General features: G+C 40.7%; 1 protein-coding gene and 1 long non-coding RNA gene across 3 annotated transcripts; one reads left to right on the top strand and one right to left on the bottom strand.

Annotated features, from left to right (window-relative positions):
* Window positions 1-66545: 66545 nt before the first annotated feature.
* On the bottom strand, window positions 66546-68963 carry LOC105498772 (growth arrest specific 1). The gene has a single exon (XM_011771106.3). The coding sequence runs from the start codon at window positions 68961-68963 to the stop codon at window positions 67920-67922; it is 1044 nt and encodes a 347-aa protein (XP_011769408.2). The 3' UTR covers window positions 66546-67919.
* A 1081-nt stretch (window positions 68964-70044) lies between these two features.
* On the top strand, window positions 70045-130557 carry LOC139358091 (uncharacterized). Of its 2 annotated transcripts, XR_011612366.1 has the most exons (4): window positions 70045-71204; window positions 104522-105563; window positions 120020-120109; window positions 128647-130557. It is a non-coding gene; the product is annotated as an uncharacterized lncRNA (long non-coding RNA). The 2 variants fall into 2 exon arrangements; XR_011612367.1 differs by lacking the exon at window positions 104522-105563 and having other exon boundaries at window positions 128647-128860.
* The last annotated feature ends 13622 nt before the right edge of the window (window positions 130558-144179 follow it).

Genomic DNA, 144179 nt, shown 5'->3' with positions numbered 1-144179 from the left:
CTGAGTTCTCGTTCCATATCTTGGAGGTAATTTTTGTAGCCAGTGGTAAGAAGCTCCTCACAATAGGTCCCAGGTGAAAGAGGAACCCTACCTGTCTAGTTAGTGCTGCCCTCTCCCCGACCAAGTCCTCCACCCCATCCACCTGCCAATATTTTGAGGTAAGCACATCAGACAAAGGGAGATTAGGAGCATTCAGAAAATTAGACACTAGATGCAATTCATGACGGGAGAACATGATATTCAGATTTTGTTGGGCCTTAATCTTCTAAAAGTACTAGCAATGTGCTAGGTACTACACAGAACACAGCATACACACTATGTATACAAAACTAAATGAAAGTGCATAGGCACAGAAATAAATAGCACAACACAGGGCATCTACTGATTATACACAATATGCCTGATTATGTAGAATAATACATACAAGAGGAAACTTAAAGATCATCAAAGACACTAACTTCTTCCCCTTCCCCATCATGCGCGCATATAACATGCCAAACTTCGTTTTCTAGACTATGGGCTTCTGATTACTTGTCTTTAGGACAGGGAAATTGTCACGTCTCTGGATGTCCTTTTTATTTCCAAAGAGCTCAAGTTATTTGAAAGTTATTTTCAAGGAAGTTTAAAACTATGTCTGGGATTTGTTTTAATCAGGCATGAAAGACATGCAGACACAGAAATGACTATTGTGAAGTCAATATTCACAAACTGCTAGGAACAGGAGGTATGACACGCCACACAGGCCATGTGGGGAAGCACCAGGATCGTCAGAAGGCAGAGGGAGCCAGGGGAAGACATGGGCAAAATTCTTTACTGTAGTTTCCATGAGGAGGAACCCATGAGGTAGAACAAGCAGGTTTAGGATTGGCTCGTTTGAGTAATTTCATGGGCTCTGGGACTTAACCACTGTTTCTAACTGTCTGACACCTGGCCCTGGGGTGATTGAGACAGGTGGATAATGGCCATGAGTGGGAAAGTCAAATAAAGAAGGTGATTGGTGGCTATCCACAGGATGAGTCTATCCATAGGAAAAATCCCTACAGGGGAATTGTTGGCTGTAGATGTATTCGTCCATTCTCATCCTGCTGTAAAGACATACCTGAGACTGGGTAAATTATAAGAAAAGAGAAGTAATAGGCTCACAGTTCCGCAGGCTATACAGGAAGCATTGCAGCATCTGCTTCCGGGGAGGCCTCAGGGAGCTTTTCCTCATGGCAGAAGGTAAAGCCAGAGCAGGCATCTTCATATGGATGGCACAGGAGGAAGGGCAGGTGGAGGTGCCACACAGTTTTATACAACCAGATCTCGTGAGGAGTCTATCATGAGAACAGCACCAAAGGGATGGTGCTAACCCGTTCATGAGAACTTCAACCCTGTGATCCAATGACCTTCCACCAGGCCCCCCCTTCAACAATGGGATTACAACTGAACATGAGATTTGGGTGGAGACACAGATCCAAACCATATCACCAGGGAAATACGCATTTGTCATGCGGCAGATGCTGAGAAATTTCCCTCCATTGAGGCTACTCATTGCTTTGTTCTTAATTATAAAAATTATTAAAACTTGTAGTATTCTTTACTTAGAAAGTTAATGTTGTTAACTGATCATTCTCTTATCTGTATGTCTATAACTTACTAAAATAGAATGCAATGAAAGTCAATTTTCCTTCCATTGCCCTATTCCTTTTTAACCTGTACCCAGAGTGATTGGGGAGTGTGGGCTCTGGATTGGTTGGTGTGCAGATGAAAGGGGCACTCCCAGGCAAGTTGTTTGCTATCTCTAAGAATTAGCTGCCCTGGGAGCAGTAGTTTCTCTTGAGTTAGCAAGCCTCAAATGTCAAAACATCAAACACAGAAACTAGAAAACGTGGTTATTACAAGGGATGAGCTGCAGCTGCCTCTCTGCGTTTTCTATCCAAAGTCCTACCTCCGCGCTATGGAGTTTTAACCTGGGATTTCCTGCAGAAGGCTCTCAGTTCCTTGCAGTTGACTGGTCATTCTCCTCTGACTCTGCTTCCCCACCTGAGTCAGGACAGAACCTCCTCTCTCACTTGTCTCACTTGAGAGACATCAATTTATCTTTTTCTTCTCCCATGTCCTGTACATTACCCAGCACATGGTTGGGAACATTCTAGTTATCTGCAAATGCCTTTTGAGCACTTACAAGTCTATCCACAGGATATGTTCCTACAGGACAATTGTTGGCTCCAGGGAAATATACCTTTGTCATGCTGCAGATACTGAGAAATTTCCCTCCATTCAGGCTCCTCATTGCTTTGCTCTTATTTATTATAATTTTCTAGTATTCTGTACCTAGTCAGTTAATGTTGATAACCAATCATTCTTCTATAAAGTATTAAAGTATAAAGTACTTCTGGAAAGTATTAACATAAGAAGTAATTAAAGTCAATTTTCCTTCCACTGTCCTCATTCCTTTTTTACCTATACCAAGAGGGAGTCATAATAATGTTCAGTTGATAACACTGTTATAAAATAATTTTCACCTCTTTATCATCTGGAAAAGCAACCCTAAGCCATTAAAATAATACATGAATTAATCTGGGTAGAATGCACCGGTAGTCCCAGCTATTTGGGAAGCTGAGGCAAGAGGATCACTTCAGCCCAGGAATTTGAGACTTGCCTGGGCATAAGACCGTATTAAAAAAAAAAAAAAAGGGTGAATTAATGAAAAACATAAGAATGTTGTAAGTGTTTTGATTAAATAAAAAATGATAGGATAACTACAGGCAAAAAATTCTTATAGAAAAGTTGATAGAATGTTTTTAGTAACAGAAGGAAGGAAGGAAAAGTGGAAAAGTCCAAATGGAGTATTTCCAAATAAAGTTTATGAACAATAGCAAGCATTCACAGTGCTCATATTTTATACTTTGTTTTAGAAATCTCAAAGCACTTCAGGAAAAACAAATAGAAGGAGAAACTGGTGATAATAGCACAGATTTTCCTTGAGGCAGAACTATTTAATTTTTGGGAAGAAATTTGCTGTGCAAGAATAGAAAAAACATAAGTGCTTAATCATCTAGACTACCCATTTGTCCAACCAGCCTCAAAGACAGTCCATCTCTGACCTTTCATAGTCTCAGGGAATTTCCAGCAAGAAGAAAGTTCAGAACCTATATTTGATGGCTACTCTGCAGGAGGACTGATAAATGGGTGAAAATTTTTATTTTCTGAAGTTCAGCATCCCAATGCTTATGTGGACTGCTCTTTACTTTCTCATTTTCATCGTATATCTAAAAATTCATGGCCAGGCGTGGTGGCTCATGCCTGTAATCTCAACACTTTGGGAGGCCGAGGTGGGCAGATCACGTGAGGCTGAGGTCAACCAACATGATGAAACCCTGTCTCTACTAAAAATACAAAAATTAACTGGACGTGGCGGCACACACCTGTAGTCCCAGCCACTTGGAAGGCTGAGGCAGGAGAATCACTTAAAACTGGGAGGTGGAGATTGCCATAAGCCAAGGTCGTGCCACTGTACTCCAGTCTGGGCAATAGAGCAAGACACCATCTCAAAAAAAAAAAAAAATTCATCTTTCTACCGCAGAGGAACAAGAGAAAACCTCAGCTTACTTTTCACGTTTTACTTAGCACTTGGGTGTGTGTGACCTAAAGGCTCAAACATCTTTTGGTAGCCAGTGTTTTATGATTAAACAATGCAGTGTGTATATAACATCTGTACCCCAAGGAACCACCTGAATATAGAAACTTCTCCAGTATCTTCTAGTCTGTGTATCTCATGGGAAAAGGGCACTGAGGAGGCAAGTGGAGTGTGTTTCTCCTCCCTAATACCTGTAAAGTCTATTCTCATGGCCCACCCAAAACTCACAGCTCAACATCATCTTTGACTTGTCCTTGTCTTTGAGATGATTTATTAACCCATTTGTCTCAAATTTCCATACTCCCCAGGTCTTATCAACCTTATCTTCTTACCATTGCAACAAATGCAGTCCCGCCTTCAAAGCATCCCTCCTTGACTCTCTGAGTCACTTCTGCATTTACCAGCTTCTCCCCAGCACAGATGCTTCCAAAGGCTGATACTCCTGCTACGTTCATCTTTCAAACTCATTCTCTTTGTGTTGTTCACATCCTTCTTCCCCACACTGTTTTAAGGCTTTCAAAATTTTTTCACTACCTAACAATGGACTCCTCTGGCTACACTGCCTGGCTACTTTCTCAGTGCCAGGCCTGCCTTAGTTCACCCTTGCAATGACTCCCCTTGACAGAAGTGAAAAATAAAGTGGTTCAACTTCACAGAGGTAGTAAGTGGAAGTCCCAGCCTTTGGTCTCTCATCTATCTGGTGTTAGAGACCATGTTCTTAATGAGTATACTCTGCCTCCTTTAGAGGCATTCTAATACTCAGAATTCCTCATTCTGAGATTTAAGGAGCTGAAAAATCAAGGCTCATATTTTGTCTCACCACTTGAGCTCTCTGCTTCATCCCAGAGTAAATGATTTGTCTGTCTAGTGAGCCATTTACATGCCTTTGTTTCTATCTGGTCAGAATATTTGCTCCTTAAAGGCAAGTGACTATGTTATACTTCCTTCTATCTCCCACAATGTAATTACTCCCAGCTCAAAAAATACTTGGTTGTTTTGGAGAAACTTCTTCCATCTTCAAGGGATTCAGCATATTTGGTCTCGGGTTGTCAAACTGCTTTCTCAGCTGCATTTCTGGGCTCCTCCCCCTTTGGAATGTTAGAGATGGTTTCTTCTGCTGAGAAGTGTCAGAAAACAGACGTGATGAAGCTGCACACTAGGCAGGATCCTAAAAGTATGTAGATTTATGCCATGGCTTGAAACATTTATTCACCTGCCTTAAAAGAAGATGAAAGATGTTTCTATAAAAAAAATCAGTGCATAGAATGTCAGTATGAATGCAGAATTGTGGACAAATAACACAACTCCCCATGAGACTTTGAATTCTTCAGGTAGACACCCTCTGGTCCTGGTTGTATATTTTGTAGATGAAGTAAAATAAACTTTACTATTGTCATCCTCGCTGAATTCTTCCACGCTGTAACCCAAACAGTGGTATGTTTGGGTTAACTGGGTTGATGATGGCGATGAAAACAGACGCATGGGTGATAGGTGCACTAAAATCTCAGAAATCACCACTAAAGAATTTATCCATAAAACCAAAACCACCTGTACGCTAAAACTATTGAAACTAAAAAAAAAAATAAACAGAAGCAGATGCCTCATGGGAGCCAGAGCATATGTTCAAGACATATAGCAAGTGCAGTAGGAATGTCCTTGGAAAGACACCTGCTGCTCCTCTCTGGACACTCAATGATGGGGCCGATTCAGTATCTGCAGCTTCTCAACCAGCAACTAACTGCACTCCCAGGCAATGATTTCAACCTTGGCTGTGCTGTGGAATTGCCTGGCGATGTTAAGAGACAGATGCCCAGATCCCACTCCTGGAAACTGGATTTTTACGAACTTCTCGGACAATTCTAATGCTCAGCCACAGGCTGAGAACGGTTGGTTTTCTGAACCCTTGCAGCAAGATATGGCCTGTGAAGCAGCATCTGGAGGCACCTGAAGCTCATTAGAAATGCAGAGTCTCAGGTCCCACCCCAGAGCTGTCAGATCAAAATCAACATTTCAACAAGACTCCCACAGGACTTGTATGCACATTAAAGTTTGAAGAAGCATAAATCTAGGCTCTTCTCTTCCTATGTAGCTTCTGACCACCTGAATCTTTGGCTTCTAGTAACTCAATGGCTTTTCATCTGTCTGTATGATACTCTGCTTCTTTTCCTGCTCTAAGTTGTTGACTTTGTCAGCAAGTTTTGGAGGCATGCTGACGTCTCACCCCTGTTCCTAGCAAACTCCAGTTCCTAACTGATCCAGTTAAACAGAAACACCTATCCCAGTTAGGCAGAGGTGCCCCAGGCCTGCTGGCCAGCCTGAAGATCAGCTGCATGGGAGGAGTCCTTACATGTCTGATCCACTGTGGCCAGATCTGGAGACACCCCATCCCAGAGGCCAGCTTTCCTTAGGTGAGGCCATGGGCCCAGCAGACATCCAATGAGGCCTCTCCTCTCTGATTCGTTTCCTTCCAGAGCTATCATTCTTGGAGATTACTATCATGTCTCACTCTGGGATAGTTAAACCTTGCAATGTGTTATCCACAGCTAAGAGATGCTTATGCAGGCGTAAGAGAATTCTGGTGTTGATGAATTGGGCCTCTGAGGATAAAAGGCCACTGGAAATGATTCATTATTTAACTTCACTCCAGGCCTAAGGGTGAAGTTAAAGCAGCCTGACAAATTCCATTCTGATGAAGAAAATGAAGTGTGGATAGAAGCTGCTGGTTAGCTATAAAAAGAGACTTTTTTTCCAAAGTGTACCAAAGTCTCTTTTGTTTTCTTTTCTTTTTGTTTTCTTTCTCCCTCTTTCTTTCTTTCTTTCTTTCTTCCTTCCTTCCTTCCTTCCTTCCTTCCTTCCTTTCTTCCTTCCTTCCTTTCTTCCTCTCTTTCCTCTCTTTCTTCTCTCTCTCTCTCTCTCTCTTTCTTTCTGTCTTTCCTTTCATTCTTTCTTTCCTAATAGAGTTTCACTCTGTAGCCCAGGCTGGAGTGCAATGGTGCAGTCTTGGCTCACTGCAACCTCCACCTCCTGGGTTCAAGCGATTCTCCTGCCTCAGCCCGTCGAGTAGCTGGGTTTACAGGCGCCCACCACCACGCTCGGCTAATTTTTGTATTTTTAATAGACGGGATTTCACCGTGTTGGCCAGGCTGGTCTTGAACTCCCAAAATCTTTTTTTATTTAAATCCAAGATATATGAATGGTATTGACTAACCACGGTTTCATCTTTAGAAACAAATGCCACCTGGAGAAAGCAGGGAGACATTAAGAGTCTGCAAAGACAGCCATGAGAGGGCTTCCTGCGCCTTCCCCTCCCGTTCCCCACATCTCCAGTCCCGGATCATCGGTCTGCTTCCAACAGTTGCCGCCTCCACAGCAAAGTGCTGGAGACTTCCTGAAGAGACTCCGACTTTTCCCCTGCGTTTGCATTTAATCAATGACTCTAAGGAAAGCTGTGATCTAAGAAAAAGAGGGAAAGACTGCAAAAGGCGTTTCAGGGAGGGCTGTACCTTGTTTTGCTTTTTTGTGGGTGAAGGAAAGAATAGCTTTCCCTTAATCACCTTAAAGCATTTTCCTCCCAGGGTTGTCTTCACAGTCAGCATTTTTTTCAAACCCTGGAGAGCAGCTAAACCAAGCAAAGGACGACTCTGGATTAGGTTTCTGGAGTTTTCCCTGAAACGACTTACTGTGAGTGAATTGAAGAATCTTTGCCTTCATACATAGGCCAGAGGTTTGCTTGCCGTGGGGAGATTTGTAATCACTTCACCAGCACCTTTAAATCTACCTGCAGGTGTGCCCAGCTTAAGAAGAAATAATATTGAAATGCAAATTATAAATTAAATTAGGGAAGAACTGTACTGTAAAATTTATAGCTAAATAGTAAGAGCCTTTAAGCTAATTGATTAAAAATGAATAACGACTGGGATGAGAAATCTGTGGAACAGAAAAAAATTAATCCATTGTAAATAAATTCAAAATGAAGAGAAAGCCCCTCTGCAATCTTTTCTGCACATTACTATGTGTAAATGTGATTCTTTTGACAAACAATTAGAATAAGAAGATGACATTGGTGCAAATTGAGGCAAAATGAATTTCTCTGTACACACTGTGCTATGGTCTGAATGTCTGTGTCCCCCAAAATTCATATGCTGAAGCCCTAATCTTCAAGGTAATGGTATGAGGAAGTGGGGTTTTGGGAGGTGATTAGGTCCTGGGGGCAGAGCCCTTAGGAATGGATTCATGCCCTTCAAAAGAGATCTGAGGGAGCTCCCTCACTCCTTCCAGCAGAGAGGCAAAAAGACAGGTCCAGGAGGAGGGAAGTGGGGCCTCGCCAGACACCACATCTGCTGGCACCTTGATCTTAAACTTCTCAGGCTCCAGAACTGTGAGAAATAAATTTCCGTTGCTTATAAGCCACCCCATTTCTGGCGTTTTGTTGTAGAAGCCTGAGAGAACTGACACACTGTGAAGTCTATAAAATTTTGAACAACGCTAGTTCCACACGCCTCTCCCATACTGGACATCTCAGTCATTTGGGAATATGGCAGATTCTATTTTCCAGGAACCGTCAAAGAATACATCCCATCTTACATGCTCTACTTAACTGTGTGGTTTTGACAGTCCTCGTATACATAATCCTCCCATCAAGAGATGAGGCCCCTGCCCCTGAGGAGGCAGAATTGACACCATGTTACTTCCCGAGATTGGTTCTCCCTGGGTCTTGTGGGACAGGGACACCTGGTATTGGAGACCAGCCACAGGCTGTAAGAGGAAGCCCAAGCATCCTTTGGAGAGGGCTGTGTAGGGCGGATCTGAGATCCTCAGCCCATGGCCCTAGCAGAGCTCCCAGCCAACGGCCAGAACCGACTTTCCAGCCACATGCTAAGCCAGGTTGAAAGCACGTTATCCAGCCTCAAATCAAGCTACTTTAGCTGACCTGGGGTGGAGCAGAGAGGAGACTAACCTCAACTGCAGATTAATGAGCAAAAGAAATGATTTTTGTTGCATTAAGTCACTAAGTCCTGGGGTAATTGTCACAAGGTGAGAGATAATTAATACAAGGCCCTCCCCACACACCCTGCAGGGTTTTGCAAACATCCCAGGGATCTCAAGCAGAGCTCAATGCTAGGTGGAAAGAGCTTTGGTATTCGGACTTCTGATTAAAACTAAGGTCCCATTGGCCAAGCCAATGAGAGATCCTGAAATCCAGCATCCCTGGTTTCTCTTTGGTTAGGAAATGAACTGGGGGCCTTGTCTACCCTCAGGGACCACCCATAGCCAGACTTCCACTGCCTACCCCACCCTCTCCATAGGACCTGTAGACCAAGGAGCCCCATACTTTTCCCCTTTGGGGGACCTCACCGCCCCATCTTCTTGGTTGAGCTGCTCCATCCTCCCCTTTAGCACAGCCCTCACCTCCCTCAGGTGAGAGAGCTCAGGACTCCTGGAAACAAAAGAAACCACCCCCGGGGCCAGGCAGGACCTTCTTGGAACAGAAAGGCAATGATGCTGAAATAGGAAAACACACATACTAATAGCTCAATTTACCTGTCACATTTCTATTTTGTTTGGGAGGTCACCAAGGGAACAGAATGACTACAAGAAAGACAGAATAATAGTATTGGTAATTAGAGGGGAAAAAAAAGTATTATGGGCCAGGTGATTTTTAAAATACCCTTCAGAGATTAAATGTTTCTCAAAACTTATGTAAACACACATACAGTACGCCTATTATTGGGCATAATAGGGAAACAAACCTTAGGAGAGTAAAAATAGCCTAAGTAACAACTGGCCCATTTGACTTACAAAAAGGAAAGATCCTAACCAGGGATCAGGAAGTCGGAATTCTCATCTGAGCTTGCTGTTTCATCCTGGGCAGATAACAGTCTGTTCTACGGCTTAGGTTTTCTCATCAGTGAGATACAAGATTGAACGTGATCATCTTAAAGCTCTCTGCAGCCCCACAATCCTACAACTCCTGTATAAGTCGTCTTAGTACAAGCTGATTCAATTACCAACCAATCAGTGCTATGAGAAAATCAGTTAAATGTTTGATGCAAGTATCAGAATTTTCTGCCACTCTGTGGCACATTGCCAAAAGTTAAATTGGATTCACATAACTTTATATTCCTCGAAGGTAGCCAGGAGTGAACAAAGAGATATGAGAAATAAGTGATGGACATACGGAAGTTTTCTATGAATATTCCTTGAGTGATAATTAAACTAGCCCATGGCATGGCATGTTTATTCTAATTATTATTGTGTAGATACAGTCCATGGGCAAATGCTCATTTACATGCTTCAGGCTTGTCTGCACACACAGGTGTAACAACAGTCACTGTAGTCTCACGATGAGGCAGATAGTTCATAAATGATTTTGTGATCATTGTATATATATAGCCTATGTATAGATTATGTAGAAAACCCCAATTGCTTATATAATGTTCATTATAAAGGCAAAAAATATTTTTAACTTTTTTCACTTTTTATTTTTTTGTCTGGGAATACCTGTGTGTCACACAAGTAAGCAGGCAGAACGGCAGGAGGACAGCCAGGGAAGAGTATAAATCTCAAGAACTCTGGGCTGCAGGGGATGATTTAGCTAGAAAATAACTATGGAGCACAGGTTTGCTCTGCTATTTTGCTGGGCAGAAAACAGCAATCAAATTTAAGGTAGCATTGAGAGAGGAATATTTTCTGTTACCACACAAAAAAAGCCATCTGACAATGGTTTCTCAGTATTTCTGGATAAAAAGTTGTGTTTAAATGAGAATCGTGGTGGAGGAGCCTAATACTTTACAATAAAAATTAATTTTGAAGGGACTGAATTTGCTAGGCATCCACTGAATACGTACAAATGCTTTTGAAAAATTTCATAGAAAGTAAAAATAGTCTGGGCGTAGTGGCTCACGCCTGTAATCCCAGCACTTTGGGAGGTCAAGGTGGGTGGATCATGAGGTCAGGAGATCAAGACCATCCCGGCTAACACCATGAAACCCTGTCTCTACTAAAAAAAAAATACAAAAAAAAAAAAAAATTAGCCAGGCATGGTGGCAGGTGCCTGTAGTCCCAGATACTCAGGAGGCTGAGGCAGGAGAATGGCGTGAACCCGGGAGGCAGAGCTTGCAGTGAGCCAAGATCGCACCCAACCTGGGAGACAGACAGAGCGAGACTCCGTCTAAAAAAAAAAAAATTTCCAGTAGCATTGTTTATAATAGTCAAACATTGGAAACAATGAAAATGTTCATCAGAAAAGGATGCACTAATTAAATTATGGTTCATCCACACACTGGAATACTATGTATCCATTAAAAAGAAAATAAAGCATTCTAAATATACTGTCAAACTGAAAAAAGCATGGTGTAGAACCATGTGATTAACATGTACCACAATTTTTTAATGTTAACTGCTTGCCAGATGCTGCAAGGATATATAGTGACTGCTAATAGCAACTGCCTCTGAGAGGAAGGAAGGAGTAGGTACTGTAAAGAGGAGTGAGTGAGCCTCTCCCCACTTTTTGTTACTGTTTTATAACTTTTGGATGTAAATACCATATGCAAAACAAACAAGCTAAAAAGAAAGCACACTAAATAAAGATGACATCAGTGCCGTTTTACATATGAGAGTCATTGTGATGGTAATGTACAGTTAAGTTTCATAGGCTACAAAACCTTTATACCTAGTCTACTTTCTACTTTTCCTACCTTCATTATTCCCGTTCCCCAGCTTTGTTTTGTTTAATTACAAACAATGGGATCAACTTCAAACTTGTAAACAACAAATAAAAAATATCCGTCCAAAACACAAGACCTATAAAGACAAATAAGAAAACGTCTTATAATTAAGGAAAAGCTGCGCAGAAGTCAATCTGAACACACTGGATTTTAGGAAAAGATTTTGTAGTGAGAAAAGAATTACAGGTTTGTCTTCATTAATACAGGTTCCCCCACCTCCCTACAATTTATATTGCATGATAACATGGAGACGGGGTTTGGGATGGGCATGGGAGCAGCTGACTAAAGTCACGCCCATAGAAGAGAAAATCTCATGAACGATGGAAAAGGAACTGCAATGTGAAGATGATTTCTCTAAAGCTAATGACCTTATATAAAGATGCTGGGGACATGCTTGCCCCAGGAGATATCGATATATTTATTTTAAATAAAGAGGCAGAGTATTTTACGACCTTGGAATGAAAAGTTAGGCAAGAACTAGCCACAGTTATGAGAACTTTATTATATCTATCAACTGTGCCATTTGTCTTACTTGCTTTTTTTGGTTTTGAGACAGAGTCTCACTCTGTCACCCAGGCTGGAGTGCAGTAGCATGATCTTGGCTCACTGCAACCTCCGCCCCCTCCAAGTTCAAGCGATTCTCCTGCCTCAGCCTCCCGAGTAGCTGGGATTACAGGCGCCTGCCACTGTGCCCGGCTAATTTTTGTATTTTTAGTAGAGACGGGGTTTCGTCATGTTGGCCAGGCTGGTCTCAAACTGTTGACCTCAGGTGATCTGCCCACCTCAGCCCCCCAAAGTGCTGGGATTACAGGTGTGAGCCACTGAGCCCAGCCAGTTGCTTAATATTTTTGAATATGTAAATACAGAGGTGTTTTAGGTAGTGTTGAAGCCAGGTGAATTAAGGTGGGCTAACGAGTAGCAAGCTTTCAGTAAAGATGTTGTTTTTAATAATGATAATGAAGAAGAAGATGATAACAATAGTGATGGTGATGATGATGGTAATGGTGATAATGGTAATGATTATTACTCTCATTTGTGGTTTAACATGCGCCAGGCATTGTACAAAGTATTTTACTTACATTATTTTGTTCAAATCTCACAACAATCCTACAAAACAGGAATCGTTTCATTTTCTAGACTAGAAACAAAGACTCAAAGAGGTCAAAAAAAAATTAAGAAAGTCTCAGCGTTCTCCCTCTGGTATAAAACTAGAGATTAAGTTAGTGCCGATGGAAATCAGGCAACATATCCGAACTCAAACAGACGTCATACATGGTACCCTTTCCCTTTTAACTAAAAATATTTTCACCAGCCCTGAGAACCCTCTTTGAAGATGCAAATGTGGATACACTAGATGATTCCTTGTCAGCAGTTTTGGTAGTCAGAAAACAGAAATGTGTGTTTTCTTCATTTTGTTTATCATCAGGAGGTCTAGCTAAAAACCAATGCCACATGGCTCTCTAAAGTAGTGGTTTCACTGGGCTGGGATTTTAGCTAACAATGGGAACTACTCATAACCCACAAACTATCTCATCCTTACTGCAAGACACAAAACATCTGGATATGCCTGCGTTACACATGTGGACATCTCCAGGTCAGTATACTTTGGCCTGTAGACTGAGAACCATTTTTCTATTGTCAAGACAGGAGGAACATCTTTGCCACTGATAGATCAATGTGGTGATGCCACACGGTTCCACTCTTTGGCCCTTTTATGACCTAACTCATAGGTTCCCGGGTAGGTCTCCTAGTAAGTTTAGGCAGGATTAAGAGCAGATAGCAACACCAAGAATTACTTTGTGAACGTCATCATTGCCCCAAGGCATCAATTGATTAGTAACTAGATAAGGCAAACTTACTTTTTTCACCATCAGAGAGTAATGAGACAGTAAGTTAGAGGCAGTGGGGTTTGCGTCATAAATAGATTTGAGCTGATATTTTCATGGCAGACCCCAGAACACATTGAGACATTTTGCAACAGAACCCACTGTCATCAATTCTCCTTCTGCAATGGACTTTCTGGACATCATGACCTAATTAGATGTGCTTCACTAAAGAAGGCTGGAGTTGTCTTGGTTTTCTATTGTTGCAAAACAAGTCACCACAAACTCAGTGGCTTAAAATGGCACTCATTACTCTCTGAATGACATCACCACATTGATCCATCATGGGCAAAAATGTTCTTCCTATCTCGACAACAGAAAAGTGGTTCTCGGTCCGAGATATACTGATTTGGAGATGTTCATATGTGTGACGTGGGCATATCCAGATGTTTTGTGTCTTGTGGCAAGGATGAGATAGTTTGCGGGTTATGTGTAGTTCCCATTGTTAACTCACAGTTCTGAAGTCAAAAATACAGGCATGTTGTGACTGGGTTTTCTGTTCAGGGTCTCATAAGGCTAAAGCCAACGTGAGAACCAGGCTGTGTTCTCACCTGGAGTGGGGTGTCTTCTTCCAAGGTTACATCCATTGAGTTGCACTTGTAGGACTGAGTTACCAGTTTCATTGCTGTCTGTCAGCCAGGAGCCACTCTCACGTCTATTCAGTGGCTTTAAAGTGTTGAATTAATCATTCCTAAAGTCCACTCACAATTCTTGCTGCATGGTCCTTTCTGTCTTCAAAGTCAGCATTAGAGACTCTCTTACGTCAACCCCTGTCACCCTTCAAATCTGTTTCCCCAGCCCCTTTCAAGGGATCATCACCTGATTGGGTCAGGCAGACCAAGGATAGTTTTCCTTTCCGAACACAAACGGAACCCTATAGCATAACCTAATCATGGGAGTGACTATTTCATCAGAGTCAAACTCCCAGAGATTATACAGGGTATGTACACCAGGGGCCTGGAATCTTGCGGGGTATCTTATCATTCTGAATTGTTATGTTTGACTGAGATACATTTGTTCTGTTTAGACCTGCAGGGGTGAGATGAAATCCCTGTGGGTGAAGAACATTCCTAAGGATGAGGTCATCCACCCAGATAAGGGCTGGATTCCTTAGACAGGAAACAAGAATTAGGAGAGTGAGATTGAAAGTATGGAAGAGACAATGTCGCTCCTTTCCTTGGTCTTTACCTTGAGAAACTTGAGTGTGTAAGAGTTCACTCCAGTAGTGTAGGTGAGAGATGACCACTGCCATTGGGCACAACCTGCACAACCTGGTGCTGGGCAGGAAGGGACTCCTGGGATGGACCACAGGCTCAAAATGAGCAATCTCCATTTATAAGCCAGAAATTGAAAAGATAGTACCTATTTTTATTTCTCTTTTGCTCCGCTCTTGCCTCAAGAAGCCTTTTTGTTGATTTGTTTTTTGTACATTCCCGTTGTTCAGCCAATGATAACGGGCACACATGGATCAGAGTGCTAAAGGAAGAACAACTACTCCTCCAAGCTAATATGCTAGCAGCAGAAATTTCCAGCAAAAAACACTCAGGGGAATGTGGATCCTACAGAACCAAGACTGGAGCTGTGTAGCCCAGCATCTTTTACTACCCATGCTCTCTTTCCCTATATTTGATAGAGGATGTCTGGGTTTCATTTATTAAAGAAAGTAGGGCAAGCACAGTGGCTCATGCCTATAATCCCAGCACTTTGGGAGGCCTAGGTGAGCAGATCACAAGGTCAGGAGTTCGAGACCAGCCTGGCCAATATGGTGAAACCCCGTCTCTACTAAAAATAAAAAAGTTAGCTGGTGTAGTGGTGGGAGCCTGTAGTCCCAGGTACTCAGAGAATTGCTTGAACCCAGGAGGCAGAGGTTGCAGTGAGCCGAGATTGCATCACTGCACTCCAGCCTGGGCAACGAGCGAGACTCCATCTCAAAAAAAAAAAAAAGTAGAATTTCCTAATACAGTCCTATTTATTAATATGCATTCATGGAAAAGGCAAGGCCATTGGTGGACTGTGCTGAGAAGCTATAATGCACCACATTTCCTTCTCTACCCCTGCTCCCGACTTCCATATGCTACCGTTATAGGTAGTTCCAAATCACCAGATTTGACGTCTATTCAGTGGTTTTAAAGTGTTGAATTAATCATGCCTTGTTATTTTCTGTATCTCCAATGCTGTTGTATCTTGGTGCCTTGCTAAACCTAGAGACTGCTCCTCCCCAGGCTAGCAGATTCCTAGAGACAGTAAACAACCCACCTGCCAACACACCTTTCATATGCAAACCAACCAATCCAGAGCCCAGACAACGTGTCCACCCCCACCTCCTCTAACTGGCTCTCACACTCCAAGCTGCTTTCCCCCTGCCTTAATCACTCCTGGGCCAGGTACCTGAGGTCTAGAGAAAGTCCCTACACCTCAGGGCCTGCTGAAATTACTCAAAGTAGCCAATCCTAATCCTGTTTACCCTGTCTTGCCCATTCCTTACTGTGGAAACCATCCTTCCTCATGCTTCTCTTTGCTTCCTCTGCCTCCTGACAGACCCCAGTGCTCCCCTATGTGGTCCTGTGTGGCCTGGCATGCCCAGCTCCTTTTGGGAACTCTGAGTGACACACTGTCTTTTCAGTGGCAGTAATCATCTGATCTGTTGCCCTCATCATTTTAAAACACCAGCTTCCAGATGCGCTGCAGGTTTCCTGGCCCAGATAATGCAGTGACATCCTTCTGGTGATATCATTGCAATTTCACCTATAAAAGGCATTCTTCGTGAGAAGATAATTGCAGTGGTGTATGTGAACAGTGTGAATTCCAGACGCTTTCTCTGTGGGCCACTTCCTTGACCCAAAGAGTAGGGCAACAAAAGTTGGCAATTTGGTGCATATGGCTGTGTAATTTGAATTCATCTCGAAGCAAGCAGGGACATTTTCTAACATCAAACCTTCCTCTAGTAAATGATACCCAGTAGGTTCTGGAATTTGCCTTTGAACAGAGTTGAGGGTACTAATGTCAGAGGCGTGGGAACCAGAGCAACTCCATCTTGAATAGAAGCTAGGTAAAATGAGGCCGAGACCTACTGGGCTGCATTCCCAGATGGTTAAGGCATTCTAAGTCACAGGATGAGACAGGAGGTCAGCACAAGATACAGGTCATAAAGACTTTGCTCATAAAACAGGTTGCAGTAAAGAAGCTGGCCAAAACCCACCAAAACCAAGATGGCTGTAAGAGTGACATCTGGTTGTCCTCACTGCTATGCTCCCACCAGCGCCATGACAGTTTACAAATGCCATGGCAACATCAGGAAGTTATCCTATATGGTCTAAAAAGAGGAGGCAGGAATAATCCACCCTTTGTTTAGCATATCATCAAGGAATAACCATAAAAATGGGTAACTAGCAGCCCTCAGGGCTGCTCTGTCTATGAAGTAACCATTCTTTCATTTCTATACTTTCTTAACAAACTTGCTTTCACTTTATTCTACAGACTTGCCCTAAATTCTTTCTTGTGTGAGATACAAGAATCCTCTCCTGGGGTCTGGATCTGGACCCCTTTCCTGTAACACTAACACCAAGAAGGGACCCAGGTGCCTTCCTGAATCACGTTATTCTCCTATTTAAGTTTTCCGTTGGCTTTCTGTCAACCTCAGCAACTGATTTAACTTTTGTAACTTTCCAAAAACACTTTTCATTATAATGAATAATCTAGTGAAGGCCCTGTTATGGTTTGAACGTGTCTCTTCCAAAATTTGGGTGCTGCCAACGTGATCATATTAAGAAGTGGGGCCTGTAAGAGGTGATTAGACTATGAGGGCTCCTCCCTCGTGAATGAGATTGGGTGCCCTTATAGAGAGGCCTGATAAAGGAAATTATTTGTCCCAGTTTTGGTCTTTTGACTTCTGCCTTGTGAGGATTCAGCATTCCTCCCCTCTGGAGGACTCAGCATTCAAGAAGCCATCTCAGAAGCAAGGAAGAGCCCTCAGATGCTGGTGTCTTGAACTTGGATTTCTCAGCCTCCAGAACTGTGAGGAATAAATTTCTGTTCTTTATAAATTACCTAATCTGCCGTGTTCTGTTATAGCAACACAAATGGATTAAGACAGTTCCTTAAGAACGTTTTTGATTATTTGTTCAATTTTTTAATGAATGAGGAAAAAACTCTCTCAAGTAAAATGTTTTATTTTATATAGGTATATTTTCATAGATTGTAAAATTAACTTCTAAAACAAAAAGTTAATATTCATGGTATATAAAGACAAGTTTCAACTTTTCCCCAGTTAATGTGACTCATGCCCTCAGGTGACTGTAAATTAATTTTGTAAAAAAAAGGCATTATTTGTTGATGAGTATATTAGCATCAACCATGGTTTGGGTAAAAATGTATATTAAATTGCAGACTGATATTGAACTGTTTGTCATAGCTTTGCAATTGAAACACATGTCCTTTTATGAACTGATATCTGGAATTCTGGAACTTTACACTTAAAAATTATTTTGTTTATTTTTTAAAAAATAATTTTATTGCATTGTTTCTAAGAGATTAAAATAAAAGGTTTCAGACCCTTGACTATAACCATTTTCCAAATGAAGCATTGTGAGCGTAAGTGGTCCTTATTATTATTAAATGTAATGTAAAATTGGATATAAACACAAATGTCTTCTCTCTCCATCTTGTGTTTTGAAGATGGTGTGCTACAGAAGGATTTGTATTAGAGCCATGTTTTCTGATCTGGTGATGATGGTCTGGAGGTAATTTTTCAGAATTATTTTCACTTTTAGGCTCCTCATTTAATACATTCTGTTTTGACTCCTTTGTTCCTTATGATTCTTCCTCAAAGCAACAATGCATGTGTTAAGCTTCTGTATGGCCAAAACCCAAAACACTTAATAATTTTAAGCCAAGTAGTAATTTTAAGCCTGTTCATTGGCCTCCACTAATTGCCATACACACTGGCTGCCTTTTTTAAGGCAATAAAAGAAATATATCATTGATTGATTATCTTAATAGAACTTTAAACAGATCCCATAGCACATTTGATAACTGGATCTCCAGGAACACCTTCTTGAACCCTTGGAGGGGTCTATGACCCACCTGTTGGAAAATACTGATGAGTGTGCTAAAGTCCTAGCTACTTAACAATGCCTTTTTGACCTTGTGTCTGGCCCTTGCCTATCTCTCCAGCTGCATCCACATATGCTCCTCAAATAAACTGCTAGAGTCCCCAGCACATACCTTGATGTGTTATCCTCCTTAGCCCTTGCTCATGGGCCTTCCCTGCTCTCCAAACCCAAATGAGCATGTGCCCTTCTGTGTCTGCCTCTCTTGCTAGACTGAGAGCTCCTACTCACCAGAGACTGTGTCTTGTTTATTTTGTAACTACAGTGGTGAGCCCAGCCAGCACCTGGCAGAAAGTAGGCACTTGTTAAATGTTAGTTGAGTAAATTAAGGAATGAATGGATGGATGAAAAAATGAATGAGTTAAAAGCAAAAAAAGAAAAAACACAAAAACCCACCTTTAATGGTGAAGTGGGATGCCTGCCTAGTGCATCCACGCTGCTTTTTTGGAAGTGGCTAAAGAGATGGGTTTAAATGGTCATGTTTAAGCCAGATGACCCTGTCCGGGCCATCACGGCTGGCTGATTAGACCAAAGTGACATGTGGCCACATGGAACCAGGCATCAGATCTCTACATCATGAATTGAATGAAGAGACCCGGAAGCTGTATCAGGATGTTAATGGTACTGGAGTCATGAGATCCAATAGAACTGGGGGCCACAGCCATTGCCATGGCAACCCCCCGCACCAGGCAAGCCAAGGTTGTGGAGAATAGAAACCGAGAGATGCTGGGGGAGTCCTGCTGCAGAGAGGCCAAAGGAGGAGGCTCGATCTGTGAAACTGACTCCACATCTCAAAGCCTAACATCTCCATGAAGCATTAGGAAATGCCAGGAGTTCTGAACAGAAGGAAATCAACTTTAAATGCTTTTGATTAGCATCTTCTTATAACTGACAAGCCCCGCTGAGGTGCAGCCAACACCTCAGGAGAGAACAGGATAGATGACCATCACTGGCCTTATGTTTCCGAATAAATGCCTTAAAGTACATTTCTAGTTCACACAAAATCCCACTTCATCCAAATTTTGTTCTGACCAGTTTGGAACTGTAACCAATTCATCTCTCCCATTTGTCCCCAAGTAAACCGAACATTTTGTGCTGTCAAATACCTGGGTTCAATAATGAATTCAGGTTAAAGGTGAATGTATTATTTTCCTCCTCATAAGAGTAAGCTTCTCAGAAAACATCCAGGAACAACCATGCCTGCTTGTTTCCTGGTGAGCCTCCCTTGAATGGTACACATTCCTGCCAGTGTTAATCCACTCCCTCACAGGTAGCTATGGGCCTCACCTTCCCTTCTGAGGATGTTAAAGAGCAGCGTTTTGTTGTTTTTTTTTTTCCTGTAGTGATATTATCATTGAACTCTCAGGTAAGAGCTCCTGCAACACCAGCTCTGTGCTTGTCTGTGAGTGTTCGGGGGGACTGGCGATGTTATGAAATGGCCTTGTGCCATTATACTGGACAAACGTCTTTCCTCCTGGCTGTGATGGCATGCCCTGAGCTCACTGCCAGGTGGCAGATGAGAGGGACGCATCTATGCTGCCTTCTGACAGGCATCGAAGCATAGGCTCTCCCGAGATCTGTCATCCTTTTGCAAAATTTCCCCTCTACTCTCCTAAAGTGGATCCCAGGGTGTTGTGAGATCTTTGCAATCTGAGGGTGGTGGGGAGTGTGCACAGATGAACAGTCAGTCATCATCATAGGCAGTGCATTGTGTATCCACGCTGGCTAGCCATCTCTGCTTCTGTGTGACACACTTTGAAACTTGGAAGTGTTCTGATCTGAGTGTGGGATGTGATGAAGCTGACGCTGAAAGGTTGTGGTTTTTATTTCAACGTAGCATCAAATGTTCTTTCAGAGCTGCGATTAGAACAAACATTAACTACTTCATTCATGAAGAAAAGTTTTTTAAATCCATGCTTTTGATTCAATAATGCCATTTCTAGAAATCTGTCCTAAGGAAATACCAGTAATATGAAAAATCCAAGCAATTTTATGAATGAAAATGTTTAGCACGGTAATATCAAAAGGATAAAAAAATAGAAAGGTGTGGAAAATTATAATATATTAATGTGTGATACAATATGCAGCCCAAAGAGAAAAACAAACACATGTAAATATTAGGCACATGCAGAAGCATGTAGAAAGCAACATCTGGAAGCAGAGCAAAATATTCTATGTATTCTATCATTATAATCAAGATACATCTACATAGGTAGATTTAATCCATAAAGATTGTATGAAACCTCAATTTAAAAAATATTTATTGAGAAAAATCTCAATAAAAATTGAGAGTCACAAAAAATTTATATTGTCGCTTCTAGGGCAGGCATGGTGGCTCACTCCTGTAATCCCAGGACTTTGGAAGACCGAGGCAGGTGGATCACCTGAGGTCAGGAGTTCGAGACCACCCTGGCCAAAATGGCAAAGCTCCACCTCTACTAAAAATACAAAAATTAGCCAAGCATGGTGGCCCATACCTGTAATCCCAGCTACTCGGGAGGTGGAGGCAGGAGAATCGCTTTAACACAAGAAGCGGAGGTTGCAGTGAGCCGAGATGACAGCACTATACTCCAGCCTGGGCAGCATAGCAAGACTCCATCTCAAAATAAAAAAATACATATATAAAATAAATAGATAAATAACTTGTTGCTGTAAGATGGATTGCAAGGTGAAATGAATTATTAACTGTTTCATGCTTGATGTTGTGAAGTTGTGTGATGATAATTAAAATGGAAAGCTCTTAGGAAAAAAAGTGCCAAATCTGTCCTTAGGGGGACATTGTGCCTCCACCAGCAAGAACATCCATCTTAAAAATATGCAGGCCTGAGCCAGGTGCAGAAGGTCACGGATTGCATTATTCCATTTACATGAAATACTCAAAATAGATAAACCCAAAGAGACAGAATACAGAGTGGTGGTTGTCAGTGGCTTGAGGGAGGGGAAAGGGGGAACTGCTTAATGAGTATAGGGTTTTATTCTCGAGAGAAAGAAATGTATGGGAACCAGACAGACGTGATGGTTGCACCCCATTTTGAATGTCCTAAATGACTGTATTGTCCACTTCAGAATGATTAATTTTATGCTATGTGAAATTCATATCCATACATGTTTTAAAGAAGTTTTTTGAAATGATGCATGCTTGGGTTCCAGCCTAGAGGAGCTGTTTGTTATTGAAGTTTTCCAGTGAGATTAATTTTATGCTATGTGAAATTCATATCCATACATGTTTTAAAGAAGCTTTTTAAAATGATGCATGCTTGGGCTCCAGTCTAGAGGAACTGCATGTCACTGAAGTTTTCCAGTGAGATGCTCAGTCAAAAACAAGTCATAGAGAACTGCTTAACTCTGCCTACCCAGTTTGCAATGTTAGCAAACAAACTGTATAAAATCAACAACGTCATGACAGTACTGTAGCTTGTATTTGTGAAACTTCAACCATGGGCTTGGCGCAGTGGCTCATGCCCGTAATCCCAGAACTTTGGGAGGCCAAGGTGGGTGGGTCACTTGAGGTGAGGAGTTTGAGGCCAGCCTGACCAATATGGCAAAACCCTGTCTCTACTGAAAATGCAAAAGTAGCCGGCTGCGGTGGCGGGTGCCTGTATCCCCAGCTACTCGGGAGACTAAGGAAAGAGAATTGCATGAACCTAGGAGGTAAAGGTTGCAGTGAGTTGAGATCATGCCATTGCACTCTAGCCTGGGTGACACAGCGAGATTCTATCTCAAACAAAAAAGAAAGAAAGAAAGAAAGAAAGAAAGAAAGAAAGAAAGAAAGAAAGAAAGAAAGAAAGAAAGAAAGAAAGAAAGAAAGAAAGAGAGAGAGAGAGAGAGAGAGAGAGAGAGAAAGAAAGAAAGAAAGAAAGAAAGAGAAAGAAAGAAAGAAAGAAAGAAAGAAAGAAAGAAAGAAAGAAAGAAAGAAAGAAAGAAAAAGAAAGAAAGGAAGGAAGGAAGGAAGGAAGGAAGGAAGGAAGGAAGGAAGGAAGGAAGGAAGGAAGGAAGGAAGGAAGGAAAACGAAATTCAAACCATCAAACATTGACTGGTGGTGGATACAAGAGCACCTCCAATGATATCCTCTTGGGAGCCACATCACCTCACCGAAGAGCTCAGAAGGGTTAGTGTATCCCAGAGATGGTGCAGGGATATGTCTGAGCCTCTCACAAGGCGGGTGGGAGCATGGCCAGCTTCTTCTGCTGTTCTTTGCAAGCGCCTCCATACAAGCGTCTTTAGATGTCTGTTGACTGGTGCTAAACTTTAAAATATGGACCAACACCACTGGTTAAGAAGAAATGGTTCTAATCACTACACAGAGACCAGATACAATATTTTATCAAAATTATAAAGAGTAGATTTACTCCATTTGTTGTCTTTGAAATTTCCTTTAACTGGATCCCATTTTTACCATCAGAAAAGGTTTCACTGAGTGGCAGATCTTTTAGGAGCTGGGGAGCCTTCAACACTTAAAGACAACCAGTCTTACCTAGCCGTTGGTGAAATCATAGAACTACAAAAAGGCTCCAAAATGTGTTAAAACGCAGAAGACTCTGGCCATGCAAAGCAGGTACAAAGGAAAACCCCAAATGAAATGAAGGGAGAAACACGCAGGAGTTCCCTGCTGTAGATTCATTGGTCCTCTGCAGAGCTGGGTGACTTACCAAGAGAAAGCTCTGCAGTTTGCAAAGGTGTTTGAAAGATAAATGCAATCTTTTGCTGGGTTGTATTAAGTTAGAGAACACTCCTGGTCTTGGGATTCTTTTCTAGGACATTATAGCTGGTAATTTTAGGTTTGTCAGTTCTAGGAAACGTTGCTTTTGGGGGAAATATGTCTCCGCCGAAATTTAAGCAATCAATATCTGCACATTAGGATGAGGTTTGCACCTTTTTGTTCTCAGAAATATGGAAAATGAGGGAGGATCACATGGGTCTGGTAATACCCCACTTTTCCTTTCAGCGGTTTAATCACACGGGAGGTCTCGCATTTCATCAGGGTGTGAAATGCCTTATATTTCTCCTGGTTTCTTTTTTCTTCTTGCACAATGAATGCAAGTGCAGGAACGTGAATGCGGCCCTTCGCCACCACACACAGGCTCTCTCCCACCCCCTGCCAGCTATCCCTGCTCTGACCTCTCCGGGCCTCCCTAAGGGGACGATGCCCCTTCCTCCGCAAGTGGCAGCCCTGCAGCCCGGGCCCTCTTCCCTGTTCCCCTGGCCTCTGCGGGGGCGCTCGGGCTGGGACAGGGACGAAATGGAAAAACCGCCCTCTCCAGCACCCTCACCTCCACTGCCACCCTCACCTCCACCGCCACCCTCACCTCCGCCGCCACCCTCACCTCCGCCGCCACCCTCACCTCCGCCGCCACCCTCACCTCCGCCGCCGCCGAGCCCGGGGTCAAAGCTGCCCCATCTCACAGGGGCCTTCCCAGCGCGCGGCACCAAGACCCCCATTTCTATGCACCCTGGAAAGGGTGATTAATTTAAAGTGAGTGGAGTCTGTTTCTTTAAGACAAGCTCATAAATCGTGAAAGATCACCACTTCTTTTCAAAAGCCTCTCCACGGTCTGAGTCTCCCTTCTGGGTCAGTAAAGTCATTGAAGCTTTAACGGCATGCCATGGCAGATTACACGACACAGCTGTCCCGGCACCGTGAAAATTAAGTTATGCCCCGTGTCAGCAAGGGGGTTTTCCCCTTTCTTTTCTCTCCCCTCCCCCACCCCTCCTCTTTTTTTCTCTATTCCTTCCCACCCCTACTCCTCTCCCTCCGCGCTCATTCTCTCCCCCTTCAACCTCGTCCCACCCCCTCCCCTCTCCTCCCTCCTCCCAGCCTCTCCGGCGATCTCCCCTCGGCCCTTTCACCTTCCTGCCGGGAAGTGCACATCCCAGGACAGGCAGAAGTTGGCCCACAGGCTGCTGTGCTTTGAGCCTGGGCTATTGAGACAGTAAGTGGAGATGATTGCCTTTCAGGGAAGAGCTGGCAAAACGGTGTCTTTTGTTCTCCACCCACCCCCACCCACACACGAACACACGTCTTTTGCCTTCTTCTCTTCTGTTTACTCCCTTCTCCTCCTGCTTCCCTCCTGGTGTCCTAGCCCTGAGTGGAACCCCTCCCGACCTGATGCCAGCAGCGCCCTGAGTGCTTCCACCTGCTGCCGCTCACTCCCTGCTGTTGGGCCAGCCCAGTCTGCTTGGAGGTGACTCTTCCCTCAGGTCAGCAGCAGCGGTCCAGCCTTAATTTCCTTCCAAAGTTAATCACTAGTGTAGCTGTGGCTGCTGCTCTTTTCTCTTTATGGGAGGGGAAGGTGAAGAGAGCTCCCAGCAAAATAAGAGAGCATCTGCTCTGCAGCCCTGAGCTCCGCTCCCATGCTGATGGTGACTCATACACACATGGCCTCCTAAGAACCCTCAGGGCCCTACACACACACACACACACACACACACACACACACAGAGAGAGAGAGAGAGAGAGAGAGAGAGAGAGAGAGAAAGACAGAATATAAAGCCTTTAACATCATTCACTTATAGCCCTCTCTGCTGAACAAATTGAAAAAGCAATCTAAATAAAGAAACACACATTTGTCTATTTGCATAGTCTGCATCACCCCAAGAGATGGGAAACATGCCTACAACGTGGAAAATTTAAACCCTTGTAGTGTTTCTCCAGCAGGGTGAAGGGGAGGAATGCACTGTTGGCTTTGAAGAGTCTGGCTGGCATTTACTATGGGTTAAGGGACCGCCTTGTTTTGGGGTCCCCACTCCGCCCACACACTGCCCCGCTCCCTGGCTTCTCTTCTCACCACCCAGGGCCTACCTGAGCCAACTCGTTCTTGCAAAAGATCCAGGAATTAAATAAAACCACCTGGTAAACTAGAGAGCCGTTGTTGACATGAAGGATATAATCGCTGTACCATGGAAAACATAAAGGTTTGAGAGACTGACTCAGCTGGGATGGAAACTTTTAAAGCAATCACATTTTATAATATTTTTAAAGGTCAGGTGCTTTGGAGGAAACATCTAAGAGTAGGGCAAAATTTTCATTTTCTTGGTCTAAGACCCAAAAGTAGGCCAGGTATGGTGGCTCACACCTGCAATCCCAACAGTTTGGGAGGCTGAGGCAGGAGGATCGCTTGAAACCAGGCTGAGCAACATGGCAAGACCCTGTCTCTACAAACAATTTAAAAATTAGTATAACTTTCATGAAGGTGATGGGGAAAGGCAATCCCTTAATTTGGGGGCTTCAATGGGTACCCATGTGAGTTGAGGAATTCCTTGAAGCTTAGCCCCATGAATGGAGAAATGATGTGTGCGAATGGGGTCCCACGGGGCTCCGGGCTGCAGGCAGACTCCTCTGTATCCAGCAGTCTTACTCCAGCAGTAATTCTCCACCTCGTAAACCTAAACTTCCTTCTCCTTCCCTAATGAGCTAGCTTCTGACTTCCTGATGCAGCTCCTAAACTGGGTCTGAAGACTTCCAAAGAAGACAGTTGAGAGTGGTGTGAGCAACTCAGGAGCACAGAGAGAAGTGCTCGGGGTATCAACCATGGTGGTGCTCTCCTTTGAAATCGTTCTTACAGAATTTTGTGGATTCCTGCTTATCTCATGGTAAAATCTCTAATATGATGTGAACTTTGGAAAAATCTTGCAGCCAACATGTTTTAATATGGGCTCCCCGAAAAAAAGACCCTAAGTGAAGGACACAGGTCCAGGCAGCTTATGTGGGGGTATAATCCCAGGAAGCAGGGGTAAAAGAGTGGGGAAATGAGAGAAGAAAGGAAGAAGGGCCCATAAAAGGGTGAATTATCAAGCTTACCACTGAGAGCAAGGGAATCAGTTCTACCTAGACTACCTAGACTCTCAGACAAGTGTCCCAAATGCTTCCTAGAATTACCTGCTTGAAGACATGGGCATTTATCCACAGACTCCATTTTTTCCCATTGGCTAAAAGTTGTCCCACGAGTCTTAATTTTCCTGCTCTTCTCAGCCAGGCATGCACCAAGTAAGTCACCATGAGATTGGAGGAGCTCAGAGCAAAAGCGAAGATTGCAGTATACGCTGGAAAGGAGCATTAGGTATCGCACAGCTACTTGGAATTGTGCCTTGATGCTCATGGATCTCAAGAGAGGAGTCCTCTCTATATTTTATAGATGAAGCTCAGTGACAGGGGGCACTTTACCCATGGTTCCTGCTTAGTGTGTCATGAAAGTGGAGTTTTTGCCCAGGAAAGATTTCCACTATAGCTAGATTGCATAACCTGATTCTCTAGCTCTTCACTTCTATTTCTACCCTATTTCTAGTCTCCTCTTGAGGACTAAAGAAAACAAATATGCCCTGCACAATGATTCTAAAAGGGTTCCCTACTAGAAACAGAGCCTGGGACATAGTTCAAGGGCATGCAATGTTTTTTGGAGATGAAGGGAACACCAGCAAGGGTGGGGAGGTGACACAGGGAAGGGAAGGCACTAAAGGAGGGGGCATTATTAAGCCAGCTAACACTGAGGGCAACCGATTTTCAATCTCCCCAGAAAGCTCTGAAAGTGATGTAATACACATCCTTTGTCCTTCAGAAAGATTCCCACTAAGGCGCACAGGAACTGTAGTACTTCTGTTCCACACTCCTGAGTTATTGACTTCAATAGTAGCTGGGTGTGGTTGGCCGTGGATCATCAGTGTTGCTGGTAACGTAGGTTCCAGCAGCTCCCCAACAGAGACTCAAGTGCCACCACCGGCAGCCAGAATTGAGTGCTTCTATGGGAAAGGGGCCTGGGCAGAGTGGTGCCTGAGTTGGCAGCAATCCCCTATGCATCTTGACTTTCCAGAGACTTTTGGAGCATTGGAACTCATCCTGATCAAATTACTCAGGGCTCCTCCCATAATGAGAACCTAAGATGTCAAGGCTCAATGTTGTGTTTGTAGATACCCCTCTTTGCTCACCTTTTTTGCCTAATCCTTCTCTTTCCTCTATGTTGTTGCTCATTTGTTACCCCGCAAATATCAAGGTTCTATATTTCCGACTTATAATATTTTCCACATACTACCTGGTACAAACTCTAACCTCCTATTAATCCTAAAACTTTTAAAAAATCTAGCATCAGTTTGTTTCAGCTTGAGATGATATTGGAGGACCTCCAGCTGTAAATGCCACAAATAACTACTTCACCACTTGCAGGGTTCCTTCTCACAGGTAGTGCCTTGATCACATCTTGGAAATCACAAAGCAGGCTCTGAAGAGACACGTGTGCTTGTCACATAGATTCTGAATGGATCTGATGCCATCCGCCCACAACCACACCCAGCCTCCTTGTGCCTGTGGGTTTTATTCCTAGGGGTGGATTCTCCAGCTTTATTTGTGTAGCACACAACTTCACGAATTACCTTATGTTATAATTTGAACTGAGAAGGTAAAATACAGTCTCTGTTTTCTGGCAAGTGCCAGTAGAAGAAAAGGGAAGTAACTTTGCAGAGCAAGTCATAGCTGTTAGAAATTTAATAATTCTTTGAAGTGCCATTTATAAGAAAACAAAATTGAAGACAGATTCTATCAGAAAAACAAGTTTTTGTTTTGATGACACTTTAAAACAGAATAATTTTAGATGATGATTTTTTAAATTCAAAATATCAGTATCTATGGTTGAAGGAACTTGTCATTTTCATTCATCCGTCCTGCACAGGAATGTTTAGAGCTTATTACAAAAATACCTCTTGGTTATAATCTCAGCCATTTTCTTATTTTTGTTACCCCTTACTAAAGACTTAGCTTCAAGTTTATTTTCAATAAGTTTTATTTTTATTTTTACTTGCTGAGCCTGTAGAGAAAGACCACATTTTGTCACTAAAGTACACCAACAGTTACAACAAAACTGGCCTATAAAGAACATTCTTATCCTGATTTTGTTCAAATGCAAGTGCTGATACAATTTGATTAAAGTAGCTGTAAAATATGCCGGGTATGTGGGAGGTAGAAGTATGGAAAGGGTTTGAGAAATCCTAATCCTGCAGCTCTCAGGACTGCAAGAGTTAGACCCCAGCTGGTGTAAATGGATTAAAAATCTTTTCTCATTTCAAAGGTTTGATCTCAACAAGGGCTTGATTTGATGAAATCAAAGTGGCAGCTTGGATTTGAAAACTATTTAGAGTGGAACTTCCTAAAGTTTACATGTGAGGGAAGAATTGGCAGAGGCATCAATGCGGGGTGACCATGTATTTATATGGTGTGTTTCACTGGAGGTCTATTTGTAAGGGGATGAAGAATGTTAAAAAAAAAAAAAAAAAAAAAAAAAAATTGAAAGTAAGGATAAGTATCAGGTTACTTTTGTAACAGAAGGATGTTTTTATAATTCTTGGCTTGAAAGGTGAAACAGTGGATATGCTTTTAAGGAACAGGATCTCCTTCAGTAAAAGTCATTTTACATGTTATCTCCCTCCACCTCCTCCTTATATCACTCCCAATATATACTCCCAGACCCTTGCACTCCAAGTTAATTTCTCCTTAATTGTCTGCTATGATTTGTGACAAACACTCCAAATAGACACAGGAGAGCAAAACAAAAACAAAAGCAAAAACATGATGCATTAATAGATGGTAAACAAAACCTAGAAAGTGAAGACTGGCATACATATGTGTCTTTAAGACTTAAATTCTTAAGGGTTTTCAACTATTTTCTCTAGAAATGGGATTCATCTTCTTTCAACAGAGTTGGGGCTACTAATAGTCTTACTGATAATTTACACCTCTGTTGTCTCTGGGACAATCTGAAAGTAGTTTAGCACTGTCTCCTATTTCCCACCACTCCATACAATGTCAACAGAAACTCTGGCAAATTATATGTTTTCATATAGGCATAGTTCAGGCAGCATCTGGAACAGAAAAGGTGTTGGGGAAAATTGGGTTCAACATTCTGCATAAATTCTGGGATGATGCGAGAGGCTAGTAACATAGCAGTCATGGATATGACACCTGATGAAAGAGAAAGCCATGGTTGAAATCAGCCATGCTTCTCAGAGTTAGCAAATCAAGTGAAGAAATCACTGAGCAAAATTCTTTTTTACACATAAGAAATCCACAAGATGTAAATTAAATACCTCTAGACTTTTTAAAAACGCTGCCTAAGGCTTTATAATCACACTCAGTTCTATATTTATCTTGAACATAAAGAGGTTATGGAAAATACTAAGTCTTCCACAAAAGACGCAATTTAAGCTCCACAACATGCTTTCATCTTAACTGCACTTTCAAGCCACTCAACTTCTCACCCTTCTTTCCATATATGCTTTCTCCTACAGTTATTTTATCACCAGGATATGGAAATTGAACTATTTAAGTAGAAAATAAATTTAGCATTCCCTGTATAAAGTAAAGGAACATAAAGGTACTGCTTTAGTGTTCTATTGTTGCTGTAACAAATTATCATAAACTTAGTGGCTTAAAACAACACAAACATATTATCTTACAGATCTACAGGTCAGAAATTCAGAAGAAATTTCATAGGGCTAAAATCAAACTTCCTTCTGGTACGTCTAGCAAAGAATCCATTTTCTTGCCTTTTTTAAATCTTACATAGACTGCAGGCATTCCTTGGCTCATGATCTCCTTCCATCATCAATGTCAGCAATTGAATCACCCCAACTTGCTTCACATCCTCTTCTCTGACTCTCACTCTCCTGCCTCCCTTTTTCTTTTTCTTTTCTTTTTATTTTTTGAGACAGAGTCTTACTCTGTCGCCCATACTGGAGTGCAGTGGAGCGATCTTGGCTCACTGCAACATCTGCCTACCAGGTTCAAGCAATTTTCCTGCCTCAGTCTCCCAATTAGTTAAGACTACAGGCATGCACCACCATGCTAGGCTAATTTTTGTATTTTTAATAGAAATAGGGTTTCACCATGTTGGCCAGGCTGGTCTCAAACTCTTGACCTCAAGTGATCCACCCGCCTCAGCCTCTCAAAGTGCTGGGATTATGGGTATGAGCCACCAGCCCCTTTTTCACTTATAAGAACTCTTGTGATGGAGTTCAAGACCAGCCTAGTCAATATGATGAAACCCCCTCTCTACTAAGAATACAAAAATTAGCTGGGCGTGGTGGTGGGCTGCTGTATTCCCAGCTACTCAGGAGGCTGACACAGGAGAATCGCTTGAACCTGGGAGGCAGAGGTTGCAGTGAGCCGAGATTGCACCACTGCACTCCGGCCTGGGTGACAGAGTGAGACTCTGTCTCAAGAAAACAAAACAAAACAAAAACTCTTGTGATTAGGCCCACCTGGGTAATCCAAGATATTCTTCCCATCTCTAGATCTTTTACTTAATCCCATTTGCAATGTGATTGTCATGTGATTGTCAACTTGCAGTGTCACAAGTTCTGGGAACTTAAAATGTAGATATCTTTTAAAATTTTCTTCTTGGATGGGGGTGGGGAATTATTCTGTCTATCATAGGTGAAAAAACACTACTGTATCAGGCAGGGTTTAGTATGCTAAGCTTAATCTTTACCCTGTTACCTGAATTAAATCAATCTTATTACTTAACTTCTTTTCAACTGAAGAAAAGTAGGAATGTCCAAACTTTCAAGACTGCTTAATGAATACCTAGGTAGCTTCAAAATAATGCTATGGCTTTCAAGCTTTTTTTTAAATAAATATCTGTGATTGCAAATAAGAGAACTAAAGGAGACACCCTCTGCAGTTACTTCCAATCTCAGTATTTGATGATAGCATGAACAATCTAGCTTTATCTAGCTTTATCAGGCAACTGTATTCATAGACATAATCAGAAGAAGGAAAATTCCAGTGCCAGGGAACTTTTTGGTTATTACAGATGTTTGGCTGTGGCTCTTCCAATCCTATTTCAGATGCGAAAAATCAACTTTCAAAAGTTCAGTGGATGGCCATACTATCTGAATCATAGAATGAGAACCTTTGTAAATCCATTTCTCCTTAAAAGCAACAAAAACACTGGCAAAATGGTCAAAATCAACATTTTCATACTTCTGGAAATTAACCAAAGCCTGCAATAATCTAAAGTGTTTATTTAATAAATAAGTAACTGCTGGAGTTTGTTGAAAACAAAAAGGTTTGTGACATTTTAAACTTGCCTACTCACTTTCCTCTCTCCACAGCTCCATGGTAGTCTTGAAAACCAGCAGCCTCCAACTGTGATAGTAGCCACCAGAGGGAGGAAGCCAGCTTTGGAGTCCAATCCCAAGAGCATTGCCATTATTTGACCTGTCTTACAGCTCCTTGGAAAAGCACCATTTGCGAGGCTGTGCCTTCATTTGACCTAACCCGGAGCTCATCCACAGGGAAAGCCCTAACCTCAGGGCATTTGCTGAAAACAATCAGAGGCAACTGCTAACATTATAGCTGCCTGAGACTGCTCTACCACTTAGGGAAAATGAGACCCTTACCAAAACCTGAAAGGAGAGCCTGAGGAATGAGATGTTTGTAGGGGGCTTTGAAAAACTCTGACATATTCCTGGGGATTTACAAAACTGCATACATGTGTAGAGCTATGTGTATGACTAGGAAAGACCTGACAGGTCATCTCTGGCTGACCTTGAGGCCCTGCACAAGCAGGAAGTGAAGGCTAAGGCAGAGTTGTAAAATGTTAGAGCATGGAGCATGTATTCCCAGGCAAACTCATGTCCCTTTGACAAAAGATGAAAGACTTATTGCTTCAGGACCTGTAAGCAAATTCACTGACTACTACACTAACTGAGGTGAGATTTCAGTTACTGCACACTACAAGGACTACAGATTTTATAGGATTAGTCCAGGAAAAGCACTAAATGAGCAATCAGCAGCAGCAACAACAAAGCAATCAAAACAAATTGTGGGTTGGGATGAGGGTAATTTGACTTCCAAAGTTGCCACACTATATTATATAAAATGTTCAGTTTTCAACAAGAAGTTACGATACATGCAAAGAAACAAGAAAGCATATTTCATACACAGGGGAAAAAATCAGCCAATTGAATGTTTATCAGAAAGGATCCAGACATTTGTCTTACAAAACAAAGACTTCAAATTAGCTATTATAAATATGTTCAAAGGAAGCCATGACTAAAGAGGAAAAGGAATATATAGAAACAATGCTTCACAAAATAGAGAATACCAATAAAGAAATAAAAACTATTTAAAAAGAAAAAACGAATGAAAAATCCTGTTTTGAAAAATAACAGAAATGGAAAATGCACAAAAGGGACTCAACAGAAAATATAAACTGAAAGAATAAAGATTAGAGAACTTGAAGACAGGTTAATCGAGATGATCTGGTCTAATGAATAGAGAGAAAAAAAATGAAGAGAGTCTCAGAAATTCCTAACACACTATCCAACATATCAACATGTGCATAATGGGAGTCCCAGTGAGAGAGAGGACTGGGGGCAGATAGAATATCCAAAGAAATAATGACCAAAAACTTTAAAAATTTGATTTAAAAAAGTTTAATTTAAAATAAGCTCAAAAGCTCCAAATTGGATAAACACAAACAAATTTATACCTAAGCACATCATAATCAAATTACCAAAAGTCAAAAACAGTGATCTTGAAGGCAACTCCTCTTATGAGGCTGATATTAACCTGATATCAAAAGCAGACAAAGATGCCACAAGAAAACTAAAGGCCAATATTCCTTATGAATATAAGAGTCAAAATCTTCAAAAAAATGCTAGCAAACTGAATCCAACAATATATAAAAATGATTATGCATCATGGCCAAGAAGGATTTATTAAGGAACACAAGGTTTGTTTGACATCTGAAAATCAATTATGTTGATAAAATAAAAAACAAAAACTATGTCTGCCTACATGCAGAAAAAGCATTTGAGTAAATTCAGCAGTCTTTGATAATATGGAGAAAAATACACTCAACAAACTTGAAATAGAAGGAAACTTTCTCAACCCGAGGGAGGCCACCTGTGAAAAACTCAGAGCTGGTATCATAGTTGACATTTATAGTCTGAGTGTTTTTCCCTCTAAGATCAGGAGCACGAAAAACATGTCGTTCTTGCCACTTCAAATCAACATTGTATTACAGGTTCTAGCCAAGGCAGTTAAGCAACAGAAAGAAATGAAAGTCATCCAGATTGGAAGAAGTAAAACTATCTCTATTGACTGATATTATAATCTTGAATATAAAGAATCCTAAAGAATCCACAAAAAGAGGAAGTGACCCTTCCTATCCACAGGTTTCACATCTGTAGGTTCAACCAACTATGGGTGGAAACCTGTGGATAAGGAGGGCTGGCTGTACACATTTTCCACCTGAGTTGGGTTGAATCCATGGATGCAGAGCCTGCAGATGTGAAGGGCAAATTTTACTATGTCATTTCATATAAGAGACTTGAGCATCCATGGATTTTAGAAGTAATGAACAAGTTCACTGATGTTGCAAGATGCAAGATTAATACAAAAAATCAATCATATTTCTCTTCACTAGCAATGAACATCTCAAAAATAGGAAGAAAAAGTTAAAAACAATTCCATTTAGAATAGCATCCAAAACTACTTAGCAATAGATTTAATGAAATAACTCATACATCTAAACCTACAAGTTTTGTTGAAGGAAATTAAAGGAGATCTAAATGAATGAAAAGATATCTTACACTTTGGATCAGAATATTTAACATTGTTAAGATGCTAATACTGCCCAAATTGTTCTACCTATTCAATGCAATCTCTATCAAAATATCAACTGACTAGTCCGCAGAAATTGACAAGCTGATTTTAAAATTCTTATGAAAATGCAAGGGATCCAGAATAGTCAACATAATCTTGAAAATGAAGAAAGTTGGGAAACTCACATTTCCCAATATGAGAAATTACTACAAATCTTACTTACAGTAATCAAGACATAACAATAAACATCTAGATTAATGGAGTGGAAATGAGAGTTCAGAAATAAACTCTTACATTTATGGTTAATTGATTTTCTATGAGAGTTCCAAGGGAATTCAAAGGTGAAAATAATATTTTCAACAAATGGTACTGAGACAATTGGAAATCCTAGCGAAAAGATTGAAGTTGGTTCCCTACTTTACAATGTACACAAAAATGAAATGAAAATGGATCAAATACCATAGACCTAAATGTAATCGTGAAAACTGTAAAACTCTTGGAAGAAAACTCTAAAGTAAATCTTCATTAACTTGGGTTAGGGAGTGGTTTCTTAGATAGGACATCATAAGCACAAACAACAAAACAAAAAATAGGTAAACTAGACTTAATTAAAATTAGGAACTATTGTGCTATAAGTGAGAGCATCAAAAAATTGAAAAGATAACCCACAGAATGAGAGAAAACATTTGCAAATCTGGGTATGATGGTTGGGATCCAGAATGTGTAAAGAACTTAAACTAAAAAATAAAGACAAGTAATACAATTTAAACAGGTCAAAGGATTTGAATAGACATTTCCCCAAAGAAGATACAAAAACTGTCAATACACACAAGAAAAGATGTACATTATTATTAGTTACAGGCAAATTAAATCAGAACCACATGAGATACTACTTTATAGCCACCAGGACAGTTGAAATAAAAAAAGACAGATCATGCCAAGTAGAGGAAGTGCATGTAGAGGAAGTGCAACCATCCCAGATCTTTGTTCGGAATTTTAAGGGTACAGTTGCTTTGGAAAACAATTCGGCGGTTCCTAAAAAAAAGTTAGGGATAGAGTTACTAATTTAAACCAGCATTTCCACTTTACTTCTCACTCAAGAGATGAAAATATATGTTTACACAAAAACTCATACACATATGTTCATAGCAACTTTATTCATAATAACCAAAAAGTAGAAACAATACAAGTGCCCATCAATTGATGAATGGGTAGACAAAATGGGATGCGTGTGTACAATGGGAGAGTATTTGGCAATAAAAAAACATAAAGGACTGATATACACTATGACATGGATGAACCTTGAAGTCATTATGCTAAGTGAAAGAAGCCAGCTACAAAAGACCAAATATGGTATAATTCCATTCATATAAGAGGCCCATGACAGGCAAATCCATACAGATGAAAAGTATAGTGATTCCTTAGGGCTGGAAGGAGAGAAAATGTTGGGGTAAATGGGAGTGACTGCTAATGTGAACTGGGCTTCTTTCTGGGGTGATGAAAATGTTCTAAAATGAGACAGTGGAAATGACTGCCCATGTCTGTAAATATACTATAAACTCACTGAATTCCACACTTTCAATGAGTGAATTCATAGTACAAGGGTTATGTCTCAATAACCCTGATTATACATGCATATTTCACATATACATAAAATAATATGTTTATTGGAAAAAATATCTATTAGGAGAAATACCGGCCAAAAGGAGATTTCTCAGCTTGAGTCTTAGCTCAACCACCAATCTAAATTGAACCTTAGTTAAATCTCTTTCTTTCTCTTAGCCTCAGTTTTCTCATCTGCAAAATGGGCCAATGGTAATACCCATTCTTTGGGCCTCACAGAGTTGCTATGAGGATCAAACTAGGTAATTAGAGTGAAATCATTGTTCAGAGATTGATAGGGCAGGAAACCAGGAGTTACATTTAAGTGTAGCTTAGTCTGTCGAGTGTCAAGGTTAAGAACACAGACTCTAGGGCCAGGCAGCCTGTGTTCAAATTCATCTATAGCACTGACTAGCTGTGTGACCTAGAACAAGTGACTTCATCTTTCTCTCTGTAGTTTCTTCTGTAAAAGGGCATCATAAAATCGCTGCCTTCATGGAGCATTATGAGAATAAAATAATTAAACACATAAAGAAGATTTTTTAAAAAAAGTTTAGTGTACTAAGAGATTGAAGTAAACTCTGAGAATGCACTGCCCAAACTCTGAATGCTACAAAAAAAGAAACAGAGAATGGAAAGAAGGAGGGAGAGTGATGGGGAGAGGATGGAAGGAGGGAAGAGAGAAAGAAGAAAGAAAAAGAGAAAGAAGGAGGGAATGAAGAGGAAAGGAAAGAAAAGAAAAATGCATTTTCCAGCTAGAATGCAGAAATAATACAAAGAAAAAAATGTATTTTCCAGCTAGAATGCAGAAATGATACATTGTCAAGAGACTGAGAAAGTTACTGCCTCAAATTGCCATCACTGGAGATTATGAAGCAGATTACACAGGGCCATTTAAGATGGTGATTAATAAATGCTATTTATTAATCAACTGTAGACATTTTGAGTAAAGACAAAAGGAGGATTGTATTTTTTAAATATCCGGAATTATTCCATTTGACCACATTGCTATAAATTATGGTGAGGAGTATAAGAACTAGTCAAACAGAGGGTTTTTTTTTCTATTTTAAAAAAATCCCTCTATTTGACTAGCTATAGAAAATGTCTGAAATGTCTCACGTAATTTTGCACATAAGATTTTTGACAAAATCTTGAGAGACAATTCACGCTTTAAAAACTACTTCTTGAGCATGGAGGTGAGCTCCTGAGAGGTGAGGCCGTTGTAGCTTGAGGGGCCCTAAGACAACGTCCAGAACGATGGCTCTTGACTCCGACTAGGAGAATAAACTAACAGAAGCCAGTTTAGTGTTTCTCCGTGTTGTTTGGAATTCGAACATAATGAAATGAATAAACCTTTTTTTATGGTCTTCGGGGAAATTTACATTTTCATATTGAACAGTTCCATTGAGAATCCCATGTGGTTCCTCACATTTCAGGTCTGAGCCTCAGTGTTTAGCCCGTGGGACTTCAGCAAAATGGCCTGTGCTGTGGAGGAACCCACAGTCTCAGCCTGTGCTTTGGAGGAGCTGAAAATCCACTAGGAGAGGCAGGAAGCTGAACGACATAAATGTCAACCAAAGGATTACAGACAAAGCCACAGAGGATCAGATAAGGAGAAAACAAGAAGCGAGAACTAAGAAGAGATCCCAGGAGACGGCAGTTCAGTTGGTCCTTATGGAACAGGCACTGCGAAGAGGTGTTCCTGACTCCCAGGCTTGGATGTGGACTCTGGGAAGTCAAAGGCAAGGCCCATGCACTGGAGGTAATTCTGCTTGCCTGGAATGCAGAGAACACAAGAGAAAGTGACGAGAGAGAACACTGAAAGATAGCATGGTATTTAATCATCCCCAAAACTCGAACTGCAATCTATGAAATTTAGAATTAGTTCTTTCAGCTTATAGGAGGATACTTCTAAAAGTTTTAAACAGAGAAATATTATAATTGGAGCTATGCTTTAGAAAAAGTAATCTAGTGGCTCCCTTTAAAGAACCTTCACTAGGAAAATTTACTCTCTTTGTTGCTTCTGAGAAACTCTTAAGTTTACTCTTTATAGGGAATAGAATCATCTAATTGTTTTCCTTTTCCATTTGTCTCCCAGGATGCTCAGTGCAAATCTGCCATTTTGTGTTTACCTGGCTAAATATTATGGCCTTTATAATCTGCAATCAATTTCTGCTAGCTCCTGATCTTCCACTCTGATGTTTATTTTTCCGTGATTCTGACTTTTATACTTTATATTTTATCTTTTATTGAATATATTTATCAACATTACCATAAACCCTCAGTCTAAAATGAGGTAGAGTTATAAATAAGCAGCCACATGATACGTGTATCTGAATATAGTTTGTGACAAAGATTGGGTGAGCATGAGTCTGAGTCCAAGACACTAGTGAGGCACTATCAGCTCCAATTCCAAGCTGGAATCAAAGCAACATGAACGAATGGGGGAATGAGTCTCAGACAATGAAAAGGTCAGCATCCATGAGATTCATACACTTTACTATTATTCATATGTATTTATTCATATATTTATGTAAAAAATAGAGACAAGGTCTCACTGTTGCCCAGGCTGGTCTTGAACTCCTGGGCTCAAGAGATTTTCCCGCCTCAGCCTCCCAAAACGTTGGGATTACAGAGATGAGCCACTGCACCCAGCTGAGATTCATACACTTTAGATGTATGATGTGGAGCAGACCAGGGAGTCAAACGTGATTGATGCCATGGATTAAACATGAGGTTATCAGGTTTCCTCGAGAGTGGTGGCGGCCTTAATACAAATAAAAAACAAATGAAAAAGAAAAGTTTTGCATGTTAAGGCAATGAGGAAGGTTCTAGAAATGACCCATAGTTGGACACATCCAGGATAGAAATGGAGAAGAGCCATTAAAAGAGGCTGAGCTGAAGAAAAAGCTTGGAAATCATCTTAAGGAATTGGGAATTGAAAAAGAGAGTGCAAGTAGGTGAAATTCCCAGAAAAGAGAACATATAGAGTGAAAAGAAAATGGCCAAAAATTGGCTCTTGCCCAACGCTTGCACTACAGGGTGGGAAGAATGAAAGGAATTAGAATAGATTCGTAAGAGAAGCAGAAAAACGTGGTGCCAGGTAAGCCTAGGTGGAGAAAGTGTGTCCGAAATTGGTGGGTTCTTAGTCTCACTGACTTCAAGAATGAAGCCTCGGACCCTCCCAGTGAGTGTTATGATTTTTAAAGATGGTGTGTCTGGAGTTTGTCCCTTCAGATGTTCAGGTGTTTCCGGAGTTTCTTCCTTCTGGTGGGTTTGCGGTCTTGCTCACTTCAGGAGTGAAGCTGCAGACCTTCGCGATGAGTGCTACAGCTCTTAAAGGTGGAGCATCTGGAGTTGTTCGTTCCTTCCAGTGGGTTATCGGTCTCGCTGGCCTCAGGGGCCAAGCTGCAGACCTTCATAGTGAGTATTACAGCTCATAAAGATGGTGCAGATCTAAAGAGTGAGCAGCAGCAATATTTATTGCAAAGAGCAAAAAAACAAAGCTTCCACAGCATGGAAGGTGACCCTGCTGGGTGGCAAGCTTTTATTCCTTTATTTGGCCCCACCTACATCCTGCTGATTGGTCCATTTTACAGAGTGCTGATTGGTCCATTTTACAGAGTGCTGATTGGTGCATTTACAAACCTTTAACTAGACACAGAGTGCTGATTGGTGTGTTTATAATGCATTAGCTAGACAGAAAAGTTCTCCAAGTCCCCTACCCGATTAGCTAGACACAGAGCGCTGATTGGTGCATTTACAATCCTTTAGCTAGACACAAAGGTTCTCCAACTCCCCACCAGACCCAGAAGCCCAACCAGCTTCACCTCTCAAAAGTAATTAAGAAGGACCTGTGATCATCAATAGGCAAAGCTATTGGATTAATTATTAGAAAAATCACTGATAACCTTCAAGAAAACTATTTCAATGGACTGGTGGGGCCAAAGCCAATTTCAAGGAGTTAAGAAGTGGTTGGATGCTGGGAAAGTAAAAGGCATGAGTATAGACCAGTAGTTCTCAAACACCACCTGCAAGCCTGGGGTCTTTGAGAAATCCAGCCTCTTGGGCCCCACCTCTGGAGACTCTGATTCAGTGGGTCTGGAAGCAGTAGTTCTGGTGAAGAGGACAGAACACATGAAGCGTCTTGCCTACGCTTGTCTGTGGCTCATGGTGAGCTTGTTGTTTGGATGGTTGGTTGACTGTGTGGTTTGAGAGGAGGGAACTCTCTAACTCCTAAGTGTGGGATAAATTGATTTGGGAAAGAGACTACAAGAGAAAAATCTCAAATTGCTGTGCAAGGGTGAAAAACAAGGAACAGTGGGGAAGGGAAAACTGACTTAGGCAATGAAGCAGAGGAGGAACAAACAAGGAAGGAACAAATGTTAATACGACTGAGGATCTGGAGCCATGGCAGGTACTTGAGAGTAATGTAGAGTGTTGGGAGAAAGAGAGAGAGAGAAATACTAAAATCTAGACAAAAGGGTTTGGAGTTGGTACTTCAGAGCCATGATTCTCAAAATGTGGTCCTGAGGCCTCTGCTCCAAGCCTATTGAAGTGGAGACCCTGGGGCTGGGGCCCCGCAATCTGCACTTTAGTAAGATTCTCCCATTTGGATGTAAGTTTGAGAAACAGTGCTTCAGAGAAAAAAAAAAAAAAGACCAGGCCATATCTTTTCTTATTAAATGTACAAACAACATAGTGAAAATGATGTTTGGAAAAGATTTTGCAATCAGATATGGGGGGTTGCAAAAAGATAAAAATGGATGAAGTTGAAATAACCTAGATTTGAAAGGCTGGAGTAGGGTGACAACTAAAGAAATGGATGGAAGAGGCATATGTGGCATCAGCACAGGGCTTTGGTAACAGGGCATGTGGAAGGAGAGGGAAGAGGGTCTAAGCATTCCTCATTTGCCTGCCTAGAGCAGCCTGTGGTGTTAGCGTCAGTCATGATGATCAACTAAGGAAGTTGGGAAGGGTGTGTGCTATGGAAAAAGAAAGTTCAGAGGTTTCTGTTTAGTTTCAAAGCCCAGGTGATACAATTAAGAAGGTGTGTTCTGTAGGTCACTGGACATAAAGAGGGACACAGAGAGAGCAGACCTGGGGCTGACCCTGGAAGGTGGTAGCTGACACAGCTTGAGAGATAAGATACATATATAGGTAACCTTGAGTGACAAATGTACTGCATCCTCACTACATGTGAGCCACAGTAAAAAGACCAGCATCTCAGTTGTGGCTGGAGCACGTTGTGTATATGCGTGGGGGACAGTAGGGGGGACGAGCAATAAAAGGCAAATGTTCTTTAGTCATCTAGTTTAAAATGCATATGTGATCTTGCTTTTATTAGAATGAAATACTATCCATAATAGATCACCTTATAATTTCAATTGATGATTTACTTTTTTGTTTGTTTTTAATAAACTTTAGTTTTTGGGAATAGTTTTACATTTACAGAAAAATTGAGAAAATAGTAGAAAGAGTTCCCAGATTCCCAGATACGCCCTCACTCAGTGTTCACTATTATTTTGAGACAAGGTGTCTGTTACCCAGGTTGGAGTGTGATCACAGCTCACTGTAGCCTGGACCTCCTAGGCCCAGGAGATTCTCCCACCACAGCCTCCTGAGTAGCTGAGTAGCTGGGACTACAGGTGCACCACTGTGTCCGGTTAACTTTTTTTCTTTGGTAGAGATGGGGGGTCTCATTTTGTTGCCCAGGCTGGTCTCGAACTCCTAGTCTCAGGGAATTCTCCTGCTTTGCCCTCCCAAAGTGTTGGGATTACAGGTGTGAGCTACTGCACCAGGCCCATATTATATTTGTATGTTACATTTGTTATAATCAATGAATCAATATGGATACCCTGTTAACTAAAATCCATAGCTTTTTTAGACTTGTTGAGTTTTGTTGTTGTTGTTGTTGCTGTTGTTGTTTTGAGACAGAATCTTGCTCTGTCTCCCAGGCTGGAGTACAGTGGCGCAATCTCGGCTCACTGCAACCTCTATCTCCCAGGTTCAAGCGATTCTCCTGCCTCAGTCTTCCGAGTAGCTGGGACTACAGGCGCTGGCCACCATGCCCGGATAATTTTTTGTATTTTCAGTAGAGATGAAGTGTCACTGTGTTAGCCAGGATGGTCTCGATCTCCTGACCTCGTGATCCCCCCGCCTCAGCTCCCAAAGTGCTGGGATTACAGGTGTGAGCCACCACACCTGGTTTTTACCTGTTTCTAATTTTTATTTTTCCTCTTGCAAGATCTCATCCAGGCTATATTTACTCGTCATGTCTCTGTGGGCTCCTCTTGGCTGACAGCTTCTCAGGCTTTCCTTGTTTTTGATGACTTCCCTTGGTTTTGAGTTGTTCTGGTCAAGTATTTTGAAGTTTTAAAAAGATTATAACAACTAACACTTCCTCAGCATTTTATATGTAGTGTCTCTTAACATTCACAGCACAGATACTTTCTGACTGGATAGTATTACCATGATAATGATTTCATAGGTGAGGAGACCAAGGCTCTTTTATTTCTCATGACACATTTAACAATAGAATGCAGGAGAGTTAGGGTAAGAGGTTGAGGACAGAGGTATACATTTTTTAAAAATTCATAGATAATTTTTTTTTTTTTTTTTGGAGTCTCGCTCTATCGCCAGGCTGGAGTGCAATGGTGCCATCTCGGCCCACTGCAACCTCTGCCTCCTGGGTTAAAGTGGTTCTCCTTCCTCAGCCTCTCGAGTAGCTGGGACTACAGGTGTGTGCCACCACGCCCAGCTTATTATTATTATTATTATTATTTGTATTTTAGTAGAGATGACGTTTCACCATGTTGACCAGGATAGTCTCGATCTCCTGACCTCGTGATCCACCCACCTCAGCCTCCCAAAGTGCTGGGATTACAGGTGTGAGGCACCGCGCCCAGCTGATAAATTTCTTTATTTCCCTGCACCACTTCCCCAGTGGCTTCCAACTACCCCACCCCCACCCCCCCACTACCGTACCCAGGAGGGCAGTTTAATTTTTTCTGAAATGGATTTTTCCCTGGAAAGCTGTTAGAGGGTGCGCTTGCTTATCTTGTTCTTTTAGAAGGCTGCTGCTCCCCTCTCCAAGCAGGTCATTGGAAACATGGGTGGTAACAGTATGTCACTTTGTGGAGACCTGGGAAAATAGGCCAGGTGGCAGCTCCTCAGTGACCCCAGAAAGCAGCTGTCTGAGGATGAAACTTCAACTTGCCTCGACTCCCTCCTATCCAACCTCTTAGGAGCAGTTACAGTTCAGCCAAATGTCTAACCATTTTTTAATCACCGAGCAGATAATAATTCAAAGGCCCAGGCCAAAGCAACCTCTCTGAAAAGATCTTATGAAATAATTTCTCTTCACAAATCCATAAAAATTGCCCGGGACTCCTTATCAATAGGGAGGCTTAAAGCGGGAGCAGAAGTCATGGGATGATGATGTGCTCATTTTAATGAAATTCGTCTCCTGCTGAGACGTTCCCTGCAGATTTTCCATATTTCAGCCTGGGAAAGGTTTGATGCTTTCCTGCCGGTGCCAAGAGTTAATTGAAAACATTTCAGGATAAATTTGGCTCGGGGGCCAACGCTTCCAGCCCATCATTATTCTTAGCAATAATAGAAGAGTAATACAATTATTAATAGGCATGTTGTATCCTCTTATGGTGCCCATGGGTTTAGGAACCGTGTCTTTGACGTTCTTTCTAAAACACCACACAAAACCCTGAAATGCGAGACTAGGAACTTAGAAGAAAAACAAGCTTTTGCTGCTAAATTATATAGTTTGTCTCTTCCTGTTTGGAGTGGATGAATGGTAGTAGATGATTGCTGCTTTTCCTAAAAAGTTCTATTTTCAAGTCTAGCATTGGGTTTTGAGAAAGACGCACTTATGGATATTAAAAGAAAATGTATGTAAACATTGGCAAGACAGTGTACACAACCAAAATCATGTTCAGTTTTAATGTAGTACTCACTGGGGGAATTATTTCGGCATCATCTATCAAAATTGAGTTAGCCTTAAATTTTAAATACAGCCTATTTTTCCCTCTACATACTATTTGACTGTCTCCTGAACTTTATCAGATAACATAGCAAACTAATATTTAGTCACTGTTATGAACAGGAATTCTAATTCTGATTTTCTTTGCTTTTTAATGTGATTTGGAATGCTTACTCTTTTACTAGCACCTTTCCATGTAGTTTGAACACCTATGATTAAATCTTCTCCTGAAACTTAATCTCTCTGGAGTCCTTGTAGAAACGTTAGGATAACGGAGCAAATCAGAAACACATCTCTGTCCTAAGTGTTGCCTCTTAAAGGCAGGAGTTAACACCATCCAACCTTCAGATATGTGTTTCTTCTAGCCAGGAGCACAGGCAACATGTGTGTGAAGGAATGAGTAAGTCACACAGAGCAGTAGCACCGTTTACTTTTTTAGAGCAGTACTTTAAATCTCGAATCTGACATTTAAGTTAATCATTGTGTCATCTTTTTGTTCTCTAAAAATACATCAGAGTTTTATACATATATATGTACATTTTAGGTGTATGTTTTAATCTCACTGCATACCCATTTTCTACACAGGGAAAACTGAAATGCAACAGTGTAAGGGAGTAAGTGGCAAGAGCATTCAGCATTCTCATCTGCCCTTGGTTTCTCATTTGCTTTCCCTTCTAGGGTGGAGGCTCAGCGAAGGCAGGGACTTGTTCAATCGCTGCTTTTTACTCCAGTGCCTGAAAGGGTGCTGAACATTTACTGAATAAATGAAGAAAAAAAAAAAAACACAAAAAACTGCTGACTCTTCCTGACTCTTGCCTTTACTTGGGGAAACAAACCCAATTAGAAGTAATTTTCTACTTCATTAAACTATAATTGTGTGGTTTTTGTGGAGTTCTCTAATAAGATCATTTTAACTAAGATGCATAATGAGTACTTTGGGGATATTCTCTTAGATGTTAGCTAGAAAGATTACTGCTTCTGTAGTGGGATTTCAGTACTCTCCATAGAACAACGCTGCTATGGTTTGAATGTATCCCTAAAGTTTATGTGTCGGAAACTTAATCCCCAATGCAAGTGTTGAGAGGTGGGACCTCAAGAGGTGAGTAGGTCATGGGGGTTCTGCTCTCATGGACAAATTAATGCCATTATTGAGGGAGTGAGCTACTTATCACAGGAGTGGGATCCTGATTAAAGAATGTTTGGTCTCCTTCTCTTTCTCTTTCTCTCCCTCATGCTTTTTTGCCCTTCTGCCTTCCACAATGAGATGATGAAACGCAAAGGCCCTCATTCTGATGTGGCCTCTTGATCTTGGACTTCCCAGAACTGTAAGAGATAAATTTCTTTGTTTACATAAATTATCCAGTCTGTGGTATCCTTTTATAGCAGCAAAATCAAACTAAGACATACACCAAAAGATGCCTCTACTTCATCAAATAGACTTTGCATGAAATCTCATAATTCCTTCAGCTCTTGTCAGTGTCCCTCAAAGTGTGATCAGTAGACTCTCCTAAGGTGCCTGACAAAAACAGATTCTCATGGCTTGGCCCTCAGAGATTCTGACTCAGTAGGAAGAAGAGTGGAGCCTAGAAATCTGCATTTGGAACAAGCTCTCCAGAAAACTTTTATGTACACTAAAGTGTGAGAAATATTGGATTAAAGTTTTGACCCCTGTTGTAATGAATGTGGCCTTAAAAGAAGCTGTTGCTGGCCAGGCACAGTGGCTCATGCCTGTAATCCCAACACTTTGGGAGGCTGAGGCAGGTGGATCAGCTGAGATCGGGAGTTTGAGACCAGCCTGACCAACATGGAGAAATGCCGTCTTTAATAAAAATACAAAATTAGCCGGGCGTGGTGGCGCATGCCTGTAATCCCAGCTACTAGGGAGGCTGAGGCAGGAGAATCGCTTGAACCCACGAGGCGGAGTTTGCAGTGAGCTGAGATCACACCATTGCACTCCAGCCTGGGCAAGAAGAGTGAAAGTCTGTCTCAAAAAGAAAAGAAAAGAAAAGAAAGAAGGAAGGAGCCATATATAATATGATATGATTATACGATAAGATACTTGCTTTAGGGGGAATGAGCTTTCTTTAAAGCAAAGCCTAACAAAAGAGTCCACCAACAGAAGAATTCTCAACAAAGGAAGTTAAAAATGTAAGCACAATGCTGTCACCCCTCCAAATCCAAGTTCTTTTCAAATCCCCTGTATTAATTGGCTGGGGCAGCTGTAATGAAGCACTACAAACCGAGTGCTTCAACAACAGAAACTGACTCAGTCCTGGAGGTTAGAAGTCCAGGTTCACGGTGTAGACAGAGTTGGTTCCTTCTGAGGGCTGAGAGGAGGCATCTGTTTCATGTCTCTCCACCAGCTTCTGAAGGTTTGCTGGCCATCTTTGGCACTCCTCGGCTTGGCATCACCCTAATCTCTGCCTTCATAGTCACATGTGTTCTTCCTATGTGCATGTGTTTGTGCGCAAAGTTCCCCCTTTTCGAAGTAAGGTCACCAGTCATATTGGTCCACTCCAGCATGATTTTATTTTAACATAAGTCAGTTACATCCGCAATGACTCTGTTTCTAAATAAGTTCATATTTGGAGGTACTAGAGTTAGGAGTTCAATCTGCGAATTTGGGGAGGAACATAATTCATCCATAACATCTTGTATCCTGAACAACAGGCACTAGGGATGCTTGAGTTTGGTGCGGCTCATGTTAGGCCAAAGGCACCAAGTCCCCCACTGCCTGTTGGTTGCATAGACATGTCCCAGCAATGGCAGCCACATCAAGCGTACCATGGACTGTTGCCTACAGTCACAGCCTGAGCTGCTGGATGACAGGCATTGTGGGGAAGAGGAGACAATGGAAGAAAAAGAGAGGCTGAAGTAGAGGAACTGGAGAAATTGCTGCTGCCAATGACATCCCCAAATTTCTATATCCAGGAGTTTAGGGGCACCATCAATATGGTCGACAGGAGAGACTGGGAAACTTTTCTTTTTTCTTTTTCTTATTTTAAAAATATTTTTAGTATTTTTGGATACAGGGTCTTGCTCTGTCACCCAGACTGCAGTGCAATGGTGTGATCAGAGCTCACTGTAGCCTTTAACTCCTAGGCTCAGGCAATCCTCCTGCCTCAACCTCCTGAGTCACTCGGACTACAGGCACTCAGCACCAAGCCCAGCTACGATTTTTATTTTTATTTTTTGTAGACCCAGAGGTCTCACCGTGTTACCCACTGTGATCTAGAACTCCTAGCCTCAAGCAATTCTCCTGCTCCAGCCTTCCAAAGTGCTGATATTACAGGTGTGAGCCACCGCACCTGGCTGTTTTCTTGTTTCTAAGAGTTGACCTAGCAAGCATGCCATCATTCTCATGTAGCTCATATCAATATTTATTTGGATGGTTGTGGGGGAATTGATACAACTGTGGGGGTGGCTGAAGCATGCCTCTCCCCTCACCACACCTTGACTCTGCTATTTGTGGCTGACCAGTGGTGATGATGACGACAATGATAATTATGACATTGTCTCTACAGCATGCAGCATAGTTCCTGGCACATATGAGACACTTAATGAATATTGGTTGAATGAATAGCTTGAAAGGACTAAAGCCTCACTTAAGACCAAGCATGTTGGCTTCCTAGGAGAAACATTACAAACAAATTAAAGTCAGATGGCATGTCTGGAATGCATTTACTTGGCAAAAAGAATCTATTCTAGAAGATCTGGCTTGGCTTTGGGATGTTTTGTATAACATTAAGTTAGAAATGAATATTTAAAATGAGACTCACGGCCGGGCGCGGTGGCTCAAGCCTATAATCCCAGCACTTTGGGAGGCCGAGACGGGCGGATCACTAGGTCAGGAGATCGAGACCATCCTGGCTAACACGGTGAAACCCCGTCTCTACTAAAAAATACAAAAAACTAGCCGGGCGAGGTGGCGGGCGCCTGTAGTCCCAGCTACTCAGGAGGCTGAGACAGGAGAATGGCGGGAACCCGGGAGGCGGAGCTTGCAGTGAGCTGAGATCCGGCCACTGCACTCCAGCCTGGGCGACAGAGGGAGACTCCGTCTCAAAAATAAATAAATAAATAAATAAAATAAAATAAAATAAAATAAAATAAAATAAAATGAGACTCAGTAAATAAGGCTAAATATAGGACTAACACATACAGACCCTTGAAACTTTATCACTAATGAAAGCTGCCTTTATCACCCCTTCCCAGTGGAAAGTATTTGTGTCAGCAGCTGAAGAAGAGATGTTCTCAGGACCCAATACCTTTGAGATGACTCTAACCCTAGACTAGCGTCACATAATTGTGGATCCACTAATCATAATAGCACCTCACATTTGATTGGGCCTTTCTGGTGCAGAGGAGGAACTTCAGAGTATGCACTCACAAGGTGCACATTTTACCTGAAGATCGTCATCTCAATTTCACATTGATAGTAACCACTACTGTTCACTGACCATCTGCCCATGTTCCTGCACATTAAGATATAAGTAAGAGCAGTTTGAACTTTCATTCTTGGAATTCTGTGGAGTCTCGTGCTTTCCCCAAGCATCTGGTGAATTCTCAGGGTATCATTTTGTTTTGTTTTTTTTTTCTAGTCCCCTCTGAATCTAATTTTCTGCTTTTCTTTTTTTTTTCTTTTGGAGACAGGGTCTCTTTCTGTCACACAGGCTGGAGTGCAGTGGTGCAATTACAGCTCACGGTAGCCTCAACCTCCCAGGCTCAAGCCATCCTCCCACCTCAGCTTCCCAAGTAACTAGGACTACAGGTGCACACCACCACATCCAGCTAATTACTGATTTATTTATTTATTTTTGTAGAGACAGGGCCTCGCTGTGTTGTGCAGGTTGGTATTGAACTCCTGGACTCAAGCAATCCTCCCATCTTTGCCTCTCAAAGTGCTGGAATGATAAGCATGAGCCACCAGGCCCAGCCATTCTGCTTTTCTTGTACTCTTATTTTCCCTCTGCATTGTGGATCTCTTTATGTCCACTCCAGCACTAGCCCACAGTGAGACAAAGCTTTTTCTTTGTCTAGGGAACCACATTCTTCAGTCACTTACAAAAATCAGGAACATTCAGTAAGGGGTAGTGATGTGTGGTATATTTTTATTAGAGTTCATAGATAATAGCAAAGGACACACATATAAATTTTAAGCAGCAGATAATTTAAAGAGAACAGTAGATAGTACTCATTCTCTGCAAGTCACCGTAGGCTTATGTGTCTGGTCATGTTGCTATGTCCTGTATTACTCTCCTCTCTCATGCCCTTCTCTTCTCTCTTCTGATTTCGCCACCACAAATTATTGTTTACTTACAAAAAGCACTTGAATTATCTCATTGTGTTCTCCATTCAACCTTTCTATTCTGGAGCCTCCCTTCCATGCTGCTATCCAATGACTTATCGAGGTTCTTCCTAAACAGTCTATTTTTTTCCCTAAAAGGGACTTTGGTTCCACCTGGTAAAATAAGTTTTCTTCCTTTCCTTTTATCTCAAATTCTCATAACAATTATTTAAGGTAGATATGTTTAAATACTTCTCTTTTTGCTATTCTTCATGAAGAAAGCAGTAACATGTATTGTTAATTCCAAGTAAAGACGGATTGCAAAAAATACGAATAGCAAAACAGGACAAACAATTTATAGGAAATGGTGAGGATGGTAAAAGAAGAAGGCTTAGGAAAAGTTGTTGTTTTCTTTAGGAGGAAGATACGAAACTTTCCAGCCCTTAGACATTGAGAGAAAGTAACAGTTAAATATATGGGCTAAGTTTTAAGATAACACTAGACAAAATAGAAGTCTAATTTATGACTTCAAATAATTGGGGAAAAGGGGAAGGTGAGACAAAACAGCCACAGACATCCTCAACATAATGAAAGCCATATATTACAGATCCACAGGTATTATCATGCTGAAGGGGGGGAAATTGAAAGCCTTTCCTCCAAGATCTGGAATATGACAGGATGCCCACTTTGACCATTGCTATTCAACATAGTACTGGAAGTCCCAGCTAGAGCAATCAGATAAGAGAAAGAAATAAAGGACATCCAAATTAGAAATGAAGGCGTCAAATTATCTTTGCAGATGGTATGGTCTTATTATATATTCAGAAAAACCTGAAGACTCCACCATAAAACTGTTAGAGCTGATAAACAAATTTGATAAAATTGCAGGATACAAAATCAACTTACAAAACTCAGTAGCATTTCTATATGCCAACAGTGAAAAATCTGAAAAAGAAACTTCAAAACTAATCTCGATAGCACAAATAAAATTAAATGCCTAGGAATTAACCATGGAAGTGAAAGATCTCTATAAAGAAAACTATAAAACACTGATGAAAAAAATCGAAAAGGGCACAAAAAAGTGGAAGGATATTCCTTGTTCATGGATTGGAAGAATCAATATTTAAATGTCCATACTACTCAAAGCAATCTACAGATTCAATGAAATCCCTTTCAAAATACCAATGACATTCTTCACAGAAAAAAAAAAAAAATCCTAAAATTTATATGGAGCCACAAAAGACCCAGAATAGCCAAAACTATCCTAAGCAGAAAGAACAAAACCGGAGGAATCACATTACCTGATTTCAAATTATGCTATAGAGTTATAATAACCAAAATTGCATGGCACTGGTATAAAAACAGACACATAGACCAATGGAACAGAATAAAGAACCCAGAAACAAATCCACACACCTACGGTGAACTCATTTTTGACAAAGGTGCCAAGAACATACATTGGGGAAAAGACAGTCTCTTCAATAAATTGTGCTGGGAAAACTGGATATCCGTATTCAGAAGAATGAAATGAGGTTGGGTACAGTGGCTCACGCCTGTAATTCTAGCACGTTGAGAGGCTGATGCTGGTGGATCATTTGAGGTCAGGAGTTTGAGACCAGTCTGGCAAACATGGTGAAACTCTGTCTCTACAAAAGATACAAAAATTATCAGGGCATAATAGTAGGCACCTGTAATCCCAGCTACTCGGGAGGCTGAGGCTTGAGAATCACTTGAACCCAGGAGGCAGAGGTTGCAGTGAGCTGAGATCACACCACTTGCACTGTAGCCTCAGTGACAGAGCGAGACTCTGACTCCAAAAAAAAAAATTAATTAATTATAAAAAGAAAACTAGACCCCTATTTCTTACCATAAACAAAAATCAAATAAATGGATTTAAGACTTAAATCTGAGATCTCAAACTATGAAACTATTGCAAGAAATAATTGGGGAAACTCTCCAGGACATTGGTCTGGGCAAAAATTTCTTAAGTAATATCCCACAAGCACAAGCAACCAAAGCGAACATGAACAACTGTAATCATATCAAGTTAAAAAAGCTTCTGGCCTGGCGCAGTGGCTCACACCTGTAATTCCAGAACTTTGGGAGGCCAAGACAGGCAGATCACCTGCGGTCACGAGTTTGAGACAGGCTGGTCAACATGGTGAAACCCTGTCTCTACTAAAAATACAAAAATTAGCCAGGCATGGTGGCACACGCCATAATCCCAGTTACTCAGGAGGCTGAGGTGGGAGCATCACTTGAGCCCGGGAGACAGAGGTTGCAGTGAGCCGTGATTGCACCACTGCACTCCAGCCTGGGCAAGAGAAAGAGAGATTCCATCTCAAAAAATAAAAAATAAATAAATAATACAAAAAAATCTTCTGCACAGCAAAGGAAACAATCAACAAAGTGAAGAGACAACACACAGACTAGGAGAAAATATTCGCAAACTACTCATCTGACAAGGGATTAATAACCAGAAGATATAAGAAGCTCAAACAACTCTACAGGAAAAAATCTAATAATCAAAAAATGGGCAAAAGATTTAAATAGACCTTTCTCAAAAGAAGATATACAAATGACAAGCAGTCATGTGAAAAGATACTCAACATGATTGATCGTCAAAGAAATGCAAATCAAAACTGTAATGAGATATCATCCCACTCCAGTTAAACTGGCTTATATGCAAAAGACAGGCAATAACAAATGCTGGCGAGGATGTAGAGAAAATGGAACCTTCATATACTGTTGGTGGGTATGTAAATTAGTACAATCACTATGGAAAACAGTTCAGAGGTTCCTCAAAAAACTAAAAATAGAGCTACCATTTGATCTAGAAATCCTACTGATTGATATATACCTAAAATAAAGGAAATGAGTATATTCAAGAGATATCTGCACTCTCACATTTGTTGCAGCACTTTTCACAATAGGTAAGATTTGGAAGCAACGTAAGTGTCCATCAACAGATGAATGGGTAGAGAGAATGTGGTGCATATACACAATGGAGTACTATTCAGCCATAAAAAAAGAATGATATCTGGTAATTTACAATAATATGGATGGAACTGGAGGTCATTATGCTAAGTGAAATAATCCAGGCACAGAAAGGCAAATATTATATGTTCTCACTTATTTGTGGTGTCTAAAAATCAAAATAATTGAACTCTTGAAGATATAGAGTAGAAGGATGGTTATCAGAAACAGGGAAAAGTAGTGGGAGGGGACCGGGGAGAAGGGAATGGTTAATATGTATAAAAAAGTTAGAAAAAATGAATAAAATCTAGTATTTGATAGCACAACAGGATGACTATAGCCAGTAATAATTTCACTGTACATTTAAAAATAACTAAAAGAGTATAACTGGATTGTTTGTAACACAAGGGATAAATTTTCCATGATGTGATTATTATGTGTTGCATGCCTACAGCGAGACACTGTCTCAAAAAAAAAAAAATCTCATGTGCCCTATAAATATATACACCTACTATGTACCCACAAAAATTAGAGTTAAAAATGAATAAAATAGCAACAAGCATACATAGTCAATCCAACAAAGGCTATCAACAGGAGATTTTTGAAAAAAAAAACCATGAAAGCATGGCAAATTTAAAACATAAAGTAAAATGGTGAGAATGTATCAAAACAAACCAGTAACCAGTAAATATAAATAGTTTTTGAATTGCTATGAAGAGATAAAAAGCTCCATTAGATTTTAAAAAATGGTACCAATCAATCAAAGAAAATTCATACTAACCAACTATGTGCTCATTAGAGGACCTAAATTGCAAGAAGATAAATGGATTGAAGAGTGATTATGGTTTGGCTCTGTGTCCCCACCCAAATCTCATCTTGTATCTCCCATAATTCCCACATGTTGTGGGAGGAACCCAGCAGGTGGTGATTGAATCATGGGGACAGGTCTTTCCCATGTTGTTCTCATGATAGTGAATGGGTCTCACGAGATCTGATGGTTTTAAAAATGGGAGTTTCCCTGCACAAGCTCTCTCTTCTCTTGTCTGCTGCCATGTGAGACATGCCTTTCACCTTCTGCCATGATTGTGAGGCTTCCCCACCCCAAGGAACTGTAAGTCCATTAAACCTTTCTTTTTTAAATTGCTCAGTCTTGGGTATGTCTTTATCAGCAGCGTGTAAATGAACTAATAGAAAGAGGAAGATATTTAAAAAGCTACCACTCCCTAAAGTGGTATTAGAGGGCTTCTGAGTATGATGACACAACTTATAAAGTAGAATGTACTTTTTAATTTTAATTTAAATATATAGAAAAGGTCAAAAGATTACATGTAAATGTACTTAGATTATCTATAGGTGTTATTATGGATGTTTTTTAGTGTCTTATTTTTCATTAACTGCATCTTTAAAATTTTTAATGTGTGCATATTACCCTCTACAAAGAAAAAGCAAAGTGAAGTTTCTTCAAAAAACAGTTAACAAAATAAAAGCAGGTGCAATATATATATATATATATATATATATATATATATATTTTTTTTTTTTTTTTTTTTTTTTTTTTTTTTTGAGAAGGAGCCTTGCTCTGTCACCCAGGCTGGAGTGCAGTGGTGTGCTCTCGGTGCACTGCAACCTCCACCTCCAGGGTTCAAGCAACTCTCCTGCCTCAACTTCCCTAGTAGCTGGGATTACAGGCACACACCACCAAGTTCGGCTAATTTTTGTATTTTTAGTAGAGGCAGGGTTTCATCATGTTGGCCAGGCTGGTCTTGAACTCAGGTGATCTGCCCATTGGCCTCCCAAAGTTCTGGGATTACTGGTGTGAGCCACCGCACCTAGCCCCGATGTGACATTCTTACACAAAATAAAATTAAAGGCAAACATTATTAAAAGGGCAAAGTTAAGGTTCATATTGTTACAAAATATATTCTTTTGTAAAGATAAAAGTCATGTACCTAAATGCATTTAACATTATACCTTCAAAACATATACATAAAATCTGACAGAAATAAGAGGAAAAAACTGATGGATCCATAGTGTGACAGGAAATGTTAACATATGTTCTAAAGAAAATAACAGAAAAAGAAATACAGAGAATTAAGATAAGTATTTAATACACTATTGTAAAGAAGAACTCAGACAAAATCAGAGATTACACATTTCTTTTTAATATACCTAATATAAATTTAACATTTTATCATATTAACAGCCATACATTAAATAGCATGAAGTTACACACAGCAGAAATAATTAGGCTGGGCTCATTAATCAAAAATGCTGTAAAATGAGAAAATAATACATACAAAATTATAGATAATTCTGAGGCTAAAGAGACAATCAAAATAGGAAGTATGTACTCTTTGCAAATAAATTATAATAAGGAAATAGCACACCAAAACCTGTAACCCAAATGTTGCACAAAGGAAAACTAGCATTTAGAAATGAACTTGTTAGAGCATATGAAAAAATGAAAATAAATAAGCTAAACATTTAGCTGAGGAACCCAGGAAAAGAACAGAAACATAAAGTAGAAAAAAGGCAGTCAAGAACGGTACAGCAGAAATTATCAAGATAAGAAACAAGCAATCATTAAATGTGTTTGATAGATGAAACTAAAAACTTGCTATTTGAAAGGACCAATAGGCCGGACACGGTGGCTCATGCCTGTAATCCCAGCACTTTGGGAGGCCAAAGCGGGCAGATCATTTGCAGTCGGGAGTTTGAGACCAGCCTGGCCAATATGGTGAAACCCCATCTCTACTAAAGTCACAAAACAATTAGCTGGGCACCTGTAGTACAGGAGAATCGCTTGAACCCAGGAGGCAGAGTTTGCAGCGAGCCGAGATTGTGCCACTGCACTCCAGCCTGGGCCTCACAGCGAGACTCCGTCTCAAAAAAAAGAAAAGTAAAGACAAATAATATAAGCGAAACTTCCAAAGAAAGCAAGCACATAGAAGTTTAAAAAAGAAGGAAGACATAAACACAGAATCAGAAAATTTTTAAAACTGAAAGAGAATATCTTCCACAATGTAATAATAATATATTGGAAACCTAAAGTGATTTTATTTTATGAAAATATAGATCACCAACAATAGCTCAAGAATAGGGCGAGGTGCAGTGGCTCACACCTGGAATCCTAGCATTTTGGGAGGCTGAGGTGGGAGGATAGCTTGAACCTAGTAATTTGAGACCAGCCTGGCCAACACAGGGAGACTTCATCTCAACTAAAAATAAAAAAAATTGGCCAGGCATGGCAGCACGTGCCTGTGGTTCTAGCTGCTCAGGAGACGAGGCAGGAGGATCACTTGAGCCTGGGAGATGGAAGCTGCAGTAAGCCATGATTGAGTCACTGCATTCCAGCCTGCGGGGCACAGCAAGACCATGCTTCAAAAAGAAAAAAAAAAAAAAAGAAACAAAAAGAATAGAATTTCACAATAGACCAATAAACAAACAAAAAAAAACTGAAAAGAAAATTCCTTAACTTGATAAAGCATAAACTAGAAATCTATACCCAGCATCGTAATAAAAAACATTAAAAGTGCAACCATCCCTGAAGTCAGCATGCAAGAATAGCCAATATCATACCCTCCTATTTAAGTGGAAACCCTAGCTACAACAATAAGACATGAAAAGTAATTATGTGACATAAATATTATAAATATTAAAAAGTAAAAATATATCAGCTGTTTTTAAAGTGTAGTATATAGATTTCTGGAGGATTCCTAAGCTTCTTTCAGGGAGACCATGAGGTTAAATAATCCCAAAGTTCAATTTTCCTTTTGCACCATTGACATTTGTTTGCACTGATGGAGCAAAAGCAATGGTGGGTAAAACTCACTGTGAATTAGCACAAAGGCAATTGCACCACACTGTACCAGTATTCTTCCCTGCTATGTATTTGCACACACAAAAAATTGACAGTTTATCAGGTTATCAAGAATAACCTTAATAAAGTAGTAACAATTTTATCTGATCTCAACCCTTGAGTATACATTATTAATATTTTGATGATTAAATGGGAAGTATGCATACAATGTTTTTCTCAAGAAAAAAGCTCGTGGTTGAGTTACAAATAGAATTAGCCACTTTTTTTTCATGGAACACCATTTTTACTTGAAGAGACTGCAAAAAATAACTGTAAGGGAAATTAAGTTTTTCAGATTTGGATATTTGACAAATGTTTATCAAAAACAAACATAATTTAAGGAAAATAACAGAATTTGTTGTCAATAGTAAAAATGTGAAATTCATGGAAAAATTAGAACTTCAGAAAAACTTTTATCCTATACTGTGAGATTGACATCTTTCAACAGAGAATTATATGATGGAATCAGTGGGGATATTAACAAATGTGATTTATTTACTATTATGAGATTAAATGTGTCAACACTTGGAAAATCTTCATAATTCAGTGACAAATATCTTTCAAAAGATTGAGACATGATGTTACAAAATCATGCATGAATGAACGATCCATTAAAAGTGCAAGATAGAACAATATAATTTAATGTAACAGATTATGAAATGTTTATTGATATGGTTTCAGAGTCTACCTTACAATTAAACTTTTAAGGTTTACCATTTTCTAGATAGAAAACATTATTATATTTAAGTCTAGGAAATCAAAGAGAGTCTACTGCCAATAGTTAGAGCTCGTAAGTGTTCAGCCAAGTATTTAGACACAACATCAATGTATAAAAACCAGTAGTTAGGCCGGGCACGGTGGCTCAAGCCTGTAATCCCAGCACTTTGGGAGGCCGAGACGGGCGGATCACGAGGTCAGGAGATCGAGACCATCCTGGCTAATCCAGTGAAACCCCGTCTCTACTAAAAAATACAAAAAACTAGCCGGGCGAGGCGGCGGGCGCCTGTAGTCCCAGCTACTCGGGAGGCTGAGGCAGGAGAATGGCGTGAACCCGGGAGGCGGAGCTTGCAGTGAGCTGAGATCCGGCCACTGCACTCCAGCCTGGGCGACAGAGCGAAACTCCGTCTCAAAAAAAAAAAAAAAAAAAAAAAAAAAAAAAAAAAAAAACCAGTAGTTTCCTACGTACTCAATTTTTTTGTTTGTTTGTTTTTTGTTTTTTGTTTTCTGAGATGGAGTTTTGCTCTTGTTGACCAGGCTGGAGTGCAATGGTGCGATCTCAGCTCACTGCACCCTCCGCCTCCCAGGTTCAAGTGATTCTCCTGCCTCAGCCTCCCAAGTAGCTGAGATTACAGGTGCCCACCACCACGCCCGGCTAATGTTTTTTGTATTTTCAGTAGACTCAAAGTGCTGGGATTACAGATGTGAGCCTCTGTGCCTGGCCTGTACTCAATGTAATAATAAAATAGTGTAATAATAGTAATAATCTAGCAGAAACTACAAAATACCTAGGAATAAATCTAAGAAGAAATAAACAAGACCTGAATTTTAAAAAGATATAAAACCTTCAGCAAGACCTGTTTATAGATCACTATAGTATTTAACTGGAAAAATGGAAAGATTCACTATTATCAAGTTGCCAATTGTCTCCATATTGATCTGTAAATTACATCCAATTCCAATCAAAATCTCAATAACAGTTTTTAAAAATAAACTTCACAAGCTGATTCTAAAACTCTCCTGGAAGGCAAACAATGAAGCATTATGTGAAATGTTTTGATGTAAAAGCAGATCCTACTAGAAACCAAATCAATGCAAGTCTTTGGTGAACAAAATAGTAGATCGGTATTTCAGGTCCTTTCTGGCTTTTTGGCTCTGAAATTCTATAAATTCTGAAAACCAAAACAATAAACTACTTTCTTACTACTCTTTCTTCCTATCATGCCAACAGAAGATGTGGGAACAGAACCCAGGGAAAATGATTCATTGTTGTAGAAGATCGTTTACAGAACGGATGTCATAATTCTTAACATCCCCAAACGCTCACCTCTATGCAAAGCTGCTGCTTGTCTTCTCACCGAGAGGTCGAGTCTATTTCTCCACCCCTTGAAGCTGGGCTTGGTCATGTGAGTTTTTTTTTTTTTTTTTTTTTTTTTTTTTGAGACGGAGTCTCGCTCTGTCGCCCAGGCTGGAGTGCAGTGGCGCGATCTCGGCTCACTGCAAGCTCCGCCTCCCGGGTTCCCGCCATTCTCCTGCCTCAGCCTCCCGAGTAGCTGGGACTACAGGCGCCCACAACCGCGCCCGGCTAATTTTTTGTATTTTTAGTAGAGACGGGGTTTCACCGTGGTCTCGATCTCCTGACCTTGTGATCCGCCCGCCTCGGCCTCCCAAAGTGCTGGGATTACAGGCGTGAGCCACCGCGGCCGGCCAGTCATCTGAGTTTTATATAGATGCTTGCAAATGTGTTGCGAGCGGAAGCTTAAAAAGTTCTTGCAGGCCGGGCGCGGTGGCTCACGCCTGTAATCCCAGCACTTTGGGAGGCCGAGGCGAGCGGATCACAAGGTCAGGAGTTCAGGACCAGCCTGGCCAATATGGTGAAAGTCCGTCTCTACTGAAAACACAAAAATCAGCCAAGCGTGATGGCGTGCGCCTATAGTCCCAACTACTTGGGAGACTGAGGAAGAAGAATCGCTTGAACCCGGGAGGCGGAAGTTGCAGTAACCTGAGTTCCGGCCACTGCACTCCAGCCTGACGACAGGAGGAGACTCTGTCTCAAAAAAAAAAAAAAAAAAAGTTCTTGCAAACTGGGGCTTCCCCTCTCTTGCTGTTTTTGGACTCTAGGTGCCACGATAAGAAACTTGGGTTACCTTGCTAGATGTGAGACATGTGGTCCAGCTGTCACTGTCAACCCTGCCAATTGCCAGACATGTGAATGAGGCCACCAGGAACCAACCCTCCCTATCCTGACCTGGCAGCTAACTAAAGCCAAATTAGCCAAGAAAAGGTCAAGATTATTACTTTGCTGAGCCCAGCCCAAATTACTGATCCAAACAAAGGAGATCCAAAATTGGGATCAAAGGAATGACTAAAAACTTTAAGCTATGAAGTTTTGGGGTGGTCTATTATGCGGCAGAGGCCAAATAATAAAATCATGAATTTCCTGGCAGTAAGCTAAATATTGGCAGGTTTTTTTTTTTTTTTTCCTTTTGTTTTGTCTTAAAATACTATTGGTTTCAATAGGCTGGATTTTGTGAAATAGAGAAAAATCAGGAGACAGTGAGCAAGGACCCCATTTGACAATTTACATGACATATGAGTCAATTTGTTTCTAGAACTTACTAATAATTATTTTTAAAATAATATGCAATGTGAAATGTTATGATTAATTTAGTTACTATAACTAACGTGTCCTTCTAGAATATAACAGTATGTTTTCATTTTATTACATGTCAAGAATCAGGACAGAATTTAGCCCTGAAAGTGCTATAACAATTTTTGGCTTAGCCCTTCTATCAGAACTTCCCTAGAATAAGACAGCTGTACTTTCATACATTTTTAAATATACGGAAATATTATAGGACTTAAGTCTTCCACTCATAAAATGCATTTTTAAAAAGCCAGAAGGTTAACGTCTATATGAGAGCTAATATTTTCCCACAAATATCTGTAAGGCGTGAATATATTTTGAGAAAGAGAAGATAAACAAAATGTTTAATGAACAGGTGTAGAGAAAAAAAAAGAAAGGTACAATCATTCTTTAGTAGAGGAAGAATGGTCTTGTTACAGAAGACAAGAGAGGGGGGTTCCAAAAAGTAGGTTTCTAGTGTTGACTTATACTCATGGATAGCAGGAAAGTTTACTATTTGGTTCACTGTTATATCCCTAGAGCCCAGCATGGTGCTTAGCCCATGGTAAGTGGTGCTCAATAAATATTGATTGAATGAACGAGTAAACAGTTTATCAAGTCTTCTCACTCTAACAGTTTTGTGTTATGATTTATTTTCATACATCATATATTTTTCATGTAGAACAGTTTTAGAGTTTGTATTGTTTTATGAATGAACTTCTTCTTCATGAATCTGAAGTCTACTAAGCAAATAAGGGAAAACGAGGGCCCATTCCTCTGAAGTGTAGGTAATGGTTGTCAGGGGCAGGTTAGCACCCACAGGGACTGAATCCACACTCTGCTGTTTCTTCTTCATGGTTCTGAGTAACATTTTAAAAACATTTTCATTGTGAAAGCAGGATAACATATATTCATTGATGAGATTTAGAGAACATTTAAATCTGTAAGGAAGAAAATAATAACGACTCACAATTACATCGCTGACTGCTAACATTAAGGCACATTTCCTCTCATAGACAGATGATTAGAAAAAGTCATTGGAGCCAGATGTAGTGGCTCATGACTGTGATCCCAACAATTTGGGAGGCCAAGGCCAGAGGGTTGTTTGATCCTAGGAGTTCAAAACAAGCCTGGGCAACATAGTGAGACTCCATCTCTACAAAAAATGTAAACAATGTAGTTGGGCGTGGTGGTGCACCTCTGTAGTTTCAGCTACTCAGGAGGCTGAGGTGAGAGGATTGCTTGCTTGAGCCTGGGAGGCTGAGGCTGCAGCGAGTCAGGATTACACCACTGCACTCCAGGTTGGGTGACAGAGTGAGACCTTGTCTCAAAAAAAAAAAAAAAAAAAAAAAAAAGAGAAAGAAAAGAAAAGTTATTTGAATTTTGCCCAGTATTTCAAATGTTCTTGGGTTCTTCAGGCTTTTTACATTTTGAGAATCAGCAAGGTATTAAAGTTATGATCACAACCTCTTGATGTAAACAGACCTAGATTTTATATTTACCAACTTTCTCATTGAACGACTATGGTCAAGTCATTTAAGCATCTGTTCCCTCATTTTTAAAGTGGTTGTAATAATAAAAATAATAAATATTATTCATAAAGATGTAGTAATGATGAAATAATGTGATACATATTGTGTGCTCAGCATTGTCATGGTAAATAATAATCATTTAATGTGAACAATGATTGACTATTACTATTATTTGAATGTAATGGTGTAACTTGGTCATTTTAAGTTTCCTGGAATTAGTTGTGATTACCATTATGATTACTATTATTGTTAAAATGAATAATATTTTGATCACTTACATTTTCTTAGAAATTCAGTGAATTCATCTTGCTTTCTAAGTTTTGCTTACAGTATTGGCCCCTTAAGCGTTTTGACATTTAGGTGTACGTGTCCAGACATGTTATTATTATTCCTTGTTCCTGCTTTCCTCAGACACCTCTGACTTTCTTTCATCCCTGCTGGGAGTACTCGCTGGGCACCCCTTCCTCTGCCCACTGCACATCTTTCTCCCTCAGTTTTCACAATGACCACGATGCAAGGCTGACTGCTGCCTGAACTTCAGGCCTGTAGCTGGTTTTCTGAAGTGCACCACCAACGGGGTCTCCTGTAGGTCCTCACACATCACTTGCTCTCCCACCTTTCTTCCTCTAGGATCAAGGGTGACATCATTCACTGGTTACCTGAGCCAGAAACCCAGCAGTCATCTTGGCCTCTTCCCTCCCTGAACGCCCCATGTTTGACCAATTGTGATGTCTTGAACCTGACTTCTTCCTCCCCTTCACTGACACTCCTCAAGTTCCATCCCTGGCCTTTGTTCACCGGACCATGCAGTAGCCTCCGAACTGTTCTCTCATCTCTGGTCTTTTTCCCTTACAACCGACATATACTCTGTGCAAAAAGTGAACCTTCGAGCTTTCAGCTGGGAACACCCAAGGATTCCTAATCTTGCACATTGTGTAGGGTAAAGTCTATGCCTAGCATGTCCTTCAAGGCTTCCATGACTCGGCATGAACCCTTCTTTCAGGCCGCTGCTACTTTCTACTTTGGTGGGAACAGGTGGTCTCACGCACAGCACTGTGCTGATACATCCCTCCATGCCTTTGGTGATGCTGTTCTCCCTGTTAAATCGTTTAGCCTAATGCTGCCTCCTTACATATTTTAAGTTCAGTCTAAATGTTTCCTTGTACATTGTGAACCATAACAAGTGGAGATGTGAACAGACCGTAGCTTACTCTTCTGCCAATCACCAAGTTTTGTCCAATCCGATATAGCCAACTGTTTGAGCCGTGTTTAAATAAGACAAACACTGAGCTGTAACCAATCCAGCTGTTTCTGTCCCTCACTTCTGTTTTCTGTATGTCACTTTCCTTTTTCTGTCCATAAATCTTCTTCCAGCACGTGGCTATGCTGGAGTGCCCACCACTGTGGCTCAGGAGGCTGACCGATTTGCAAAGTGTTCTTTGCTTAATTAAACTCTTACATTTAATTCAACGGAAGTTTTCTCTTTTATTACCTCTAATACAATGGCCTTCCCCACCTTTCTCTTGGCTACCTTCCATGCCTGGCTTTAGATTTACCTTCAATGTCACCTTCTCCAAGAAGCTTTCCTTAAACCCAGCGTTGTGCTGTGATCCTCTTCTATGCTTGCCATGTCATATAAAAAGTTTCTACGTGTGTCTGTCTCCTCATCCTGAGTGTCAGCTTGTCCATGGACATGACTGTATCATATTCACATAGATACCCCCACACATGGCACTCCCTCAGGAAATGCCTCTGGAACTCTTTTTATACCCTCCAGCACCTGTTCAGGATTATGGACACAGGTTTTAGTCATTGCAAAACTCACTTCAATGTTTGTTACAGAAGGATGCTCCACATCAGTGAAACTAACTGGCAGGTAAGAAGTGACATGGATTAAAACACAAAATTAAAGGCTGGCATTTTTCTAAAAGAACTGTCTATGACAAAGACCTCAAATCTCACTGAAATTGTTCCTCATTTTGATGCTTAGTAACATCTAATCAGGAATAAAATATACAATCAGATTTAGCTGTGGTATTTACCCCATTCTGGTATCCAAGAACTCGTAGATATCCTATAGCACTTATAAAATTTAAATAAAAGATAAACTTGTAAGGACACATATTGATAACCAGAGAACACAAGGCTGTCTATAATAGCATTTTATTTTTTATTACAGATTGAAGGTGTCCTTGACAACATTGTGTAGATGCTATCTGTTTGCTTAAGGAGAACATGCTATAGATAACTACAGTATATACCAACACTATTGAGAGTAGCTGTCTTTGCTTTGATCAACTTTATAAAATTGAACTCTTAGGACAACAAAATCAGTAAAGCATTGTTTTGGTGAATGCCGTATCAAAAACATAGACATTTGATTTTATTATGGAACCCATGCTCCTGAAATAAGTGGAGAAAATACTTTCTGCATCTCAGCAGCCCTCTGGCTCCCCTTGCATGCATATTACACAGGGTTTGAAGGTAGTCCTCCAAAATATTAGCTGAAAGCTTCCTCGGAAAGCAAATCTTTCCCACATCCTTCCCTGCAGTTCCTCTTTAAGAGGTGTCAGCATGGCTGAAAGAATGAAGTGGCTGCACATTGTTTGGCAGTGCTATTATGTGCTTAACATTTCCATAACAAAAGTGCCACTCGACTTCTCCCCGATTAATGCAGCTCGAGGGCTCTTGTCGTCCTTTAATAAAACATTGTTGAAATCATTTATTTAGAGCCCCTGGTTACTAGTGGGAGAATGACCATCTTTGTGCCAAAATATAGTGTATACAGTCCACTATTTTGTAGTAGATCATTCTGTTATTTAAGAAATTGATTAAATTGATGCTTAGAAGGAAGGTATGCTAATAGCACGTGACTTATGTCATTCAGATAGTCAAGAGTGAACCTTTTCCACTGTCTTCCAGAGGCAATCTCTCAAATAGACTACAGTAAAGTCCAACTTTACTTCACTCACAAGGCAGCGAGACCCATGGAGACTCAACCCTCCTTAACTATACTGGCCACAAGGCATTTGCAACCTGATGCCCTCCCACAACCTTGCTTTGAGTAGCTGGGAGAAACAGGGTCAACTGGCAAGATTTCTGATGTCCCTTGGTGTAAGAGGTCAAAACACAAATAACGCAGGCTTTTCTTTTTTATGGGTTGAAAGGAGATACACGAGGTTATTTTGTTAGAGAGCCTCCACAATGAACTCAACAAGCTAACAATGCAAAGCCAAAGTAGAAGACTTTAAAAGTAGAAAAATTTTTAATACAGTGTTCGAGGTTTCTCATGGTGTTTTGGGGATCTGCTTTTATTTGATGCTCTGTAACATTGCTGGGATGGGCTGAGGGTGTGAATACAGACGGTGGCAAGGAAGAGAGAAAGCTCATTCCCCTGAGGGTTCTCCTGACTCTTCAAGGCAAAGAGACGGAAAGATTCTGTCTTCGCCCACAGGGACACCATCTGGAGAATGGCGGTACACCCTAGATGTGTTAGAACCTGATGGTCCCTTAAATTTGTGGCGATCAGGGCTAGGAACTATGTCCATCCTTCTAGACATTTGTAGGGTTGCTGTCCAAGTACAGAGAAGTCCTGCTACTTAGTAGAAGAACTTATTTCCCTACAGACATGTTTCCACTTTACATACGTGTATTGCTCCCGTACATCGCTATATATTGTTTAAAATAAACAGAGACCTTATGTTATGTCCATTGTGATTATATACAAAAGCGTTGCTGTGTGCTCGGGTGAGCAGTGAAGCCTGAACCTCCTTCTATTTACTGTATGGTCACTGTCAGTTCAATGAACTGCCTCCTTGTTCTCGACCATTGTCCCACACTCCCTTAAACATTTGTCACTGAAGTGCCTCCAAAGACAAATAAACTGTCACTGAGAATTCAAACCTGCTAACTGGGGAAATGGGAAAGGCTGTGAGGACTCATGATTTTACGCGAAATCTAGAAAGAGTTCCTCTCACCCTGGCGGAGTTCTGTTAGAAGGCTGATGCTTTTTGAGAATCCTCAGGAAAAGCCAGAGATACCTTTTCTTTCATTAATGGGACTTCCAGCCATTCTCCACGGGACATTCGAGATTGCCAAATGTCCAAAATTCCAAAAGCCTCCCCAGAGAGCGTGAGATATTACAGATGTCAACATCTGTAAAAATCCTTTCTGCTTAGAAGCAGATGGCAATATGCAATCTCATAACCACTAGCCGAAGGGTTCTAACATCTCAACAACCTCCGCTAGGTCTGCAGGGGTACCAGAGGACTCCTTGGCTCCAGTGTATAATTGTTTAAATGAAAATGGACCACCAATCAATGTTCACTTTCTTCAAGGAAGAAAGCATAAAGCCTCGTGTCCTCTCTCCCCAAGACCGAGTTGTGTTGATTTATTCCAGGCAGATGCTTTTGACAGGACCCTGTAAAATCAAGTTGTGAGTTTATTGTAGCAGTTAATTATCAGGCCTTTTCTAGTGCTAATGCCTTTTACTTCTTACTGGGGAAAACTGGGCCTTTTACTGGGACAAAGACTTAACTTTTAGTCAAGAATGTGTTAAAATAACATGAGATGGAGATGATTTAAATATATTTAAGGACAACCGCGGGAGCACTGCTAGCTTGTCGTTTTGTAAAGAAAGCTGATTTCATTTACAAGTCTCTGGGAATACTCTTTGTTCACTTCCCAAAGAAACAACGCTCTCAGCTTTGTTTTAACAATATGTTTACTCAACCATTCAGGTGACTGGAGATTCCAACCACACACCACTCTCCTGGGCTTACGTCTGACACTACAGCTATCTTAGACTTTCTAATACTATACATATAGAAATTGTGGTTTTAGGTGCACCAAGAAGTGTCTTGAAAACCTCCATAAAAGCTGAGAAAAGAGCGAGTGAGAGGCACAAGAAACCTTGAAAGTAGGGGGGTGGGAGTGGGTAGGAGGAAGTCAGAATGGGGGCATAGCTTTGTTAATTACTTTAGGCAGCAGAGAACTCTGGTTATGTTTTTTCAGCACATGTTAATATCAAATAAAGAGACACCAGATCTTGCTAATCTGTCCACCCCTCAGACAAAGTTTATTTGTGGTGACTTTTAAACTCCTGACTTGCCTTCCAATCACCGCGTTTAAAATGAAAAGCTTTAAATAAACACCAGGAATAGAAGATAAATAAACTTTTTTTCCCCCTAGCAAGTGCCTAGCTTGGCGAGGTTCAGGCTCAAATCCCCAGAGGACAGAGCGCTCTCTTTTGTGTTAATGTTTAAAAGATTTTCCAATGCCGGAGTTTATTCCTACTGCAAACATTTCTATTTACAAGGTCAAGTGTATCAGCACTCGACACAGCTTAAGAGTGTAATTATTTATCTAAGGGCGTTTGAGTGTAGATCAGTAGCTCTGGCAGGAACCCAGCCTTCAGCCACTGCTAAACAACTCCTCACAACAATATTACAAGTTCTGGTGATTGTTCCTTTCCCCTGTGTGTTTACTTTTGCTGGTCTGAATGTTTTGCAACAAAATTTTGTACTTTTTCACCAAAAGTGTGAAAATGACTTTGAAGTATTGAGTCTTGCAAGCTTCCTAAAACCTATTGGTAACAGATGTTATTGGCATGTTTGATTGAGAATGGCTAGTAGCCAGAGAGGATACTCTTGGGGGTAAGGGGTGATGGGAAGGGGGATACAGAGAGGGGAGGTCTCAGGGAAAAAGGGGGAGGCGGGGCAACATGATGTCTGAGTTATCCTCAAATTATGTACAAGAGACACTATTTTGTGAATCCTCTCCACAAACGCAAACACCAATAGAGAGGCGAGTCAATTAGATATTTTTGGCTGCCTCATTTACAGATGTCTAATTGTTCATTAAATTAAAGGCAGAAATAATACCCTGCATTTCTTGTCTTGTACTGTATTTGCATTTCAGTTGATGGTTGATAGATTCTCAGTGCCCCCTCAGCCCCCCTCCTCACCCATTATTGGGTTAACCACAATGTAACTCTGGAAAGTAACTACACCATATTCATTGTTTAAAACTCTTTACTGATGTACACGTTTTAATAAAACAACCAAAAAATACACAAATCCATAGTTATTTAAAAACTTAGGATTTTTAAAAAACAATGTCTATAAAAATACAACGTTTAAGGCAGTTTGGAAATGCATTTGTACATTTCTACAACGTCCATAAATTCTCTTGAAAATAAGAATGTTAACTTCAATTCTATAAAATACACTGTACATTTTAAGACTGTTCTAAATATAGCACACTTCACAATGGACCGTGGGTTTTGATTCCTGGTGACAAATGGATTCTATACATTTCAGGGGGGGAAGATGTAATATGGATGTGAGTTTAAAACTTTTAATTTCTTTTTAAAAATAAATTATTTCTGAAGCATACAATTTATAAAAATTCTATATACAAAGTACAGCAACTGGTAACAAACCCCAGTTTTAATACATTTTATATACGATGTACCAGGGTTTAGCAACCCTGATAGGAGCAGAGGCAATATACATTCTCCGCATATTTAAACATACAATTTCTTGATGTAAAGAACAAAAATGGCAAAAAAACAAACATCATAAAGAGGCTTTCATAGATGGCAGTGCAGAGCTTTTTTAAATAAAAAGTTGCATTGTTCAACACCATGGCAACCCCTTAGATCAGCATTTTTTGACCCTTAATCCTAAGAAATGTGCTAAGAGATCAGAGTGGTAGCAATGAAATTAAGGTCAAGGGCTCAAACTTATCCAAAACCAATTTAGGGGTTCCCTCTAAGGCAATCGCCGCCACCCCCACCCCCACGTCACTGAGAATTCTGGGCGCTGATACAAACAGTGAAAGAATGAATCGGTAAGTGGGACTTTTCTGTTTACATAGGATTCTAACGTCCTCACTGGCCACAATCTATAAAAGTCGATACTGGTACTTTTTTTCCCCCTCAAAGGAAATATGCTAATAGGCAGCCCCTTTGCAAATATAATTCCTCCTTCCCATCCCTTCGAATTGCTAAGGCCCCACTGGTCAGCACCTTCCCTTTCGAGTCCAGGACTACTGTTATGTCCCCTACATGCCCGCTTCCTCCGGGAGGTCCTGAACACTGCAGCTAGGTTTCTGGACCGCAGACAAGTCGGGAGTTTCTGCAGCCTGGAATTGGGGCGGGGGAAGAGGTCCAAGAAGTCAAGCTCCGGAGAGGAGCTTCAGGGGAAGTGCCCAGAGTCGTGGCGGGGGGGACCGGCTACACCAAGTTGACTTGAAAAAGTTTTGGGAAGTATCCCCAACCATCCCCTCTATCTGTCCCCAAGCCACAGGTGCCCCGGCGCGGGGGCGAGGCGAGCACGGGAGCGGGACGCAGGCTCTCCCGCAGCCAACGGCGGGGGGCGCGAGGCCTAACAGAGCAGCCCGAGCAGCAGCAGCAAGATGGAGGCAAGAGGGGTCCAGGAGCCCCGGGGCGCCGAGCGGCCGCCGCCGCCGCTGCTCCTGCGCCCGGGCCCATAGGGCAGGTCCCCGCGGCCGCCCGCTGCAGCAGCGCCGCTGCCTGGGCGCGGTGGGTGCGGGACGCCGTCGTCGTCGTCTAGCGGCTGCTCACCACCCGCGCCCCCGGGGCGCTGCTCGTCATCGTAGTCCTCATCGTAGTAGTCGTCCAGGCCCCCGTCCGAGCCGCTGCTGCCCGGGCCATTGCCCAGCTCGGCGCCGAAGCACAAGCGGGCCATGTTCTCCTTGACCGACTCGCAGATGGGTCGCTCCAGGCCGTCGCACACGCAGTCGTTGAGCAGTGCCGCCTTGGGCATAGCCAGCATGTCCTCAATGACGGTGCGGCATTCGTCCGTGCAGCGCAGCCCGTTGAAGACCTTGCCGCAGTAGGTTAGGTAGCGGCTCAGCGCCAGGTTGCAGCGGCTGTCGCGGTCGCAGCGCCGCCGGGCCTCGGTGCAGCCCATGACCCCGCCCGCGCCGGGGCCGCCCGCGCCGCCGCCGCTCGTCCGGGGCAGGCACGGCTCAATGGCGCGCTTGGTGGACTTGCAGTTCTCGTCCTGCGCGCAGTCACAGTCCTCCAGGGCGGGCCCGCGGCGCGTGTGGTTGAGCTGAATGAGGGCCGAGATGCAGTGGCTCGGGCAGCGCCAGCGCGACGAGAAGGAGGCGGCCGAGGCCGGGAAAGCTGCTGCGGCGGCGGCGGCCCCGGGCGCGTCGCCCCCGCCGTGCTGCGCCAGCACCGGCGCGCACGCCTCGGCGTACTGGTTGTAGGCGTAGCTGCACTCCGGCTCCCCCTGGCACTGCAGCAGCGCCTGCCAGCAGATGAGGCGGCGGCCGTGCGCCAGCCCAGAGCCCCGCGGCGCCGAGCCCAGCAGCTGCAGCAGCGCCATCAGGCACAGCCAGGCGCCCGGCACGGTCCCCCCGCGGGCCTCGCCGCCGCCGCCCAGCAGCGCGGCCACCATCGCGGGCAGCGGCGGCCGCCGGGAGAGGAGGGGAAAGGAGACGAGGCGCGGGGAGCGGCGGACGCGGAGCCGGTGGAAAAGTTTGTCCAAGTCCTGCCCACTTCTTGCATGAGTGTCTTCATAAATCCATGCGCGCCGCTGGCTGATGCCCCGCTGGTGGCAGAAGGTCCCCTTTCGCTCCGGCTGTGGTGGCTTCCTGGAAATGAACAGCTGCCGAGATCTGGTCCCGCTCTCCCACCCGAGAGCCCTCCGCTCGGCCCCCGGTGGTGGCGGGAGAGGCTCACTGTCGCCCCGGGGGGGTGCGGGCCGCGGGGCCGTGGCGGGGCTGCAGGACCGCGCGGCGCGGCGGGTGCATTTTGCTCCGCGCCTGCAGATCCGTTGTGCGGCCGGCTGTCCCCGCGCCGGCTGCTCGCGCTGTGGCCGCGGCGCTCCTTCCTCCCGGGCTCAGCGCCGCGCAGCCGCCACTGCTGCCGCGGTCTCTCGCATCGCGCCGCTTCCTGGCCCGGCGTCCGCGCGCTGCCCGCCTTTCCGCGGCCCGGCCGCCCCGCGTCCCCTCCCCCTCCGCCCGCGGCAACCACGGCCTCCGCCGAGCTCCGGGGAGCTCTTTCCGGGAGGCGCGGGGAGAACAAGAAAGTCGGCGCTGCCGGAGAGCGGCTCCCTGGCTTCACTCGGCGGCGGCTTCTCGGGTGACCAGGAGCCCGGGGAGCGGATCCGCTGAGCCCGGCTGCAGACTCGTTAGCAGCGAGGCTTTAAATACAAAAGTGGGCCGGGAGCCCCCGCGTGGTGCCGCGGTGCCCCCTCATTATGCATGCATGGAAAAGCAAACAAACAAAAACATTAGCAACGCTCCTCCGGCTCGCCGAGCCCCGGCCCCGCGCGCTCCGAGCCTGCCCGCTTTCTCCTTTCTCCACTCTCTTTCGCCCTTTGCTCGGCCCCCTTTCCCGGCTTTTCGAGATGCTATTGGTCCTGCCTGTTGTTGTTGAAAGTTTTTTTTTTTTTTTTTTTTTTTTTTTTTTTTTTTTTTTACGAGCCGCTGGAGTGGGGTTGCGGAGTGGGGGAGGGCGGGAGGGTGGTGGGCAGCTCACATTCAGGCATTCAGGGCTTGAAAGGAAAGGCTTAGGGAGCTTGACGGAGGCCGGGAGCTCCTCCTACTCTTAAGGAGGCTCGGATATGCAGCCCTAGCTCGCGCACTGAACCAGCGGGCAGGGCTTAAGGGCAGCTGTTTGCATCCGGCTCAGGCACGGGCCTTTTTTGTTTGGTTCTTTTTTCTTTTTCTTTTTCTTGCTTTTTTTTTTTTTAATAGTTTTATTAATTCTCGCTGGCCCCCATCTGTGCTTTCGACTGGATTCAGAACTCAGTTTATCTTCCAGGCTCCCTGTCTTTGGGTCTCGATCACTGCAGAGGGGAGGGGGAGAATGCAGAGAGAAAATGTGAGACTGAAACTTTTTTTAAAAAGCATACGAGAAAGAAGCACACACTTTATTAGGGAGATGTTGATGAGATGCTTACAACCCTCCTCCCGCCCCCGAGTCCCAGTTAGGCCATCTGGCAGGTACCGCCCGTGCGCCAGGCATCGTTTTCAAATTGCAAGACCGAAATCCAATCAACCGAAATAATTTCTTAGGAAGATAAGCTTGCAACACGTGCAGTAATGAAAGAATTTAAATAGCATTAAAAATATTCAGGAATGTTGAGCAAGTACCACCTAGCCGCAGTCACAAGACAGAAGAAGGAGATAAATGGGCACGCACCAAAGGTTTGTATTAAAGTGTAAGTTTCAGCCCCTCCCTACATTTAAGGGAGGCTGCCCCGCAGAGGAAACTTCTGTCTCGGCGCGGGAGTTACCGAGCTACCTTAACTGGGGCGCAACGCAGCCTTTGGCCACCAGAGGCAGCGGGCGTCTGCGGCCTGTCAAAAACTGGCGCTTTTTTCCTCCCCTTTCCGTGGAGAGACTATCAACTCCATCTGTCACAAAAATTAAGGCTAAATCTCCTCTCCAGAAACAGAGGGAGCCGGTGCTCCGACGCGCTCAGCGTCGGGCTGTCCGCCTCTCCCTAGAGGCCAAGTGAATTTGAAACGGCAAAAGTCACAGCCGCAGGCCCAGCACTAGGAGATTCCTCCGGCTGTGGGAAATCCTCCTGAGCCTGCTGAGGCTGCTGCGGTCCTTAGAGGCGCTGGGTCGGCCGTGGGAAGCTGCACCTCTGCAGTACCAAAATCAAACCTTAAAAGAGCCGGACTGAGGTAAGGCGGACCGGCTTGCTCTCACTTGAGTCGTAGTAGACAAATAATATACATCGATACTAAAAAAATACAGAAAGCCTGCAACTTCATAGCACATCAAAACAACCATATCCCTGATTCTCAATCTCTCTCTTTTTTTTTCTTTCTGTTATTTGGAGTTGTCCAAGTCCTCCAGGCAGGACTGAAAGGACTTGGACAACTCAGACACCTTCTCTGTGTCTGGGATCCCTCATAGATAAGGTTCGAAGCCAATTAGACAATTGAACAAGCCCCTCTTGTCTTTAAAGCTTTGTTATTTTAGGCCCATAAGGAACAAAGTCAGCACTCGGTTTCATCTTTGCTTGAATGGTTGTTGAGTTCCTTTAGAATAGTGGGACCCAAACCTTAGCACATATCAGAAAACTCAGATCCCTAGTTTTTGGAGTTTCTGATTCAGTTGGACTGGTGGGTCCCAAGAATATGCATTTCTAACACGTTCTCAGGGAATGCTGCTCAAACTTTGAGAACCACTGCTCTCGAAGTTAACATGGTTTGTTTTTTCTGTGTTGTTGTGTTTTTGGTAAAACTTGCCCCACCTTGGCCTTGATACAGCTCTCAGTGGGGTTTAAGGGAGACCCAAGACCTCTGCATGCTTTGGGGACCTCTGCATCCCAGTCACACAGCATTAGCATTGCAATCCTGAGGGGTTCTCAGCCCACTTTTTTGTTGTGTCATTTCCATTCACCACAATAGGCTGTACTGTCTCCTATCTTAAAAAAAAAAAAAAAAAATTAAAATCTTCTAGACTCCACGTCCCTACTCAGTAGCTATCCCATTTTCATGAAAACTTGAAAACCTTGCTTTTACTCATTTTTCCCACTCTCCTGTTCTCCCCTCGATTCACGCTACATAATTGAGTTACATTCGATTATGTAGAGTCACTAGTGACCAAAACCTTGCTCTACCCGATGGTCACTTCTCAGTCCTCAGCTTATTTGACGTTTCAGCAGCATTGGCCATGACTGATCACTTCCTTCTTTTCAAAACGCTTTTTAAAATTTTGGCTTCTGAAACTCCACACTCCCCTGTTCTCTCATTTTACTGCCTGGTGGCTCCTTCTCTCTCTTGACTCCTTAGGTAACCACATCTATTGCCTTGATTTTAAATTGCATCTCCTAATTTGATGTTTTCAATTTCAGTCTTTCTCTGATCTCCATATGTATATATTCACTTGGTTCCAAGAACATCTCAAACTTAAGCTTCCCCAAGAGCACTTCTAATTTTCCATCCCCAAAACCTCTTTGTTTAATGGGCTTTCTGTGGTGGATACCCTCCAAAATTGTTCTCCATCAGTTTTCCCCCTGCCTTTAAATCCTTACTGCTCAGACCAAAATGTAGAGTTCAATCCCCTTCCCCTTGAGTCTTGGGTAGGCCTTACTGACTTTGACCAATGGGACATAGTGAAAGTGACTGACATTCTGGGGCCTCCAAGGCTGGATCACAAGAAGCCTTGCAGCTTCTACTCAGGCCTTCTATTAGTCCATTTTCACACTGCTGATAAAGACCATACCCCAAACTGAGCAATTTACAAAAGAAACAGGTTTACTGGACTTACAGTTCCACATGGCTGGGGAGGCCTCACAATTATGGCGGAAGGCAAGGAGGAGCAAATCACGTCTTACATGAATGGCAGCAGGGAATGAGAGGGCTTGAGCAGAGAAACTCCTGTTTTTAAAACCATCAGACCTCATGAGACCCATTCACTATCATGAAAACAGCATGGAAAAGACCCACCCCCATGATTCAACCATCTCCCACAGGGTCCCTCCCAAATATGTGGGAATTATGGGAGCTACAAGATGAGATTTGGCTGGGAACACAGAGCCAAACCTTATCAGGCCTCTTGGAATGCTTGCTCTGGAGAAGCCAGTCACCATGTAAGACATCTGGACCACCTTCAGACTGGCATGCTATGAGGAAGCCCATGCTTACTATGTGTAGAGGATACATGGAGAGGGAAGGAGATTCCTGACCAGCTCCCTGCTATTTCAGCCATGTGAGTGAAGCAGGCACCAGACTTGTGAGTGGAGACACTATCTTGGATGTCCAGCCCAATTGAACCTTCAAGTGGCTCCAGCTCTAGCTGCCATCCTACTTAAGGCACATGAGAGAGACCCCAAGCCAGGATCAAGATCAGGGTGAAGCAAGTGAGGCATTTTGGTGCAAAATTTAAGGAGGCATTGACCTTCATAATTGGGCTCCAAAGACTCCAAGAGTGAGTGTCTCCTTAAATTTTGTACTTGAGACACTACACTCACCTTTCTGTAGTTCTGGTCTTGCCTCAAGCAAGAACAGCAGAGCTTAGCTCAGTCAACCCAAATAATCCTGAGAAATAACAACAAAAAAAAATGTTCTTTTAAGCCACTCAGTTTTGAGATGGTTTGTTAGGCAACAATAGATCATTAGAACTTTTCATCCTGTCCAATTGCTTAGCTGAAAGATGCTAGTATCTGCCTGAATTCTTCCCTTTTCTTCACATTCCACATTCAATTAGTGGTTCATCATAGGTGTCAATAAAATATTTAATAAGTTGAATGAATGAAGAATCAGCACCTATTTCTTGTCTTCTAAATCAGCCAACTCAGAACTAGTCCAAATCATTTCTATTACAGAGAACAGTAATAGAGACCGTGAGAGATTAAAGAATACAGAATAGTTCTGAAGTTTTAAAATATAAAATTATATTTCCAAAAGGGTTCACTGGTTCGGTAAAAGAACAAAAACCTCAATCAACAAGTACCAATTACCTTTTGGTGCTTTAGCAATATAGCCAGGATAAAGTAGGAGGAGATAGACTCTTGCCCTCAGAGGACTCAACAATATGTCACTTGACCATTTGGAGTTGTCAAAGTCTCTAACCACTTAGCGGAAGTCTTAAGTCACAGACATCCTGTATTAGTGTGTTCTCACACTACTATAAAGCCTGGGTAATGTATTTTAAAAAGTGGTTTAATCAGCTCATGGTTCAGAAGGCTTTATAGGCTTCTGCCTCTGGGAGGGCCTCAGGAAGCTTACAATCATGGCTGAAGGCAAAGAGAAGCAAGCACTTCTTCACATGGCTGGCAGGACAGAGAGAGCAAAGGAGAGGGGTGCTGGGCACTTTCAAACAGCCAGATCTTTTGAGAACTCACTCTCACAAGAACAGTACAGGGGAAATCCCTACATCCCTCCCCCATGATCCAATCACCTCCCACCAGGTCCCTCCCCCAACACTGAAGATTACAATTCAACATGAGATTTAGGTGGGGACACAGAGCCAAACCGTATCACACCCATTCTCTTGTTTTCTTTATTTACTTGCATTCTTAAAACCAGAAAATATTAATACTTCAGTTTGTGGCAGATACTCCATGGAAATCAAGCACCATCTACTCTAGAATTCTACATTAGACTTTGTATCCTGAATGTTTACCTCATTCTTCACAAAAGCCTTCTCTTTGTCTGTTGCCTTCTTAAGAAGAATTAATTCTTAGGAACAAGATAGAAGGATGGGAACCTCATGTTGAAGGAAATCCCTTTCATGCACAGTAAAGCAGGCTCATTCTCCCAGCTGACGATCTGGAGCCTCCTCCTGAACCCCAGCTTTGCTTATATCATCCACAAGGACCATCTTCGCATCCTTGAGTCCTATTCATTCCATCTAAGAAAAATGTTGTTCACATTCACCCTTCCTGTCTTCTCATGTCCTGGTTTCTTTAAGGCTTTCTTCATTGATGAACACCAGGCCTTTCCCAGCTCTTCTCCAAACCAGGGATTGTAAACCAGAGAAGCATCTCTAAAGGATTTAGGAGCTTTTTCCAAATACATATGCCTGTACCGACTTCATTACACTTGAATTCTTCCCCAGGGGCTGAGGAATGTGTACTATGGAAAAAACACACACACAGACAAAGGCATATTTCTGCTTATATCACCTTGCCAGTGGCTCCCAGACTTTGAGATTTCAAAGATCCGTTTATTTTCAAAAAAATCTGGAATATCTTAAAAAAAAAGATGCCAACTTTTTATTTTATCAAGCATTAACAAACAAACAAACCTATTACTACCATCTATTAACACCAGTGTCTTATTAAATAAAAAGGATTTGAAACCCCGAAGGCAGAGAAGGAATAACCAGAGAATTCAGGCAAGTTGAATAAATTTAGATATTTAAAGGATTTACTATATTGTCCTATTTTTTGTTTACTAAATTTTACTATGTTATTTTAACTAAATTTACTACACACGGGAAACTTCTTCAGAAACTTTTGCATCTTCAGACAGCGTTTTGGAAATACTACTCTAATGCAATCCTCCATGCTGATGTTAAATGAGTCAGATGAAATCACTACTCCACTTAAAAATTTACAGTGACTCCTCAGGAAAATGTCCAAGGTCACTACCATTATTATAACAGTTTGAGGCCTAGTCAGTGGCTCATTCCTATAATCCCAGAACTTTGAGACACCTAGGCAAGAAGATCACTAGAGCCAGGAGTTTGAGACCAGCCTAGGCAACATTGTGTGACCCCATCTCTACCAAAAAACACCCACAAAAATTAGCCAGACATGGTGATGCGTGCCTATAATTCTAGCTACTCAGGAGGCTGGGAAGGGAGGATCACTTGAGCCCAGGAGGTTAAGGCTACAGTGAGCTATGATCGCCACTGCACTCCAGCCTGGATGACAGAGCAAGACCCTGTCTCAAAAAAAAAAAAAAAAAAAAAAAAGCAGTTTGAAAGACCCGTTCCAAATATTTAACCCCATCTATTTTTGCCTGTGCCCCCAAACGCAAGCATACATGCACACACACACATGCACTCACATATGATGCATGTACTCACATACATATATGGATGTATGCATCTGCACACTCATGCAGGCACACATGCATGGGCACTAACATATACACATGCATGCACTCACACATACTCATGCACACACATACACATAAACTGGAATTTCTCTTCTGAGTATCCACCATGGCATCTCCATCCTGCCCTTTATCTGTCTCTCCATGGACTTTGGTATGTTGGCCTCTTTAGCAGAGAAACGCTTCTGTCCCCCAGCTTTAAGGGATTACGAGAGAAAGTCTCCCTTTTGACGCTCTCCTCCTAGATAATACATGTAAAGTCTCACCGCCCCCTTTCTATGTGCACATACTCTTTGTAACTGTAGTCAACAGCTGAGAAATCAATGTTTGTTGCTTAACCCACCCAGTCTATGATATTCTGTTATAGCAGCCCAAACTAAGAGAGTGGATGAAAAAGACACATTTTTCTAGTAAACAAAGAGCTCTTAGAAATTTACAGGAAAAGGGCCAGGCACAGTGACTCACGCCTATAATCCGACTACTGTGGGAGGCTGAGGCAGGTGGATCACTTGAGGTCAGGAGTTCGAGACCAGCCTGGCCAACATGGCGAAACCCCATCTTTACTAAAAGAAGAAAAAATACGAAAATTAGTCGGGCATGGTGGCAGGCGCCTGTAATCCCAGCTACTCAGGAGGCTGAGGTGGGAGGATTGCTTGAATCCAGGAGGCGGAGGTTGTAGTGAGCCAAGATTGCGCCACTGCACTCCAGCCTGGGTGATAGAGCAAGACTCAGTCTCAAAAAAAAAAAAAAAAAAAAAAAAAAAAAAAAAAAAACCTTACAGGAAAAGGACAGACCAAGGGAGAAATGGGTAAAAGATATAAATAGACAATTCACAGAAGCATAAATCCAAATTGTCAGCAAACAAGTGAAAAAATGTTTAAATTAATGAGTAGTTAGATGAAAGGAAATTAGAAAACAATGAGATGTTCCTTTAACACTCCATAGACCGACTAAGATGTGAAAGCACTTTGACAGCCAGTTCTTATAAAGATACCTTCAAGTGTTGCTGGTGTAAATGTGAAATGTTGGATTCTTTTTTGGCAATACCTTTAAAATGTAAAATACAAATACTAACTGGCCCAACCCTGAGAATCTTTCCAATAATAATAAATACTGATAAGGAAGGACACTATCTACATTCTAGCAATCTCAATAGAAATAATTACTTTTTTCCTCCAAAAGTTTTAGCAAAAGTTTTGGAACGTCAATGGATCTGGGCTATGTGCCCACGTACCTTAGTGAAAGAGATGAGAAAGAGAGAGAGAGATTGAGCACGTGCTTCCTGAAGGAAAACCAACGCTGTCATGATGAGGAAAATCAGCCACTACACCAGGGCTCCACAAATGTGATCCAGTGCTTTGTAGTGGTTCATGATGAGACAGACCACTCAGCTCATTAGAGCAGGCATTTGAATACTTTCACAGCAATCTCATAGAGTAGTATGATGTCAGTTGAAGCTAATAATAACATTTGAGGCTTCTATTTTGTAGTTATTCTTTTTTCTAGTCACTTAAAAATTTTGTTTTACAAAGTATCTGTGATAGACAAAAAAGTTCTGCAGTTTCAGAACAGACAGTTTGAGAAGCACTGTGAAATATACACATTAAAATACAAAAAAGAAATGGATACTGGTTATTTTCTTTGGTTTTAGAGGTAAATAAGTAGTTTGGTACAGGAACATAAGGATTTGGCGCTGTGTAAAGGCTAATAAAAATGGACGGAACAAACTTCGAATTCTTCAAGGAACATAGATAGCAACTCCAAGATGCAGAATGACAACAGGATCCCGCTTTCACTGATAAGTGTATCAACAGAGACAGAGCAGCTGTTTAACACCATCAGCCTACTGTTCTCTTGGGGGCAAAAACACATCCCCACATCATTGCTTTGGGACTGGGGAGATCAAGATCCTGGCTCAGTTTCAATACCTAATAACACAAGGAAATACCCACAAAATTAGAAGGAGCTCCAATTATCAGGAAACTTGACTTTCATACTTTTTGAAAAGAGATATTAATGAAATAGAGACTTAAACCCAATGGCAAGATACAACATAGAACATTTGAGGCACAACACACTTCAACCTCAGTGGATTGCAGTTAGCAGTACAACCATATTTCTACCAAGAGCATTTTTCCCCCCAGGAGAGCACCTTGGGCACATTTGGGCATTACCTACTAAATTCTCCAATAATTGTGGCCGATTCTACAATATGCGTAGTTAGTATGTTTCAAAGCTGTGCTAGGCCTTATTTCCAAATCTAGCTTCTCACTACTGAAGTCAAGACTAAAATTAAGAAGAAACTTTTGGCTGGGCGCAGTGGCTCATGCATGTAATCCCAGCACTTTGGGTGGCTGAGGTGGGCGGGTCACGAGGTCAGGAGATCGACACCATCTTGGCCAACATAGTGAAGCCACATCTCTACTAAAAATACAAAAATTAGCTGGGCGTGGTGGTGCATGCCTGTAATCCCAGCTACTGAGGCTGAAGCAGGAGAAGGACTTGAACCAGGGAGTCTGAAGTTGCAGTGAGCTAAGATCAAGCCACTGCACTCCATCCAGCCTGGTAATAGAGTGAGACTCTGTCTCAAAAAAAAAAAAAAAAAAGAAAGAAAGAAACTTTTTTTTTTTTTTTTTTTTTTTTGAGACGGAGTCTCGCTGTGTCTCCCAGGCTGGAGTGCAGTGGCGTGATCTCGGCTCACTGCAAGCTCCGCCTCCCGGGTTCATGCCAAGAAAGAAACTTTTAAATAACTCTTTCATAAATCTAGATAAACTGTTTTCTAAATAAAAATAACATAGTTTATAAGAGACCTTAACAAATCCCTCAAAAGTCTGCTTTTTATCTTGTGAGGATTTATATAAAGACAATAGACATCCAAAAAAAACCTATCCACAGGGGGAGAAAAGTCTGGCAACAAGCCTGTACAAAATTTGTAAGTTTCAGGTTAATGCTTCTCTAAATAATTTGAGAAAAATACCACAATTGCTTACATATTTATTGCTGGAAATCTGTAATTGTCATAAATGTCTTGGGAAAGATCTATAATCTTATTGATAAGGATTGCAAGCCATCTAATTCATTTTAATGAAATATATACCCTAGGACTTCATCAAACACCTCATTGATGAGTTCACACTTTTCCTAAATTTTAAATCTGCATGTGCACTTTACCTGCTCATTTCTTACTGAATTTGATTCAGGTGAATCCAACACATGTTTCTTGAGTTCCCACTGTATGTTCTAGGAAGGTGAATAATTTTTTTTTCAAGTCTTCCAACTCTGTTCCTCTTTTCTTTCTTTATTATTAGACTTTTTTTTTAAGCACTCCTAGTTTTAAGATAATTTTAGAAAAATTGATTGGAGTCCGGGTGTGGTGGCTCATGCTTGTAATCCCAGCACTTTGGGAGGCCGAGGCAGGCGGATCACGAGGTCAGGAGTTCGAGACCATCCTGGCTAACACGGTGAAACCCCGTCTCTACTAAAAATACAAAAAATTAGCTGGGCATGGTGGCGGGCGCTTGTAGACCCAGCTACTCGGGAGGCTGAGGCGGGAGAATGGTGTGAACCCAGGAGGCGGAGCTTGCAGTGAGCCAAGATTGAGCCACTGCACTCCAGCCTAGGCGACAGAGCGAGACTCCATCTCAAAAAAAAAAGATAATTGATTGGAAAGTACAGAGGTTTCCCACACAATTCCTCCTCCTCGCAACTGTTTCCTCTATTATTTACATTCTGTATTACATTACTGTGGTACACTCGTTACAACTGATGAACCAATACTGATATTTTATTATTAAAGTCTTCAATTTACATTAGTTCCTTCTTAGTGTTCTTCATTCTATGCATTTTGACAAATGTATAATATCATGTATTCACCTTTCAAATATCATGTAGAGTTTCACTTCCCTCAATTCCTTGGAAGCATTCTGTATTAACCTACAAGGGACCTTAAATCAAATTTTTTCATTTACAGCTTCACCTCTTAAAGCTTCTGGATTTAGTATTTCCTTTTTGTCCATTATAAAAAAAAAAAAAGGAGGTAAGATTTGGCATGCCATTTGAATTCAAAAGTTGGTCTCTCGGTGGTACCCATCTCCTCAAATGATTAACTATTTATGTTGAAATAGTACTTCTTATAATTCAGTTATCCATCCGGAAATATTTCTGGAGTACCTGCCCTGGGCCAAGCGTTCCGGTCTGTTTTTCTCCTGATTAGTGAAATTTGTGATAGGTGACCTTATGTTACATATCTTTGTTTCATGCATAGACATGCATTTAATTATCAAAGTCCTTTACATGTATATAGTACGAAATGCAAAAGGTTTTTTTTAATCATATAGTTTTAGCAAGCTTCCACTTACCTTTGCACTGAGACTGCCACTTCCGTTAGCCACTGTTATCAATTTCTGGCATGCATTGCCAGAGAAATTACATGTATACACCTACATAAGCGGTGGCTCACGCCTGTAATCCCAGCACTTTGGGAGGCCGAGGCGGGCGGATCACGAGGTCAGGAGATCGAGACCATCCTGGCTAACACGGTGAAACCCCGTATCTACTAAAAATACAAAAAATTAGCCGGGCGAGGTGTCGGGCACCTGTAGTCCCAGCTACTGGGAGGCTGAGGCAGGAGAATAGCGTGAACCCGGGAGGCGGAGCTTGCAGTGAGCCGAGATCGCTCCACTGTGCTCCAGCCTGGGCGACAGAGCGAGACTCCGTCTCAAAAAAAAAAAAAAAAAATCTTTTTAAAAACAACAATCTTTGCCTTGTTTTTTACTTAACAGTATATTTTGGGCACTGTTTCATGTCACTTTGTGAAAAGCTGATGTATTCCTTGCTTATCCTTTTTGATCAGTACATAGCATTCCACTTTTGAGTGTTCCATAAATTATTTAAGCAGTCTCTTAGCCCCTTATTGTTGACTATTTAAATTCAAATTCTTTGTTCTTCCAATGTGGCAGTGAATATTCTTGCACATTTGTCACCTCATAAATATTTTAATGCAGCCATAGGTGGCGTTTGTAGAGGTGGAATTACTCAGTCAAAGAGGAGGTACATTTTAAATGGTGCTAGATCGATTGTTCTATCTCTGTGTCTCTGATAGGTCCATTATTCTCTGTAGAAGTCATGCCAGTGTGCGAGAGTGTTTCCTAATATCATCACCAACATTACATGTTATTAAGCTTTTGGATCTTTGCCCATCTGATAAGTGAACAGTTATGCCATTGTAGCTTTAATTTTAATTTCTCTTATTATATGTAAGTCATACATTATTATTTAAGTCCTCAGGAAATTAATAAGGTAAAGATTGAATACATTGAAGTACAAGGAGGTTAAGTGATCCAACATCATCCAACTCATGAGTGAGGACACCCAGAAAGTGCTCTCCCAAGCCCCTGTCCTGCATCATGCCCCAGCTCCCTGTCCGTAGTATATAGCACAGTGCCAACAGGCTTGGTTACAGGTTTGCATTTTCCTCCACTTGATCAGTAATTGTCAAACAATTATTCCTTTTTGTGAAGAGGAATAGGATTTCTTACTAAAATGGCAAAATCAGTTAATTCTGAAGAATCCTCCCAGATTTCCTTTAAAATTTTAGGAACTCCCTTCCCTCTCACTAGAGACATACTAGAAAAAAAAATCAACATTTTTTATCTGGATAATCACTGAATGACTAACATAAAATATCTGGACTTCTGTTTGAGATGAAATGATCCTATTATTGGCGGGACATAGTTGAGAAACAAAGCTTTGCTCTTTCCTCCCTAACTTCCTGCTCTGAAACACCTGTTTCCTTTCTGTATCTGACCAAATTCAGAGCATTGAGTTTCCATACACTATGGAACCCTGAGAATCTTGTGCTTTCTGAGCAGCCAGTGAAGACTTTGCTTTCATTTGTATTTGTTGTGTTTGTCACGTAGAGGCTTGTCTCTGAACCTGAGCTGTCTACTGCCTCACTGTCACAGGCAGTTTGCTGCTCTAAGAGGGTTAAGTGTCCCTTCTTGTACCCTCAAACCCACTCTTGACCCTTGGTTTGGAGGGAAGGGAAGAGACAGAGCCACATGGAAACGAGAAGGCTTCCTGTGGTCCCAGGGCAGAGCGAGCAGTTTGTGGTAGTTTAACAATTATTAAACACATTAACGAAGTGACCAAACGAACCAACTTTCTGGAACAGATGTTATGTCAATCTTGAATTATGCGTTTTTGCTGTTATTATTCTTTATTCATCGAACAGATATTGCACAGCAGTTTGTGTCAGAAGCTGGTCTGTGTTCTAGAGGTCTGGCAGTAACTAACAGGAGGAAATGCCTGCCTGTAGGTCATTTTATCCAATGGCTGTCATCATTTTCTTTCCCCATTTTCATGGTAAATCTGAGAACTGAGTGACCCATCATTACAAAAGTGGGAGTCCGTTTCTGGAATTTCTGGAAAATGCAGATGCCCTCAGGCTTAACCTTATCTCTGTTCTACAAACAAAAGAAGTGAAGTGAATTCCTTCCTAGGACCTTCTAGGTCCTGGAGGAAAAGTCTATGCCATTCTCAAATCTTTGAGAAACATCTGGGGGAAGCATAAACAAGGTGGAAGAAAAGCCTCCCTTTAAAAGCTGATCAGCCACTTTTCTGCCAAGGGCTTGTCAAAATTGCTCAAGAGGGAGGAAAAAAGAGAGAGAAACAAGTGCACATATACATTTTTAAAGTAGCTAGCAACCAAGACAACACCAATTATTTAACCACAGTAAAGAAACCAGCAGCCAAACCACACTGATTATTTAACCGCGTATCCAAGTGCTGAACACAGCCATAGCCAGCCACATTAATTTAATGTAAATATCCCCAGTAACCAGCCACACGGAGTCAAGAACTGCAGCAAGGGCAGCTCCTCACCTTTCCGTGTCTTGTCTCCAGATGTCTGGAGCTGAGAAACTGGCTATCATCCAACCAATATTTTCTTATTTTTTCCCCCTTGGCATTTTTGTTTCTCTAAAAATTGGTACATTCCTTCTCTACTGATCTAGAGTCTCACGTGTATACGCATACTCAGGGAGACATTGCACTCAGTGAATTATGTTCTTTCCCTCTTCATTTTCACCTGCCCTTTTCAAATCAGTCTTTCTCCTTTTTTAACTTCAGTGCTTTCTTTACGGTGCATTGATTCCTACTTCCGTAATTTTCACTAATCATTATAAGTAAAGTTTACTCTCAAGAAGAATTTATCAGGAAAACATGATCTTGCTTTGCCATTTGTCATTACACAATCCATACCATTGGAATTTACTATAAAATAGTTCCTTTCAGTGAGAAATGCACAGACTCATGGATCTCATAAGCCCAAATGTTCACGTTTGAAAAACACAGCCCGACTTTTAATGGCCACAGGTATGGCGTCTGACTCAAGGTCAGTCAACCCATTGTCTAGCAACCAATCTGATTCCTCTCTTTGGGATTTGAACCAAGAGACATGGAGACTGGCTTGAAATGTGGCATAGATTGGGAGCTGACTGACAGGGCAGGCCATGTCAAACCGAGCAAGCTTAGCTGGAGAAAGGAGCAGAGAGAAACAGCTGAGGAAGACCCAGTGGTCCAAAGCAGTTAAACGTGAGGCAACTGGTAACCATATGCTTCCCTGAAGTAAGGAGAGAGGCGCCCCACTGCCTGTCCGTGGTCTAGTTCTATTTCTAAGGAACCAGTCTCTGTTTCAGTTGCTATGACCATGAGACTGACTTTGGATATGCCCCATATTACATTTGCGTCAGCAGATAATAGGGCAAGATTAGGCTTTGGGGTCACCTAGCTAGTCCCTTTTGATTCTGCTCTCTCCTCAGTGCCCACCTTTTCTCCGGCCATGGCATCAGTTTTAAAACGATGATTGTGAATAAAATGTCTATCTCATGTGTAGGGAAGTCTCTTAGGCATAATGTAACAAGCTTAATGAGAACTTGAGCTTTGTGGAGTGAGTCATGGAGCTACTACATAGAGCAAAAGGTTCAGGGTGCCATTGGTGCCTAACCGGCTTGTACAATACCTCATCAATGGCAAAGCACAATGTTGGTGGGCTGAACCTCTTCTTTCCCATTGCTTTCGAGTGCTAGGTGCCATATTCTGACTTCTCTGATTCAAATCTAACCAGGCTTTGGGGGTGGGAAATTAGAAGAGCTCTTGGGGCAGGATAAGTTCGAGATGATTTTTGAACAACCAAATGAGTGTGTGTGTGTGTGTGTGTGTGTGTGTGTGTATGGAAATAAGAGAAAGACTAAGATTGAAAATATCAAAAAGCACTTTGGAAAGAAGGGGATGATTGGTCATGTCCAATGCTGTGGAAAGGTCACATAAGCTGAGGACTGAGAAGTGACCATTGCATTGGGTAGAGCAAGATTTTGATCATTAGTGACCTTGACATGAGATAAATCTCATGAGATAAAATGATGAGATAAAATCTGATTATAATGAATTGGGAAGAGAACATGAGGAGATATTGGAAAAAGTGAGTAAAAGCAACTTTTTCCAGGATTTTTAATAGAAATGAGAGAGTTACTCATTGGGGACTTCCCCAGGGGAGGTGGTTGGTTATCAGCACAGATGCTAGGAACAGCCAGGGTTTGAATCTCAGCCTTATAGGAATTAGTTAAACTCACTGAGACTCAAATTTCTTAACCTGTAAAAGGAAGTTCAGAGCATGAAATTATTAACTGAAGAGTTGAGTATCTAGCATGATACACATATTGGCTAACTTAAACCACAGATGAGATGCTTTATTTGTCTAATATCTGTGAGCACACACCTACTGGCTCTTTAAAAGAAACTCATGCAGTTCTGTATATATGACTCTTTACTGCCCATCTGCCGTGTCCTGGTGCTGTGCTGCTCTAGGTGAATGTGAGACAGTACCTGTCCTTCACAGACTCACCAGCTAACCTGAAGCAAGAAGATCCCTCTACTACCACAATGGCGTATCTCTTGCCTGAATAGAACTTCCCTGGGTTATTTCATAAATGCAGATTCCTGGACATCTCCTGGACCTGCAGAAGACTCTGGTAGTGGAGCCTGTAGAACCCCACATGGTACCATCTACAGTGACTTCTTCTGCACACTGGAGTCTGAGGACTCTGGCTAAGGAAACTTGAATGGTTGTGGAAGTTTCTGGGCAGATGAGTGACAAGAGAGCAGCATTTGAAGATGAGCCTGTTAGAACTGATTGGAGGGAAAAGAGGCAGCAGGACTAATTAAGATGAGATTGCCATCAACCAGGGTGAAAAGAGTCCTTAGGCACAAGGAGGAGCGGCGAATATAAAAAGAAGGGCAGACAAGAAAGATTGTTTTCAAGGCAAAAAATGACAGTGTTTAGTAACCGACTGGAAATAATAAATAAAGGGGGTGTTAGCAGCGGGATGTATCGTGTGGCACCAAAGTAAGTTAGTGAAGGCAAATCTGAACGGGTCTGCAGCAACCTCCATTCTTGCCTTCTCAGAAGAAAGAATTAGACTGAGGGACGTAAGGCAGAGTGAGAGACTGAGGCAAGTTTTAGAGCAGGAGTTAAACTTTATTAAAAAGCTTTAGAGCAGGAACGAAAGCAAGTAAAGTACATTTGGAAGAGGGCCAAGTGGGCGACTTGAGAGACCAAGTGTACGTTTGACCTTTGACCCGAGATTTTACACGTTGGCATGCTTCTGGAGGGTTGCACCCCTTCTCCCCCGATCCTCCCCTGATTCCTCCCTTGGGGTGGGCTGTGCACATGTGCTATGTGTCTACTGCTGGCACTTGGGAGGGGCCACATGCCTAGTGTGTCTACTGGAATTGTAAGTGTGCTCACTTGAGGCGTTCTTCCCTGACCAGTCGAATGTTCCTAGAAGGTCATATACCAGATAAACGCCACCATTTTACCTCTTCTTAATGCATATGCTTGAGCACACTCCCCCAGCTCCTGAGATCTTATCAGGAAGCTGCTGATCACCAGTTTCAGGGTTTTTTTTTTTTTTTTTCTATCTATTAGGAGACTGCCTGTCCCTGGTTCTGGCTATGACCAATTATTATTTTAGAGAACCTGTAACAACGCCTGACCATTTCCTGACGGTGACCTGACACTCCTGGGTGGGGAGCCCTCTGCTGCTCTACTCATGCCTGACTGGCTACCCACTGTAATAGAAGGGAGGATGACTCCAAGGTTTCATTCAAGGAGGCTGCTCCCCTTAGTTTCAGATTTGTTTTTCTGCCTCCTCAACATCTCTACTCAGAAGTCCAATAGTCACGGTAATGGAGCACATCAAAAGCATAAGCCCGAATTTCCATTTTCCCCAAACCCACTTCTCCCCCAGCCTCTTCCCCATCTCAGCAACTTACAACTCAGGACAAGACTCTGAGGTGATTTTTGAACTCCCATTTCTTCCATAGTCCCATAACCAAATCCTTCAGCTATACTTTCAAAACCAATCAACAATCTTTCTAGTTTTCATTGCCTCCAACTTGACCATTGTGGCCCAACCAACATTAACCTTGGCCTGAACTATGACAACAGCTTCCTAACTTGTCCCTGCTTCTACCCTTGTTCTTCATAAACTATTCAGACCATGTCACTTCTCTGCTCAGATCCCTTTAATGGTTCCCCCAATTCATTCCAAGTCAAAGCCAAAGTCCTTACAGTGGCCCACAGGATCCTACATGATCCCATCCCCCAGCACCTCCCTGACCTCACCTCTTCTCGCTGCCCCATAAGCAATCTGCTGGAGACCTTCAGGTGGCTGTGTTGTCACTTATATTTGGCAAGCCGGCTCCTAAATCTGGTCCTTTGTTCCTGCCATTCACTCTGCTGTTGGTGGACCTAAACTTCCTCCGTCCTTCCCTCTCCATCAAGGTTTTGGAGGTGGTATTCCTTGCCTTATATACAATCCTTCCAGAAATCCACATGATGGACTATTATTATTATTCCAATAATGTCACTGTGTCATCTTCACAGAGGCCTTTCATGACCTTCCTACATGGAACAACATTAATCAAGTAACTAGTTGTGACTCTCCACCTGCCTTGTTCTGCTTAGTTTTTACATTTGCCCTTATCTCTTGGTATATTATATACTTACTTTTCTATTATCTGTCACCCAAAAACAGAATGTAAAATGCTAAGAGAAGAGCATTTATATAGTTTATTTAGTGCTAGATCCCCTGAGCCTTGAACAGAGACCAGTACCTAAACCCTCACAAACATTCGTTGAATAAATGTCAAGACTGAATTAAGAGGCAACGTAGCTACTAGGAAAGAACGTGGGCTCTTGAGCCAGGTGGGCTGGGTTTGTAACTTGGCTCTACTTCTTACTTAATAAGTAATCTTGCACAAGTTACTTTGCATCTCCATGCCTCAGTTTTCTTATCTGTAGAATGCAGGTATTAATAAGAGCCCTCTGCAGCCATTTTAAACATAGCTACACATTCTTTAACACGCTTCTGTGGAGAGTAAGATCTGTGTCCCCCCCACCCCTAACTCTGAGCAGGCTTGTGACTGCTTTGATCAGCAGAATACGACAGAAGTAATGCTTCCAAGGCTAGGTACACAAAGTGATCTAGCTTCTGCCTTACTCACAGGAACCCTTGTCCTTGGAGTTCAGAGCTGCCACGTAAGAAGTACAAGTGCTTTGAGGCCGCCATGTTGGGGGGATCCTCAAACTACATGGCGAGGCAATAAGCAGGTACTCCAATCTGCAGTTCCAACTGAGTCCCGCCTTCAAATCATCGCAAGCCAATGTCAGATGTGTAGAAAGAATCACCCAGATGATTCCATCCCCCTGCAGCTGCTCAGTTGGTCAGTTCACCTGCAGCTGTTCAGGTCTTTGGAGCTAAGACCTCAGATGTTGTAGAGGAGAAACAGGTCACTCCCATCTGCTTTCCTATGTCCAATTTACTGATCCAGATAATCTGTAAAATGGCTGTTCTTCTATGCCACTAAGTGGAATAATATTGTATTATGTCTATGAGTACAGTATTAGAGTATTAAATATTGGAGTATATGAATATAAGTATTAGAGTTAGGTCTCGCTCACTGGTGTGTTTCTCTGAGCATGTAGCGTTGGTGTGAGGCCTAAAGGAGGCCTCACTGATTTCATAAATGCACTCGTGTTCATTATCGTCTATAAACTTCTTGGAAAACATTGTTTTTCAATAATTTTCTCCAATCTTGCCTTGAAATTTGCCCTATTTGCCGAGAAGTTGATTGGTAATCTTATAAGATTTAGATTGAAGTTTATGGATGACATGGCTAGTATTGCTAAGAATGTACAGTGCAGCGTAAACACGGAAGTCTTGCATAATCTTTTCCTGGACTTGTGCTTTTTTGAACTGGGTTCAAATCTAAACTGAGCAAGGCCACACAGGGCGTTAAAGCAAAAAAATGTACAGTTGGAATGCACTGAACCCCCTCGATTGGGGGAGATAGGCCTTGAAGGAGGTGATTTTTAAGAACCTGCCTTTTATTTCCAGTCACCTGGCAAGCCAATCTAAGAAAATATACCACACAAATGTGATTTTCTAGTGACACAATTGTCTAGAGAGAAAAACAACTTCAAACATATCATGGTGTTTTGGAAATTATTTGCTGAATATGTCAACATACCCTTTGAAAGAAAAGCAGTTGCCTAGCTTTTGGACTCTTCTCATGTGCAGATTTCTCAAATTTTGAAATAACAAAATCCTTAAAATAATTACTTGGATGTGACTCACATTTTTTAGACGGCCTGTTGGATACTTTGCTGCAAATAATTTCATGTGTCTAACTTTGCTACAAATAATTTCATGTGTCTAATTTCATGGTACAGCTACATAGGGCAAGAAGGAAAAAATAGGAGGGCAGGGAAGCTAAAGAAGAAAGGGAAAAGCAAGCAATGTTTAGATGTAATTGTTTGAGAGTGCTGCCTTAGGAAATATTAATCTCATTTGAAGTTTGTAGTCTCTGAATTCTTTTTTTTTTTTTTTTTTTTTTTTTTTTGAGATGGAGTCTCGCTCTGTCATCCAGGCTGGAGTGCAGTGGCATGATCTTGACTCACTGCCACCTCTGCCTCCTGGGCTCAAGCAATTCTCCTGCCTCAGCCTCCTGAGTAGCTGGGATTACAGACGTGTGCCACCATGCCTGGCTAATTTTTGTATTTTTAGTAGAGACAGAGTTTCACCATTTTAGCCAGCCTGGTCTCAAACTCCTGACCTCAGGTGGTCCACCCGCCTCAGCCTCCCAAAGTGCTGGGATTACAGGCTTGAGTCACGGCGCTCAGCCTAGTCTCTGAATTTTTACTACAGCAAATATTAATGCTTCAGTGTCATATATAGCCAGTAAGGCAGAGTCCTCATACTCAAAGTGAAACATATTTAGGACTGTTTTTTCTCAGTAACAGTGAAATCAGAGGGTAACGGTGTTACTAATGATTTCCTATGTATTGACCCAGGGTAGAAAGTTCCTTTCTAGGGGCCGTTGACTTTATGACTCAGGATTATTATCTGAGAGTGTGGGAAGCGTGGTTGGGAGGGTCAGTGGCCAAATAAACAACCTGGGGAACCCTTGTGTCTTAAACAAGGGAAGGACATATTTATTAAACACACATGGCAATGTGGTTTAAATTTGTGTCCCTGCTCAAATCTCATGTCCAATTTTAATCCCTAATGTTGGAGGTAGGGTCTGGTGGGAGGGGATTGCATCATGGGGGCGGTGTTCTCATGAGTGGTTTAGCACCACTCATCCTTGGTACTGTATAGTGGGTGAGTTCTTACGAGAGATCTGGTTGTTTAAAAGTGTGAGGCACATCCCCGCTCCCCCTTCCTCCTGCTCTGGTCATTTGAAGTGCTCTCTCCCACTTTGCCTTCTGCCATGTTTGTAAGTTTCTCGAGGACTCTCTCGAAGCTGAGCAGATGCCAGCACATGTTCCTGTGCAGTCTGTGGAACCACGAGCCAATTACACCTCTTTTCTTTATAAATTACCTGGTCTCAGGTATTTCTTTATAGCAGGGTAAGAACCAACTAATACACATGGGCAACTGATTTTGCCGTTTACATTGCAATTTTATTTTAGTGGTTAGCCCAATATTCCACCTTGCAAAACTATCTCCTTCATGGATCTCTTTATTTATTTATTTTGAAACAGAGTCTTGCTCTGTTGTCCAGGTTGGAGTGCAGTGGTGTGATCTCAGCTCACTGCAACCTCCACCTCCTGGGTTCAAGCAATTCTCCTGCCTTAGCCTCCCCGGTAGCTGGGATTACAGGCGCGCACCACCATGCCCAGCTGATTTTTGTGTTTTTAGTAGAGACAAGGTTTCACTATGTTGGCCAGGCTGGTCTTGAACTCCTGACCTCATGATCCACCTGCCTCAGCCTTCCAAAGTGCTGGGATTACAGGAGTGAGACACCGCACCCAGCCAAGGATTATCATTATTATTGATGATTAAATTTTTTTTGAGACAGATTCTCGCTCTGTCACCCAGGCTGGAGTGCAGTGACATGATCTTGGCTCACTGCAGGCTCCACCTCCTGGGTTCACGCCATTCTCCTGCCTCAGCCTCCCGAGTAGCTGGGACTACAGGTGCCCACCACCATGCCCAGCTAATTTTTTGTATTTTCAGTGGAGATGGGGTTTCACCATGTTAACCAGGATGGTCTTGACCTCCTGACCAAGTGATCCACCCACCTCAGCCTCCCAAAGTGCTGGGATTACAGGCGTGAGACGCCGCGCCTGGCTACTGATGAATAATTTTTATTGAGCATTCATACTTTCAGGAGATGTTGTGGGCTGAACACATATTCTATGCTAGAGTGTACTAGGCTTATATGTGCACCATGCCCTTAATCCTAACTTCATTCTGCCTATTTGCAGATGTATGGCTTGAGATGCCCAGTGCCACAGTGCTAGCAAGCAACTGTGATTTGGAGCTAGATCTCTCTGACTCCAACATCTTGCCTCCCTTGCCTCACTGTACATGATGTGCTATGAAGTGCTTACTTTGAGCAGCTGCTGGGAAACTGGTCTACTGGGGCCTTAAACAATCATTTGGTCTTTAGTCCCTGGTTTAATGTTGGCCAATTATTTTAGCCAACAAACCAAGCAGGTTGGAGGAGTGGGCTGGCTTTGACATCAGCATGTCAAGACTGGCAACCCAGCCTCAGCTCTGATATCATCACGGTGAAGTCAGCCTGGCGTGGCCCCCACTCACAATTGCTGTCAGAATTGTGGTCTAGCCACAAGCCAGACACCATAGGCTCCAAGAACTGGTAAAAAGCCTGGGTGAAACAGATTGGTGGGAAATGTGCATTCCGTGGGCAGCCAGCTTCCCAAGGTTGCCAACTTTGCTTTCCTAAAGAGAAGGAAGATTAAGTAGTTAGCTGCCTTGGATTCAGGATGCCGATTTCACACTACACATGTGCAGAGTGATCCCTTTTGATTGTTTAGGCAACGCTGGAGAGAAATGTGTCTAAAATTATTTGATGTCATTTCAAATGTTCCTATTCTCTATTTTGTGTATGAGTTTCTTGGTGACTTCTTTGAGTCATTCTGATATTTGTGTGCATAGCTCAATGTATATGTGACATAAGCTGTTTTGAGCACATACATTATAATGTGTCAGGGACAACAGTGCCTCTCTCTTTTCTGAATGTATTTAGCCACTTAGTGTTAACTAAGCTGACATTCCACCATTGTGCCATCCTTGAGCCATTGGCTCTGGATCCAGCCCCTGTCCTTCCCCTTCTGTCCCCTCTTCTGCATCCCTGAGAGCTTCACCCTGCTGGCTGACTTTCTCAGACTTCCTCGTAAGCTGTTTTTCAGCAGGGTTTGGCTGAGGGGAGGCACTGGTGAGGGACAAAGGAGAAAGAAGGAAGGGAGAATCCAGGATGTTTTTCTTGTCCCTCTTTGCCTCAAGCAGCGTCCCCCAACTCCACACCTCCATTACCCACTTGGCTGCCATAGTTCTCACTGGTTCCTGTGACCTGACCCTTGGGCTCTGGTAACTACGGTCTTTCTCTCTGTCCTTCTAGCCTTGGAGACATGACAGCTCCCTGCTCGTGCAGATCTCTGGGTTACACCGCTGTGCCTGGTTCAGTGTCTTAGCATCTATTATCTATGTGAGGAATTTAATTCTCTCTCTTTGATGTACCCACAGTGGTTTCTGCCTTCCTAGGTGGATCCTGATAAATATAATTATGCTAGTTTTTGTCGCACTCAGGAATGTTTCAGATGCCTATGAATTGCCTTTGAGAGATTTTGGTAAAATATAGTTTAGGGGTCTTTCTTTCAATTCACCAAACATTCAGTGGGTACCTACTATGCACAACACAAGTTTGTAGGTGAATAGTTATGGATTGTTACACAGCCAGGACCTAAAAAGGATGAGACGATCTGAAGAACTTTCTTTTCAGGTCAGTGGAATATAATCGGCACAACTGATTTATTGCCTGCACTTAATGAGAGATATTAGGAGACAGAAACATTTATTAATGTTCTTGTTTGAGCAGTGTTAATGTCAAGGCTTGTTATATGGGGGTGCCATCAAATCGCCTGCTGGTACATATTCTCACAGTGCACCAAAAATTTCATCCAAATAAATTATTGTTATTATTATTTCAACTGATTCATTTGGCAGGAAGAGTTGGGATCATATTCAGAAGAGTGGAACATGAGCCATGTTTCCTCCTGCCCTTGATGTAGGCAGTCTGGTGTTGAGCTAAGTGAGTGATTAAGCTGGCTTCTTCCTTCCTTCCTTCCTTCCTTCCTTCCTTCCTTCCTTCCTTCCTTCCTTCCTTCCTTCCTTCCTTCCTTCCTTCCTTTCCTTCCCTCCCTCCTTCCTTCCTTCCTTCCTTCCTTCCCTCTCCCCCTCCCTTCCTCTTCTTTCTTTCTCTCTCTCTCTCTTTCTTTCTTTTCTTGATGGAGTCTCGCTCTGTACCCCAGGCTGGAGTGCAGTGGCACCATCTCAGCTCACTGCAAGGTCCGCCTCCGAGGTTCACGCCATTCTCCTCTCTCAACCTCCCAAGTAGCTGGGACTACAGGCGCCCGCCACCATGCCGGGCTAATTTTTTCGTATTTTTAGTAGAGATTGGGTTTCACTGTGTTAGCCAGGATGGTCTCGATCTCCTGACCTCGTGATCTGCCCGCCTCAGCCTCCCAAAGTGCTGGGATTACAAGCGTGAGTTACCACACCCGGCTGATTAAGACCTTTTCTATAGTGTCAGGCATTGACCTATGAGACCTGTGAGGTCCACACACTGATAACCAATTCCCTAGGAATGATGAGGAAGACACAGAAGATGGGAGCTATGAGAGCAGCATTTTGTGATTTTTCATGATGTAACTGATACTTTCTGTGAGCAAATAAGCTACTGGCTAGGTTCATCACAAATGGCCTGTGGTGACTGAAGAGTTGTGCATATTCTTACTAAAGGACATGTATGCAAATTCTTATCAATGTTATAAATCATGGTATTTTGAGGGATGCCAAGAAATTGATCATTTTCACTTACTGAAATCATCTAATGCCTCTTAGAGGTGAACGTCAGAGTTTGGAATAACAAGTATCTTTTACCGCTCTTCCCTGATACTGCTTTCCTGTCAAACTGCCTCCTGTGTTAGAGGTTGTTAAATTCCAGTTGTGGGCTCAGTGGAGGTGTAGTAGCCCTAAGTTAGTATCAGAATATCCTTTGATAACATGAAAAAAAGAAAGGGGTGGAGGAGAAAGAGAAGAGGAGGGGAGGAGGGAAGGGTGACAAGGAGTTAAGGAAGAGTGATGGATAAGGCCATGGCCATTCCAGATGCTGTTGTCTGAGCTACTACCTGTTTGTCCTGTTGCCTTAGGAACGGGGACTGCATTAGCCCAGTAGGGATGGCGTGTGGGGCTTTCAATTTGTTTTCATTTTCTTACTCAGATAGGAGTCAAGCTTCATTTCCTTAACTTACCTCTCTTATTATTTTATACTTAAAGTATGCTTTTATTCTTAAATTTTTAAGTATAAAAACCAATCTCACCTCCATTTTTCTTCTTGAAACCCAGTCAATCTTGTAAGCTAATTGTTTGTCAGTTCGCCATTCTCCCAGCTAGATCTGAGACACAATCATTTGAAGTTCCTTTTTATGTTTGCCCAATGAAAAGTCCAATTCATCCCTTAACTTTCCTTAGTAATCGAAGGAGGTGAAATACACCATCTATTTGGTTTGTTAAAAAGTGGTGCCTTTGGATATCACATTAATTGGGTTTAAAGCATGGGCAAAATTGAATATCTAGCAGGCCTGGAAGTTATATTTAAAGCTATTTTCCCCTCTCGGTGGAAACAAAATACAAAATATTCATGATAGGTTGAGATTTAAAATGGTAGTTCCATAAGAAGGTGGTTCTTTCCTCTCTGTCTCCCCATGTTCCTCTTTTAAAAAGTTCCCGAATTTAGAATACAAAATAATAGTAAACGGTATTTTGAAAACAATGCAGCCTAGTTGGTGTTGAAAAGTTTAAAGATTTAAAGGTTCTGTTTGTGAAGGAATTTGCTAACTATCCTGCAAATGTTCCTTCTTTTTATCCCTTAGGCGTCATAGTTTCCTTAACATTCTCTTCCTCCCTTTCTTTCTCTGGCTTTAGCTCTCCATATTGTTCTCTTTCTTAAAGCAGTGAAGATAAGTTCAAAGAATGCTTAAAACTTCTTTTCTTTCCCTGGAAACAAGACTATGCCTCAGTGCCAAAGTCCTAAGGCCCTGTCTTGATGAGAAGCCCTCTTACTTTAATTGTAACCTTTTCCAGAAAGTTCTCTCCCAACTCAGTGACTTGTGTATCCTGGATTTAATTTTATTGGGTGAGTTGCAACATTGAATTTGGCCTTACTTCCTGACTCCACCTAACTTTCTAAGCCCCCCACTGAAATAATCAAATAGTGGGTAACAAATATCTGTATTTTTTTCAGAGGGCTTAAAATGGCAAATTTTTAAAGAGCCCTTGGATGATCAGAAAGCTATCCTAACAACTCCAAACCATGGCTTGGAATCAGTGTTCTTATCCTTTAAAAAAAAGACCCATTGGTAGCACTCACTTTTAAGATTTGCCGATCAGCATGATATTAAAGTCACCTGATCACTTTGCAGTCATCTTAGTCAGTATTTTGAATTCCTAAGTTAATATCACCTTTAGAAATAAAGTCAAATGTCTTTGTTTTAGTTCCATTATTAATCTTTCATAATGCAATTGAAAATGAACTCTAGTGGCTGAATTTATTATTAATTTCTTTTTAAAGTAGAGATAATCTTCATTTCTCTTACATGGGGCATTAAACACACACACAACCAACCTACCAACGTAGATTCAATTCTTTTCCCTGGTGTAAACATGGTAGATCCCACAATGCCTAGGCAACTGGGCTAGAAATGGGGCCTCAAGCTGCTTATTCCAAGCTTCCTCTCTGGTGAGCCTTGCCTAGAACTCCTCTCCCCTCTCCCGGGACTCAGGTCCTCCCCAGCAAACGATCTTTCTCCCTCCCCTCTTGCTCTCTCTCTTGCCCTTCCCTTCCCACAGCAATTTAAACAATAAAGGCAGAAGCCTGAAACCAAAAAATTACATTGAGGAAAAGTATAGGTAATATGAGGGATGTTCTGCTTCCCCTATTTTGTGGGATTCATTGAGCAAATGATTTGTCATACAACCTAACTCCTGGTAAGACCAGCTTACCAGCTAGTCTTACAAAGTATAGCTAACCAAATTGACAGTTTTGCTTAAGGTGGGTCCTGAATATATAGAGCTTCTATAGCCATTATGATTCCTCATGAAACTTGACTTTCCTGAGCCATCTTTGCCATGAAAAGCGTTTGGTAGCCCTTCCCTATGTTTCATTTCTCTCCTCCCCTCACATACACACACATTGCTGCTACTGCTCCTCTTCCTTCTCCTCACACACACACCTCTCCCTTAAGAAAGAGTTCGAGAATCACAGAGCTGGAGAGAGATAGGACTTGCCTGAGTTCCAGAATATTCCTAATGATGAGGTAGATCACTTCAATCCCCACAAACATGGATGTGGCATTGAAGAGTCGTTGCAAATATGCTGCTAGTCTTCAGGGCCTCTTGCATTTGGTAATTAAGGTAGGGCTTCACTGTTCTCTGAGTTATAGTAGATTTTCAAATTTTTAACATATCTCACTTCCAATATACATAAACCATTAGATTAAGATTATTTTGAGCATAAATTATTTGAGATTATCCATGTGACTACCCACGTTGCATTTGATCATATGACCAATAGCCAGCTATGAAATCTTCATCAATAAAATAATTTCAGGTGTCACTATAACTTCTTCACCCCAGAAAAAGACTACGATGACCCTCAGATAAGAATTTGATGTATTTGGCAACCTCAAAATGTCAGAGGAGTATTTGTGTAGTTAAAAGACTGTTCTAACCAAAGCTATATGGTTATTCCTTGTAGATGGCAAAGAGAGAATGAGAGCATTGTTGGGGTTTCAGGGATTGCATTAACAGAGCTCTGTGTAACACGGTGAAGTACAACTCCACTGGGAGAGAGGCAGTTTTGCAAATTATGGTGCAGTCAGGTAATTACTCCTCTCCCTCCGAGTTTAGTTGATACTCTCTGAGATTTAAAGTTTGTCTCTGTGAGATATGTAAGTATGTGTGTTCAACAGTCTCTCCATCATGTAAAGGAAGCTAGATGGCTTGTTCATTGACATAAAAGGCTAATTGCCAGCAATCACAATTCCTTTTAGTCTGCTGTTCCTCTCAGAGAGAAAGTGTTCTAAACTGGAGGAAATATAGTGCTGAGGAGAGAAAAGGACAGATTCTGAATTGAGCCCGTGATGAGGGCCAAAAAGCCTGCGGAGTTTCACACCATGGAGATTAGAAGAAGAAATGGTGGAGGGAGGTACTGGCCAGGTGATCAAGGTCAAGGTGAATAACTTGAGTGTGAGCTGGAGGAAATCCCTTATGAAGGCACTTTTCCCTTCAACTGTCGGCACTTTCCCCCAGAACTGTGAGAGAAGACAGTTTTAAAGTATAATTGTAAGTTTTTTACAACTTTTTTTCTGTTAAGATGTAGTTGCCTTGAAGGTACTCCACACCTTCAGGAAAATCTGATCATCCCTTTTGTCTTCAGTGACACACAAGTGAAGAAGAGGAAACAGTCCCCTGAGGGAAGCTTGGCCAGGTACCAAATCCATGCCTCATCCCACCCATGCCTTATGGTTCCAGCTGGGAAAGGACAACACCCTTCCAAGCGGATTATGTTTGGTAATGACCATCAACAGTGAGTCAAGGTCCACCTTCAAGGAAGGGGCCATAGGGAAGAGCACTTGAGCTGAGACAGGACTTCCAAGAAGACATCCATAAATACTCAAGTGAAAAGAGACCTTTAGGTTGACAACCCAAGGAAAAAATGCAAAGTGAGGCTAAAAGAAAATGATTTGTTAAGAAATACTTTAGTTTGGCTATCCCTCCAACCTGTTTATCTCCAAGTTGTGAACTCTCCTTTACCCAAATTTATATCTCATGGCTTCACCCGCATGCTTCAGTTTAGAAGTTAAACTTCTCCAAGGAATATCACAACTATGCATGATACCCTGGATATCTTATAGGATTTTGGACTTGGATTTCAATTATTTTAAATCCATCCAAATGCCTTTTCTCTGCTGACAGCTCCACACTGGCCACTCATATAAAAAAGACTCACCAGGAGAATAAATTATTTCTTCCCTTGTCAATGGTAATTTGTGTTCACTAAATTACCTCCAGATCTACTTTCCTGAGTCAAAAATAACTTCATAGTTTTTTTTTTTTCCCCTCCATGTTTAGCTTGGAAAGACATATAGATTTTGAAGTTAACCTCTCTCTGTTAGATGCTCAAGAATAATTAAGCTCGTTTTCTTCTTAAATCAACCAGATGTTTCATTTTAAGATGGAACAATGTGTGGTTTATTTGACCCAAGTTCTCATGAAAAGGCCATTGCTTTCATTTTGATAGTCCTGCTTTGCGAGAGGTAAAAATGAAAAACATCTTTAAGAGAATTCCATCTTTTTTTTTTTTCCCTGGGAACAATGCTCAGTCTCAATAGGAAACCACATTTTTTAAGAACATGAAAGTTATTACTGATGATGTCCCACAATCTGATCAAACACTTAAGCGACAGCCGTCACGTTATGATTTTACCACACTGTTCTTCATAACTTTCAAAAGAGACTTAAATGTCTACTGTGTCAAGATCTGTTTCTGGCAAGGCATTTATTTACACTATTTCTTTGTCACTTTAGTCTTTTCTTCTAATCAAGCTAGGCTAATATGTTTAGGGCACCTTTCATTTTTGTCTTAAAAAATACCAATAAATGGTTAAGGGTAGTTTTTACAACATGGTGAGTGTTATTTCACAATGTTTCATTAGCCACAAATCCTCAAGTCACTTTTAAGAATTCCAGATGCCCTACTGTAGGTATTTTTGCAGCTGTTTTGTGGGAAATCATGAAAGTGCAACTCTTTTTGACAAAAAAGAACATATCTCATTTCTACAGGGATCGGTCTCTTTTTACTGTACTTTATAGTAACAAAAAGGGCAATGTAAAGACAGCTGTGTACTGTATATAGTTTCTCCATGTGCCTGAAGTTCAGATAGTGAAAATATCTTCTAATTTGTAAAATACTATGATTTTACTTTGAAGGAAGTCTTTCTTTTGAACTGGTTATGAAATATTTGAAGTTATAATTTTCTTTCTTTATTTGTAGCACACAATTGGGCCTGAAATTTTTTTTATCTGGATCCAATAATTTTGCTTTTGAAATGCATTTTATTGTTCTTTGTAACTAAATTCCTAAGTCGACTCCATGTATTCTTTTACTTAGAAGACAACATAGTGAATATAACTATCGATAACTATTGACTCCTCCTCTAAACAATTAACTATTAACCATCTCCAATCCTCTTAGTATTACATATTTCCTTTAAATTTTTTTTAATTTTGAAAGTTGTATATTTCAGGATATTATGAATATCTATTTACTGATATCTTATACCTCAAGAATATTTTGCTGCATAGACAGCCACAGTTTATACATTTTATAAAGAAAGAAAGAAAAAGAAAAGGTTTTCCTTGTGTTATTTCCAGTACCACATGATCTGTAGTTTTCATCATCGGGCTGTCCCTGAATTGTAATGTGCCCAGTGCTTATTGCTTTCAAACAAAATCACTTAAAAAATGTTGAAACTGGAGATTTGGGGCTCAACGGCCCTAAAGGAATTCCCATTGCTAAGATTTTGGCTACAGCGTCAAGACTAGACCTGTGATAAACAGGACTTGTGATAAAAGGAAAATAGACGAGGATCTGGAGATGGGAGGTCAGTCTTTGACTCTAGCTCTTTCTAGCTGTGGGTGACATCATTTAGAGCTAATTATGTAGCCTCTTACATTTTATAGATGAGGAAACTGATGCTCAGACATACAAAATTTTGTCTAGAATTTCATAGACCACCCAATGTAAAAAGGTCAGTTTTCTTATTTTGCCATTTTGTCCTTAACTTCTATTGCTTCAACCTGGGCTTCTAGACCTCAGAGTGGGTTCAAAGGAAAGTTGTTCATTCCACAATAGGCAAAGTGACTTAGTAAAACTGTGGGGATGCTGAGCTGAAAAGACACAGTGTCTGTCCTCAGAAGGCTTGACATCTAGTGAGAAATCAACACACAGCCCCGGGATTACAATGCACAAAGGCCGATGCCCTGTAGAGGCAGGGATGGAGTTGGGTAGGAAGACAGAAACAAGTGAGGAGGGCAGTAGCTTATGATGCTTGAAGGAGAGTGGAGATGGCCTCCCTGGGCAGACAGAATGGCGTCCAGACCATGAGGGCCTGGAGCGGTGTCTCTGTTACTGAATGCAGGAGTAGAGTGCCAGGGGAGACGCTGCACAGCAAGTCACAGTGGGATTCTGTAGCCTTTGTTTGCTCTGCCAAGGAGCTTAGATTATTCTACTGTGGACATCAGGGAGTCCCTAAAGCATTTAGAACAAGGAGATGACATGCCTGACTTTGCATGTTCTAAAGATGATTCAGCCATGCCATGCTTTTCTCTCATTGCTATGACAAGACTTACAGGTTTGAGGGGAAAGCAAAAAATTTTATCTCACCCTGATCAGGGGAAAGTCCGAAAATAACTCTGAAAAGCAAAAGAAGAAACAACCCCCTGCCTTAATCTTTATCTGAATCACCTCCAAAATATTCACTTTATAAGCATTTTCAGGCCTGTCATTGTTTTACTCAAAACTCTTTATTACAATTTAAAGTACTACATGTAAGACAATTCTTTCCCTAAATTCAACAAAATATTTAGTTCCACTGAAGTGGTTGACTTGTGAAATTGTTTCTGCTTTTCTTTAAAGGATGTTGTAATTTATTGAATCTTTTATTGGACTTAAGGGACCAATTTATTTACATATACTCATATGATCCTTGGGATCAGATGGTCCTTAGCCTAAAACCCTGCTCTTCTAAGTAGAGTAGGAAATTATCAGAACAATGGCACTTTTGTCTTAGGTGTCCTGAGAGGATGAAATATGGTAAGGCATTTAGAGTGATTTGCACCATGTGGTACATAGTAGGTGAACCAAAAATGTGAGCTCCTGCCTCGACTTGTGGCAGACCTACAGGAGAGTGAGTTGTGTTTGATGAGGGCATGGCTAAGCTGGATGGCACAGATTCTGTGAGTCCACTTTACCATCACAGCCTACTAGGAAACACACCTTGTTCATCAGCCAGCACTGGAGGTCCAGGTAAATTAAGCGAGGACTTTGCAACACTTGTCAAGCAAAAAGAAAGCTGTCCAAAGTCAAAATGAAGTTCTTAAGGGAAAGAAAGGAAGGGAACAGCCAAACAGCTTATTATGTAATTAAAACTGGAGTCAAACATCATTAAATGGGGCAAAATTCCAGTTGAAAATGTTTAAAAAGTATTAATTTTTAAAGATATATAGTTTTACTTCTTTCAGGTAGATATAATAACTTAAGCTATGTTAATAAGGGCCTTCCTAGCAGGGAAAATGAAAATGCCTGGCTTAATAAAACAAAATAGCAAATTTAGTATTAGAATTTAGAATGTTAATAATTCATATGGAGAGATTGGAAATAGCTTGTTTTCTTAACTGGTTTTTAAAAACCTCTGAAGTATTATTTATATTGTTAATTTATTCAGCTAACTTTTCCTCCCTGGACTGTGGGACCATAAGCTTCAGTGCAGCTGCTGTTCAAATGTTCCTTAATTCCCAAGGGTAGTCTGCACTAATGACGCTGTATGATATTTAGGGGTAAAAGACTTGGGCCATATCATTGGTGAACTATTCACAGACATAGAAGATAAAATAGATTCTTAATCAGCTGAGACTTGGAAAATACATTAAAAAAACCTCTTTCTTTTCCTCTTGAAATATGTAGTGTTACAAAACACGTGTGCTTACATAGCCTAGATACCTAGGCTAAGAATGTTTTCTAAACTAAAAAAAAAAAAAAAGATTATAGACAGGAAAAATATTTAATGAAAAGAGTATCCACAAATAAAAGGAGAATAATATTTCAATATCCAAAGGCTTACTGTAGTCGGCTAGGAGACACAGGATGTGACATTTGAGTAATTAATGGAAACTCGTTGTAGGAGCAGTGATGATCACACTTTCCAGAAAAGCAAAGGGAAGGGCCACGTTCCCTGTCCCAATCCGACTGGCTCCATCCTGAGCGTTCAGACGACTTTGCTGAGGCCTTTAACTGCATCCCAGTGACACGACTCACACAACGGTCACAGTCACCAACGCAACTCTGGCGCCAGCAAGCTTTAGTTTGTTAGGAAAAAAATACTACTTTCCATGTATGTTTAAATAGTACAGACACATAATATTAAAAAAACAGAAGCCCTGAGTATGTAATTTGATGCTAAGCCTTTGCAAAATAGGCAGAGATCCAAATATTTTTCTCTGCTAAAAGAGTTGAAAATATGTTTCCAGGGGTGACTTGGCTGGAGAGGCTACCACTTGGGATTGGTGAGCTGAAAAGTCTGATCTGGGGATGATCCATACTTCTGAGACAACCATGAGAGCGCCTAGGGTTGACTGAGATCCAAATGGAAGGTAGTCTCCACAGTTGAACTTTCCAGGCTAGCCAAGTGGGAACATGTGTGTGGTAGCGGGTCGAGGGGAGGTGGGGGAACAGATCTCATTTTTGAAGCTTTAGACTCAGATTATGGAATCAAGTGAAATGGTGCAAGACCCACTCAAGGTTAGTTAGTTATAAATTCGGATTCTAGAATTCTTTGTGGGGAGTTACTCTCTAGGTTACCAGAGATGATACATTGCTTGAAAGCTATTATCTTGATGGTGGTCTGGTGACAGGGAGATGCCTATAGCTTGCCATCTAGGAAAATGGCTATCCCTGGACACCCATGAGGTCCTGGGCCCTTTAGTTCAGGTCAACTATATCCTAGTGGGCTCCAAAGGCAAATCTTTCAACTCAGCAGAGGTTTTATGTAATCTTCCAGGTTTTTCCCCACTGCTCCCAACATGCATGTACTTACTTTCATTTCCTGGCTTCAGATATCTGGGTTCCTGTGGTAGCTGCTGTATCTGACTTGGTTCTCCTTCAGGTTTGGCAATGCCCCTCCTGGTGGACTAGAGCTGAACACTTCCAACCATTGTAGACCCCAGCCTGTGAAACAATTCCCATAGTCAAGCCTGCTACCACCTCTCTCCCAAATGAGTTCTGGACTCCTTCTTCTCAGAGATAAATGGCTTCCCTTAAGACTTACGCAAAAAGAGATAAACATGACTAATACCTGGTCCTTACTTTCGAGGAACTTACAGTCAATTGTGTCAGATAAAGTACAAGAAAATTGAGCTAATGTTATGGTAAGTCTTATGCTGCAAGTATCAAATGGATAGCAGGTGCTCTGTGGTTAGGAGGAGGGAGGGGACACTTCTCTTTGGAGAGACCAGATATAAAGTGTCTACAAGAAGGATTTTTAGGGATCTACAAATAGTTTTTTAAAATTACTTATCTATTGCTATTGTAACAAATTACTGCAAACTTAGTAGCTTAGCACAATACAAAATTTATTACCTTCCTGTTCTGTAGGTCAGAGTCTGACATGGTTTTACTCGACTAGAATCAAGGCATTGGCAAGACTTCATTCCTTCTGGAGGCTTTGGGGGCAATCTGCTTCCAGGATTATTTGGATTGTTGGCAGAATTCAGTTCCATGTGGTTGTAGAACTGGGATTCCCATTTCCTTTTCGGCTGTCAGCTGGGGTCAGCTTTAGCTCTCAAAGACCTCTCTCCACATCTCGCACATGATCCAATCCCTACAGTTCAGGATCAGAAGTGGTGCAGATCTTCTCATGCTGCACATCTCTTCTGACTCATCTGTCTACCTTCCATTTCCACTCTAAGCACCCTGTGATTACCCAGAGCTCACCCTGTTTATCCAGGATAATCTCCCTATTTGAGAGTCAATTATCAACCTTAATTATATAACATAATCACAGGCATAAAACAAGGGGTGAAAGTCATGGGGGCCAAAATCCTGCCTAGCACCATGTTTTTGCGGTATCATAAGCTGGTGGGAGAATGGAATTCAGAGGAGTGAAGGGCAGAATCCAAATCACATTTTCATTAAGCACCTAGCAGGTGCTAAGTACGACTCAAGCTTGGAAGGACAAGTTAAGTCAGGACCCATTGCTTCCTCAACACTCAGCCTCAAGGGGAAGACGGGCTTATTTTTAAATAAATTGCAATAAAATCGGCTACATGCAACATCAATAACCAACATTCAGAATTTTGTGGTTTTATTTTGATAGAGTACTTTTGTCTTCTGAATTTCACAAGTTGGCACACATTTATGACCAGGAAAAGAAGAAGTTCTGATCAAGGCATTGGCCAAAAACTGCAAAAAATGGGATGGAATCTAAGGTGGACCCATTCTCAATTGCCCCAGCATTCACACCGCAGCACTGACCCTGACTCCGACCTGCCATGTTGCGTTACTTTCAACTTTTTCACCCAACGTGGAATATTCTCTCCTTTCAATTGTAGCACGAAATAATATTTAAGGGAGAAAACCACATTGTAATAGCAACATTCCAGTTGATATTTTGAAGCTCATTAGATCCATTCTTAGTCCCTAGGCAGTATTCTCTGCTCTCCAACATTCACTCATTTTCTCCTCTGTGTCCACTGTTACCCAGTTGTATACTCAATAAGAGATCGAGGAATAGAGGACATTTAATTTATTTTAGAAAATTAGTCTCCCCATCGCAACCCTAATGGAGTGTTACAGACAGTGAAGCCATTCAATAAATGTTTAGCAAATTGAAAAACAAAAATGCAAAGAAAAAGAAATAAAACAAAGTTCTTAGTTCTAGGGATTTTAAGTGAGTAGACAGGAAATGGCATTTGCTACCTGAATCTTTTTATCTTTTTCAGGCAGAGGAGCTGAGCAGCTAATTGCAGGGGACAGTATGAGCCTCCAAAGATTAGGGAAGAAAAGTGCAGTTGAAGAAAACTTCCTTTGATTCAGTGCAAAAATAATGGAATGAATGGCATACTGAAATATCATATGACATACAAAAATGGTGAATGGTAAGACCATTGTACACCTTCCACAAAAGCAGGCATTTAAAGCAGACATTGAGAACACTTGGTTCTATGTTTATCCTTTGCTGATCTCCTTGCCCTACGTAACGCTGTTTGCACTCTGGTTTTGGTTACTCTGGAACAGCCAGTGATTCCCAAACTCAAGAAGGGGAGAAATGATGACAAGAAGCAAAGGCCGTCTACAGCCCTCACGTTAGACAGGCAACCAGGTAGTAAGTCACCAGGAATATCCTGTCATTTATGGGAAGGTTCCCAAAGAGTCAATGGAACATGGGTTCCTTAAGTTAAAAGCCAGTGGCTCACTGGTCTCACTTTAAAGCTTCAACCTCAGGTTCTGCCATCCACATCTCAACAGCCCTTCCTGAAAATATGTTAGGCTACATGGCAAAGGGCAATAAGGTTGCTAATTGGCTGACTTTAAAATAGGGAGATCATCCAGGAGGGCTCAATGTAATCAGAAACAGCCTGAAAAGTGGAGGGAGAGGCAGAAGAACCAAAGTCTGAGGGGACATAGTGATGGAAGCAAGGTAGAATGGATGCCGTGTGAGGACTCTGCCTGCCACTGCTGGCCTTGAAGATGGAGAAAGGGGAAGGAATGCAGGAAGTGTCAAGAAGCTGGAAAAGGCAAGGAGATGGATTCTCCCCCAGAGTCTCCAGAAAGGAATGCAACTCTGCCCATCCCTTGATTTTAGCCCAGTGAGAACTGTGTCAGAATTCCAGCCAACGGAACTGTCCAGAAACAAATTAGTGTTGTTGTAAGCCACCAAGGTTGTAATAATTTATGCTAGCGTCATAGAAAACAAAGAGCAGCATCATTGAATCAACACCCAATGTGTGTTAACTGTGGTGAAGGACCCCGGGATGCCTATGGGTAAGAAGCCCTTATCTTGAATCATTCTTTGTGCAGGACTGAGTGACAGACTCTCCAAGAAGTCATGGGAAAAAGGCCACTATACCTCAACTCATTGAGCTTCACATTGTTTGGGTAGAGACAAATTTCCAAGTTCTAGTCCATTGTAGAGATTAAAAGCTAATATCATCTGGGCCAAATTCAGCAGTCAGACTCTTTTACTTGCATGGATTGTTTTTTTAGTTGAATTGGTAGCCAAGATTTAAAAATTTATCCCAACCATCAAGATTTCTGACTTTTCTTGGAAAAAAAAAAATAGAAAATCTTACCGTACTTGCATTTTCAGGATAAAAGAGTAGTGAATGTCCCTCTAGAAAAAGAATGCTCTCTCTGATAGTCACTGTCCCCACTACTGTACTGTCTCACATCCCCTCCAACTGTCCTATGTGGTCCTCTGGGCACCTGAGTTTGCAATTCCTGGTACACTGCTTATATACAGTTTCAATACTGGCTTAATTAGGGTAAGGTACTAAAGGCAATCTGGTTAGTTGCAATGTTTCATCCTGTGTGATTGCAAAGAGTGCCTTCATCAATTTCAGAAAAAAAAAAAAAAAAGAACTTAGAGATGAAATTGTTTGACCCATTGCCCCATTCCTTCCAAATTCTTAACCTACGCAGCACCAAGAAATACTGGCGTGGGTGCCTGATAGGGAATTTCCAGGCCTGCTTAATGACTCCAATTCTGATCAGCTAAATCTTTTACTCCCTTGCGAATATATCCAAATCTGACTTCAGCGGATAAGGAGAGAATTTTTAGAGGGATAGAAATCAAGCTGGAATACTTTCAATGTGGTACACAATGTGCTCAAACAAAAAGTCAGATGATCTGACAGCGTCTTCATATGTACAGGGCTTAGAGAAATCCTTGTTCCCTTTCATTAGATTAACAGCATGTACGTTCTGACATCAGCTGCAACATAAGCTGGTATTGCAAAATGTGCTTTGGAATCCTGACGCATTAATTGTTATGTTTGGCTTTATTACCGACATATCTTTTTACTCATATCTGAATGCCGACGGTTATGGGCCAACATTTTTGGAAAAACGATACCTTGCAAGCTCACACTTGAAGTGGCTCTGAACAGTGAGGGGAGGTCATAGATACGGGAATAAGAGAGGAAAGTCGGCTCACAAAAGGGTCAATGTCCTGAGCGGCTAAGCAGGAATGCACCTTTTCCGTGACAGCCTGTGCGTCTTCAGAACACAATGCAGTGAATAATCAGCCATAGACGGGCAAGGGGGAGGCCTGGCCGGGCTTTTGACACGGCCCTCTGTAGGCGTGATGGATGTGGAGAAACTCAACCCTTCCCAGGGGGGTCAGGTGGCACCATCAAAACAAAGAGTACAAACAGTTCGGTCCTAGAAAAGAACTCCCCCCCACTCTAACCCCCCTTTCTTTCTGCTATTTGTGCCAAAAAGTTACGGTATCCAGCCATTCCTGATTAAGTTGGAAATCTATGCAAGAAAAGAAAAATGAAGCCAATGTGAAAATCCACTGGGTAGAACCACATATTTAAATTGTGCAAAATTTCTACAGAAATAAATAAATAAATAAAATGGCATTGATTTCCAAGGCTGGGAAAAAAAAATTCACTTTCCGGATTAGAGTGCGAGACACCATCCAAATTGGCAAAAACAAACAGAAAACAAAACAAAACAAAAAACAACCCCCAAAAAACAAGTTCTCCCAAATCTTTCCTTTGGAGGCTGTGAATAAAAACAAACCAGAGGAGGACGGTTCTTCCTCTGACTGTGGGGCCAGCCTGAGAAGATGGAGACAAGAAACAGAGTGTGTGTGTGCCTGCTGTCCCAACTAGAAAACCTGTGAAACATATTCTTGTTCTGCCCTTTCATTGTTTTCTTCTCTTTTTACATCTCTGAGCAATGGTTCTAGTTGGATTTGGATTTATTTGAACTTTTGGAAAAATATACACCACGACTTCTACCCCTCCTTCCCCCCTAAATCTAGGCTTCTAGGAATTTTAGAAATATCTATAAATTTGCTTAATTGCCAGCCAGTTTCTCCATTTCTAGGCAACTGGCTTCCCTTAGCTGTAATGTCAGAATGTGACCTATGGCATCAGGGTCTCATTTATCGGATGACTACCAAATGTTAAGGATGTCATCAGCCCGCTTTGCATGACTCTACAACTGGGCATGAGATACCTGGCCTTGGAGCAGGTATCTAAACAGTTTTTCAGTCCTGATCCAAGTGGGTGGAAGAGAGCCAGTTGAGAAGGGAGCTCCTGGGTAGATGTGACAGTAAACAGCACCTGCTGTGTATCAGGCAATGGGCTGAGCTTTACCTTACGCTATGCCCACAGGCATTCAAAGGGTCAATTTTGTCAGTCTTGCTTTTACCAATGAAGTTCATGGAGAAATTTAATAGCTTGACAATCTTAAGCCAGTACATGGCAAAGCTGGCATTGCAAACCAAGACTGCCTGCCTCTGAAGCTTTCCTTATCCACAGAGCCCCATTCTTACCCCCAACAGAAACTTCTAGAAAGATACTTTGATGTTTGCTCTTTTCAACTTCTTATCTCTCATCTAATCCCTCATCACAGAGAACTCCCGCAGAGAGAATTACCTATGGCAGCAAGAGCTTTACAGAAGTAATTATTAACACACCTCAGCTCAAAATTGATTTCCACTCTTGGACCCAGACTCTATCTCAGAGGCAGGCTGTCAGGATAGAAAATGAGAGTCCCATATAATTTAGGCCATTTAGATCACTCTGCTGGCCCCCAGCCACCCACAGCCACCAAGGTGTTCATGCGGCTTTAAACAAATGACTGGTTTTAAATAAGTAAGAATTTGGATTGTGACGGCTTCATGGGAAAATGTCAGAAGCAGAGTTGTTTCTAAGGGACCAGTTCAATGGGCAGCAGGACAATGAATCCTATCTGAAAACACAGCATCAGGCAATATCAGGAACACAAAGATTCCTGGGCGGCCATCTACTATCTACCTTCCTTCTCCTAGCAATCCCTTAGCTCGATTTTGGACTTTCCCGCCCATGGTGTAAGTTTTGATTCCAGATACCCATTTTGTGTGCTTACACAAAAGGACAGGGCAATGGCATGCAAAGATCATGGGCTGCGAAATAAGAATACCTGCTTTTCAATCACTGTACCACATTAACCAACTGTGTGACCTTCGGCTAGTTACCTAACTTCTCTGGGCCCTTCTTTGTAAAATCTATTGTTCTGAGTCTGGAAGCAGTGTAAATAACATACTACCTGGCTTATAGTAGACAGCTAGGTAAAACATAATCATATTGAGACAACGTAAATAAAATACTACCTGGCTTGTAGTAGACAGCTAAGTAAAACTTTTCCTTTTCTCTTCACTCTTCTACTCATTTGCTTCTTCAGGAATGCCCTAATTCCAGGGGGTTCCCTTCTTTTTTTGCAAGGCTTATATATTTTAAGAACTGCTTAATTTGGTGGTGGCATTGATGATTGAAATCTTGTATTTTATTCATGAGCTGTGTACTGCTGAAGCTATTGTTTAACTTCTCTGAGCCTCTATGTTCTTATCTATAAGTTCTTGATAATAATTGTAATGTAGTTCATTTCCAACCAAACAGGCATTTAATACCTTCTTCTCTGCACAAAGGACCTAGATTTTGGGTCCATGTAGCCAGCAGAGGTGTCTCAACATGAAGGAAGACCCAGACCCAGTGGACAAATTCTGGTTGATCTAATGTAATGATACTAGCTCCATTCTTCTTTACCAATGAGTGCTCTAGGGTGAGTATAAATGATAACCACTTTTAGCCAAAGAAAAAAAAATGGAAGTTTTAAGATGGAGCCCCAAGAGAAAAAAACCTTTTGTCCATTACTTTCCACTTGGTTGTTGATGGTGGATGTAATGCCTAGAGAACTGGCAGCCATCTTGACCCTATGAGGTGACAACACAAGGATGAATACAAATATGCTAATAATGATGGAAGGAATGGTGGGAAAAAGCCAATATTGTAATATAATATAATATTGTAAAATTAATTATCTTGAAGATGTTGTAATTCAGACATAAAGAAATAGTAAAAACCAAATAGTTCTCATTACTAAAGACTGAATGGTTTTTCTTAAGGCTTTCCAAGTGATTCCATTCTCTCCTGTTGGCTGTGAGCCTATTTGACTTATCTTTTTGGCCTGAGCTGAATGTCAAATCTGTCAGTGTCACTGATTGGATAAACAACTTGCAGGGAAAGGAGGTTGTAACTGAGTCATTTGTTGATTATTTGAGGATTATAAGTTGTCTAGAAAGTAGAAAAAAGACTGAAAACACTAGCTATGAGCAAAAGGAGTTCACTCGGTCCTCAATTAGGTGCTGGGAAAACAAGGTCAAATAAGTTAGTGCCCTGTCATTACAGGGCTTAGCAACAACTCAGTAGAGAAAGGTATGCCACAACTCAGAAGAGAAAGATATGTGAACAAGTCCAATCGTCCCTCAGTGTCCACTGGGGATTGATGTCAGGACCTCCTGTGGGTACTAAAATCTGTGGATTCTCAAGTCCTTTATATTAAATGGCGTAGTATTTGCATATAACTTATGCACATCCTCCCTTATACTCTAAGTCATCTAACACAATGTAAATGCTATGTAAATAGTTGTTATACTGTATTGTTTAAGGGACAATAACAAGAAAAAGTCTGTACATTTTTAACACAGATGAAATTTTTTTCCAAATATTTTTTATCCGAGGTTTATTGAATCTACATATGTGGAACCCACGAATGGGAGTGGGGGGAGGGGGCAACTGTATAGACAAAAAGCTATTGTAATTGCCAAAATAGTGATAACAATGACGAAACACTACTGGGATTACTACTGTTAATGACTACCAGTGATCAAGCACCTCCCCCGCCCCAGGTACCATCCTAAGTGCTTCGTAAATACCGTCTCTTATGATATTTATAACAATTCTTTGTGGTCAGTCCAATTGTCATGCCTGCATTAGAGGTGAGCCTCCGAGACCCAAATGCACACAGCTAGTTAATGGAGTAGCTAGAATTCACATCTAGGTCTTTCTAACTGCAAAGCTCATAATCCTGACAACCAAGCCATGGTAGAGATTCCAGCAGAGTAAAGTGGAGCTTGTAAAGGAGGAAGGAGTTAATTTTGCTGGGGATACTAGGGCAGGGAGTGGAAGTTAGGCATGGGGGAAGTAGGAGGAAGAGTAAGGAAGGTCTTTAAATGAGATGACCCTCCGTGGAAGCTCAACTTCCTGGAGAAAAACTTCTCAGAAGAAAATGTACGATGTGCAGTTCTTTAGCATATTATCTAATATGAAGATGTGGGGAGGCTAGAGGCAGAATGGTATCTGAATTGGCCCAGTGGCCCCTCTCCCTGCCCCTGCCAGGAAAACTGCAAGTTCCAATGCAACTGGGACATCAGGAACCTGGGAAAATTAGTAGAGCTGTTTATTTTGCCAAAGTACATACTTGAAATCTCATGCATAAAAAGTTTTCTATGAATACAAAATATTGTGATTGTCTACATTAGACCAAGGAAACATTATATTCAAAGAGAAGGAGAGAAGTTTGAACATATTTATTTAGCATATGAAAGTGGGTGTTCGTGCCAAAAATAATTCAATATGGTAGAAACCTACTTAGGCAGTGTCTAAACTAACACAGCAGAACATGTGATGTGAAGATTTGGTGGCTGTAATTCATGCCAACCAGATCCCCCGCAACCTGATTTGGTCTGTGAGACCCTCCTCATCCAGCCTCTGCCTTGTTTTGTGGCCTTAGGCTCAGTAGTCTAACTTTTAGCACTCCACTTGCGTTATCGGGTTTTGCTATAGAGTTCTAACAACTAAGTATTTTAACCAAGCTAAGGCCTGGACAACATTGAAATATAAGAGGTAAAATAAGATTTTGCTGACTTTTGAATTATTCAAATATTAAATATTAATATTATCAATCTTTAATTACTTGAATCATATTACTTTGTGAAGATTCTGTTTCTAGTAAATAAGGCCTTGAATTTAATACTTCTTTGAACTTTTTGAAAGTGTATACCAATTTTTTTGAAATGTATACTTGTTTTTTAAAAACAGTATTTGCCTGCCTTGTTTGAAGACATGAAAAATGTACACAAAATGATTTAGAACTGTTGGGCTTTTCAGAAAATAATTTAAAATCATCTACCTCATAACTAAAGGTATGTTTTGTTTTTAATTACAAATCAATTTCAGCAAGTTTTAAAGCTGATAATATCTCATGCTGTTTTGGGTATACCAAGTACAGTAATTAGTACTGTACTTAATTAAAACGATAAGTAAGTCTTATTTTAATGAGGGCAAACTGAAGTGACCTTTTTTCAGTGGCAAGAAAACTCCCAACTCTCAGCATAGCCACATTAATCTTCTTTTTGTTCCACAAATTAGCCAAGCTAATTTCATTCCTCAAGTCTCTGCACTTACTCTTTTTTCTTTTTCCTATATTCTTCCCAGAAATACTTGCTTGGTTGGGTACTTTACGTCTTTTATATTTCATTAAGGTCAAATGTCAAATGTTCCTATTTCAGAAAATGTGTCCCTCACTACCCCCCACCAACTCACCCAGTTATGCAGACCAAAAGCCTGGAAAGTATTTACCAATTTTCCCAGTCCCCCCATATCCCATGTATCAGTCTGTCCTATTGATTCTATGTCTAAGTTCCATCTGGAATTTGACCGTTTCCTGTCATTTCTATTGCTAAAACTCTAGTCTAAGACACCATGCTGTTTCATCTGTATTAGCACAACAACCTTTTCTCATCGTAACTTAGCTTGTCATACCTAATACAGAAACTGGTACCTTGAAAGGGGATGTTGCTAGGATACAAACTTAATACGTTTACTTTTTTGAGGAACGCCAAACTGTTCCAAAGTGCCTGAACCATTCTGCATTCCAACCAGCAATATATGAGGATTTTAGTTTCTCCACATCTTCATCAACACTTGTTATTTTCCCTTTTTGTTAATAGCTATCCTAGAGAGTGTGAAGGGGTACCTCATTGTGGTTTTGATTTGTATTTCCTTAATGACTACTGATGTTGAGCATCTTTTCAAGTGCTTGTTGGCTGCTTGTATAGCTTATTTGAAGAAGTGTCTTTTCAAGTCATTTGCCATTTTAAAAACTGGTTTTTTGTTTTGTTTTGTTTTTGCTGTTGAGTTGTAAGAGTTCTGTATATATTTTGGATACTAGACCCTTATCAGATCATAATTTGCAAATATTTTCTCCCATTCTGTAGGTTGTCTTTTCACTTTCTTGACAATGTCCTTTGATGAACAGAAGTTTTTGTTTTTTATTAAGTCCCTTTATTCATCTTCTTTTTTTGCTTGCGCTTCTGGTGTCATATCTAAGAATCATTGTTAAATCCAAGATCCCTATGTTTTATTCTAAGAATGTGAAAATGGAGACTCATAGCAGTACTATTAACAAAACTCAAAGGGTAAAAACAGCCCAATTGTCCATCAATGAATGGATGAATAAATAAAATGTGGTTATGCATACGATGGAATATTATTCAATCATAAAAATAATGTTATACTGATGTGTGCTACAATATGACAAACCTTGAAAACATTCTGCTAAGTAAAGGAAGCCAGACACAAAAGTATGGCATAATTCCATTTACATGAAATGTCCAGAACAAGTAAATCCACAGAAATAGAATTCAGATTGATGGTTACCAAGGGCTGGGAGAAAGGAGAATAGGACAATTGCTTAATGGTGTAGGGTTTCCTTTTGGGGTGATGACATGTTTTAGAATTAGATAGAAGTGGTGGTTGCACAATATTGTGAATGTACTAAATGCCACTGAATTGGTCACTGTAAGATGGTTAATTTTACATTATGTGAGTTTCACTTGAAAAAAACAAATTGTAAAGAACAAAGTAGAATCACTTCATTTCCTCTCTGAAAGGTAATACATTTACTATAATTTCATTTCTGCGCTTTCTACATTTCTTTCCAGTTTTTTATATATTAGAATTTTAGATACACATTAATTTTTATAGTATATGTCTTCTATTTTAAGACTTATTGTTGATATTTGCATTATGCTTAATATTCACATTAACAATAATTATTTAGACTTATTTGTAGTTTTCTGATTTCATTGTTCATCTTTGATGAAAATACTATGCCTTCCTCATTCTTGAATATGTTATAGTATTTCTTTGAACAATTTTTTTCGTTTTTCTGTTTTGTTTTGTTTCTTTGAGACAGAGTCTCACTCTGACACCCAGACTGGAGTACAATGGCATGATCTTGGCTCACTGAAACCTCTGCCTCCCAGGTTCAACCGATTCTCCTGCCTCAGTCTCCCAAGTAGCTGGGATTATAGGCACGCACCACCATACCTGGCAAATTTTTGTATTTTTAGTAGACAAGGTTTCACCATGTTGGCCAGGCTAGTCTCGAACTCCTTACCTCAAGTGATCCGCTCATGTTGGACTCCCAAAGTGCTGAGATTAGATTACAGGTGTGAGTCACCACACCTGGCCCTTTGAGCAATGTTTGAAAGAAGAGTATATATGTGAAACTCTATTTGAAGACTTTAATTTCAGAGGATGACTTTCAGTTGCTTTCACTTGACTGTTTTATTAGATATAAAACTCTTAGGACACCCAGAAAGATGGAGTGGATGTACTTTTCCCTGTTCTTCATGTCAGAAAACCAAAATCAAACAAACAAAACCTAAAATATCAAGAGACAGAATACTTTAATGAAGTATTTTTAAAAATAAAAATTATGCAAAAATCTATGATGGACAACATGTAAAAATTTGAAATAGAGTTTGACAAGGCAAGATTAGAGTGAAGTGAGTCATACAAGTGCAACATCAGATCTCCCCAATTTAAAATTTTACTCTTTGGGTGTTCACTAAAATTTTGCACCTCAGAACCTCATTCACCTCGCTTTAGTCCTGCTTAGAGGACATTTTTTATGCTCAAAACTCCCTAGGTTTTGCTCTGATGTAATGGCTATCAAATTTGGCTTCACACTAGAATCTAAATGTTATTAGATAAATCTAATATCCACACTCTTTCCTCAGACAAGTTAAGCCAGACTCACCATTAATGAAGCAGGATTTTAAAAAGCTTTCTAGGAGATTCTAATGTGCAGTTGGGGTTGTAAACTGCAATCTTATTTTTTCATTCCTATAGAGTTCAGTGATAAGGACCATTGATCATCTACTCAGAATGTATCAGTTCAGCTCTTGGCTTTGTGCCCTTGAGTAAGTTATTTAGCATGTCTGATACTTAAATTCCCATTTCATGGCATTGTCCTGAATATTCAAGGAAAAAGCACACGCAAACCCTAAGCACAGTGCCTGGATCTTAGAAACGATAAATGCTGACCATTAAGATATTGCTGGTGCTGGCCGGGTGCGGTGGCTCAAGTCTGTAATCCCAGCACTTTGGGAGGCTGAGGTGGGCAGATCATTTGAGGTCAGGAGTTCGAGACCAGCCTGACCAACGTGGTGAAACCCAGTCTCTACTAAAAATACAAAAAAATTAGCCGGGCATAGTGGCACATGCCTTTAGTCCCAGCAACTTGGGAGGCTGAGGCAGGAGAATTGCTTGAACCCAGGAGGTGGAGGTTGCAGTGAGCTGAGAGCGTGGCACTAAACTCCAGCCTGGGAGACAGAGCAAGACTCCGTCTCAAAAAAAAAAAAAAAAAAAAAAAAAAGAAAAGAAAAGAAAAGAAAAGAAAAGAAAAAAGATATTGCTGGTGCTGAAGATGGAAACAGGAAAAAGCAGTAGCTATGATTTAGTATTGTAGAGGAGAATCTTTTGCCAGTATGAAATATTTTGCCATATCCTCTCAAAAATATAAATGTTTCCAAAGGATTTGTCTCCATGTCTGTCTTTGTTTATTTATTTTGCCTCATATCCAGTGAGCCTATTTGCTTTAACAACACAAGTGCTTTAGTTCAAGTTTGTCCAACCTGCGGCCCACAGGACAGCTTCGAATGTTGCCCATCACGAATAATTTTTTGGCATTTTGTAAAAACTTCATCAGCCATCATCAGTATTAGTGTATTTTATGTACGGCCCAAGACAATTCTTCTTCCAGTATGGCCCAGGGAAGCCAAAAGATTGGACACCCCTGCTTGAAAAAAGTTCAATACACTTTTTTTTTCTATTATATCTATTAATCAAAAGATTACCTTCTCACTCTCTGTTTTGTTTTCTCCTTCTGGTAATATCTATAGCTCTTGTTCTCACTAAATCTGTAATCTTTTTTCTTCTAATTTCTTGGAGAAGGTTTTTAATTTTGTCTTTTTGATATAAAAATACATATGCACAGTTTCACAAGTCGAGAGCTATAAGCTTTTGAAAAAAATGGCAGTATCTCATATATTACTTGTATTTATTCTAGAAGTCACTTTAAAGTATTATCTTTTCTTCTGGCATTACCTTTTAAATAACATGTTTTGAAATAGAAATTTTCATGATTTTTTATTTTTTGAATATGTAACACATTAACTTTGTTCAAAAGTTAAATAAATACAAATTTCTAGATTCTTCATATTGACCTTAGTAATAATTTCCTGGATATGACACCAAAAGCACAGGCAACAAAAGCAAAAATAAACAAATGGGACTACATCAACCTAAAAAGCTGCTGCACAGCAAAGGAAACAACAAAACGAAGAGGCAACCTATGGAACAGGAGAAAATGTTTGCAAATCATACATCTGATTAAAAGTTAATATCTGAAATATACGAGTTTGTTCTACAACTCAACGGCAGAAAAACAATCGGACTTTTAAAATGGGCAGAGGACCTGAATAGACACTTCTTAAAAAAACATAAATAATCATAAACAGGTATATGAAAAAGTACTCAATATCATTAATTATAAGAGAAATGCAAATTAAAACTACAATGAAGTAATACTTCACACCTTTTAGGATGGCTATTACAAAACAATAGAAAATAAGTGTTGAGTAGGATGCAGGGAAAAGGAAACCCTTATACACCTTTTTCTGGAAATATAAATTGGTATAGCCACTACGGAAAACAGTATAGCAGTTCCTCCAAAACTTAAAAAAAGAATTACCAGATGATCCAGCAATCCCACTTCTTGGTAAATACTCTGCAAAACAGAAACCAAATTCTCAAAGAGCTATCTACACACTCACATTCATTATGGCATTATTTACAATAGCAAAGACACAGAAACAACTTAAATGTCCATGAAACAGTTAAATGGACAAAGAAAATGTGATACATACATACAGTGGAATATTATTCAGCCTTAAAAAGGTGGGGGGAGTGATTTAATGCTAAAAAAGAAGGAAATCCTGTCATTTGTCACAACATGGATGAAGCTGAGAGACAGTATGTTAAACAAAATAAGCCAGACACCGAAGAACAAATATTCTATGATCCCACTAACATCAGTCATTTAAAATAGTAAACTTATAGCAGAGATCAGACATATAAGGTTCTTTTACACAAGCTTCTTTTTTGGGCGGAAGTTTCTCTCCCATTCCACTCCCATCTGCCCATTACCACTGTTACTACCAACAATGTTTAATTATCTTTATTGTATTTTGTGTACCTTCCACAGTTTTTTTTCATGCCAGTAAAAGCAAATATAACATGTTTTTTTCTTTTTCTGAAAGTTAACTTGGGCATCACTGTTTCTTTTTGCTGCAGTATGTTCTCAGCCTCTCCCTGCCATTACTAGGGTTTCAAATTACACAATTATATTCTTATCTCAAGTTGCATTTCCCTCTCGTATGACTGCTTATTTAATAGTTTTCTAAATCCTATCAAGAATATTAATTCCAGACTTTCTTAAGTTTATTTCCAGGTATATTTCACATAATAATTCTGTTTCTTGAGAGGATATTGTTTCTGATTTCTTAAAACCTTTAGAAGACATTTTTAATTTCTGTGCCTGGCACTTTGTGTCCATTTGCTCATTCCTACAGAAAGAAAATTTTGTATTTTACCTTTTTGGAAAACTAAGAAATATTTTTAAGGCATTGAGGGGTGTAGGTAAAGAGAGAAGGGAAAGATTAGATTTTCTGCAATTTTATTTCACTAACACAAAATTTCAGAAAATAGAAAGAAATACGGAAGGAGTCAGAGCTAGAGGCAGTGTCACCTGGGTTCCAAAGAGTTCCTTCTTCCTGTTTGTCACTGGTTTCTCAGCTGGTTCTGAGACTCCCATCTCCCCTTGGCTTAACTGCCTCTTCATATTCCCTGGTTATTGTCTGATCCTACTTTCAAACATCAGGATAAGTGGGAGTGAGTGTGTCCATGGGATCCTCACTCCAAGTGACCTTCAGTGCCTGCTAGGATCAAACTTTTCCTACAAATGCTGTGTTATGGACTGACCTTAGCTCTGGCGCTTAGAAATTGGTGAGATTCTGCCGAGAAAATGGCACCTTCTCATGCAGTGAATTGTGATTGGCAGAGTTTTTCCTCAATCTGCCCCGTTTTCAGACGTCTCACAGAAATTCCTCAAGATTTTTAATATACATATGACATTCTTAAATAGCCCCTTGCACAGGTATTTCTTGTTTGTTTTTGTTCTGGTGTGGCAGTTCAAAGGGGATCTGAAAGTGAAGGATAGATGTGTGCTTTCCACACTTGTCACTTAGAACCCATAGTGACTTTCTTAGTTTTCCTCTATCTAGATGTGTATTATTTAGTCACAAATATATAAGGTGAACATTTAAGCTTCCATGTTGGCATCATGGAAGGCAGCTTTGATCTCCCACAGAAAGTCCCCTGATAGCCACACTGCTGGTGAAGTTTGAGGATGGGCTTAATGCTACATACAACTTTTGACTCTATTACGCATATTCATAGATGGGGAAGTTTAATTTATTTCTCACATGCTTAAGAAGTTTTGTTATTATCCATTAATTTTTCCCTTCCTCCCTCTGTATAATCACTTCATCATCACTTCCCAATTTATCACATCTCTCACTTAATTCGCAAACATTTTTATTCATTCATTTATTCATTCCCTGAGTGTTTATTGAGTACAGGGAATAGCATTAGAGGTGAAAAGTGAGCCAATTTTCCATATCCTCAGGGATCCCACAGGTTTAATCTCAGATGTTAGGAAGATGTTGCAGCTGGAGAATCTTACGGAAATAAGGGGAGAGGAAGACAAGGAGGATGACAGTGTGCACGTCTCTAGCATCTGTACTTTATCTGTGCAATCTTGTTTTACACTGATGACATGGTGATGATAGCGATAGTTATTTTTAAATGTTGGTTATTTAACACAGGTTTTGTGCTAAATTTAATATCCATTAACTTACATAATTTTACAATTACCTGATGAAATATTCCTTGTCATATTCCAATTTTACAGGTGAAGGAAATGAAGTAGAAGGGTGTTACATACCTTGTTCAAAGTGACATAGCCAAGTCTGCTTGGACTGTGGTTCAGGCCATGCAGCCTGACTCTAGAACCCATGCTTTGCTACCTGACTCTCCAGACGTAGGAGGCAAATACCATAATTGGCTCCGTTTTGAGAGGTGTAGGAATTGAGGCCCAGAAAAAATAAGTAACTTGTCCAAAATATGTAGTGAAATTGGTACTTGAACTTTTGTCTGTCTTTTGACTACACTACCACGTCTAAATGCTCAAATGCTCAAATTCTAAATGCTCACATTCAGATCATCTTAGATTTATGGACTAGAAACAGCCTTGGAGATTATGTTATTAAATAATTCCTCATTTTACAGATAATCTGTAATCACTAAAATCGTTTACCTAAAGAAATCAGGAGCAGGTTCTATACAGCAAAGCAACTTAACATACTAAGGAAAATTATTGTTTGAAATATTTTTTCTATTTTTTTTTTTGAGATGGAGTTTCGCTTTTGTCACCCAGGCTAGAGTGCAGTGACACGATCTCAGCTCACTGCAAGCTCTGCCTCCTGGGTTCAAGCGATACTCCTGCCTCAGCCTCCCCAGTAGCGGGGATTACAGGCGCTTGCCACCATGCTCAGCTAATTTTTGTATTTTTGGTAGAGATAGAGTTTCACCATGTTGGCCAGGCTGGTCTCGAACTCCTGACCTCAGGTGATGCGCCTGCCTCAGCCTCCCAAAGTGCTGGGATTACAGGCATAAGCCACCACACCCGGCTGAAATATTACTTCTATTTAGTATTTAAGAAAACAAGATGCAGAATCCAATTCTTGATGGCAACACAGCTCTTGCTAGTAACTTAAATGCCTCATTGTTTCTCTGCAACAAGAGGAAACCTTGGGAAAGGATTAGGCACTGAGACCATCATAAGGAATTGCAGGACCCAGAGATTTTCATGAGGGTGAAAATGCTCATAGGAAAGCAAAGCAAATTGTCGTAAGAGTGGCATCCAGTGGACCATCCTCTGAAAAGTGACCTGCAATTCTGCATGACTCTTTCCAGGATACTGAATTGGAGCCAGCTAATGTATGGAGCTTACCTTGGTTGTCACCTTCTGGTCTTTGTTTGAGGACCAACTGCATGTGATTACAGGTAACAGATACAGATGTAATTTGTTGAATGAATAGCAATTGACTTGAAAATTGGATGGATGGATGGATTGCGTTTCTTTACTCTCTCTCTCTTTTCTTTCTCCCTCTCAATAGTGCTAGATTAAACCATATTTAGTCTAGTCAAATCAGTGCTTGCTGTTTTTAAGAAGGATATTCTTGAGGTATAGTACTTCAGGGATGCTAATTCGGATTTGAACAGGATGAAATTTCTACCCAGACATGCGCATCGTATAATTGGGATGACAAAAAAATGGTTCCAAATGAGGGTGTGTTTGCATTCCTAGGCATTTTCCTATAGAGGCCAAAAAGATGCAAAATCTTCTTTTCTAAAGCTCTTGGTCGTTCTCAAGCTTGTCTGCACAATGGAATCACCTGGAGAGTTTGGAAAACCAAAAATACTGATGCCACAGATTCTACCCAACAGATTCTATTTTAATTGGTATGGAGTATGGCCTGAGTACTGATATTTTTTAAAGCGTCTGAGGCGATCCTAATGTGCAGCAAAGCACCATCAAGCCCCCTCTCTCTGAGGAGGCACCAGCTGCAAGCATGTTTTACACCAATATGTTTGCTGAATATAAACATCCCAGTGCAAACTCTTGCACCCAAGAACTCTGGGCTGCTATGGACCGTCTTTGGCAAAGTCTGAATTTATAAACTGATAATACATATAATTCCATAGGCTCCATATGGTTCGTGTTATCCTGAGGGGAACTATACACATTTGCCTTGCCTCAGGATGGAAAGATAAATAACAGATGTGGACAATTTTTATCATACTTGTGCTGAACAATAATAAAAAAATGAAATGAAGGGAGCAGAGAGAGAAGTAAAACTCATGAAAACAAAGCTCAAATCAATTATTCTATGTTATATCTTTGCATTTTTAAGAATGCAGTAGTACACAAGAAAAAAACCTGTCATACAGTTCTCCATTTCTAAGGGAGACTATCTCTAGAGTGATGAGACATAATATTAAAATTGTATATTAATAAAGTTAATCAATTTGTTGATAATAGTGACAAAAACTAAAATCTACATATAGCTTACTGTGTACCAGACACTGTTGTAAGCACTACACAAGTATTAACTTACTTAACCCTCATTATAATCCTGAGACAAATACTATTATTACCCTTATTTTATAGATGAAGAAACTGAGACCCCCAAGAATTTAAGTAATTTGTTCAAGGCAACACATTGCTATGTGGTAGAACTACAAATTGAGCCCAAATAATCCCGCTTCAGATCCTATGCAAAGGTATCCCAGGTGTGGGGATGACAACCTGGTGACAATCCCTTCTCAGAAGGAAGACAGGTCCCATCTACAGAGGTGAAGCAAAGAGTGTGGAACTAAAAAACTCAATGGAAGAATGGCTATTAAGATTTAGGATGGCCAGGCACAGTGGCTCAAGCCTGTAATCCCAGCACTTTGGGAGGCCGAGATGGGCGGATCACGAGGTCAGGAGATCGAGACCATCCTGGCTAACACGGTGAAACCCCGTCTCTACTAAAAAATACAAAAAAAAAAATTAGCTGGGCATAGTGGCGGGTGCCTGTAGTCCCAGCTACTCGGGAGGCTGAGGCGGGAGAATGGCGTGAACCCGGGAGGCGGAGCTTGCAGTGAGCCAAGATGGCACCACTGCACTCTAGCCTGGATGACAGAGGGAGGCTCTATCACCAAAAAAAAAAAAAAAAAAGTGAATGCACATGAATGTGTGTAATGTGTGTATATACTCCTTAAATAATAATTATTGAACACCCATAAATTCATTACTAATATGTTGGATCAAGGGTTGGCAGATTTATGGGCCTCAGGCCACATCCAGCCCATGGCCTGTTTTTGTAAATAAAACTTTACTTTGACTCAACCATGGCCATTTATTTACATATTATCTATCTTGTTTTTTTGTTACAACAGTAAAATTGAGTAGTTCCAACAGAGACCGCATGGCCCACAAAGCCAAAAACAGATACTGCCTGGCCCTTTACAGAAAGCATTTGCAGACTTCTGCCCTAGATACTTCTTCTCCATCCCATTCCCTCTTCCATCGCCAGGGGCAGCCACTCCCCTATATTCTGTACCAATCTTTCTTTTTAAGAAAATTAATTGTTTCATTTCACATATTTGACTCTAATATAAATAAAATTATGGGCAATTTGTTCTTTATGTTTTTAAGATTCATCCATTTGATGTATATGGCTGAAGTTCATTGGCTTTTATTGCTGTTTGATAGTCTATTACATGAGACTATCTCTGTTTATTCCGTCTATTGTTTGATGGTTATTTTTGCTGTTTCTAGTTTTCTGCTATTTTGAATAAAGCTATGGAAACATTCTTAGTATGACCTCTGGTGAACATGTACACAATATTCACTAGTATACTTACTGGAATTGCTGAGTGAAAGAGGATGTGCATATTTATATACCCAATGTGAATGCCCTATCTGAACTATTTTCCAAGTGGTTGAACCAAAGTATATTCTCACCTGCATTGTATAAGGGTTTCTCTAACTCTATAACCTCACCAACACTTGCTGTCTGACTTTCTAAATGTTTGCCAATCTGGGATGTGAGAAATGATATCTCATTAGATTTTAGTGTTTGTTTCCCTTAGGAATATAATCTGCCACTTTCTGTTTATGAGCCACTCATGTTTCTTTTTCTGTGAAATAGCTCCTTATATCTTTTCCCATTTCTCTGTTTTTGCCTGTTACTAATTTATGTAAATTTGTTTTACATTCTGGATATAAGAGTGCTGTCAATAATCTGTATGATGCATGTCCTTTTCCAGTTTTGACTTCTGTTGCCATTTTCTTGTGGTCATGTTTTGATTGACAGACTTTTAAAAATATATGTAATCTATAAACTAAAGAGCTTCTGTACAGCCAAAGAAACTATCATCAGAGTGAACAGGCAACCTACAGAATGGGAGAAAATTTTTGCAATCTATCCACCTGACAAAGGGCTAATATCCAGAATCTACAAACAACTTAAACAAATTTACAAGAAAAATACAAACAACCCCATCAAAAATTGGGCGAAGGATATGAACAGACACTTCTCAAAAGAAGAAATATATGCAGCTAACAGACATATGAAAAAAAAAGCTCACCATCACTGGTCATTAGAGAAATGCAAATCAAACCACAATGAGATATCATCTCACACCACTTAGAATGGCAATCATTAAAAAGTCAGGAAACAACAGATGCTGGAGAGGATGGGGAGAAATAGGAACACTTTTACACTGTTGGTGGGAGTGTAAATTAGGTCAACCATTGTGGAAGACAGTGTGGTGATTCCTCAAGGATCTAGAACTAGAAATATCATTTGACCTAGCAATCCCATTACTGCGTACATACCCAAAGGATTAAAAATCATTCTACTATAAAGACACATGCACACGTATGTTTATTGTGGCATTGTTCACAATAGCAAAAACTTAGAACCAACCCAAATGTCCATCAATGATAGACTGGATAAAGAAAATGTGGCACATATACACCATGGAATATTAAGCAGCCATAAAAAAGGATGAGTTCGTGTCCTTTGCAGGGACACGGGCGAAGCTGGAAAACATCATTCTCAACAAACTACCACAAGAACAGAAAACCAAACACCGCATGTTCTCACTCATGAATGGGAGTTGAACAAAGAAAACAAATGGACACAGAGAGGGGAACATCACACACTGGGGTCTGTCGGGGGGTGGTGGGCTAGGGGAGGGATAGCATTAGAAGAGATACCTAATGTAGATCATGGTTGATGGGTGCAGCAAACCACCATGGCACGTGTATACCTATGTAACAAATCTGCACGTTCTGTACATGTACCCCAGAACTTAAAGTATAAAATATATATATATGTAATCTAATATATCAATTTTTTCTGTATGTCTATAAAATTTGCATTTTAAGTAATCATTTTCTATCCCAAAGTTATGCTGATATTCTCCTTATATTGCCTTCTAAAATTATCAAAATTTTGCCTTTCAAAATTAGGTTGTAATATACCTGGAATTGAGTTTCGTGCGTATTCTGAAGGACAGTCTGACTTAACTTTTCTCCATAAAAATTGAACCAATTGTTTTAACACGATTTGTTGAAAAGCCTTTCATTGAAAGCCTCTTTCATGGAACTATGATGCTAGCTCTGTCATAAATCAAATTTTTTCATTTGATTTATGATATGAAAATTATATGCATTTGATATGCATTTTTTTCTCTAATGATACTCAGTATCATTAGATACATAAGAGTATATAAATAATACTCTTAATTATATAATTTTGTAGTAATTCTTGGTATCTGATTAGGCAAATACCCACTTCCTACCCTGTTTTTTTAAATTTTTAAATCTGGAGGTGTTTTGGATATTCTTGTTCATTTGTGCTTCTACCTATATTTTTCAATTAACTTGTCATGTATGAAAAAATAAAAGGCAAAACTTTTTATCCTTAAATCAGTTTGGGCAGGTTTGCAGTTTTTTCTTGTATTATAACTTCCAATCTATGAATATGATCTATTTTTTCACCAATTTATGGCTTCTTCCAATAACATTTTATATTGTCTTTTTAGAGGCCTTGTGTATCCTTTGTTTAGATTCATGTCTAGGTATTTAATATTTTTGATGCTGTTATAAATGATATTTTTAAATATATATACATTTTTATTTCACATAGAAAACTTTAATGGATTTTTTAAATGTAGATTTGTATTCAGTAAACCTGTTAAAATCTCTTAGAATTTCTAAGAGTTTATGTATTATACAATTTGATTTTCTTTTTTTTTTCTGGAGACAGAGTTTCACTCTTGTGGCCCAGGCTGGAGTGCAGTGGCATGATCTCAGCTCACTGCAACCTCCGGCTCCCTGGTTCAAGCAATTCTCCTGTCTCAGCCTCCTGAGTAGCTGGGATTACGGGTGCCCACCACCATGCCCAGCTAATTTTTGGCATTTTTAGTACAGACAGGGTTTCACCATGTTGGCCAGGCTGGTCTCAAACTCCTGACCTCAGGTGATCCGACTGCCCTGGCCTCCCGAAGTGCTGGCATTACAGGCGTGAGCCACCATGCCCGGCCTATTCTATTGGATTTTCTATGCAATTGTATTATAACTCATCATAAAGATAGTTTTATTTCTTTTCCACAATCTTTACAGGTGTAATTTTTTTCTATGCCTTGCTGCACTCTTTATGATTTCCAGTATTTGCACTACTCTGGCCTTTGGTCTTTGCTCTTGCATCAGCCTTTCATAATTGGGTATGTTTGTTGTAAGTTTTCTGTAGATAATCTTTATGAGGTTAAGAAATTTGCCTTTATTTCTAGTTTATTGAGATTTTATTATAAATCAATATTAAATTTTATCAAATTTTCTCCATTACATTTCTACTGAGATGATCACATGATTATTAAAATTTATTATATAGATTTATTATTTTGATATTTAAGAATCAGGTTTATTGAGGCATAATTTATATATAATAAAATTGGCCCTATTAGAGTATACAGTCCAGTAAGTTTTGGTAAATGTATGCAAATAACACAATAAACAGATTTAGAACTTTTCTATCACCACAAAAAGTTTCTCAGGGCCCTTTGCAGTTAATACACACCTTCTCTCCAGCCCCAGGAAACCATGGATCTGCTTTTTGTTACTGTAGTCTTTCCTTTCCTTTGATTTTTTTGAGTGGTAAGCCAACCTTACATTTCTGAGTTAACTTGGTCATGATATCTTTTATAAACACTAATGAATTTAGTATGATTGGCTGATGCCTTTGCTTTCCTGTACTGTCCTTGCCTGGTTGGTACAAGGATTATATAATACTTATAAAGTGAGTTGAAGACAGTTTCCTCTTTTCACCAGCTGGAATAATTTATGTATTATTGAAATTAATTGTTCCTTAAATACTTGGCAGAATTCACCATAAAGGTACTTAATTCCAGACCTCTTGGAGGAAGATAAAATACTGATTTTTTTAAATCATTATTTTATTTTTGTAATACAGCTTATTTTTTCCAGAAACTTCTACTTTTCATTTACATCTTCAAGTCAGATTAAAGTTGTATTAATAACCCCTTATTATTTAAATCTCAGCAGAATGTGAAATTATGTTCCCCCTTTCTATCCTTTTTTTCCCCCAGATATTTTTCTGTTACCTGTTTTAAATTTAATTCCATTGTGGTCAGAGATAATACTTTGTATAACTTGCATTCTTTTATGTATATTGAGACTTGTTATAAGGCACAGAGTATGGTCTATCTTGGTGATCATTCCTGGCACACTTAAAAATAATGTGGTTTCTGCTATTGTTTAGTGGAATGTTCTGTAACTGTCAATTAGGTCAAGTTAGTTGATAGTGTTGTTCAAGTCTTTTATATTATTACTGATTTTCTTTCTACTCATTCTATCAATTAGAGAAAGGTGTCAATATTTCCAGTTATAATCATGGATTTGTCTACTTTTACTTTCAGTTAGAAATTTCTAGCTGAAATTATCTCTTTCCACTTTCAGTTAGTGTTAGCTTGCTATATCTTTTTCCATCCTTCTTCTTTTAACCAGTGTATCTTTATATTGACATTACCTATATGATTTATATTATATTATGTTACTATATCTTGTACGCAGCATTTATTTGGATCTTTTTTATCCAATCTGATGACCTTTGCTTTTTAATTAATGTATTTAGATCATTTACATTTACTGTGATTATTAATATGTATTAAGTTCAAATCTACCACTTTGGTATTGAATAATTGTCCCACTTGTTCTTCGTTTCAAAAAAAACATTTTTTACCTTCTTTTGTATTGACTGTTTTAAAATTCTATTTCATCTTCTTTGTTTGCTTATTAGCTATAACTTTATTTTGCTAATTTAGTGGTTGCTTTAGGGTTTATAGTAAACATCTTCAACTTATCACAGTCTATGTTCTAGTCATATTGTATTATTTTACACATAGTATAAAAACTTTATTGTAGTATACTTTCATTTTCCTCCAGTAATTGTGCTATTCTTGTCATCCATTTTGCTTCTACATATTATAAACTAGACACGATTTTGTAATATTTTTGTTTAAACAATATTTTATTTAAACTTAATAATAAATAATAAAAATATATACTAACCACATGGTTATAATTTCTAGTGTTGTTCATTTCTTTGTGTAGATCCATATTTCCATCTGATATCATTTTCTTTCTGCCTGCAGGTGCTGGTGATGAATTTTTTCAGCTTTTGTATATTTAAAAAACTTCTTTTATTTTTGAAAATATTTTTTGTTAGGTATGAAATTCTATGTTGACTTTTTTTCTCTTCCAGTATTTTAAGAATGTTATTCCATTATCTTCTTGCTGGCATTATTTCCAGAGGAAGAAAAATTTTTAAGTTTTTCTGTTTTTACAGACTTTGAGTAATTTTACTACATTATACTTTGGTGTGGTTTTCTTCATGGTCCTTCTGCTTGAAGTTCATCGAGATTCTTCAATCTGTGAATTTATAGTTTTTTATCTACTTGAAAAAGTTTTAGCCATTATTTCTTTAAAAAGTTATTGTCTCATCTTTCCCCTTTGAAAACTTCAATTACAGATATATTAGGTCATTTGATGTCCCACACATCAATGATGCTCTGTTGCTTTTGTTATTTTCTCTTGTTTTGAGTCATTTTTTCTTCTGTGTTTTACTTCAGATAGTTTATCTTGTGATGTCTTTAACTCATCAACCTTTCCTTTTGCAATGTTTAATCTTTTGATTGTTTGATTTTTTTTCCTTCTCACGATGGTTCATATTTTCCTGCTTCTTTAAATGCCTGATAATTTTTATTGGATGCTAGACATTGTGGATTTTATCTTGTTGAGCTCTGGATACTTTCTGCTTTCTTTTGAATATCTTGAGCTTTTTTTCTGGGATACAATTGTGTTATCTGGAGACAGTTTGATCCTTTTAGGTCTGGATTTTAAGATTTGTTAAAAAGGACCAGAACAGTGTTCAGTCTAGTGCTAATTATTCAAACTACTGAGATAAATCCCTTCTAAATATTCTACCCAATACTAGGTGAATTACATTTTTTTAGTTTGATGATGAGTACAGGCACCATTATCTGCCTTATGTGAGTTCCAGACACTGCTCCTTCCAAGTCTTTAGGGAAGTTATTTCCCCAACTTTGAGTAATTTCTTCACAAACATGCTCTGATTACTGCTCTTTTGAATAAATAAAGGGAAATCTCTACAGCTCTCTTGAGTTCTCTCTGTGTGCAACTGCCCTCTCTAGTATGCTTCCCAGTAAACTCCAGCCACTTTTATATATTCATATTTTTGGCTTTGACCTCTCAACTTGGTGACCCTACTATGATCTCCAACCCCAGACATGGCCTGGAATCTCTTGGGAAGCAGAACTGTGAAACAATCCTGCCTAACCTGATTTATTTCCTTTTCCCTCATAGATCATTGTGTTTCATTGCTGATGTCCAATGTATTGAAAACCATTATTTCACATATTTTTTTCTGTTTTGTTTGCTTCAGGTTGATACTGAGATCTTGTTCCTGATCTTCCATTTTTGCAAAGACTGAAGGTTCAATCTATTTTTTAGACCATTACTTTTGTTCTGTCATACCTGAGGTTTGTCAATTTTATTTTCCTTTTCCAATAACTGACATTTGGTATTCTCAAGTCTCTTCATAATATACTTGTTTATTCGTAAATGTGCTATTTGTACATTCGTTTTCTTTGTTATTATTTTCTACTCAAATTCATTATTTCCTTCTTTCTCCTTGTTGCAGTAGCTTCACATACAACATAAAACATAAACTGGAGAGACTCTCACCCAGTATATAAATGTAACAAAAATTTCCTGTACCCCATACATTTGCACAAATAAAAAACTCCCAAAACCCTCCCCAAATCCAAAGGTTTAATTGAATTCTATGATTTCAAAATATTGCCACCCACATCACAAAGACTTTCTTGATCACCCTACCTTCTGATAGTCTAGTTATCCATCTTCCAAACTCTTGGACCAACGGTTCAAAGAGAACACATTAACCCCTAAACAGAATGTTTACTCAGCAGACAGTGGTATCTCAGTTCAGGTAACTAAAATAACTCTTGTCTGACATACAGCATAAGGATGTTCTTCTACAGGCCTGAGGGAATTTCTTGTAGAGCAATAAAGTACACTGGGATATTGCTAACCAAACATTATCACCACTGCAGAAACCAAGAAACATGGAAACTTCACATATTGACTGGTTTAAATCCTAAAAGGCTTACTAAGAATGAAGTACTCACTTGACAAGGGACTGTGAGGTGGCAAGGTGTTTATAGGTGTTTATGTTGGGACTGAGTCATGTTTCATCACAGGAGAAGAATCTAGGGCTTGACCAAGCTTAGAATCAAGATTGGAAACTGGTGCATTTATACAGAAAACATAATGAACCCTACCACTTTACTGTGTCCTATGCCAGTAAAGGCACACAGATGACCATTGTTCTAGAAATTTGAAAGGTAAAGAACTAGACTATGAGAAGGCAGGGTGATCAAGAAAGTCTTCACAATGTGAGTGGAAATATCTTGGAATTATAAAACTAGTTAGAACCTCTGGGTTGTTTTGTTTTGTTTGTTAATTGTTAATTTCTTAGGGGTACATGAAAAGTTTTGTTACATGTATGTAAGGCATAGTGATCAAGTCAGGGTGTTTAGGGTGTCTACCACCCAAGTACAATACATTTTTGTTAAGTGCAGACGCCCTATTCTGCTATTAAACATTGAATTTATTTCTTCTATCTTATTCTATGTTTGTATATTTTAATCCACTTCTCTTCGTCTTACCCCTGCCCCTACTCACTCTTTCCAGTCCCTGTTGTCTATCTTTTCACTCTCTACCTCCGTGTTGGATGGAAAGTTGGTTAACTGAATATTTGAGTTTCCTTGGAAATACTTAAGGAAATAGTCCATATCACACTGTTGTGACCATTTATGATTTTTTTTTTTCTGAGATGAAAAACCCAGATGATCTGGGTTCTTTCCCATCAATCTCTAATAGATAACATTCCTGGGCCCTCTGGCACAAGCACTGCTCCCTGACACAAAGACTAAGTCACTCGTGTTTGTATTCTCAGAGCCTAACCTACTGCCTTGCAGAAAGACTGAAAATATCATCCTTTTTCTACACAGATTAAAGATTTTGGGCTTTATTTCTTGGTCAGAGAGCGCTATTGAAGGTTCGTGGGCAGGCAAAGGCCACATAACTCTGTGTCATTGACTCAAGCTGACCAAGTCATACATCATGTGACCTGCTCCCAACTCTAGGGAGCTGTGCTTGTTTCATGCCTTCTTCATGGCAAAAGTCCTAGGCAGAGCCCAATGTGCTGCCACGGACTGTGGGAAGGACTGTGATGAATATGGCTAACTTCAAGGAACTCAGGAGTTAGTGGAGGAGCTTTACAAGTCAAAACATCCAATAATGACTTGTTTTCACTGAATTCACGTGAATGCTCTGTTAGTAATGTAAGTTATGGAGACTGTCTCCTGTGATTCATTAGCTAGAAGCACTGTGGATACTAAGACTCTCAGAATACTGTTCTCATTGACATCAAATCTGTCTTGATGAACTGCAGCAATTGAGAAAGAGCCCTCTGCCCAGCCTTTACCAATCCCCCTGCCCTTGAATTAGCAGGACTTGAATCACAGCAGAGTTGGAAATAAAGTCAATACTATACACATAAAAGAAAGTGTTGGTCAATTGCTTTCTCTATGATATTCTAGTAATTTAATTGTACTTTCAGGTTAGGAAAGTAAAATGAAACAATTCTAAGGAAATCATAATTATGTTATCTAAGTTGGGTACTGTGTATCCAAGTATTTATTACACTGTGTATATGATGACAGATAACATTTATAGACTGCTTTCTCTGTACCAAGGATTGTGCAATATGTTTAGTATAGGCCATTATCCCTCAGCATCCATGGGGGATTGGTTCCAGGACCACTTCCTCACTCCCCCACCCTCCACACACCTCCAAAATACCAAAATCTGCTAAAGCTCCAGTCCCTGATATAAAATAAATAAATTTGGGTATAACCTATGCATATCCTCCTGTATGTTTTAAATAATTTCTAGATTATTTATAATACCCAATATAAAGTAAATGCAATATAATTAATTGTTATACTATATTGGTATTTTATTTATATTATTTACTGTTGTTGTACTGTTATTTTTTTCCAAATATTTTCCATCCCCAGACAGTTTAATTCTTGGATGCAGAACCCACAGGTATGTTGGGCTGACTTTATCATCCCACTAAAGACTTGTAACAATCCCAAGAGGTAGGCCTAGTCATGATCTTTATTTTACAGAGAAGAAAATTAAAGCTTAAAGTAACTACAGGATCAGGCAGTGTGAACAGGGTAGAGCCAGGATTCGAATGAGGGAAGTCATGCTCTACCACCGCAGGCTGCACTGGGCTGCTTGTGCAGCTGCCACCTATGAACCTCAGATACAGCTATTGTCTACCAGAAAGCCCACCGGTGTCTCCAGCCATATTATTTGAAGGTAAGGTAGAGCACCTCTGTTGTAGCATCGCTGAAAGAAAAAATGCTGAAATTAATAGAAAGACAACAGTCTTTTTTTATTATTATTACATATAGCTATAACCACTGTGGAAAATTATGTCTATTCTCTCAGTAAGTAGATATAAACGTGACCAATAATGGCATATATGCCTATATCTCCATAAATTAAGTATTGTTTAACTTCTCCTAAATTTATCACAAAGCTTCAACAATTTAAAAGAGATACCATTTTAAAGATAGCATTTAAAAAACCCAACAATTTCTCACTCCCTATATATGTACATTTACATATATACCACACATAGAAATATGTATACACATGTACACATATACCACATACATATATATTTATACACATACGTATGTGTGTGCATGTGGTATATTTCAGTTCACACCTGGAAAGTGAAAATAGTGCTCCCATTTAGCTATTCCATGTCTGTGCACAGTATGTTCCTGATAGGAGAAAGTTTCAATTTAGAAGGGGACTCCTCCACGAACCTTCCTTCCCCAGCTCCCAGAGCAAAATTAATTCCCTCTCTCTACAGATCACTTTTATCTCTAAAATATAGCTATGTCCTTTCATGCTGTCTTGTATGAGAGTCCACTGCACAAGTATCCCTCTCCCTTTCTGTAGTTAAATAAGGTCCAGGGAACTTTGTCTGGAATTCCCAGGGCTGCTTGAGGATGGGAGCTGCTCAGTAGACATATCAATACATGTCTAAATGTTTCTTTCTAAGTGAACTCTCTTCTGGTAAATAAGAACCAACTTTTCCCCAGTATTGATTTCCCTTTTAGATGACACATTTCTTTTGTTAACACGTTTCCATCTTTGGAGAATGAGGGATAAGTGTGAAAATGGGTACATTTACTTTCTCTCTTTTACTGAAAATCTTAATTTATTTTTAGGCAAGTAGGTTCAGTATATGACTTTTCCTGGGGTGAGAGGCTAAAGGAGTGGGAGGGATGGCATTTTCAGTTGACAGAAATAGAGGTCAATCAGTCTGGTGCCCACATGCTCTGTGAATGCTGGCAGTCAGCCGGCGTTCAGGTCTCAAGCAGATTAAAGTGAAGAAAGCACAAATGCAAACCTAGGCAAATTACTCCAAATTGCAGCTATTCCAGTGTTCCTATACACTGGATTTCTGCATATAAACTAACCCCCAAGATATTAAGGGAGAGACTGAGGTGAGCAAACCCTCTGGCCAGCTCCAAATCCATCTGCTTGAATTACAGAGATGTGGGCCCCCATCTGAGGCCTTCCCCCTCATACCAGGCAGGAGGGCCTTTGGGGCTGTGTGCATGTGTGTGTGCGCATGTGAACTAAGAGATGAGGGCATATGTGTACACTGCACACTCAGCATGTCAAAGGCAGCACTTGTTCTGCAGGCCTCGTAAGAATAACCACATCACACAATGATTTCTTTCTAAATAAACAGAAGAGGAGAGTTGGCCGATAAGGCACTTGTAGGATATACCAGGCCAAATTCAATCAGCGGCTCCTGAATGTAGACAAGTGGCCTTCTATGCTAGTGAGCTTGGGAGAAGATATCATCTCTCCTGTCCATAGGCCCCATAATTGCATCTCATTCCTGACTTCTGCAAAATAATGACCCTCTCCCCCCATGGTTTGCAGAACACATGGGGAGGAAATAGTAGATCTGAGCTAACTGGCCCAGAAATTCTAACCAGATGATGGAAAAATGTTTTGTCAAAGTAAGAGTTCTTTGAATTTTTAAGAGCCTTGCATAATCTAATAAACAGCCTTTTCAAGAAAGTGTCCAAAATGAGGCCAGCAAGACCATCCACCATTATTTCAATATCATTTTGCCAATTCTTTCATTTTGACGGATACAGACAGGAATCCCAAATAAAACATTCCTTCTTAGTCCTCCCTTGCTTCTTTTTTGGCAAGAGTATAAAAGACTTTTCCACCTTAAGCAAAGCAGTAAATGACACAATGAAAGAAAAAAAAATGCCTTGCAGAACTGCATTGTGTTTTCAACTTTATTAAATAAGCAAAAAAAAAAAAAAAAAGAAAGAAAAAAAAACTGGAAAAAAGAGAAAAAGTAATTTTGCAAAGTCTGTTAAGCTCCCGTTTGCCTGTGGAGGTGTTGGCTAGTTGTCTAGATCCTGGAGTAACTGACCTTTTTAGTTTGTTTTTATGTTGTTTGTTTTCAGCTTTGTCCACAACAGGCAGTCACTTCAGACCAGGAAGTCTCTAAAAGCACCGAGACTCTTTGGAGGTTAATGCTTTTGGCCAAGATCATGGATGGGGAGGACACAGGGCTTTACCTTCAGCACCTCTCTTGGTATCTCACTATCAACAGGATGATGGCCCACAGGAGCAAAGGCACCAGTTTTCACGCACTGCCCAGTTTACCCATTTTGTCAAATCCTTTCTCCTGGCCTCCTGACTATGACACCACCCAGGTGTCCATATTTTCTGCCAGGAAAAGCCTGCTGGGGACAAAGCTTCTTACTTCATATTTATCTTCTCTCCATTTCGGAAAGTGTCCTGTCTTACATTGCAACTTGTTGAAAGCAGGAAAGTGATTTTATAGTAAGACTAATTTACATTAAAGTGAAAATGGCATATTATTTTGAGGGGTACCACTTCAAGTAATTTGTTTATATTTTAGTAATATATTGGGAGGCTCAGTGGTTCAGGCCTGTTGTTCTGGCACATAAGGAGGCAAAGCTAGGTGTTCAAGGCCAGCCTGGATAACATAGGAAGCCCTCACCTATATAACAACAACAACAACAAAAAAGAATATGACAGAGACATTCATTTCATTGAGCATTACATTTTTTGAGCATTATATATTCTGTGTCCTGTGTCTCTATGCAAATTTTAGATTCAAAATATATTATTACTGTAATATTAACCCCAAAAGAAAAATATTTATTTGTAATAATCTAAGGACTATGATATATAAAGAAGACCTCTCCAAATGCTCAAATCATCCATATTGGGAATTGATTACTCAAATAGCTCTCTCTGTATACCTATATCTAAACCAGGACCAAAGACTGAACCGGCTCTGAAGATATCTTTGTTTTTTGTTTTTGTTTTAGAAACAGGGTCTCTCTTTGTTGCCCAGACTGGTCTCGAACTCCTGAGCTCAAACTAATCCTCCCCGCTCAGGCTTCCAAAGTGCTCGGATTACAGGTGTGAACCACTGCGCCAGGACTGAAGGTATCTTTGTCGGGTGCTTCTTTTGCATGGGAGATGAAACATAGAGATCCAGTACAGATGGGATTGTTCTATAGAGTAAAATGAACAAGTGCATAATTAATTCCCATGTAAGCCATTCTCTGTTTGGTCAAAAGTTTGCCAAAAGTTTCTACCATTTGATCCTCTATCTCTGAAGTGAATACTGAAGCAGTGCAATAAGGCAGCTATTAGCAGAGGAAGGGGCCTTCTTGGGACTCTTGCAGCTCATGTGGATATGGAACTGCAGAAGAGAGAGGCTGAGGTTGAGGTAAAATAAGACCCTGAAACCCAAAGGCAATGAACAAGATAGCATTGGTTAGAGTTCCAAACCTCAGAGATCCATATGGCTTTCTTGGTGGAAAACTCATTTATCTTGACCTAAGGCAGAAGGTGAGAAGGAGACAGTAGCCACTAAGACAGAAGAAAACTTAAACATCTGAAGAGGGAAATTCAATGAGCTCCAGGTGCCTTCCTTGTAAACATTTCAGAAAAACTCCCAGAAGTTTGATAGAGCTCATGCGTGTCAATGGAACTGTAAAACCCGGTCAAGTCGCCATCCGGGTTGGACTCTAATAGGGAAGAAAGAGAAAGGATTAGAACCAGAGAGAAGGAAGGCTGCTTCCAAAAATAAATTTCAAGAATATCTTAGGGTAAAAGGATGGACATCTTCACTGGGGACCGAAGATGGGGAGCAAATAGCACGGAGAAAAAGGTTTATAAGGTTTAGGTGCAGAAACATTTGATTTGGAATTCCCCATCCTGTTCCTGTTTCAAAGGGCCTCTTCTGATGCCGTCTGTTGCTGTTGTGCAAACTTGCTTTTCCTGTAGAGCCACTGAGGCATCTTCACATGCCCTGATGTCTGTGCTCTTTAACTCCCGAGATAATTATTCTCAAAGGAAGAAGTCACTGATGGAAATTCCTGTAGCTCTATTGGATAGCAAATAAATTGCATTTATTCCTTCTGGAAGAATTGGTTTAAAGCAGAATTATGTAAAGGGACTCTATAAAGAGCAAATATAGGTTAAAACTTGAATTTTTCTCAATATTCTAGAAAGATGATGGGCTGTCAGTATCCTGCAAATGTCCCATCTCTTCCTAGGATGTATGAAATCTCTCTCTCTCTCTTTCTCTCTCTCAAGCCATCTGGTGTTTGCATTATACTTTCATGTGTTTTTCCACTCACAACACCACGTCTTCACACACACTCTTTCATGCCAGAAATTTCATCCCAGTGATGTTTGGCCCACCCCTTCCTCTGTTTCCTTCACATATTTCTTGAAGTATCAAGATGTTCCTGAATATGAAAAGCCTTTTTCTTCCTGTCCTTTTTCTTATACAGAGCCTCTAAGTATGAAATCAACCATCATACATAAATAGTGTACATATTTTATTTGTTTGTTCATTCATGGGTAGTAGCTGCTGTTTGTGTGAATGGTTTAGATGTTCTCTGTAGAATTATTCTCTTCTATTTTGTTAACAATGCCCACTTTCAATGGCAACACATTGCAAACTAGAAAATATATTCTTTAACCAGGATTTTTAAAAAATAGGTATATAGGAATGTTCCTTGAGAGACAGAGAGAAAATATTGGTGCTCATACATTTTTATATATATATGAAAATGTACTCCTATTTATATACACACATAGAAATGTGCATGAATGAACATATATATATACTGTATATGTGAATATACACATGTATGTATCATAATACCATCCTTGGTTTTATATTTTTGTGTATATTTCACAACATATTTGAGATTTTTATACCGTGGTACCCAAATATAATTTATTTATATTCAAAACAGTGTCTACACCATCATGACTAAGCTGTGGCTGAAAATCATTTGATAATGAAGCACTGGAGCTGACAATGATATTCACTCATTGCCTGGTTTTGTTTTTGTTTTGTTTTTTTTTTTTTTGGTGCTTTTAAAAATTGCTGTCTAATTATAGAATTGTATTCACTCCTGTTTTAATAAATAAGAGACGATTTACAATAACTCACCTGCAGCAATGTGCTTTGAATCATTTCAGAGAAGATGGAGGACAGAAGAGATTGGCTGACACCACAGTATGATAAAAAAAAATAGGAATCAGTGGTATTTATGAGATGGATAAATAAAGCACACACCCACCCCTATCAACCCACTGCATGGTCAAGTTCTTAGGAAGGTGATGAGGCAACCTCTCCAATATTCCCATTATAGAGCCCGACTAATATTCTGCTTGGTGATGACAAGGTTGAATTCAGATTGGTTGATAGTTGGTATTGAGCCCAAAACCAGGGTTGAAGTTGTTCTAGGGAGAGGCTGGATTGAGGCACAATGTACGGCTAACGTTAACCTCCTCCTGACCAGACACCCCAGCAGAAGGGCCTTGACACAAACCCAGTGTATCTCCTGAGTGGGCAAATACAAAGAGCGATCCAGGGTGTTAGTTGCTAGTTGCATGACCTGAGCAGCAATGCAGGGAGGACCTTTCTTTTGCCTTTGAGCCTCCTCCTCCAGAGAAACTTTTACCAGTGACCTGGCAGTGAGACTTGTGTTTCATGTAGTGGTGAATGTTTTAGATCCCCAGACTCTAGTTCTACTGAAGACCCTCCCTCCAGGGTCCTGCATTGAACTGGCCTTGCTGCAGCCTTCCTGAGTCTGTCAGCAGTAAAGGCAACAGTCCCCAGAATGGAGCATTTTAGCCCATAGTTCAAAGTCCTGGTATTTTCTCCACAAAGTGATGATAAGAAAGGGGGTTGACCCCTCAATCATATCAAAAATGTTTGGAGGTCACTGGGTAGACATGAAAGACAATCTGTTGAAAATTTAGATGGAGGTCTGGAGTCATATAAGCAGAGGAAAAAGACTGAAAAGAAATAATGTCAGAATGTTAATGATATGGTGATGTTAGAGTTGATTTTATTTTTTTTTTCGTTGTACTCTGTAGTGTGAATTCTCTAAAAAGAGCATTTTTTAAACAAAAAAAAATATACAATGTTAAAAGAGGCACAGACAACTTGAATACAATAAAATACTTTTAAATAAGTTAACACTCATATCTAGAAACTCTAAGCAAATCTAGTTTGCCAACAGTCACAACAGGTAATTCTATTTAGATTAAAAATGTGAGCTATGACTATCTCACTTTCAGATATTCACAGAATAGAATAGCAGGACTAAATTGTGTGCATGGCTGAGGAAACATAGCTTTTTGTTTTCTCTGTGTCAGGTGGTTTCTCTCTCTAACCAAGATTACATTTCCAGAGTATCTACTTCTCCATTTCTCCTGCCTTTTATTTTTCCGTGGTTGCAATCTCCTGTAATTATGAGAAAAAAGTTTTTTTAGCTGGCTCTGAGATTAGCCAGTTTGGAGCCAACCTGACGATTCCCAGTTGGTGCTAATAATCTTCTCTGTAGACACATAAGTTTTCAGGACATTCAGCTCTGCTCTGAGACTTAAAACAGCTGGAAAATGCATGACTTGAGTTTTTAGATCTGACAGCATTTGAATCCACTGTCAAATAGTACTTAATACCTGTTAATCTTTTTGCAGTTTATTTTCTTGTGCTTAGATATTTGCTACAGTAATTAAAAGCAGTTATGAATTCCTGAAATATAATTCCAAATACCTAGTTCTAATGAGTCAATCCAGTGCTTGGATAAACAAATACCAAAGTTCAGGAGAGGGTTAAAAAGTTGAGAGTTGTCTTTATTTTTGAATCACACTGTCTTTAAATTGCACAGTATTATCCTTAAACTGTACAAATTCAACCTGAAAGGACAAACCATTCCTCAAATTAAGGCCTTTTGCACTTTGGTGATACATCTTTATTTACGAAAACCTGACATCTCCATTTCATTAAATTTTTAGCACTAATCTGTGCTTCTTGCTAGATATTTAACAAATGAAGTTTTTGTTAATGTATTAGTCTGTTCTCACACTGCTAATAAAGACATACCAGTGACTGGGTAATTTAGAAAGGAAAGAGGTTTAATTGACTCAAGTTCTGCATGGCTGGGGAAGCCTCAGGAAACTTAGAATTATGGCAGAAAGGGAAGCACATCCTTCTTCACATGGCAGCAGCAAGGAGAAGTGCTGAGCAAAATGGGAAAAAGCCCCATATAAAACCATCAGATCTCATGAGAACTCACTCCCTATCATGAGAAGAGCATGAGGGTAATCCCCTTATGATTAAATTACCTCCCACCAAGTCCCTCCCACCACATGTGGGGATTATGGGAACTACCATTCAAAATGAGATTTGGGTGGGGACATAGCCATCCATATCAGTTAATGACAATTTCGTTCATAAATTCATTCATTCATTCATAGCCTTCTGGATTACATATACCAGGGAACAAAACAGGTTAAAAAAAAATCTTTGTTCTTGGGGAGCTAAAATTCTAGTAGGTGGAGAATAAATATAATAAGTAAAATACATGGTATTTTAAGCCCTTTGGAAAACATGCAACATGGTGGGAGATATGGAGAGAGCAGACTGCAATTTTAGTTGGGGATGGTTCTGTGTCAGTCTCACTGAGAAGGTGACTTCCAAAGGCTTGCAAAAGAAAAGTGGGTTAGCCAAGCAAAGGGAGCCGCCTAGGCAGGCAGAATGAATGGTGCAGGAATCCTGAAGAGGTAGAGAACAAGTGGGAGGGGAGAGGTGGAGGAACAGCAGTGTAGCTGTAAGAGGGATGGGGGCCCAGTGAGAGGTGAGGTCAGAGAGGTCATGGGGTGGAGGAGTACAGATTACATAGGGTCTCCTGGGCCATTATGAAGATCTTGATGTACTCTGGTTGAAGAGGGAGCTGTTGCAGGATTTTAAATGAAGAACTGGTGGCCCCTGACTTTTGAAGGTCACTCTAGCTGCCATGTTGAGACTAGATTGAGGCCAGGCAAGGGTGGAAGCAGGGAGACCAGGTAGGAAGAGGATTTACTTAGACCAAAGCAGTAGCAGGGAAAGTGGTGAGAAGTGGTCAGACCCTGGATCTATTCTAAAGGTGGCACTAACAGAGTTTGCTGAGGGATTCAAGATGGGGTGTGAGAGAAAGGCAGGGGACAAAAATGAGATAGTCCAAGGGTAAAGGGAAAAGTGGAGTTTCTATCAACTGAGTTTGTATGCCTTTGTTTCTGGGACTCAGGGGTAAACTTCTGAAAGACAAGGATATGCCCTGTGTTCTGTAAACATCACAGAATCAAGAAACAATAAAAATGATGTCTAAATATAAAGTTGAATATTCCCCCTCATTTATGTGCAACCTACAGGGAGCTTGAGCCTTTCCCATTGCATAGGGAATGTCTCAAGCTCCACTCTGGGGCCTGCCATCTAGGTTGGCACCTGAGGGTAGATGTTTCTGGGCCCTCATCATTCCCCTTAGAGTCTTAGTGATGACCTATGGATGGCATGGGGATGGGTTACTTCTTATCTGTTCTGGATATGTTTTACCCTTTGGACTCCATGGGAATCCAGGTACGTTCCCAAACATGTAACAGTTCAGGAGAGGGATAGAGGATGAGGGATGAGATCAGGTTGCACTTCAGGTCTCACTATCTTATTTTCTTGCACTACAAACAATGCAGGCTTAATCCAGAGGGCATGGGACAAAAATACTTGAAATTTTTGACAGAGGCCAGCTCAAAAACATAAATGAATGACCCTGGCCAGATGGAAACAATGGGGAGTAAGTGGTGCTGACTGTGGCAAAACAAAGAGTTGCAGGTGATGGCTGCTATGAGAAAATGTAAGCCCAATAAACAAAACGTGTGTGAGTGGATTGCAGCCCAGGAACCACATCTTGGCCAATGGCTTGGGCCATGGGAGCAGCACCATGAAGACTCTCTCTTGGTCTTTAGAAGGCTCCTCCCTCTAACTCTCCCTCCCTTCCCCTTTCCCACAGCCCTTTCTTTAACCCATTCATTGCCTATACTACACTACCCAATTCACCCTACACTACTTCCTGACTTTTGCTCAGCCCCTACAAAAATAATCTGGTTCTGGATCTTTTTGTTCCCCTGTGTCTTGCCAACTCTACTGAAATAAACACATAAGGTGTTTGTCTATAGATGTGAAGTAATTCACAAGTTTTACATTTCAGTATTTACCTATACAAATTTACCAGTGTACACTCCTAGCAGCATGCTGCAAGGGAGTCTTCAGTATGCCAACACTTGACTCACAATTGTTTTCATTTTTTCCAGTCAAGTGGGCAGCAGAAATAGTCTTTCTTTTTCCCTGTGTTTTCCTGATTGTTGGTGAGGTTGAGTATCTTTTCAAGTGTTTGTTGATTGTCTGAATTTTCTTCTGTGGATTATCTACTCATATCCTTTGACCCTTGTTCTATTGTATGGTTTGTCTGTTGTCTTTCCTTTAACAGTTAAATATTTCACAAATATTTTTTCTCAGACTGTTTTGTGTTTTGCGTGTATGTGTGTGCATGCGTGTGTGTGTGTGTGTGTGTGTGTGTGTGTGTGTGTGTCTTAATGCTGTTTATGGTGTCTTTCATTCCTCAAAAAAAATTCCTTAAGGTCATTATATCTGACTTTCTTTTTCATTATGGATTCTGAGTGTTCTATCTTCTTGTGGAAGACTGTCCCCATATCAAGTTTGTAAAGAGAGTCTCCTTTATTTTCTTCTATATTCACAAATTTGGTCTTTACATTTGACCTTTTCATTCATCTGAAAATTCTTTTTTAAATCATATGAAAATTAGTCTTTTCTTCAAATGGTTAGCCAACATTATTTTCTGGAAAAAAAAAATCCATTGTTTCCCACAACTTTACAATGTGGCCTTCACCTATATTCAATTCTAGTCACTTAATTCAACAGCAAACATTTGTTGAGCTCTGTTACATGGAGAACTCTGCAAGATAGAGTTAAGGCTCAAAGTAGAGTCAAAACCAGATGGGCTCCTGGACTCCATCAGTGTTAGCCTTGATTCAATACTCTCTGCTGGACTTTACCGTTTTCAAACGTAATGGATCATTAGCTTTCTAAGAATATTTCATACCTATTAATGGTAGTTCCAACTATACCAATGATCTAAGATTACAACATATTTTTATCACGAAACAGGAACAAATAAAGAGGTAATCTGTAAAAAGCTCCCCAGCTTTCCCATGTCCTCATTATAACTCCATTCCAGGTTCTCCTCTTATCCTTGAAAGAGCACCCGTCTATCTGTGAGTGTCATGAGCAGGAATGCAAGTTCAGTGCCACCTTTGCTCCCTGCAAACGAAATACATTAATTTCCCATGTCTCTCATTGTTTCCTCACCCATTCAGGAGGAATTCGAAGGGAGAGCAAGAGAGTGTTGCAGCATGACTACTTGCGGCTGCAAGCAAGGGCCCCTCCCTGCTTCTCTTGCTTTTCCCCTTTCACCTTTTCCTTGCTGGCCTTCCAGTGAAAAAGACTCATCTCCCCTTAGACCCAGGAAACAGGAAGAAATATCTCATTGACTTGAGAAAAATGTCTAATGAAAATACGTTTATTCCTTTAATGCCTAGGGAGATTGCAAATCTATTTAGGGAAATATATCTTAAAATTTTTTCTTGAACTTGAAGTTCATCCAGACATGGCCTCTCTGTAATGCAAGTATAAGGGGAACCATGGCAGATTTTTAATGTCAACAGTGGTTTTTCTTTAGGGGCATTCCATGTAAACTATTGACACCTCCAAGGGTCCAAAGTGAAAGTCCTACATTGAGCTGTTTATATAAAAGTTTTCACAATTCAATGGGAAAGCAGATCTTTATTTCAAGTATAGATGTTTTTCCTCTCCATTATCCCGTCATGAAACTTGCTTTTGACCTAACGCAAGGTCAAAAGCAGGACCTTGACCTGCTAGAATGGAGGCTTCAGGGTGTGCCTGAAGACTAAGAAGGAGACATACTATTTGAAGTGATCTCCACGATATTTATGATTTCAAGGGCTCTATTTTTGGCTCTTGTAAGGCCTGGTTTTGACTACTCTGCACATTACCTCACCTCTCACCTCCTTTACTTTCTTTCCCTTCTCACCACCATCACCCCTGTTCATCAGTGGAAGCCAACTAAATAGAGAATGAATGGCTGATGAAAACTACAATGGAAGCCAATCTTGAAAGAATGGACTTTCCAGGAGGTGAAGTGTAGGAGAAAGGTCCAGGGGTAAGGAGAGACACTGATGACAGCAGGACTGGCAATGGCAAGAGCCAGGAGTCACAGACTGAGGTCCTTCACCCCAAGGTGAAGCCCACGACTTCTTCCATTCTTCCTCCGCCATGTGAAAATATCCTCCAAGATGTGTTACTCTTATGTATTTGTTACTAACTCCATCCACTTGTTTCTCATTGGAAGAAAATATTTCTAATTCATTGGAGAAGTTTAAATTCTAGTAAAATTTTTAGTGTTTATGATTCAGAGTTAAATAGAATCCCCTAATTTACATTGATTTTCCTTTAAAAGGATGAGTTTGGTCTTTCAAAATGTGAAATGCCTCCACAACAGCTATCTTCAAGCGGTTTTATCTTCTTGCTTGCTTCATTGTCCCTGGCCCTTTTGGAAAGTTGACTTTATACACCCAGATACGTTTGCTTCACCCGTTTGCTGTGCTCCTAAGGCACTCCCAAACTTAAAGTAAAAGGATGAATTTGCTGATTTTTCTTCCATGAATAAGCCATATCCTCTAGAGCAAATGGGCATAAGCTCTGTAGGCTTCTTGTCCTCATTGGCATAGGGTTTTAGACTTTGTGGAGACAAAAAAAGAAAAAAAATTCAAATTCCCTTAGAACAAATGACCCAGATTAGAGAGCAATGTATTGACTAGGAGGGAAATGGACAGAAAGAAAATATGTAGCTTGTCTCTACAACTGTAGTTTTTAAGCCCAAATAGTTTCTTGGAAGGCTCCTTTGGGTGGGAGGGTTTATTGATTTTTTTAAATTTCTTTAGTTCCTTTCTAAGTCCTACTTCTGGGGCGGCTGCTGGATCATCAACTCCCCAGCACAAAAGAAGGCACCGAAGTCCCCAAGGCTGTCCAGAGAACAAAGGGGAGCCCGCTGCATACTGATAAATTGCTCGTGTTAGCACCTGTAAATCTGTTTTGCATTTCATTTTAACCTTTATTCACTGCCGATAACAGCCCCTGAAAATAAATCTTGACAGCATGTTGTGATTTTACAGTATCCAGCAGCAAAGCCCAACTAATTGTGAGCATATGATTTTTCAAGCACTAAATTTTATACTTAGTCCATGGCTCTGACAAACTTACTTATTTGGCAGTTGCTAATCATTAAG

The sequence above is a fragment of the Macaca nemestrina genome, chromosome 14, assembly GCF_043159975.1.
Source record: "Macaca nemestrina isolate mMacNem1 chromosome 14, mMacNem.hap1, whole genome shotgun sequence".
NCBI lineage: Eukaryota > Metazoa > Chordata > Mammalia > Primates > Cercopithecidae > Macaca > Macaca nemestrina.
The sequence above is the reverse complement of the archived record's forward strand: the minus strand, read 5'-3'. Positions and strand labels throughout refer to the sequence as shown.

Excerpts from the sequence above, each read along its gene's own strand:
- LOC105498772 (XM_011771106.3), bottom strand. The coding sequence starts at position 68,963 with ATGGTGGCCGCGCTGCTGGGCGGCGGCGGCGAGGCCCGCGGGGGGACC.